The sequence below is a fragment of the Scyliorhinus torazame genome, chromosome 10 (assembly GCF_047496885.1).
Source record: "Scyliorhinus torazame isolate Kashiwa2021f chromosome 10, sScyTor2.1, whole genome shotgun sequence".
NCBI lineage: Eukaryota > Metazoa > Chordata > Chondrichthyes > Carcharhiniformes > Scyliorhinidae > Scyliorhinus > Scyliorhinus torazame.
Window position 1 is genome coordinate 113093706 of NC_092716.1, and position 139320 is coordinate 113233025.

The 139320-nt window shown below is 50.1% G+C and overlaps 1 protein-coding gene across 2 annotated transcripts; it reads left to right on the top strand.

Moving 5' to 3' along the window:
• Positions 1-258: 258 nt before the first annotated feature.
• Positions 259-58089, top strand: LOC140430865 (lysosomal protective protein-like). 2 transcript variants are annotated; one of them, XM_072518627.1, is made up of 11 exons: positions 261-510; positions 35172-35283; positions 37833-37970; positions 39085-39243; positions 40021-40112; positions 45609-45693; positions 47691-47840; positions 48201-48331; positions 48560-48722; positions 51744-51833; positions 55950-58089. In XM_072518627.1, the coding sequence occupies exons 1-11, from the start codon at positions 356-358 to the stop codon at positions 56031-56033; spliced, it is 1359 nt and encodes a 452-aa protein (XP_072374728.1). In that variant the 5' UTR covers positions 261-355; the 3' UTR covers positions 56034-58089. The 2 variants fall into 2 exon arrangements, with proteins under 2 accessions (XP_072374729.1, XP_072374728.1); XM_072518628.1 differs by lacking the exons at positions 40021-40112; positions 45609-45693 and having other exon boundaries at positions 259-510.
• Positions 58090-139320: the final 81231 nt, after the last annotated feature.

The following is a 139320-nucleotide window of genomic DNA, read 5'->3' on the forward strand; positions in this document are numbered from 1 at the left end:
ACATCTGTCTCTCTCTGTGTCCTGTGTATGTGTCTCTCCCTATCTGTTTCTCCAGCCCAGGGGATGTCTCTCTCTACATCTGTCTCTCTCTGTGTCCTGTGTATGTGTCTCTCCCTATGTGTTTCTCCAGTCCAGGGGATGTCTCCCTCTCTCTCTTTTTTGGCAGTGTTACAGGAGCTGTTATGTATTCTGCACCGCCCATGTTTCCGAGAATGTATCATTCGCTGTCGATCACGTGAGCAGCCTATTCCGAGCTGGTCATCTGAGAAGCCAATCCCGGCTGCCGCATTCTTGTCAATTCCTCCGGGTTGTGGCTGTATATCCTACGGTCTCTCTCCCCGCCTGCTTCGCAGCAATGTGGTGGAGTTTGCTGTTGCTCTGTGTGGCCGGCGCTCTGGGACATTACGCTCCAGATGAAGTCCTGTCCTTGCCGGGTCTGAGTACCCAACTCAACTTCAGGCAGTGGTCCGGCTACCTGCAGGCATCTACAGGCAAACATCTACATTACTGGTAAGTGAACGGTACAGGAGGCGAGCTGCTGGATGCCCTACCCTGGCATTGAGGATTTTCATTTTCAGGTTAGGGCTGGTCGCCCTACTGAACTCTCAGTGTGTGAAGATCCTATTTTGGATCATGAGCAGACAGGGAAGGTGGGCGAGATAGGCCAATGCAATTGCTTGTGAAATCTGAACCTCGCCCGAATCTGAGGAGGAAATGAATCTCTATAATAGCTGAAATCCTTCAACTGTATCTCTGCACCAATGCCTTTTATCACCTCTTATGTTATCTTGACCCTCATGCATTCTACCTGTGTGCGACATGATGTACATTGGGTTATGTCTTGTGTGATGAGAGGTCAGGGAATCCTGGAGTTATCCTAAACGAGGAGGGGATGGATGTTTGATAAGGTTTTAGCCTGAGGTGCTGCTTTAATGTGACAGGGTTTATATTGTTCAGTTATTGCAGCGTGATTAAAATTGAATAGTTGATTGAAGGACATTATACCAAGTTTTGACATTGTCAGTGGACTCCTGGCCTCAGTTTATCTTGTTTTTTGGGAGAGAGTTCCAGATTTCCATTATCCTGTGTGTGGAGTGCTTCCTGACATTATCCCTGAATGTCTCCACTCTAATTTAAGTATAGGCACTTCATTCTGGACTCAGCCACTAGAGGAAATAGCTTCTCTCTGTCTGTCTACATTGAAATTCTTTAATCATCCCAAACATGTCAATTATCACTGTTTAATCTTCCACACTCGAGGGTCGAATTGGCCTTGGAGTGTTATGTTTTTGTCAGTGTTTTTTTTTAATGTGTCTTATGAAATGAGACCGCTGTTGGTGAGGATGTTATCTAATCATGATTTTTCAGGCATCACGGTTATGGGGCAAGCGTGGTGGATCAAGATAATATTTCTCTGCTTGTCGTTCTTCTGTTCCTGTTTCAGTGAAGGAAGCCTCTCTCGTGAGGAGAAACTCCGACTGTTGTAATTAAACATAACTGAAGTGAGGATTTGATATTCTCTAAATATCACCCGGTGACATTCCTCAGAATGTCACTGACTGTTGGGGGGGGGGGGAGGCGGGGGGAAGTGGCAGAAGTGATGGGACGGTTAATGGATTGAGACCAGACGCAGGGGCTTTGCTTAATTTTTCTCCTTCTGAATGCAAGAGAGTTGAGGCTATTGAAAGTATCCCCGATGTAGTCAGTTAACTGGGTACAGACTGGAAAACAAAGATGAGGTATTTTATCCTGTGGCTCAGTTACACCCAACCGTTGGCAGCTGAGACACTAGCAGAGCTAATAGCTGTCTGACTCTGGACTCCCCATCCCCACATCCAACCACCTCTCGCTAGGATTGACCTGTATTTTGATTTAGATTTATTGTCATGTATACCATGAAAACGTATTGTTCTGCATACAATCCAGGCAGATTGTTCCATGCATGAAAAACATAGGACCGACGATAAATACATTGACATCGGGTGAAGCATGCAGAATATAGAGTTACAATAGAGAAGCATAGAGAGATCAGTTCAGTCCATAAGAGGTCATTTAGAAGTCTGGTAACAGACATCTGACTATTTCAGACTGTACCGTGGGACAAGGCAGGGGTGTCCCCTCTCCCCACTACTGTTTGCGTAGCAATAGAGCCGTTGGCAATTGCCCTGAGAGCTTCTAGGGGTTGGAAGGGGCTGGTACGGCGGGGGTGGGGGTGGGGGTGGGGTGGTGGGGTGGGGTGGGGTGGTGGGGTGGTGGGGGTGGAACACAGTGTTTCATTGTATGCCGACGACCTGCTCTTATACATCACGGATCCAGTGGCTGGGATGGATGAAATCATGGGGATCCTGAAGGAATTCGGCCGGTTCTCGGGGTACAAACTGAACTTGGCAAAGAGTGAGTTGTTTGTAGTCCAGGCGAGGGGCCAGGAGGGCAAGCTCAGGGGGCTGCCATTCAGACTAATAGGAAACAGCTTTAGATACTTAGGGATACAGGTGGCGAGGGACTGGGGCTGTCTGCACAAGTTGAACTTCTCGGTTGGTGGAGCAAATGAAGGCTGAGTTCCGGAGGTGGAATGCGCTCCCACTGACACTAGCGGGGAGAGTGCCGACAGTTAAAATGACGATCCTCCCGAGATTCCTGTTCGTTTTCCAGTGTCTCCCCATTTTCATTCTGCGGTCTTTTTTCAAGAAGGTCAATAAAACGATTATGGGATTTGTGCAGGCGGGGAAGTCCCCGCGGGTGCCAAACTTTAGTAACTACTACTGGGCAGCCGACCAACATAGCTATGATAAGGAAGTGGATGGTGGGGGCAGGGTCAGTTTGGGGGAGAATGGAGGTCGCTTCATGCAGGGGCACCAGCTTGGCAGCCCTGGTTACGGCGCCCCTGCCGCTCCCGCCGGCAGGGTACTCCACCAGCCCTATAGTGATGGCGACTTTGCGGATCTGGGGCCAATGGAGAAGGCACGTGGGGGGAGTGGGAGCATCGGTTTGGTCCCCAATTTGCGACAATCACCGGTTTGCCCCGGGGAATATGGACGGTGGGTTCCGAGCATGGCGGAGGGCTGGGATTGAGAGGATGGGGGATTTGTTCTTGGAAGAGAGCTTCCCCAGCATGAGGGCGTTAGAGGAGAAATTTGGGCTGGCGAGAGGGAATGAGTTCAGGTACTTGCAGGTGCGGGACTTTCTACGCAGTCAGATTCCATCCTTCCCACGCCTGCCACTTAGGGGGATCCAGGACAGGGTAGTGTCCAGTGGATGGGTGGGGGAGGGGAGGGTCTCGGATATATATAAGGAACTTATGGGAGCAGAGGAGACACAAACCGAGGAGCTGAAGCTTAAGTGGGAAGAGGAGCTTGGGGGTGAGATGGAAGAGGGCTTATGAGCGGAGGCGTTGAGTAGGGTAAACGCGACCGCAACATGCGCTAGGCTCAGCCTGATTCAATTCAAGGTCGTCCACCGGGCCCGCATGACAGTGGCCCGGATGAGCAAATTTTTTGGAGTGGAGGACAGGTGCGCCAAATGTTCAGGAGGGCCGGTGAACCATATCCACATGTTTTGGGCATGCCCAAAACTCAGGGGGTACTGGCAGAGGTTCATGGATATTATGTCCCGGGTACTGAAAACAGGGGTTGTGATGAGTCCAGAGGTGGCTATTTATGGGGTTTGGGGTTTCGGAGGACCCGGGAGTCCAGGAGGAGAGAGAGGGTGATGTTTTGGCCTTTGCTTCCCTGGTAGCCCGGCGACGAATTCTGTTGGCATGGAGGGACTCAAAACCTCCGAAGTCGGAGGCCTGGCTATTGGACATGCAAGCTTTCTAGGTCTGGTGAAAATTAAGTTCGCTTTGAGAGTGTCACTGTCAGGGTCCTCCCGGAGGTGGCAACCATTTATCGACTTCTTCACGGAAAAGTAATCATCAGTGGGGGGGGGGGGGGTAGGTTAATGTAGATTAGGGGGGTAGTTAGACTGGTCCTTGTAGGAGGGGAGCTGGTTGTCTTTCACTATAATGATTGTTTTTTGCACACTGTTTTATATTGTTGTTTATTGTGCCAAAATGTCTTAATAAAATTGTTTATCAAAAAAAAAAACTGTTATCACTATTGCTCCATTGGTGCCGGGAAAAAAAAAGAAGTCTGGTAACAGTGGGGAAGAAGCTGTCTTTAAATCTGTTAGTGCGCTTTCTCAGACTTTTGTATCTTTTACCCGATCGAAGAGGTTGAAAGAGAGAATAACTTGGGTGGGAGGGGGTCTTTGATCATGCTGCCCACTTTCCCAAGGCAGCGTGAGGTGTCGACAGAGTCAATGGATGGGAGGTGGGTTCATGACTGTATTTTCTTACGGTCTGGGCCGAGCAGTTACCATACTGTGATGCAACCAGATAGGATGCTCTCTACAGTGCATCTGTTCAAATTGGTAAGAGTCAATGTGGACATGCCGAATTTCCCTTGTTTGCTGAGGAAGTATAGGCGCTGTTGTGCTTTCTTGGTTGTAGCGTCGACGTGGGTGGACCAGGACAGATTGTTGATGATGTGTACACCTAGAAATTTGAAGCTGTCAACCATCTCCACCTTGGCACCATTGATGCAGACAGGGGTGTGTACGACACGCCGCTTCCTGAAGTCAATGACCAGCTTCTTAGTTTTGCTGACATTGAGGAAGAGATTGCTTTCTAAAATGTTTTCCAATTAAGTGGCAATTTAGCGTGTCCAATCCACCTACCCTGCACATCTTTGGTTCGCGGGGGTGAGACACGGGGAGAATGTGCAAACTACACACAGCCAGTGACCCGGGGCCGGGATTGAACCCGGGTCGTCAGTGCCGTGAAGCAGCAGTGCTAACTACTGCGCCACCATGCTGTCCCTGAGGGAGAGATTGTTGTCATTACACCATGCCACTAGGTTCTCTATCTCCCTCCTATACTCTGACTCATCATTGTTTGAGATCTGACCCACTGCGGTCGTGTCATCAGCAAACTTGTCGATGGAGTTGGAGCCAGATTTTGCCCCACAGTTGTGTGTGTGTATTAGGAATATAGTGGTGGGCTAAGTACGCAGCCTTGTGGGGCCCCGGTATTGAGGACTAGCGTGTAAGAGGTGTTGTTTTATATCCTTACTGATGGTGGTCTGTGGGCCAGTTGGTCGAGGATCCAGTTGTAGTGGGAGGATCCAAATGTGTGTATATTTACAGTATTGATTTTTAAAAATATAAATTTAATAATATCTTTATTAATGTCACAAGTAGGTGAAAATCTGCTAGTTGTCACACTCCGACGCCTGTTTGAGTACACTGAGGGAGAACTCAGAATGTCCAATTCACCTAACAAGCACTTCTTTTGGAACTTGTGGGAGGAAACCGGAGCACCCGGAGGAAACCCATGCAGACATGGGGGGAACGTGCAGACTCCGCACAGGCAGTGACCCAAGCCGGGAATCGAATCCGGTTCCCTGGCACTGCAAAGCAACTGTGCTAACCACTGTGCTACCATGCTGCCCCAATTTAGAGTACCCAATTCTTTTTTTTTCCAATTAAGGGGCAATTTAGCATGGCCAATCCACCTATGCTGCACATCTTTTTGAGTTGTGGGGGTGAGACCCATGCAGACATAGAGAAAATGTGCAAACTCCACACGGACAGTCCACCTGAGGCCGGGATCGAACCGGGCAGCAGCGCTAACCACTGTGCTACAGTGCTGCTCTCGTATTTACAGTATTGATGAAGTACATTTACAGACTTGCATGTGATCTGTCATATTTACAAAGCCTCTTATAGACATAGGAAAGGGATAGGCCATTTAGCCCCTCGAACCTGTTCCACCATTCAATAAGATGGTCTGTGACGTTCAGACCTGAAAGGTTTGACTGTTTGACTCTAACTTTTAGACAACATTCTCTGGTCTTAGACTCCCCAACCACCCCAGTGGAAATAGTTTCTCCCCTATCTGCTTCTTTTAACATCTTGAAAAGATTGATCAACCCAGCTGTTAAATTCCAGTTTGTCTAATCTCTGCTTATGTGTCATGTGCATTTGACTCTCAAATGCCTCCGCAATGTACAAATAAATAATTGGAAACCATTTAGCACTTGCACAGCCTGAGGATGTCCAACTCACCTTGCACACGTACTAAATGAACATGGAAATTTCTGGAATTACTCAGCAGATCAGGGCAGGACTGTTCATCAGATCTGGTGAAAGGCCGTCAACCTGAAATGTTACCTCTGTTTCCCTTTCCACAGTAGTTACCTGTCCGACAGTTTTTCCAGTGTTTTGATACTAATTTGGATTTCCAGCATCCGCAGTATTTTGCTAAGTGAGGTTTGTCACTATTGTGATGTCGGAAAAGTGGTGGCCAGTTTTCACACAGCAAGATGATAATGAGCAAGTAATCTGATGTTGATTGAGGGATGTATAAATATTGGCCAGGACACAGGGGATAACATCCTGCTCTTCAGAATGTACCAAGGGACTGTTTACGTTTATCCGAGGGAACACAGAGTCTCAGTTTAACGTCACATTGACAAAGGGCACCTTTGATAACTACCGCACTCCCTCATTACTGCATTGGAGTGTCAGTCTAGATTTTGGACTCCAGACCCTGGAGCAGGATTTGAAGCTATAACCGTAGAACCCCCACAGATTTAGAATTATTGTCACAGTGCAGAAGGAGCCCATTCTGCCCATTGGGACTCCACCGAGGGAGGGGTTTTGTTTTGTTACATGTTACCGCGGTTGGCTTTTGTATTTTTGTGAATATGCAGATATGAAAAATGCCTTCAATAAAATGTTTTTTTTAAAAAAAAGTGACTGCACCGACCGTCCGAAAGAGTACCCCACTTAGGCCCACTCCAATGCCCAATCCCCGTAACCCCACCTAACCTGAATATATTTGGCTTGTGGGAGGAAACCCACCTTCTGACTCGGACAACTGTGGTACCATTGAGACGGTCAATGAGAATAGCTCCGGGCTGGAACTACAGCCAGAATCTGAATCCGGGGTGATTGAGAGAAAGGGCAATGAGTGGGATAATCGGTTGCACGTTCACACATGTCATTACTACCAATTCAAAGCTTATCTTGTGTAAACCAGCAACCCTGAACAATTTACAAAGTAAATAGCTGACTCTAGCAGATTAGGCAAGCTGATTACTGACTTGGCAGGTGGGACATTGGTGCAACAAATTGGCCCTTGTTGACGGACAGTAGCCAGAGTCACTGCTCCTCATCACTGTTGGAATTACCCTTCAGCCTCCGGGATCTGCTCTACCATTTAATTAGATCAGGGCTGATCTGCACCATGACTCTACTTATCCAGCACTGTTCCATTTCCTTTCGCAGGTGTGTGTAGATGGTGAAGAAAAAGAATGAACTAAAATCTGCACCGTGTGAGGGAAGTGGGGGTAAAGTGGGGTTTTATTTTAAGCAACAGAAATAAATTACAATATGGAAATAGTCCCAAGGTTTGTCCCACCAAGTGCATGTTGTTTATCCTTCCTGTGAGCATATCTTATTCCCACATGCATGCCCAACCCCACATCCCTTTGTTGTTCTTTCCTTCGCCCAGGTCTCTGGCCTATTTTTAGTTGACGATCTTTGGCGCTGCTGGACCAGAACAAAAGTGGGTGAGCTGTGTCTCCTCAGTAACCCAACCTGAGGAATGCTGCAGCTCCGGCCAAGTCACAATCGCTTTCCATTCCCCAACATTCAAGAGGGGAACTAGAAAATGGGGTCTGATTTTTTTTTTTTAAGAATGCAGTTCTGTGCAGCGGAAATGAGAGAATGAGGTGAGATTCTGGCTTGTAACCTGAGAGCTTGAGTAGCAGAGCTGATGGGTTCCTGTACAACAGTTAGGAGGCCAAGCAGGCGAGTTTCCTGTGTGCTCCCCAAGCTCGGGTTGCAGGCCTGTATGATCAATTTTCAGCATTGGCACCACTCCAGCTTCAGGTTCTCTTAACCACAACCCAGTGAGAGGCTCTGTCAGCGTTGAATCACAACTCACAACTCAGCCAGATTCACTTTCAAAAAGGACCTGACATATTTAAGGCTACTTCCTCATTTTTAAAACCTTCTATGATCCATTAGCCCCCAGATTTTGATTCAGTGATAATGAAGGAATTGTGGTATATTTCCAAGTCAAGATGGTGAGTGACTGAGACGGTGGCGCAGTGGTTAGCACTGCTGCCTCATGGCACCGAGGACCCGGGTTCGATCCCGGCCACAGATCACTGTCCGTGTGGAGTTTGCACATTCTCCCCGTGTTAGCGTGGGTTTTGCCCCCACAACCCACAAAGATAGGCAGGGTAGATGAATTGGCCACACTAAATTGCCCTTTATTTCGGGGCTGGTTTAGCACAGTGGGCTAAACAGCTAGCTTGTAATGCAGCAGTGCGGGTTCAATTCCCATACCGGCCTCCCCGAACAGGTGCCGGAATGTGGCGACTAGGGGCTTTTCACAGTAACTTCATTAAAGCCTACTTGTGACAATAAGTGATTATTATTATTTATTGGGAAAAAACTGAATTGGGTACTCTAAATTTAGTTTTAAAGAAGGATGCTGAGTGACTTGAAAGGGAATCTCCAGGTACTATTGTTCCCATACATTTGCTGCCATTGTTCTTCAAGGCTGGGATTCTCCGCCGGGGTGATTCTCCGTTATTCCCAGGGGTTTCCCGATGGTGTGGGGCTGTCCCACAATGGGAAACCCCATTGACCGGCTGGCGTAACGGAGAATCCCGCCGGCCGGTCGGCGCAGAAATGTGGCGTGGCGGGGCGCAGAATCCCGCCCCGTGCCTTTGGAAGTTTCTGTCACAGAAGCCTTCGGAGTTCCTGCAGTGCACCTTGTAGATGGTGTGCACTGCTGTCAATGTGCGCCAGTGATGGAGGGAGTGAATGTTTAAAGTGCTGCTGGGGTGCCAATCAAACGGGCTGCTTTGTCCTGGGTGGTGCTGAGATTTTTGAGTGTTGTTGGAGCTGCACTCATCCAGGCAAATGGATCACACTCCTGACTTGTGTCTTGTAGATTGTGGACAGGCTTTGGAGAGTCAGCAGGCGAGTTACTTGCCGCAGAATTCCTAGCCTCTGACCTGCTCTTGTAGTCACAGTATTTATGTTGTTAGTCTGTTTCAGTTTTTGATCAATGGTAACACCCAGATGTTAATGGTGGGGAGATTCAGTGATGGTAATGCCATTGAATGTCAAGGGAGGTGATGAGATATTCACTTGTTGGAGATGTTCATTACCTGATACATGTGTGGTGTGACCATGACTTGCCACTTAACAGTTCAAGTCTGAATGTCGTTCAGGTCTTGTTATATGCAGGCACAGACTGCTTCAATATCTGAGGAGTTGTGAAAGATCATGGGCGGGATTCTCCGACCCCGGGCGGGATTTTCCGACCCCCCCCCCCCCCCCCCCGCCGGGTTGGAGAATCGCCGGCGGACGGCATGAATCCTACCCCCCTGGCTGCGGAATTCTCCAGCGCCGGGGTTTTGGCGGGGGCAGGAATCGCGCCGGTCGGTGGCCACTGGCAGCGGCCCCCCTGGCGATTCTCCGGCCCGCGATGGGCCAAGTGGCCGCCCGTTTTTGACAAGTCCCGCTGGTGTTAATTACAACAGGTATTTGCCGGCGGGACCTGGCTGCGCGGGCGGCCTCCGGGGTCCTCGGGGAGGGGGGGGGCGGGGGAATCTGGCCCCGGGAGGTGCCCCCACGGTGGTCTGGCCCGCGATCGGGGCCCACCGATCCGCGGGAGGGCCTGTGCCATGGGGGCACTCTTCTTCCGCGTCGGCCGCTGTAACAGTCCGCGATGGCCGACGCGGAGATGACCCCCGCGCGCATGCGCTGGGCTGATGCCAGCACGCGCTGGCACTCCCGCACATGTGCCAAATCGCGCCGGCCGGCAGAGACCTTTCGGCGCTGGTTGGCGTGGCGCCAAGCCCCTTCCGCGCCTGCTGGCGCAGCCTGCTGGCGTGGCGCAAACAACTCCAGCGCCGGCCTGGCCCTCCTCACCTTTGGAGCGGCCCCACGTCGGAGTGGTTCACGCCACTCCTTCGCGTCGGAGCTGCCCGCCCTGCCGGTTTTTGCAGAATCCCGCCCCTGAACTGTGCAATCATTCGGGGAGACAGTGACAAAGCGGTATTGTCACTAGACTAGTAACCAAGAGCCCTGGGTTCGAATCCCACCATGGCTCATGGTGAAATTTGAATTCAATTGAAATCTGGAATTAAAAGTATATGAAATCATTGTCATTTGTCGTAAAAATCCAACTGGTTCACTGATGTCATTCAGGGAAGGAAATCTGCTGTCCTTACCCAGTCTGGCCGAAATGTGACTCCAGACCCACACAGTGATGTGGTTGACTCTTAATGCATGCACGGCCCCGAACCCGGCAATTCCGCGGCCGTATCAGCAGCTGGAGCCGGGTGTTCTAGGCTGTCGGCATGCTAGCCCCCAGCAAAACAGGGAATCGGTGGATGTTTTACGCCTTTTGTTCTGGCGTTCCGATGCCGGCGTGGGGGACAGAGCCCCAGAATAGGAGAATGACCAGGGCATCCGCAATTTACGCTCTCTCTTTCAACCGTATCCTTCAATGCGTCTCATCCAGTCCCAGTGCTTTATCAACTTTAAATGCGGACTATCCAATACCATCTTCTTATCAATTTTAAACCCACTCTCACCATGGCCTGTGCAGCATCTTCTTTGGTGCAGGCATGCAAAGTGTTAATTTAATCCTTCAGCTAACCCTCTGCCTCCATGAGTAAATCCACTTTTTGTTCCCAAATCGGCCCTACTCCTTTTACCCCCACCTTTTACTATTTATAAGCCTGTTTGAACTCTTGTTTCTCAGACTTGTTTCTTTGTTCGTCCAGTCCAGTAACATAATTGTATTTCAATTCTAATAAATATTCTAACCAGTACAAAGGCTATGGGGCTAAACTGGACCACCCCCGGAAACAAGTTTTGGGAATCACAATGCACAGTTACCCTGCACCCATTCACTGTGATACAGGCAGTACACCAGCTTCATGTTACTGGTTCATTGTCATTTTGGCTTACGGACTGCATTGAACACTCTGCTAACTGGCTGCATGCACCAGCTGGAGGGCCCAACTGGGCAGCATTAGCCTGCACAATTCAGTTCCAGCCTGTACTTATCTAAATCCTTTGTGGGCTGAATTTGGACCATGAAAGAGAGAGAGGAATGGCTGAACATGGGAATGAGCGGATGCTCAGATCCTCCAACGATGCACCGGATGCCCCAATGGAGGAGGTGGAAACGAGGGGAACCGCCCTGCATCTGCATGGAGTGAGGTGCCCCTCCGCACACATGAGGCTGGATTTTACTCTTTCCCTCAGCGACCAGGTTTGAAGGCTTGGGGACTTGTTAAATCTAGCAGGTGGCCTGCCATTACCTGGCCGCCCCCCCCAACGCAATTATAACAGCAGCAGCGATGGCATTGGACAGCACGCCTGGCACTGGGCCAACTGAGGTCCCCAAGTGGACAGTTGCTTCACCCCCAAAACCTCACTCCACTGCCAGCAATTAACCAGTGATGGGAATGGCCCAAGCCACGTGGCCAGCCCTGCAGCTTTCCCTGTGTGAGCTGGTAGTGGGCAGGTATGTCCCTCAATGGGACCCTTGGCCCATCGGAGGGCCTACCCAAAGTTTTTTTTTTTTTTTTTTTTTTTTTTTTGGTACCATCCCCACCCCCCAAAACGATGCCATGCCCTCATGACCTGCCAGCCTGACACCTAGCGCGACACCCAAACCCTGATGCAATGCCACATACCCCGAGTAATGGAGGGCTAGGGGTCTCTGCTTGCTTGACTCTGAGGTGCGACTACAGTTGCAGGATGGTGGTAGTCCTACTGTCAGCCTATTGACTGTTAAATGACTGCGGAGAAGTGGATATTAGGAGCAAGCATTTCTCGCAGCAGGCTCCTGACTGACATTTTGGCCGGGTGGGCCGTCGCCTGCTCATGCGTTTCTCCTTTTAGACACCCAAGAAGTGTAACCCAATCAGGTAGCAGAGGAAGACCATGAAGAGAAAGATGATGAAAACGCAGTGCCGTCACTTGATTTGTTGCTAACAGTCACCAGCTCAGATATTGACACTAACCGTGAGGCAGGAGCTGCACCTGGCAAGTCTGTTAAACATGACTGCACAACGCCATATGAGCCAAATATAGTTAAATCTAACAGTGCGTGAATATTTATGAAACAGGGATCATTATGATCAAGTTCAATGTAGTATTTCCCCTTGAGTTTGCTCCGCCATTCTGTACGATCATGGCTGATCTCATCTCTACCTCAACTCCACTGTCCTGCCTATTCTCCATAACCCTTCAACCCATTACTCATTAAAAATCTGATTCTCTCCTCACATTTACTTAATGTCCCGTCATCTAATACACTCTGGGGTAGTGAATTCAACAGATTCATGACCCTTTGAGAGAAGTCATTTCTCCTCATCTCTGTTTTAAATCTGCTATCCCTTACCCTAAAACTGTGATGTCTCGTTCTAGATTGCCCCACAAGAGGAAGCATCTGTTCTATGTCTACTTTGTCAATACTTTTTATCATATATACCTCTAAACTTGAGAGAGTGTAGGCCTAAATCTCTCAATCTCTCTTCATAATACAAACCCCTCATCTCTGGAATCAATCAGGTGAACCTTCTCTGAACTGCCTCTAATGCAACTATGTCCCTTCTCAAGTAAGGGGACCAAAACTGTACACAGTACTCCAGGTGCTCTCTCACCAATGCCTTGTACAGTTGCAGCAACACTCCCCTACTTTTATACTCTATTTCTTTAGCGCTGACTCTGATGGATTGCTTTTTGACTTTCCAAATGTCTTGTTATTACTTCCTTAGTGATGGATTCTAACAATTTCCCAGCAACAGATGTTAAAGTAACTGGTCTATAGTTTTCTACTTTCTGCCTCCCTCCCTTTTGGAATACGCATTTTTTCAATTCACTCGACGCTTTCCTGTATCTAGAGAATTTTGGAATATTATAACTAATGAATCCACTATCTCCACTGTCACTTCCTTTAAGACCTTGGATATAGGCCATCAGGCTCTGGGGACTTGTCTGCCTTCAATCCCAATAGTTTGTTTCGTATTTTTTCCCAATTGATGATTGATTGTTCTACGTTCCTCCATTCTAATACCCCTGCATTACCTGTTACTATTGGGATGATACTAGTGTCCTCCACCATAAAAATTGAGGCAAAATAGTGTCTCTGCCATTTCTGTGTTCCCCACCATTAACTCCCTGGTCCCAATCTCTAAGGGACCAACATTCACTTTAGCTACTCTCTTCCCTTTTGTATACTTATAGAAGGTTTTTCTATCCTTTTATATCTTTTGTGCTTTCATAATTTTCCTTTGCCCTTCTTATTATGTTTTTGGGAACCCTTTGATGATCTTTAAAGTTTCCCAATCTTCAATCCTGTTGCAGGCCTTTGCAATTATGGTATGCCTTAGTTTTTATCCCTGTTATCTTTAATTTTGTTGCTTAACCATTGGATGTTTTTTCTCTCTCTAGAATACACTTAGTTGGAAGGAATTGAATATCTCCTTAAACAACTGGCACTTTTCATCAGCTGTCCTACCTTTTAGTCTTCCTGCCCAGTCCACCAGTGCCAAATCTGTCCTCAAGCCTATGTAATTACCTTTGCTTAACTCGAGAACGTTAGTGTGGGACACCCAGTTTCTCACCCTCAAACTCAAAATCAATTATGCTATGATCGCTCTTCTCTAAAGGATCCTTAACTATGACGTTATTAATTAATCCCTCCTCATCACACAATACCAAATCCAGAATAGCCTGCTCCCTGGTTGGCTCCACAACATATTGCTCCAAGAAACAATCCCTGATACAATAAAATAGAGCCTGCCCACTGTAAACTGGGCACATTTGTTAATGGGTAAAATGGCAGGAGATCAGTGGGAGGCGTTCAAGAATTTAATCTGATACAGAACCTGAAGGGACAAGATCTCTACTAACCAAAAAGGACAGCCGAAGGACAAACTAAAAGAAAATGCATGCACAAAATGGTGCAGGCTCATGCGAATGAGAAAATACAAAAATCAGCAAAAGGTTGCAAAGAAAATCAACACTTTTTTAAAGAAAGTCACATCAGGAAGAAGAGTAATAAAAAACAGAAAATGCTGGCTAAATTCAGCAGGTATGGCAGCATTGGGGAGAGAAACAGAGTTAACATTTTGAATCTAAATGATTCTTTTAGAGAACTGGATGAAGCGGGTTCACTCAACTTGTCCAAAGCACACTGAAGGATCTCTGCATTCTCCTCCCTGCTCACCTTCCCTCCCAACTTGGTGTCACCTGCAAATTTGACAATAAGATATTTTGTTCCCTCAGCTAAATCATTAATATATATTGTGAATAGCTGGGATCCTAGCACCGATCCCTGCGGTGGCCCACTAGTCACTGCCTGCCAATTTGAAAAAGATCCATTACACACTAATCTTTTATGTGAGACTTTATCAAAAGCCTTCTGAAAGTCCACCTACACCACATTCACTGGCTCCCCTTCATCAATTTTACTATTTACATCTTCGAAGAAATCATGCTTGACAGATTTCTGGACTTTTTTGAGGATGCGACCAGTAGAGTGGACAAGGGTGAACCAGCGGATGTTGTGTATCTGGACTTTCAAGAGGCTTTTGACAAGGTCCCACATGAGATTAGTGAGCAAAATTAAAGTTTATGGGGTGGGATTCTCTCAGCCCACGCCAGGCCGGAGAATCGCCGGGCCGGGCGCAAATCGCGCAACGCCGCCCTGACGCCGGTCCGCCGATTCTCCGGTGAGCGGAGAATCGGCACCATTGGCGCCGGTCGGGGGCCGCTCTACGAGGCCCACTCCCCGCGATTCTCCACTCTGGACAGGCTGAGCGGCCGCATAAAAAATCTGAGTCCCGCTGGTGCCGTCCATGTGTGGACTTACCCGGCGGGACCACGGCGTGCATCCATCTGGGGGCGGCCTGTTGGAGGGGCCGACTCCAGGGGGGGGCCTCCGCTGTGGCCTGACCCACGATCGAGGCCTTCCGATCGGTGGGCCGACCACTCGGGCTGGGGGCCTCTTTTGCTCTGCGCCGGCCCCTGTAGCCCTACTCCATGTTGTATCGGGCCGACGCGGAGAAGGGAGCCACCGTGCATGCACTCAATCGCGCCGGTCGCACTGCGCATGCGCAGACCTGTGGCGCCTATCTGATGCCTGTATTGGCAGCTGGAGCAGTGTGGGTCGCTCCAGTGCCGTACGGCTCCCTGGAGGGGTCAGAATCGCTGCTCCTGGGGCCAAGTTGACGCCGGTGTGAAACGCGACAGCGTTTACGACGGCGTCAAAACTTAGCCTCAGGATCATAGAATCCCGCCCATGGTATTGGGGATTATGTATTGATGCGGATAGGGAACTGGTTGGCAGACAGGAAGCTGAGAGTGGGAATAAATGGGTCTTTTTCAGAGGGCAGGCAGTGACTAGTGGGGTACCGCAGGGTTCAGTGCTGGGACCATTTGGACGATGGAATTGCATGCAATATCTCCAAATTTGCAGATGATACTCAGCTGGGTGACAGTGTGTGCTGTGAGGAGGATGCAAAGAGGCTGCAGGCTGACTTCGACAGGCTGACTGAGTGGGCATACACTTGGCAAATGCAATATAACGTCGGCAAATGTGAGGTCATCGACTTTGGTCGCATAAACAGAAAGGCAGATTATTATCTGAATGGTGGCAGTTTAGGAAAAGGGGAAGTGCAACGAGACCTGGGTGTCATGGTGGAACAGTCGCTGAAGGTTGGCATGCAGGTACAGCAGGCGGTGAGGAAAGCTAATGGCATTCTGGCCTTCATAGCGAGAGGATTTGAGTATAGGAGTAGGGATGTCATGCTGCAGTGATACAGGGCCTTGGTGAGGCCGCACCTTGAGTATTGTATGCAGTTTTGGTCTCCTGGTTTGAGGAAGTACATTCTTGCTATTGAGGGTGTTCAGCGAAAGTTCACCAGACTAATTCCCAGGATGGCAGGACTGACATACAAAGAAAGACTGGATCGACTGGGCTTGTAATCACTGGAGTTTAGAAGAATGAGAGGGGATGTCATAGAAACGTAAAATCCTGATGGTACTGGGCAGGCTAGATGAGGGAAGAATGTTTCGAGGCTGGGGATGTCCAGAACTAGGGGGGTCACAGCCTAAGAATAAGGGATAAGCTATTCAGGACTAAGATGAGTCAGAGAGTTGTGAAGTTGTGGAATTCTCTACCACAAAACCTTTTGGGGCCAGTTTGTTGGATATATTCAGGAGGGAGCTAGACGTGGCTTTTGCAGCTAAAGGGATCAAGGCGTATGGAGAGAAAGCGGGAGTGGGATACTGAATTTGCATGATCAGCGATGATCATATTGAATGGTGGTGCAGGCTTGAAGGGCCGAATGGCCTACTCCGACACCTATTTATTATGTCTAAAAGTCTCCACCCCCCCCCACACCCCCACCCTGTATTCATGTATGCAGAAGCATTTGTACTATAATGTGCCAGTTTTGAGGGTTTGTTGTGTTATTTGTAAAAATGGGAACACTCTTAAAAATAGATATAAAACAAAAACTGATGATTGTGATGCTGTCAATGAAAGTGAGAAAATGGTGGACATGCTGAGTGATTACTTTGAGTCCATGTTTACAATAGAGTAAGAAGTCATCCCAAGGAAGCTATTATCGAGTCAGGTTTATTCCAGAATTCAAATTTATATTTAACCATCTCACCATAGTGAGACTTGAACCTGGAACCCCAGAATATTGGCATTGGTTTACCAGGTCAGTGACCTCGGCCACTAGGCCACAGGAGGAAGCCAATATTGAATCAGGAATTCAATCCAATTAACCGAAACAAAATAATTGTAATGAAGAGAACTAACTTATGACAATTTCTCAGGAACAGATGATTTCCATCTCAGGATTTTAATGGACGTAGATGAGAACATTGCAGATGCCGGAACTAATTTTGCAAAGGATTCTCGACTTGAGAACTGTTCCTGCAGATTGGAAAATTACCCATGTCACTCCACTATTCAAGAAAGATGAGAGAGGGAAGTCAGGGAATTACAGACTAGTTAGTTTAAATTCTGCTGTTAGGAAATTGCTAGAGTTTGTATTTAAGGATAGGGTGATTGAACACCTTGAACATTTTCAGTTGATCCGAAGCGTTTGTATCGAGTTTTGTTTCTTTTCTTATAAATTTAGGGTACCCAATCTTTTTTTGTCCAATTAAGGTCAATGTTAATGTAAGCCTACTTGTGACAATAAAGATTATTATCATTATTATTATTTAGCATGGCCAATTCACCTTCTCCACACATCTTTTCGGGTTGTAGGGGTGAGACCTAGGCAGACATGGGGAGAATGTGCAAACACCACATGAGCAGTGACCCAGGGCCGAGATCAAACCCGGGTCCTCAGCACTGTGAGGCAGCAGTGCTAACCACTGCACCACTGTTCTGCCTCCCCTTGTATAGAGTTGTGAAGGGTAGGTCATACCTAACAAATCAGATTTAATTTTTTGAAGAGATGATGGGGTAGAGGTATCGTCACTAGACTAGTAATGCCTGTAATAGGCCCAGAGTAACGCTCTGGGAAGCTGGCAGATTTCACTGGCAGATGGTGAAATTTGAATGAAAATGATGATGTCGATCGTTGCAAAATCCCAACTGGTTCACTCATGTCCTCTAGGGAAGGAAATCTGCCATCTTTACCTGGTCTGGCCTACATGTGACTCCAGATCCACAGTAATGTTTCCTTCCACAATCCAAAGATATGCAGGTTAGGTGGATTGGCCGTGCTAAAATTTCCCCTTCGTGTTCAAAGGTTGGGGATGGAGCAGGAGAGTGGGCCTGGGTTAGGGTGCTCTTTTGGCGGGTCAATGGGCCGAATGGCCTTCTTCTGCACTGTAAGGAGTCTATGATTCTACGAATGTGGTTGACTCTTAAAATGCACTCAGTTCAAGGGCAATTAGGTATGGGCAATAAATGCTGGCCCAGCCAGCAGTAGTGAAAAAGACAATGTGTCTGGATGTTATTTCTATGGACCTCCAGAAGGCACTTGACAAAGTTCCGCATGAAAGACTGTTTATTAAAGTTGGAATTGGAGACGACTTATTAGTCTGGTTAGGGACTTGTCTTAGTGGGTGTAGACGAGTATGGATCGTGGGCAGATATGCCAATTGACAGAGTGTGACTAGTGGTGTCTCACAATATCGGGGTTTGTGTGGGCGGGGAAAGCCCCACAGGTGAAGATGGTGCTACTGGTTGTTGTAACAGGCGCTGGCAGCATGTGTAAGGACGAACCGTGTGAGTTTGGGGTATTTTAGGCTGCACTGTGGGACGAGGGAGGGATGCCCACTCTCCCCATTGCTCTTTGCCTTGGCGATAGAGTCACTGGCAATGGTGCTTAGAGCGTCAAGGGGTTGGAAAGTGATTGTGCGGGGGTGGGGTTGGAACATAGGATCTCGCTATCTGCCGGCGGCCTGTTGCTCTACATATCGGACCCAGTGAAAAGTATTGGAGGGATCATAGACATTTTCGGAATTCGGCCAGTTTTCTGGGTATAAGTTAAACATGGGGAAGGGAGAGGTCTTTCCGATCCAGATAAAGGGGCAGGAGAGGAGGTTGGGCGACCTGCCATTTAAGGTAGTGGGGGTGAGTTTCAGGTATCTGGGCATGAAATGAAAAATGAAAATCGCTTATTGTCACAAGTAGGTTTCAATGAAGTTACTGTGAAAAGCCCCTAGTCACCACATTCCGGCACCTGTTCGGGGAGGCTGGTACGGGAATCAAAACGTGTTGCTGGCCTGCCTTGGTCTGCTTTAAAAGCCAGCGATTTAGCAGAGTGTGCTAAACCAGCCCCTGGCATCCAGGTGGTGTGGGGATGGGGGCAATTACATAAATTGAATTTGGCCCAGTTTGGTGGAACAAATTGAAGGGGGGGTTCAGCGATGATACCTCTTAAAACTGAATAGCTAGCATGCCACTAGAGTAGTTTAACATAAGTTTTTTTATTAAGGATTGAGATGAATCATTATTTCATTATTAACCATTAAAGATGTATTTTTAGGACAGAGCAGGAATAAGTAATCAAATGGGATTTAGGGTAGCTAACTTGACCAAAAGGACATTACTTCTGACATCTTGGGCGGGATTCTCCCGAATCCCCCGAATCCCCCGATGGCCCGACGCCGGCGTAATAAAATGGCGCGAACCACTCCGGCGTCGGGCCAACCGGAAGTTGCGGAATCCTCCACAGTTCCGGGGGCTAGGCCAGCGCGAGTTAGCGCGTGCGCAGAACCGCTGCCGTGGTTCCGCGCATGCACAGACCGGCCGCCGTATTCTTGCGCATGCGCAGGGGGTGTCTTCTCCGCGCCAGCCATAGCGGAGCCCTACAGGGGCCGGTGTGGAAGGAAGGAGTGCCCCCATGGCACATGCCCGCCCGCAGATCGGTGGGCCCCGATCACGGGCCAAGCCACCGTGGGGGCCCGCGCCCCCCCCCGAGGACCGCACCAGCCGGCCAGGTCCCACCGTGTGGGACCATGTCCATTTCACGCCGACGGGACTGGCCAGAAACCGAAGGCCGCTCGGCCCATCGGACCCGGCCCGGAGAATTGCAGGGGGGGGGGGGGGGGGCGCTGCCTGGGGGGGGGGGGGGGGGGGGGGGTCAGAGAATCCAGCCCCTTGTCTTTGTGAAACAATTCAGGGTGCTGGTTCTGTTGTTCTGTTTCTCACAAACAGTCAGCACAGGCGGCTGGGATTGTACACAGCTGTCAGGATGAGGATCAATCATGCGCTGCTTGCAATTCTATTGGATAAGTTTAAAAGTAGCAGCTTCAGGGTTGGATCGCGTCCAACTGGGGTGGGCTATTGATTTTTGAACGTTGTATAAGTACAGTGTTCTGGTCTTTGTTCGGCAGAACAGGTCTTGGCAGATATCCAATCTGTTCTCCATGTACACATAACAAGCTTGATTAAATAAGCCATCTTGTCCAGGTTGTCGTGTTTGTTCCTCTCTGTACTGAGTTGAGCCACAGGGAATAACCCCATGTGGAAGCTGACTCAATACACGGGTCTTGAAACCGCTCATACATCACAAATGAAAGGGCACTTAAAGAGGTGGGACGTGCTCCCGCTGTCATTGGCGGGGTGAGGTCCGTGAAGATGACGGTACACCCGAGGTTTCTTTTCGTGTTCCAGAATCTACCAATTTTTATCTCAGAAGGCCTTCTTTAGGAAGATCAATACATTGATCTCAGGGTTTGTGTGGGGCGATGCGGGGTGGCCTTGCCAAACTTAATGAATTATTTCTGGGCAGCAAATATAGCTATGATAAGGAAGCGGGTAGTGAGGGAGGGGTTGGTATGGGAGCAGATGGAGGCATCCCCGTGTAAGGGCACTAGCTTGGGAGCACTCTTTTTATTTTTAGATTAGAGGACCCAATTAATTTTTTTCCAATTAAGGGGCAATTTAGTGTGGCCAATCCACCTACCATGCACATCTTTGGGTTGTGGGGGCGAAACCCACTCAAACACTAGGAGAATGTGCAAACTCCACATGGATAGGGACCCAGAGGTGGGATCGAACCTGGACCTCGGCACCGTCAGGCAGCAGGGCTAACTCACTGCGCCACCGTGCTGCCCTGCTTGGGAGCACTCTTGATGGCTCCTCTGCCGTTCCCGTCGGCCAGGTGCTCCACAAGGCCAGTAGTGGTGGCGGCCCTGCGGGTGTGGGGACACTGGCGGCAGCACCTGAGGCTGTGGGGGGGCCTTGGTTTGGGCTCCGATTTGTGGGAATCACAGGTTTGCTCCGGGGTGGGGGGCTGATGTGGGTTTCCAGGCATGGTGGCAGGCGGGGATTGAACGGTTTGGAGACCTATTCGTGGAGGGCAGCTTTCCAAGCTTAGAGGGACTGGTTGGGGAATATGAACTGCCCAGTGGGAATGGGTTCTGGTACTTACCAGTCCGAATCTATGTGAGGAAATCGGTGACATACTTTCTTGACCTGCCACTCCTGGGATTGCAGGACAAGGTGGTGTCAAAAACAGGGGTTGGTGAGGGCAGGGTGTTGGAGACTTATAAAGATTTTTAAAAAAAATTTAGAGTACCCAATTATTTGTTTTCCAATTAAGGGGCAATTTAGCGTGGCCAATCCACCTAACCAGCACAGCTTTGGGTTGTGGGGATGAAACCCACGCAGACACGGGGAGAATGTGCAAACGCCACACGGACAGTGACCCAGTTCCGGGATTCGAACCCGGGTCCGCAGCGCCGCAGTCCCAGTGCTATCCACTGCGCCACATGCCGCCCGACTTATAAAGAATTAATGGACTGCGAGGGCGCCTCGATAGAAGTTAAGCGCAAGTGGGAGGAAGAGTTGGGGAAGGAAATGGAGGCTGGGTTACGGGAGGAGGCTCTGAGAAGGGAAGTGGCCACAATGAGCAGGTTTTTTGAGGGGGTGGATGATAGATGTGGGCGTTGCGCGGGGGTGCCCGCAAACCATGTCCACATGTTTGGGGCCTGTCCGAAGCTTGAGGGATTTTGGCGGGGGTTCGCTGACGTGATGTCTTGAGATGCTGAGGGGTGAGGCAGTCCCGAGGCCAGAATTGGCAATGTTTGGAGTTTCGGAAGATCCGGGAGTCCAGGGGATGAGAGAGGCTGACGTTTTGTCCTTTGCCTCTCTGGTAGCCCGGAGCCGGATCCTGTTGGGATGGAGGGACTTGGGGCCTCCAAAACTGGGGGCGTGGGTGAGCGACCTCGCGGAATTCCTTCTGCTGTAAAAAAATCAAGTTCGCCCTGAGAAGGTTGGTGGAGGGATTTGCCCGGAGATGGAAACAGTTTATCGACTTATTCCAGGATAGTTAAATCAGGAGGCACTTTATCTTAATACACTGTGCATCTCTAAAAAGATATACAAATTAATGGCATAAATAGAGAGAAATAGGTTTGATCTAATAGCCATTACAGAAGCATGGGTGTATGGTCACCAAAGTGGGGAACTAAATTTCCAGGTTACACTATTTTGAAAAGACAGATAAAATCAATATGGAATAGAGAAGACAGAAGGTAGACCTGATAAAGGATGACAAGCAGTCGTGAGGAAAAATCTTTTGCTCAGAAGAGCAGGAAGTGAAATCTGTGTGGGTGGAGGAGATAAGAAGTAACAACGGTCAGAAAATGTTAGTGGTAGTTGTTTGTAACGGTAATAATTACTTATCTTATAAGCGGACTAATCTTTTTAAATTTAATTCTAAGACTAACATTATTACTAATTGTTCTCTCTTATCTTCCGGTGTCTATGTAGTTACATTGTGTACCTTGTGTTGCCCTATTATGTATTTTCTTTTTCTTTTCATGTACTTAATGATCTGTTGAGCTGCTCGCAGAAAAATACTTTTTACTGTACCTCGGTACACGTGACAATAAACAAATCTAATCCAAAATAGTTTCCTATAATAAAGCATTATGGAACCAACCAGTGAAACGGTTATTTTTCAATCTTTGTATAATAAGACTGGATGGTTTAGTAATCTCATTGGAATGGATCTTGAGACTTGGGAAAATGTGGCAATGAGCTGGAGCAGGTAATTTTTACTGGAGCTCCGAGATGATGGGGTGTGGGTCTGTGACGCAATACAACCACTTCTCAATAATCAGGGTATTTCAAGCCTGTGGCTAGATGTGGGAACATTTCTCTTTTTTTATCGTCCAAATGGCCGTTATTCATGTCTGAGCTTGGGTAGCAGAGTTGATCTGCCCTTCAACCATGAAGGTATCACAGCTGAACCACACATGCAGAGTATTAACATAGCAATTGGGATTTTTTTTCCCCTTGCATTCTCTCAATGATGAGGTCAGATTTAGTACCTAGCTGAGATCCGTTAATTCACATTTACCAGAAATTGAATCTGGGGACTTTACAATCCAATCGTATGGTTTATTGCCACACCATGAGAAGCCTTTACTGACTGGGCCAGTCTAAGTTTCAAGCTTTTGCTGGCTTGTGTTGTTCTGGTTGAGGATTTATTTCCGGCATAGATTCGAACAACACGCTCACTGCTGAGTTAAAGCTGTAACCTGAAGTAGCTTTCCCTACAAGGAACGTTTCTCTTTTGCTTCTTCTCTTACCTTTGTACACATTCCCTCACTCATTCTGGCTCTCTCTCCCTTACTCCTGTCATTCATTCACATTCTTCTTTATGCTCTTCCTCAATGTTTCTCACTCTCTGACTTTCTGTGTTTCATTTTCTCTCTGTTTCACTCTACATTGGGTGGAAGAGGGAAGAACTAGGAGCAAGTGGCGGACGCAGAGAAAGTAATTCATCCCTGATCATCACGAGGGCAGAGAACAAAACAGGCGTATCCATTGTGTGTCAGAGCAGGGACCATCAATGCCTTCTGTCCTTTTTGTTTTAGATTGGGAACTTGGCTGCACAGCAAATGGACCCATAGAACCTCGAAAACTGGTTGTCAGATGTCACATCTCCCCACGGTTTCTCCAGGAGCCTCCCATGCAGCACAGTGACTATATTTCCAGATGGGTAACTGTGATAACCCTCATGAGGACCACGGGTCAGTGGGAATAATGTGAGGTGCCGGATTAAGGATATGTTAATTGATGCCAATACAATAAAGAAGGCTAGTGTCAGCATTGCTGTGGTTTCATGTTTTGACCTCATTCTTTCGGTCAAAACCCGATTTTCCACAGGAAAGAAAAGCATCCAGATTTTCAAATTGTGGATTTGTTCTCCGGACATGTGTGTTGTTGCCAAGACCAACATTCATTGCTCATCCCTAGTCTCCCTGAAACAATAGCGGGTGGTTGCCACCGTCTTGATCCACTGGAGTCCATTAGATGTTGAGGCAGATAATCTCCAGGGTCTTGACCTAAGGACAATGAAGAGGTCGCATTCATAGAGGTCCATGTCAGGATGTGGAGGGGGACTTGGAGGTGATAGTATGAGTCTGCTATTGTTCCTCTCAGTAGTAGATGTCTCAGGGGAGGGATGTGCTGTTGAAGTAACCTTGATGAGTTGCAGTATTCACATGATGCATAATTGCAGCCAAAATGGGCTAGTGATAACAGTGTTGGGTAATGAGCCCTGCGTGAAACATGAAAATATTGTACTTGCACCAAGGCTTTATGCATTGAGCTGGATGTAGATTGGACTGTCAGAATCAACGTTTGTATCAGGCTTGGATTACTATGGGGTTAATGGTGCTGACAGTGTGCAGCCTAAATACACTGTGGTGGGTCATGAGAACAATTTGACCTGCTTTTAAAGTCACTGTGACTATGGTCAGAAGATAGCAAATGTTGTTATGTAAACTATTGTTGGCAACTGTCTGCCAATGGTGTGACCAGTCAGCAGTTTGCCTCAGTTGCAACATTAGGAATAGAAATAGGAGCAGGAGTGGACCATAAGGCTTCAACTCCACCTTGCCTCCCACTCCCCATATCCCATGATTCCCCGAGAGACCAAAGATCTGTCCATCCCAGCCTGCCACATATTCAATGATGGCTCATTCACAACCCTTTTGAGTGAAGAAATTTCTCATCTCAGTCCAAAATGGTTTAGCACAGTGGGCTAAACAGCTGGCTTGTACTGCAGAACAAGGCCAGCAGCACGGGTTCAATTCCCATACCAGCCTCCCCGAACAGGCGCCGGAATGTAGTGACTAGGGGCTTTTCACAGTAACTTTGTTGAAGCCTACTTGTGACAATAAATTATTATTATTATTATTATTATTATTATTATTAATAATCAGTCCCTTATCCTGAGATTGTGCCTCCGTGTTATAAGAACATAAGAACTAGGAACAGGAATAGGCCATCCGGCCCCTCGATCCTGCGCCATCATTCATTAAGATAATGACTGATCTTTTTGTGGACTCAGCTCCACTTACCCGCCTGCACACCACAACCCTTAATTCCTTTTCTGTTCAAAAATCTGTCCATCTTTGCCTTAAAAACATTCAACAAGGTAGCCTCAACTGCTTCACTGGGCAGGGAATTCCACAGATTCACAACCCTTTGGGTGTCGAAGTTCCTCCTCAACTCAGTTCTAAATCTGCTCCCCTTATTTTGAGGCTAAGCCCCCTAGTTCTAGTTTCTCCTGCTAGTGGAAGCAATCTCCCTGCTTCTATCTTATCTATTCCCTTTATAATTTTCTATGTTTCGATAAGGTCCCCCCTCATTCTTCTAAATTACAATGAGTATAGTCCCAGTCTACTTAGTTTCTCCTCATAAGCCAATTCTCTCAACTCCGGAATCAACCTAATGAATCTCCTCTGCACCCCCTCCAGTGCCAGTACATCCTTTCTCAAGTAAGGAGACCAAATCTGAACACAGTACTCCAGGTGTGGCCTCACCAGCACCCCAGACAGCTGCAACACAACCTCCCTGTTTTAAACTCCATCCCTCTAGCAATGAAGGACAACATTCCATTTGCCTTCTTAATTACCTGCTGCACCTGCAAACCAACATTTTGCAATTCATGCACAAGGACACCCAGGTCCCTCTGCACAACAGCATGCTGCAATTTTTTACCATTTAATAGCCTATTTTGCTGATATTCCTACCAAAATGGATGACCTCACATTTAGCAACATTGTACTCAATCTTCCAGACTCTTGCCCACTCACTTAAACTATCTATATCCCTCTGCAGACATTGTGTCCTGTGCACACTTTGCTCTACCACTCATCTTAGTATAATCTGCGAACTTTGACACATTACACTTGATCCCCAACTCCAAATCATCTATGTAAATTGTAAACAATTGTGGTCCCAACATTGATCCCCGAGGCACACCACTAGCCACTGATCACCAACCAGAAAAACACCCATTTATCCCCATTATTTGCTTTCTGTTAGTTAATCAATCCTCTATACATGCTAATACATTACCCGTTATGCGCCTTTATCTTATGCAGCAGCACTGTCCGTGTGGAATTTGCACATGAATGAAAATGAAAATAGTTTATTGTCACAAGTAGGCTTCAATGAAGTTACTGTAAAAAGCCCCTAGTCGCCACATTCCGGTGCCTGTTCGGGGAGGCTGGTACTGCACATTCACCCAAAGAGGTGCAGGGTAGGTTGATTGGCCACGCTAAATTGCCCCTCAATTGGAAAAATAAACATTTTTTTTAAAAAAAGTGGGTGGAGGGGTCCCCGAACAGGTGCCGGAATGTGGCGACTAGGGGCTTTTCACAGTAACCTCATTTGAAGCCTACTTGTGACAATAAGCGATTTTCATTTCATTCCATCATGTCATTTCATTCATTTACTAGATAAGTAGCCCCTCCAGAAAGCCAGACACAATGGGTTGAATGGCCTCCTTCTGGCCTATAACCTGTCATTCTGTGATCATGCCATTTGCTTTCCTAATTGTTTGCTGTACCTGACTGCAAATGTGTTGTATTCCTTGTGTGGGTACACTTAAGTCTCTCTGAATATCAACATTTAAAACGCTATTCTGGCATTTCAGTTCTAATGACCAAAGTGAAAAACTTCCCACTTCCCCACATTATACTCCACCTGCCACTTTGTTGCCCCCTCACTGAAACTGTCAACATAACATCCCTTTGTGTTGGGGACTTCCGTGGGGGCATGTAGGAGAAGGTCGCGCATAAGGTAGCTCCCGCCAGAGTCCTTGTTTTTTGGTACTTTTAGCTCGGTTCCCGGGGCAGTTGGTTGACACTCCCAGCCCATCTAACTGTATTTTGTGAGAAGATGTCGAAAGCTGTGCAAAAGAATGTTGGAAGGAAGGGTGAGAGTGGTAACCCTTCGGCGGAGGAGGTGCGAAGCTTGTAGGAAGTAAAGATGGCAGAAGCGACTTTGTCGGGTGGGGCTGTGCCTATCAGTGTAGAAATGGTGATGGAGGTAATGGCACTCGAGTTCGAGAGACAATTTGGCAAACACTTTTAGAAGCAAGGAAGAGAGATGGAGACCTATAAGAGATTGGGAAGGACCATGGAGGCAGTGAAGGAGCATAGAAGATGCTAAAGGGGGTAGTGGAGACCTTGTCACGACAAAGCGACCAAATAGTCTCGCAGGAAGCTGAGCTGCTAGTGGTGCAGGAGAGGAATTTTTTTTTTCTCAATAAAGGGGCAATTTAGAGTGGCCAAGCCACCTACCTTGCACATCTTTGGGTTGTGAAGGTGAGACCGACGCAGACACTGGGAGAACGTGCCAACTCCCAGGACCCGGGATCGAACCCGGGTCCCTGGCGCCGTGAGGCAGCAGTGCTAGCCACTGCCGTCGTGCCACCCGATGGAGGAGAGGAATCAGGGCCTGAGGGGAAAGGTTGACTACTTGGAGAACAGGTCGAGGAGGCAGGAACTTGGGTTTGTGGGTTTGCCAGAGGGGTTGGAGGGGCCGAGGCCGACCGAGTACAAAGATGATGATGGGGGGTGGGGGCAGGGGTGGATGAACAGATGTTCCCCCCCTGATCTGGATGGGGTCCACTGAACACTCCGGCCGAGGCCATGGGCAAATAAGCAGCCATGGGCAGTGATAGTTTGTTTCCACAGTAACCGGACGAAGGAGCAGGTCCTGAAATGGGCCAAAGAAAACTGGAATGTGAGGTGGTAAGGGAGCAGCATTCGAATTTATCAGGATGTCGCGGCAGAGCTTGCGAAGAGGTATGTGGCCTTTAATAAGGCTAAGTCGACATTGTACAAGAGCAGAGTGCGTTTTGGTGTGGTGCACCTGGCAAGATTGAGAGCCACGCACAACTCAAAGGATCGTTTCTTCGAGACGGTGGAGGAGGCAGATGCTTTCGTCAAAATACAAGAAACTGAGTGGGGGAGAGGGGAGAAGTTTCTTTCCCTTTTCTTTGTTCTTGGGTGTGGAACCTGGCGGGAGGGGACTACCTCTCTAGCATTTGGATCTTAGCTAGTAAACGGGAGTGTGGTAGGGGCAGGGGCTGCAGCCTGTTGGACCTGTTTGGACAAGTTCCGATGAGCCTAGAGGGTTTGTTTGGTGGAGAGGGGGGAATGGCAAGGAGAGAGCATTGTTTGTTGGGAGGTAGCTGGCAGGTTTCTGGGTTAGGGGAAGTGTGGGAGGTGGCGGCCAGTCGGGTAGCTTGCTGACGGTGACCAAAGGGTTTTCTTTGTCTCACCTTATAGGTGGGCCTCGGTTCTAGGAACTTGGAAGAAGGACAATCCCTCGCGCTGGAAATGGCTGACTTGAGAGGGAGCTGGTGCCTTTATTAGTGGAGTTGTTCGAGGACTCGGTAACACAGGGTTCCCTGCCTGAGATGTTGATGCAAGCATCAATTTCACTTCTATTAATGAAGGATAAAGATCCTGTGCAATGTGCGTCGTACCATCCTATTTCTCAACTTAATGTGGACACCAAGATATTGGCCAAGATATTAGCACTGAGACTGGAGTCATGTCTTCCTCAAGTTTCAGGGAAGATCAGATGGGTTTGTCAAAGGCCAGCAATTGCCGTCTAACATGCGGTGATTGCTAAATATGGTACTTTCCCCGACTGCAGAGCCTGTTCCAGAGGTAATCGACACAACAGATGCTGAGAAGGCATTCAATGGGGTAGAATGAGGGTATCGTTTTGCGGCTTGGAGAAGTTTGGACTGGGTCCTAAGTTTGTGTCTTGGATACGGCTTGTACAAAGCCTCAACAGCTAGCGTCCGGACCATGAACTCGGGGTATTTCCAATTGAATAGGCGAACGAGTCAGGATGCCCTATGTCCCCCCCCCCCCCCCTCTTGTCATCGCCTTGAGGACTTCAGATAAGTGGAGGGGGACAGTGAGGTGAGGGGTGAAGCATAGGGTGTCCCTGTATGCTGATGATCTCTTACTTTGTGTGACGGACCCGGTCCCCACCATGGGCGCCATAATGGAACAGCTGAAGTGCTTTTGCTCTTTTTCAGGGTCCAAGCTAAACTTGGGAAAAATTGAATGCTTTACAGTAAATCCTCTGGGGAGGGTAGTTCATTGAGGGGTGCAACCTTCTCATATGGCTGGTTTGCATTGGTTTAGGTTGCAAAGCTTTGTGTATCTGCAGGTCCAAATAGCCCGTCTCCGTAAATTGAACGATGCGAGCTTGGTAGGTCGGGTCAAGGCCGATCTTCAAAGGTGGGATAATCTTACCCAGTCTTTGGTGGGTAGGGTCAGTCAATCAAGATGGACATCTTGCCAAGATTTTTGTTTTTGTTCCAGTGTTTGCTGGTCTTTCACCCTAAATCTTTTTTGGGAGTTGAAAAGTTGATTACATCCTTTATATGGGTGTTCAAATTGGGAGGATTCGTAGGGCAGTACATCAAAGGGATAGACAGTCAGGGTCCTGAACCTGATATTTTCCAATTGGGCTGCTAATGCGGAGAAGATGTTGGGTTGGTGAGGTGACCCGGCAGCCCCGTGGGTGCGGATGGAATCAAAGTCGTGTTGAAGGTCTGGTTTGAGGGCATTAATGACGGCCTCACTCCCGTTCTCACCAGCAAAGTATTTGTCCAAACCAATGGTTGAAGCTATGGAGACAATTTTGACAGCATTTTAAATTAGGGTCAGTGTCAAAGCTGGCTACCATTTGTGCAAACCATTGAGGCTGCAAGACTGGGTACCACTTTCAGGGGGGTAAGAAGGGAAGGGGCTGGATAGAGTGGGTGATTCGTACCTGGTGGGGCCGTTTGCCAGTCTAGGGGAACTGTCACAAACGTTTGGGCTCTCACCTGATTAAAAAAAAAAAAATAATTTAGAGTGCCCAATTACATTTTTTTCCACTTAAGGGCAATTTAGCGTGGCCAATCCACCTTCCCTGCACATCTTTGGGTTGTGGTGGTGAAACCCACGCAAACAAGGGGAGAATGTGCAAACTCCCCACGGACAGTGACCCTGAGCTGGGATCGAACCTGGGACCTCGGTGGTGTGAGGCAGCGGTGCTAACCACTGTGCCACCGTGCGGCCTCGCTCTCACCTGATTTATTGAGATCTTACAGGTTTGCAACTTTGCAAAGCGGATTTTCCCGACATTCCCCATGGCACAGCCAACCTCTCTTATGGAGAGGGTTATTTTGCTCGCAGAGTCGGAGGAAGGGAGCATTTTCGGTATTTATGAACGGATTTTGGCGGAGGATTCAGTGTTGGTGAAGTGGGTTAAGGCCAGATGGGAGGAGGAGTTTGGGCCCATATTAGATGACGAGGTGTGGAGTGATGCCCTGCTTAGGGGGAACTCTGCGCCTCGTGTGCGAGGTTTGGTTTAGTCCAAGGTAGTTTCTAGGGCATACCTGACTAAGTCCAGACAAGTGCAAGTGCTGCTCAAGCTGTCAAGACACTCGGGCCATACTGCTTGGAGTCGCCAGTTGGTGCTGCGTGTGTCTGACGGGGGATACGCGGTTCCCACCCCACCGACAGGGAATGAGGTACCAGTTCCAACTCTTTCAGTGCAACAAACACGTGCCATCAAGCGGAATGGGTGCAACACATGCATGGAAACCATGTGAACATGTTCTGGGCTTGACACAAGCTTGTGCATTTCTGGGTCTCCTTCTTTAGCACTATGTCGGCAATTCTGAAAATTGACCTGGAGCTTTGACCCTTCGTGGGCATATTTGGGGTGTCAGACTCAGCGGAACTGCAGAGCAGTCTTCACCTCGCTGAATGCCCGGAAGCAGATACTGCAGTGTGGAATTCTGCTTCTCTGCCCAATGCCTCAGTGTGGCTGGGAGATCTTTTTTTTTTTATTGGCTTTTTGCATATTTATAAACAGTTGTTGCTTATATACATTACATTTTTTTTGCCGGCGCTAATTTGCTTTATTTTACAGAGGGGTTTGTTTTGTCCTTCATTTGACTAGGTGTACGTACATTTTGCTTTCCTCTGGATCGGTCTATGATGTCCCCCCTTCCTCCCTCCCAACCCCCATTGGTTTCTGCACCCTTCGTTGCTGGCCTGGAAGAGATTTTGGAACAGGCTGACGAACAGCCCCAAGTATCCAGGAAACCTTCCTCTGACCCTCGGATGGCGTACTTAATCTTCTCCAGGTGAAGAAATTCTGAAAAGTCAGTGAGCCAGTCTGCAGCTTTGGGTGGTGCCGATCGCCAGCCGAGCAGGATTCTCCGGCCTGCGATTAGAGAAGCGAAAGCAAGGGCGTTAGCCCTCTTCCCCATGTGTAGCTCTGGCTGCTCCAATACCCCGAAGATTGCCACTATTGGGCATGGCTTCACCCTAACTCCCACAACTTTGGACATTGCCTCGGAGAATGCTGTCCAGAACCCAGCAAGCTTGGGGCAAGCCCAAAACATGTGGGTGTGGTTGGCCGGGCCCCTCTGGCACCGCTCACATTTGTCCTCCGCCTCCGGGAAGAACCTGCTCATTCGGGTTCTGGTCAGGTGCGCTCTGTGCATCACTTTGAGCTGCATTAGGCTTAGCCTTGCGCAGGAGGAGGTGGAATTCACCCTGCTCAGTGCTTCGCTCCAGAGTCCCCATCGTACCTCTGTCCCCAGTTTGTCCTCCCATTTTTGTCTGGTCCCGTTCGGTGGTGTTCGGGCTCTGTCCATTAGCTGTCCGTATATTGTCCCACATAGACCCCCCTTCTCGCTGCTTGTGCCTATCAGGTCCTCTAGTAGTGTGCTTTCTCGGTCCCCGGGGCACCCTACTGTCTCTTTGCGGAGGAAGTGCTTTGTTTGGAGGTGTCTCAATTACTGTCCTTTTGCTAGTTTCCACTTCCTCGTCAGTTCGTCCAGTGTCGCCAGTCTGTGCCCTACATCGAAGTCCCCGACCGCCAGTGTGCCCCCGTCTCGCCTCCATCTTTTGAAGGTGGTGTCTAGCATGGCTGGGGGGAATCTGTGATAGCCGCAGATGGGGGCCGTAGGGGACATTTTGATTATCCCAAAGTGCTGTCCCAACTGGGTCCACGTTCTCAGCGTGGCCGCTACCACTGGGCTCGTTGTGTACCTTGTTGAGGAGGATGGGAGTGCTGCTGTGGCCAGGGCCCGGAGGGTTGTTCCTTTACAGGATGCCTCCTCCATTTGTACCCAATCTGTGTCGTGTTCTTGTACCCATCCTCTCACTTTGTGGCTGGGAGATCTGATGGAGTTCCTACACCTTGAGAAGATCAGGGGGCGGCAATGCAGTGGTTAGCAGTGCTTCCTCACGGCGTTAAGGACCCAGGTTCGATTCGGCCTCAGGTCACTATCCGTTGGAGTTTGCACATTCTCCCCGTGTTTGGTGAGTCTCACCCCTACAACCCAAAGATGTGCAGAGTAGGTGGATTGGCCATGCTAAATTGCCCCTTAATTGGAACATTTGTTTTTAAACCTTGAGAAAATCAAGTACACTGCAGGGGGAACAACTGAGGGGTTTTACCAAAGATGGCACCCATTCATTGTTTACTTCAAGGAGCTGGTCTCCATTAGATGTTAAGGGGGGGAAGATGGGAAGGGGTTAGGTTGTGGGAGGGGTTAGGCTGTGTTTTGGGGGTTTTATGTTTGTACTGGTGTTTTATTCTGTTTTGTTCTGTATTACATATTTTGTATTATATAAATGAAAAATCTGAATAAAAAGTATATTTTTAAACATCTCTGTGTCCTCCTCACAGCTTGCATTCTCACTTAGGATTGCTGACGATACAAAACTAATTGCTATAAACGCAAAATATAGTGGCCGTTGGATATCTGAAATAAAAACCAAGTGCTAGAAATACTCAGTAAATCTGACAGTATCTATGGAGAGAGAGAAACAAGAGTTTCTGTTTCGAGTCGAAAATGATTTCTTCGGAAAGAGTCCTATTCAATTTGAAAAGTCAATCTCTATTTCTCTCCCCACAGATGCTGTTAGATACGTTACTCACTGACTGTGTGTAAGCAATTAATATAAACGGGAAGAGACGACACAGGACATGCCGGGGCTAAACAGAATATGAGATAAAAGAGAGAACTTCCATTCATATAGTGCCTTTCAGACCCTCAAGGTGTCCCAAATTGCTTCACCGGCAATTAAGTACTTTTGCTGTGTAGTCATTGTTGTAATGTGGGACACCTCGTAGCTAATTTGGGGACAGTAAGTTCCCACAAACAACAATGAGATAATAACCAGATAATCTGTTCTTAATTATGTTGGTTGAGGGATAAATATTGACCAGGACACCAGGAGAGCGCCCTGCTCTTCATGCTATTGTTTGTAAAATTCAGACATTTAGACCAGTTTATTATTCAAACGTACTACCCAGGTGCCCTTATTCACGAGGTGAACAAAGGACAGACACAAGTTAACAATTCAACCCAAAGGGCAGCACAGTGGCGCAGTGGTAGCACAGTTGCCTCACGGCGCTGAGGTCCCAGATTCGATCCCGGCTCTGGGTCACTGTCCCTGTGGAGTTTGCACATTCTCCCCGTGTTTGAGTGGGTTTCACCCCCACAACCCAAAGATGCATAGGGTAGGTGGATTGGCCACGCTAAATTGCCCATTAATTGGAAAAAATTAATTGGATACATTAAATTTTTTAAAAAACAATTCAACCCAAGTTTATTTTCAAACACAATGAAACAGTTATCCACCCAAATTATCCCACCTGGAATAGGCCTAAGCTTCTTCATCCTACCCGTGGCGACAAACTGGATCGAGCGGCGGGTCCAATCCTCTGAGTCATGGTCGTCTCAGGGCCTTCGACCGCGAAGGTGGGTCACGCACGTTACTTCCTTCTGTCCCCTGTCCTGCCGTTGAGTCTTCTCCACTGCCTCTGCATAGAGTCTTCGCTCGGGGGGGTCCTGGCGGTCGATTTTTATTAGCCTCTCCGTGCCGTTTCAGAAAGTTCTCTGACCCTCAGTCAGTGTGGTCTCGGGGCAGGGTCACAACACTCAGTGGAGTTGCTGATTGCAATTCTGCAGGACACTAGGAACCCACCTCCAGAGGATCCATCTCCAGGTGTATTGTCTGCACATAACCTTACTCCACATATGGTAATTACGGGAAATCTGGGTGCGAGAAAGTCTAGCTTCATCTGGGCAATCCACAAAAATCGATTCATTTGAATGGGACTGATTATCTCCTGATGCCTTGTTTACAGGGCAAGCCCAGACTTGCCCCGACTGTCTATCTCTGCTCAATGTATTCGAACTTGCATGTTCGAATTCCCATCAGGCCTGCCTGTGGGGCTGACTATGGCTTTGATTTTAAAATGTCCAATTCTTAATTTAAAGTGTCCAATTGTACTTGCAAAATTCAACTCGTAAACCCTTCCAACATGTGCCAATGTCAGTAAGAATGGGAGAGATTCCTGGTCAATCAGGCCATGTGACGGAAAGAACTTTGGAGCCTCTGCCATCACAACCCATAGCTCCAGACTGCAACATGCAGGTAAAAGTGTGTTGCCACGGCAACTCAGACTCGCGATGTGGATCAGATTGGTGCCAACAGCTCGAGGTTTGATCCCCATTCTGGTTGGGGTGGATTGGGGACCTGCCTCCTTGCCCTATCCATGGTGGAGATCACTGAGCTGTGGGTTGGACCTGGGCAGAGAACTCAGAAGAATAAACATTTCTGCAATGGTAGATTCAGAACGGCCTGGATGCAAGCTTCTCCCAGTGGTGATTTGAAGTGCTAATTGTTTACTCTAAAGGAGAATTGTTATCGTACAATCTTTCAACATTTTAGGCAATTTTAATACCAAATTATCCAGGTTGTCACGTCATTAAATTGACTCAGCAGGGGGCTTAACTGCACAAATTCAGAGGTCTCCTAGCTCCAAGGGCAGCTGTTTTTCAGAGTGGTAACTATCACGATCCGAGTCCTGAAAACTACAAATTGCCACCCAGCATCCATAGCCTTTTGTGGGAAGAGTGGGAAGATTTCCAGAAGCCTTTGAGGAAATATTGATAAATTCCACTCCTAAAATTTCAAGCTCTAATTTTGGGATGAAACCCCTTTGTCCTGGGTTTTCCTCTCCATCAAATGCAACTAATGTATTGACCGCCTAGATCTGATCACCCTTGCTAGAAAGTATGTGCGTGTGTTGACTGGGATATCACAGATACTATACCTTGAGAAGAGGTAGGAGAGACATGGTCCTGGTGGGTGACTCTCCTAAAATCATTCCTCATCTCTCCATGCTCTTGCAGGGTCTTTCATCACAGACAGTAATTCCAACTTTGGTTTGCCTCCTGCAGGTTTGTGACATCTCAGCTAAACCCACTCAAAGATCCTGTGATCCTGTGGCTGAATGGTGGACCTGGGTGCAGTTCCTTAGATGGATTCCTCTCTGAAAATGGACCTCTGCATGTAAGTGCTTGTCTTACTGAAGGGTGATGATTGAGTTTTCTGTTGGCTAATTGTTAAGACAACAGTGTTGACTTTAACTCACCCCTGGGCTGGTGGGAAGGGAACAGCCAGGACACATGGTTCTGTTCTGATCCATTGTTCACCTACCAGCCCGAGATGTGCTTGAAGACCGGCAAACCCAAACCCTTGTTTCCCCTTTCCACTCCCAGAACATGCATTAGGGATAGAATAGTGATGTTCTGATCAGCCTGGCTCACTGCTCATAGAGTCATAAGAGTTTTACAGCACAGCAAGAAGCCTTGGGCCCATCATGAGTGCCCCCCACGTCCTCCCAACCTTCTCTGCTCTAAGGAGAACAACCACAGCCTAACTAGCCTCTCTTCAAAGCTGAAACACTCCAGCCCAGGCAACATCCTGGTGAATCTCCTCTGCACCCTTTCCAGTGCAATCACATGCTGTTACAGGGTTGCAAAATTATACTCTGAGCCATTGGGGGATCTGGGAGAAGATTATTGATATGAAATGGAGGAATGTGCACTGAGTGAACAGGAGATAAATAGCCAAGGAGCTCCTCAAAATTCCTTCAAGTTCTTCCCTGGATAAGGAATAGAGCTAAAGCATTGGCTCAGTGCAGAGCCCCTGAACAGCAGATGTGCCTGCTCAGTCGGGCACCAAGAAATTAATCTTTCATTGGGCAATTAACCAGTTCAACTACTTATTCAATGGGATGGAGTGTGAGGGTGCCCCAGAGGTAGTATAAGGGCCTGGGTGGGGGGATGCTGGCGAGTGTAGAGTTTAGGGGCCAGGGTGGTAATTGTCCTCATTAAATATATTCAGGTGGCAGGCATTGATGGGATAGTTATCTGAACATCTATAAAGAGATCCCTTTCACTTGTTAAGCAAAAGCTGGGGACAAAGCATTCACTGTCCGGAGGTCTTGCGGCGCAGTGGGTAACATCCCCATTTCCAAAATGGTTTAGCAGAGTGGGTTAAACAGCTGGCTTGTGCTGCAGAACAAGGCCAGCAGCGCGGCTTCAATTCCCATACCAGCCTCCCCGAACAGGTGCCGGAATGTAGCGACTAGGGGCTTTTCACAGTAACTTTGTTGAAGCCTACTTGTGACAATAAGCGATTATTATAGGGCAGCACGGTAGCATTGTGGATAGCACAATTGCTTCACAGCTCCAGGGTCCCAGGTTCGATTCCAGCTTGGGTCACTGTCTGTGAGGAGTCTGCACATCCTCCCCGTGTGTGCGTGGGTTTCCTCCGGGTGCTCCGGTTTCCTCCCACAGTCCAAAGATGTGCAGGTTAGGTGGATTGGCCAACGTAAATTGTCCTTAGTGTCCAAAATTGCCCTTAGTGTTGGGTGGGGTTGCTGGCTTATGGGGATAGGGTGGAGGTGTTGACCTTGGGTAGGTGCTCTTTCCAAGAGCTGGTGCGGACTCGATGGGCCGAATGGCCTCCTTCTGCACTGTAAATTCTATGATGATCCTGCCTCTGAGCCAGAAGCTCCAGGTTCGAGTCACACCTTAGGACTTGATGGCTAAGGAAGGGGTGTCCATAATATGGTCCAGGTGAGTGTCAACCTGCAAAATCCTTCCAAACACGGCAATAGCTGGCAATAAGAGCGGGAGAGACTCCTGGTCACCAATGCTTGGTGTGGAGTGATGCCCTCAAGCTATAAGCCCTTGGTGACAGACCAGCGACCTGTTCCTGGAAGAGCTAAATTTGGAAACAAATAAACGAGTGCCTTGTGCACCACTAGACGTGGGAAGAGAAACAATAATCCATCATACATGGTACAAGATGTATAAAGAGTCACTTGTCCCATGCAATGAAAGGTTAAGATGATTTATAGACTCCGGGTCGCTTGTCTTTTCTGCCGCCTTGAGGAGTCCATGTGCTACATATGTATAGATTTTGTGCGAGGTACGGCCCTTTTCAATAATTTGAAGGGGGTGCACCTTAGGTTTTTCTTGAACTTCAGCCCCATGCTCCTGATCTTTGATGTCGAGTGGAGTGGGCAAGGTGCAGGACTTCTTGTAAGCCTGCTCCTGGGCCTGACCAGGGTGGCCATTAACAGGTTCAGGCAATGGGCAGTTGAGGTGTTTGTTCAGCCTGACTGTCTGCCCCTCTTCTGCGGTTACAGTTGTGCCCAGTGCCTCTGGAGAGGGAGCATTGTTCACTGCTAGTGGCCTTTCACAACCAGTGTACGCCGCAGGCTGGAGTGCTCTATCAGCCCCCAAAACCATATTTTCATTTACGTTTTGTTTTTAGTGAGCGTCTCGTTAAGAGACTTTTAAATTAGTTTCTATTTGTTCATTTGATTTACAGAAGAGCATATGAAGAGACACTTCCAAACACACGAGTTAAGTGGAGTCGGGAGATATATGCCTGTAATGTTTCACTCTGAAGAAATCTATTTCATGTAGAGACTGGCTCTGGTTTACCAATTGGCAATCAGTAGTATAACATGAGCGGGGAAGTTGGTTAATGCAAATTCAGGTCGATTGGTCACATCCTGTTTACTCCAGTATATTTACTTCCAGGTGAATGACGATGGCAGTACACTCTACATCAATGAGTACAGCTGGAATAAGGTGGCCAATGTTCTGTACCTGGAATCCCCGGCTGGGGTTGGCTTCTCCTATTCTGATGATAAAGTCTACACCACCAATGATGATGAGGTATTGTGCTCAACCTCTCCCCCCCTTCGGACATCCCAGGTAGTGAGAGCAGTTTGCTGGGGGGTTGGTGATCCCTGTGGCACTGAATCACGATTCCTTTTCCACTCTGACCCAGTTGCATTCAGAAAAGCACTTTTTTTTTTTTTTTGCCTACTCTAGTTTCATCAATTTTCAATCCTCCTCCGATGTCTGTCCCGTACTCTAGGCCGATGCCCAGGATTTCACGTGTTGTGTTCTGTAGCCAAGAGCAGCTTGATTATCGGGTCAAAAAATAACAAAACAACTTGTATTTCTATAGTGCCTTTTGCAACCTCGGGATGTCCCAAAGCACCAATCAAGTATTTCTGAAGGGCGATCATTGTTGTAGAAAATATGCCACCAATTTGGATCCAGCAAGATCCCACAAAGAGCAATGTAATAATGACCCGATAATTTATGTTTTGTAATGTTGATTGAGGAATAAATGTTGACCAGGACACTGGGCATAGTTCATCTGGTCTTTGATCTTTTACATTCACATGAAAGGAAATCTCTTTGATCTTTTACATTCACATGGGGCCTTGATTTAGCATTCTGACAGTTCCCTCCCTACTGATGTCAGCCTGGATTGTGCCCTGAAGTCTCCTGAGTGGGATTTGAACCCACAACCTTTTGACTCTTGTGGTAGCCACCACTAACTGTATATTAGATGTAGTATGGTAAGGCTCATGTACTAGAGGTACATGGGTAAATCCCTGCCTGCTGGCTCCGCCCAGTAGGTGGCGTATAAATGTGGGTGCTCACCGGAGCTGCTCCCATTCTGGTAGCAGCAACAGGAGGCCACACATCTTTGCTCAATAAAGCCTTGATTATTCACTACTCTCGTCTTTGTAGTAATTGATAGTGCATCAACTCTTTTAAAGGTGAGGGAGCTCCCCAGCGAGCCACAGCTGACACCGAAATGATATGGGACATGAACAAATTCCATCTCAAAGTTTTCAGGGCAGCCAGCAATCCTGAACCCAGTAATGTCAATGACTTTAGCTGGCAGGTTCTCTATGAGTCTTTCACCCTGCAGGAAGCACAGCTCTAACTCCTGATCTTGTATTCGCCTCCCTACTCCTCACTTCAACAGGTTGCCGAGAACAACTACCTGGCCCTGCAGGATTTCTTCAGCAAGTTTCCCAACTTCACAGGAAACGATTTCTATGTAATTGGTGAAAGTTATGGCGGAATCTACACACCGACTCTGAGTCTGAAAATCGCCAACGGTCCTGCCAAGATTAACTTCAAGGTATTTGCATTTCCTTCTGCGCTGGAAACTGGATCAGCCTCTTCTCGGCCCCGTGTTCATCCCTCCACCTGTTATTGTTTGGATGGATTGTCCTGGCTGTAATCTGGGACACTGGCCCCAGACCCACACATGGTATTGAAGCAATTAATAAAGGGTGAGAGAGAGTAAAGAGCCTGCATTTAATACAACATTTTATCACAATGTCAGAAAGAGCCTCGCAGGTAATGAAGTACTTTTGAAGTGTCATCGTTATTACAATGTAGGAAACATGGCTGCCAATTTGGACACAAACAGCAATAATTTGCTTTCCTGATGTTGGTGGGATAAACCTATGCCAGAACATTAGGGAAGACTACCCAGCTGTTCTGTGGATATAGTGCTTTTATTTCTATCTGAAGTAACAAGGTGAAGATTTGGTTCAATGTCTCATCAAACAAAAAGCACTCTCTCAGTACTACACTGACGTGTCAGGCTGAATTGATGTCCTCCAGTCTCTGGAGTGGGAGTCAAACCTCCTGGCTTGGAGGTGAGGTGATATCTATTGAGCCAGTGGTTGCAGCTCCAGTTATTCAGTGTCTTCGGCCACTGTCAAATCTCCCTGCCAATCTCTGGCATCAGCTGTGGGTGGGGGAGCAATTGGCCCCAGTATCCTGCAAGTGAAGATTGGCCTTATTGGACAGAGTGGTACTCGTATATCCTGGAGTCACTGTCTTCAGGATGTGGATGGGGGCGGCAGGGGCCCAGCTTGTTGTGGTGATGCTACATTCTCTGTTCTAGGGATTTGCAGTCGGGAACGGATTAAGCAGCACGTATTTCAATGACCAGTCGCTCGTCTATTTTGGATATTACCACGGACTCTTCGGGGACACGTGGGTATTGTGTTCGTACCTCTAAACCAGGTGTATTAAATCACAGCGTGAGGTTGGGCTAAAGGGGCATCGTCCTCTCTCACCCCAAAATTTTGCACGGACCAGAAACTGAGGGAGGCAAGAGAGAAAATTGCTGGGGCCTTGTCAGAAAACTTTGTATCCTCATTGGCAACAGGTGAGGTCCCAGAGGACTGGGAAATAGCTAATATTGTAACTTTGTTTAAGATGGGTAGCTGGGCTAAAACAGGAAATTATAGGACAGTGATCCTTACACCAGTGTTAGAGAAATTATTGGAAAAGATTCTTAGGGACAGGATTTACTCCCATTTGGAAACAAATAGCCTCATTAGTGATAGGCAGCATGGTTCTGTGAAGGGCAGGTCATGTCTCACCAACTTGATCGAGTTTTTTAAGGAAGTGACAAAGATGACTGATGAAGGAAGGGCAGTGCATGTTGTCTACATGGACTTCAGTAAAGTCTTTGTCAAGGTCCCTCATGGCAGACTGGTACAAGAGGTGAGCTGGCAAGATGGATACAGGACTGGCTCGGTCATAGAAGACAGAGGGTAGCAGTGGAAATGGGCTTCTCTAAATGGAAGGCTGTGATTAGTGGTGTTCCACAGAAATCTGGGCTGGGACCTTTGCTGTTCGCAGCATATATAAATGATTTGGAGGAAAATATAACTGGTCTGATTAGTAAGTTTGCGGACGACATGAAGATTGGTGGAGTTGCAGATAGCGAAGAGAATTGTCAGAGGATACAGCAGGATATAGATCGGTTGGAGACTTGGAAGGAGAAATGGCAAAGGGAGTTTAATCCAGACAAATATGAGGTAATGCATTTTGGAAGGTCGAATACAAGTAAGAATTATACAGTAAATGGCAGAACCCTTAGGAGTATTGACAGGCAGAGAGATCCGGGCGGACAGGTCCACAGATTACTGAAAGTGGTCATTCAGGTGGATAAGGTAGTCAAAAAGACATACAACATGCTTGCCTTCATCAGTCGGGGCACTGAGTATAAAAATTGAGTAGGGGCACTGAGAATAAAAATTGACACGTCATGCTGCAGCCGTACAGTACCTTAGGCCACATTTGGAATATTGCGTACTACCAGAAGAATGTGGTGACTTTGGAGAGGGTACAGAAGAGGCTTCCCAGGAGGTTGGCTGGTCTGGAGGGTATTAGCTATGAGGAGATGTTGGATAAACTAGGATTGTTTTCACTGGAACAACGGAGGTTGAGGGAAACCTTGATAGAGGTTTACAAAATTATGAATGGCATGGACAAGGTGGATAGTCAAACACTTTTTCCCAGGGTGGAAACGTTAATTACTCGGGGACATAGGTTTAAGGTGGAGGGGAAAAGTTTAGAAGGGACTTGCGAGGCAAGTGTTTTACACAGAGTGGTGAGTGCCTGGAATGCGCTGCTGGAGGAGAAGATGGAAGCAGGTATGATAGCCGCATTTTAAGAGGCACCTTGATGGATCATGAATAGGATGGGAATAGAGAGATGCAGACCATGGAAGTGCAGAAGGTTTTAGATTAGACAGGCATCATGATCAGTGCAGGCTGGGACGGACGATGGGCCTGTTCTTGTGCTGTACTGTTCTTCGACCAGATCAGCAACCCTGTTCAATGTGAGAGAACCTGGTCCCATTGAGGCAGCCAGGCTACCATTGTGTGCGGTGCCACATCCTGGAGTCTGCAAAGTGTTCAATGGATTGGTCATTATCATCTCGTGTCACATCTGTTCACTGTTCAGAATTGTTCAGTGGGAAATCTCGTCTGAAAAACAACTGTTTACCATTACTCTATTTCCCATCATTCAGCCATGCTGCTGCTATCCTTTTTTATTCCATGGCTTTGGTAGAAATGTAGAAGAACAAATTTATAAGGAAATTACAGAGAAATGCAAGAATAAGACGTATTCTTTAGATTTATTGTCACATGTATTGTTCGGCAAACAGTCCAGATGGATCGCTCCATACATGAAAACATTGAACATACGATAAATATATGAAGATACATAATGAAAATACATAAACAGACACTGTGTAAAGTATACGGTATATAGTGCTACAACTGTAGAGAAGATGAGTAGATTATTTCAGTCCATCAGACGTAACAGTGGGGAAGTAGCTGTTTTTGAAGAGTTGTTATAATATATCTGAATATAGACAGGGATAGTAGTAGTGTCAAGGACAGAGGAGACAAGAGGTCATCATATATTCAGGAGAATATTCTATAGCATCACGTTGCCAGTCCAACAGGAAAGGAATGTTTTCCAGACTTGAGGAAGGTTCATAGTCGAATTCCCTCGAGGTCGGTGTTAAGATCTCGCCTCTTCCACCTAGACCTTGGTGGACAGGTCACAAACTTTCAAAATTTGTGAATAATAAGATATATAAAGGTATTGTGAACGGCTTAGCACGGTGGCGCAGTGGCTAGCACAATTGCCTCACGGCACCGAGGATCTGGGTTTGATCCCGGCCCCGGGTCACTGTCAGTGTGGAGTTTGTACATTCTCCCCATGTCTGCGTGGGTCTCACCCCCACAACCCAAAGTTGTGCACGGTGGGTGACTTGGCCACGTTAAATTGCCCCTTAATTGGAAACAAAAATAAATGGGTACTCTAAATTTAAATAAATGTATTTAAAAAAAGGTATTGTGAACTGTGGATAGCATCTGTGGACCCTCAAAACGACATAGACAGGTTGGTGGAGTGGGAGGGCAAGTGGCAGATGTAATTTAATGCAGACAAGTATGAAGTGATTCGGAGGAGGCAAGGTGGCGCAGTGGATAGTGCTGCTGTCTCATGGTGCTGAGGACCCGGGTTTGATCCTGGCCCTGGGTCCATGTGGAGTTTGCACATTCTCACCGTGTCTGCATGGGTTTCATCCCCATAAGCCTAAGATGTGCAGGGTAGGTGGATTGGCTATGCTAAATTGCCCCTTAATTGGAAAAAAAAAAATTGGGTACTCTAAATTTATTTTTAAAAAGTATGATGTGATTCATTTTGGTAGAAAAATGCTGAGATGCAACATAAAATAAAGGGCACAATTCTAAAGGGGTGTAGAAGTAAAGGGACCTATAGGATGTGCGTAAATCATGAAAGGTGGCAGGACGGGTTGAGAGAGCGGTTAATACGGCAGCATGGTGGCGCAGTGGGTTAGCCCTGATGCCTCATGGCGCCGAGGTCCCAGGTTCGATCCCGGCTCTGGGTCACTGTCCGTGTGGAGTTTGCACATTCTCCCCGTGTTTGCATGGGTTTCGCCCCCAAAACCCAAAGACGTGCAGGCTAGGTGGATTGGCCTCGCTAAATTGCCCCTTAATTGGAAAAAATGAATTGGATACTCTAAATTTATATTTTTAATAAAGAGAGCGCGGTTAATAAAACATTTGTCATCCTGGGCTTTCTCAGAAGGGGCACGGAGTACAAGAGCAAGGAAGTCATGTTAAACTTGTATAAAATATATTTTTTATAATCTTTATTAGTGTCTTACATTATAGGCTTACATTAACACTGCAATGAAGTTGCTGTGAAAATCCCCTAGTCGCCACACTCCAGCCCATGTTTGGGTACACTGAAGGAGAATTCAGAATGTCCAATTCACCTAACAGCACATCTTTCAGGACTTGTGTGGGAGGAAACCAGAGCATCTAGAGGAACCCACGCAGTCATGGGGAGAACGTGCAGACTCCGCAAGGACAGTGACCAAGCCGGGAATCAAACCCGGGTCCCTGGCGCTGTGAAGAATCAGAGCTAACCACTGTGCTACCGTGCTGCCCCTGGTTCAGTCTCAGCTGAAGTGTTGTGTCTAGTTCTGGGCACCACACTGTGGGAAGGATGTAAATGCTTCAGAGAGAAAGTGTAGGAAAGATTCATGAGAATGATTCCCGGGATGAGTGACAGGGATAGTAGTAGTGTCCAGGGCAGAGGAGGCAAGTGACGTGGATAGTTTGGAGAAGTTGGGACTGTTCTCCTTCAAGAAGTGATGGGTGAGAGGTGGTTTGATAGAAGTATTCAAAATCATGAGTGGTCTGGACTGAGTTGATCGAGAGAATCTGTTCCCACTGGTGGAAGAATGGAGAATCCAAAGGCATACATTTAAGGTAATTGGCAAAAGAAGCAATGGCGACATGAGGAAAATCTTTTTCATGCAGCGAGTGGTTGGGATTTGGAATGCACTGCCTGAGAGAGTGGTGGAGGTACGTTCAATTGAGGATTTCATGAGGGAATTAGAATTTATTATCTGAAAAGGAAGAATGTGCAGGGCAACGGAGAGCAGGTGGGAATGGCACTAAGTGAATTGCTCTGGGCCAGCACAAACAAACTGGGGTGAATGGCCTCCTGTGTTGTAACCAGTCTATGGTTCAACTTTGCTGGCATATTTGATATGAAGCACAAAATCAACACCTTTTGAAAATCTACATGCCGCTTCAACCACATTACCCTCATCAACCCTCCGTTACTTCATTAAAATGTCAATCAAGTTTGTTAAACATGATTTGCCCTGAACAAACCCCCGCTGGCTTTCCTTGATCTACATTCATCCAAGTGTTAATTTTGTCCAGAACTATCGCTTCTGAAAGCTTTCCCACCAGCCGAGTTAAATTGACTGGCTTGCGATTGCTGGTCTTATTCTCTCACACTTGTTCAAAATAAAGAGTGTAACATTTGCAGTTCTCCGGTTCTCTAATAACGTCCCTGCATCAATGGAGAATTGGAAAATTATAGCCCAGTGCCTTCCCAATTTCCACCTTTACTTCCATCAGTAACCGAGGATGCATCCCATCCGGACAAGCTGACTTATCAACCAAGTGCAACCAACTTTTCTAATGCGTCCTCCTTATCAATTTTTAGCTCATTCACTGTGACTGACAGTATCTTCTTCCTTATTCAAAACAGATGCAAAGTACTCATTTAGTACCTCAGCCTTATGCTCTACCTCGATGCATGGGTCTTTCTTTTATGTTTCTGATCAGCCCCACCCCTTACTACTTGCCTACTATTTGTATACTTATAGAAGGCTTTTAGATTCCCTCGTGTTAGCTACCAGGCTCTTTTCGGACTCTCTTTGCCTCTATTTCTTTTTCACTTCCTGTCTGAACTTTCAATATTCAGTCTGGTTCTCACTTGTGATATCTGTCATATGCTAACTTTTTCTCTTTCATCTTATTCTCATCATTGAGGTAGCTGTGGTTTTGTTTTAACCTACATTCCACATTCCCGCCCCCCTTCTCTTTTCTTTCCTACCCCATATTTTCTGAACACCTTGGTACCAGGAATATACAGTGCCCAGTTCTGCCCTTTTTAGAGCTAGATCAGTTTCACTGTGACACCATATGATAGCTGCAGACTGGGCTTGATGCAAGGGGAATGAGTGAGGGCTGCGATGGGAAGGAGAGGAAATATCTTGAGGGCATCTGACCCTGAGCGCACAAAAGGTACAGTCCGACATCATCTATCTTTCTTTCTTCCTAATTCCTTAAGATTGTGGAGCAAACTGAACAGATACTGCTGCAAAGACGGATCGTGCAACTTCTTCAACAACAGCGACTATAACTGCCAGGAATCAGTAGGTTCTCCTTCTTCACTTCTCCTCTCCAGCTTGCTTGTTTGCTCTAATTCTGCACGCTGTGGATATATGAAAGAAAGAGCACCTTTCACAAAGTCAGATGTCCCAAGTCCTTTGCAGCCGATGAAGTACTTTTACAACAGTTACGAGATTTCAAAATGAGGCAGCCAATTTAAGGACAGCAAAATTCTATGAACAGCAATGTGATAATGACCAAATCATCTGTTCTAGTGATGCTGATTGAAGGTAAAGTGTTTGCTTAGGACAATAGGATTACTCCCCCTGCTCTTTGAATTGTGCCACGGGATCTATTGAATCCAGCTGAGAAGGCAGGCCACCGGAAAGACAGTCCCTCCAACATTGCAGCACTCCTTCAGTACTGCGCTGGAGTGACAGCTGAGATTGTGCGCTCCTTCTGACTCAGGAGGTCAGAGTGAACATCGAATATTGATCACTTCTCCATTTTCTAGAGCAGGACAATTGTAGCTCAACTTACCGAGCCAAAACTGACCTCTATCAGATCAGCCAGCCAACTAGGAGCTCATCAATATCTGAAACATGCCTGACCATTGAGGAGTTGGCTGATCTCCAGTCTGATGGAGTTTCATTCTTCCCTCCGGGTGCCTGATAGGGACAAAATCAAGTTTGGGTACAATTTCTCACTCCTTTTGGCATTTCTTCTTCAGAGTGTCCCAGTCGGGGTGAGATACTGGGTGGTTAAGAAAGACATTTGATAGTGGAAACTGCCCGAGGAGGCATTGAGATGTAGTTACTCGTGCATTCCAAACTGCGGGATATTTAGTTTCCTTTGTATAAAATCATAGAGCAGGAAAGGAGGCCATTCTTCCCATTGTCGCTGTGCTGGGTCTTTGAATGAGCTTTCTAATTGGTTCCACGCCCTTCCATTTCTCCACCGCCTTGCAGACTTTTCCCCTTCAAGCATTGATCCAATTTCCTTTTGAAAGTTACTATTGAATCTGTTGGTGCGTTTAAGATTATCTTAAACTTTTGTAACATAAGAAAAAGAAAAGATTCTCATCTACCCCCAGTGCTTTCATTCATTACCACAAATCTATGTACACTAGTTCCAACTATCCTACCAATGGAATTGTTTCTCTCTCTACTCCGATAAAACCTATCGGAATTTTGAACACCAGTAAATCTCCTCCGACCAAACAGAGCAACACCAGCTTCTCCAATCTCTCCACATGACTGGAGTCCCTCCTCCCTTTGCCAATCAGGCAAATATGGTGGCCATAGTTGGACACCATATCCCAGTTGAAGCCTAACCAGTGAATTATGAATGTATGAATTAAGAAACACTTGCATTTATATAGCATCTTTCAAGACAACAATACCTCACAAAAAATGCTAGCAGCCCGCCAAGAACCCGGATTTGATCCCGGCCTCGGGTCACTGGCCGTGTGGAGTTTGCACATTCTTCCAGTATCTGCATGGGTCTCACCCCCACAACCAAAAGATGTGCAGGGTAGGTGGATTGGCCATTCTAAATTGCCCCTAAATTTTAAAGAAAATGCTAATTTTGAAGTGAAGTGACAGTTATAACGTAGGGGACGTGGCAGTTGGATTCTACACACGATCCCACAGACAGCAATGTGACAGTGACCAGACAACCTGTCCTTAGTGATGCTGATTGTCAGATAAATATTTTTATATTTATATTTGATTCAAACAGTACTCTAGGATATGTTCCATCCACCTTGAGATGATTGACTGATCTTCATTTATGTCTTGCCGTTGCACTTTCTGACTTTTGTGTATAAAGTTCCGGATCCTATAATTTGTTTTAACAGCTTTATAAACTTGTTGTGCTATCTTTATAGATTTAATAATGCCGCTGTCCGTTTCATGGAGGTGCATAATCCTTAACCCAGATGTATGTTCCCAGTTAGAGAGACAGATGTGTGACAAAGGTGGCAAAGTGATGGGTACCCAGGTAGCTTCAGAAAACAGTAAACAAATTATTTTCTTCACAGTTGAAGGAAGTCTTCATGATCATCTACAACAGTGGACTCAATGTGTACTCGCTGTACATGGACTGTGCTGGGGGAATACAAAGAAATAACATGCGCTTCCACAGAGACGTCAAGAACCTCTTTCAATTTTATCAATTTGAAATAATGGAGGTACAAACCACCTGTTTCCTCTCCATATAGAATCCCAATGGACCACTGGCATCCCATTGACTCCCACTGTACAGAATCCCAGTGGATCAAACTCCCTCTGTTCATTCTTGCTGTACAAAATACCAATGAGCTCAACCCTTTCTCATTAACTCCAATTCTACAGAATCCCAGAAGTCCATTCTGTTTCTATATATACTTTTCCTGTTCTCCATATAGAATATTTTTTAATTATCTGGAATTTCATAAATGATCTTGCCTATCTTTGTGTTAATCCAGGTTTAGTTGTTTTTGGCCTGTGTGGATAGTTTTTTGAGGTATGTCTGTGCTGCTGTAAGTCTCTATCTCTCTCTCTCTCACCAGAACGCCGATGATTCCGGGAATCTGGTTCCTCCATGTATTAATGGTACAGCTCAGAGGACATGGATAAATCATGCAAATGTGAGAAAGGCCCTACACATTCCAGAAAATGTCCAGTCCTGGGAACTCTGCAGGTATGAGACTATGCAGACAATTGCGGGTTAAAAACACCCCTTTGATCGCATGCCTTAGTTTAATCTCATTGCTTAACAAAAATCTACCCTGTCAATTTTTTGGGGAACTTGTAAATACCTTGATAGATCATCACTTGCCCTTCTAAACACATGAGCTGAATCTTGGATGATTTTGATTTATTTCTTATATTTATTCTAACCTGAGCTAAACATTCTCCTCTCCTGCAGTTCAGTGGTTGGTGACAGCTACCAACGTATCTATAACAACATGCAAGACTTCTACCTGAAGCTGCTCAGCAAGGGACTCCGTGTACTGGTCTACAATGGCGACACTGACATGGCCTGTAACTTCCTGGGGGATAACTGGTTTGTGCAGTCGCTGAAGCAGAAGGTATGTATTTGATACTCCGACTCGAGCTTAGATGTACCGAATTGATTTAGAAAGCTCCCTGACTGTAAACTTTTCATGTTTTCATAGAATCATAGAATTTACAGTGCACCCTATCCCCGTAACCCCACTTAACCTTTTTTTGGACACTAAGGGCAATTTAGCATAATCAATCCACCTAACCTGCACATTTTTGGACCGTGGGAGTAAACCAGAGCACCCGGAGGAAACGCACACAGACACGGGGAGAATGTGCAGATTCCACACAGACAGTGACCCAAGCCGGGAATCGAACCTCGGACCCTGGAGCTGTGAAGCAACTGTGCTAACCACTGTGCTACCATGTGCTAACCACAGTGCTACCATGCTGGGGCAGTGGAGATGTTTGTAGTTATGGAAGGGAGTTAATAAGTGGGAGTTTCCCTGTGACTGTTCACTGACCCCTAGAATCATAGAATCATAGAATTTACAGTGCAGAAGGAGGCCATTCAGCCCATCGAGTCTGCACCGGCCCTCGGAAAGAGCACCCCACTCAAACCCACACCTCCACCCTATCCCTGTAACCCTACTTAACCTTTTTGGACACTAAGGGCAATTTAGCATGGCCAATCCACCTACCCCGCACATCTTTGAACTGTGGGAGGAAACCGGAGCATCCGGAGGAAACCCACGCAGACAAGGGGAGAACATGCAGACTCCTCACAGACAGTGACCCAAGCCGGGAATCGAACCTGGGACCTTGGAGCTGTGAAGCAACTGTGCTAACCACTGTGCTACCATGCTGCCCTGTGGAAAGAATGTAGATGGGTGTAGGGTGAGGCCTGGATTGACGATGAAGAGGTGCTACCATGCTGCCCTGTGGAAAGAATGTAGATGGGTGTAGGGTGAGGCCTGGATTGACGATGAAGAGCCTGCTGAGGCTTCAGTTTTTATTCATTTACAGGATGTGGGTGTCATTGGCTAGGCCAGCATTTATTGCCCATTCCTAATTGCCCTTGTGAGGGTGGCGGTGAGCTGCCTTCTTGAACTGCTGCAGTCCATTTGGCATAAGTACATCCACAGTGCTGTTGGGGGAGGGGTTCCAGGCTTTTGACCCAGGGACAGTGAAGGACCGGCGATATATTTCCAAGTCAGGACGGTGAGAGAGGGACTCTGAGGAGAACTTGCAGGTGGTGGTGTTCCCATGTATCTGCTGCCGTTGCCTTTCTAGATCAGTGTTTTTAAACTTTTTCCCAGGGACTCATTTTTACCAACCCGGCCGACCTTCGCGGCCCACGCCGGCCGACCTTCGCGGCCCACGCCGGCCGACCTTCGCGGCCCACGCCGGCCGACCTTCGCGGCCCACGCCGGCCGACCTTCGCGGCCCACGCCGGCCGACCTTCGCGGCCCACGCCGGCCGACCTTCGCGGCCCACGCCGGCCGACCTTCGCGGCCCACGCCGGCCGACCTTCGCGGCCCACGCCGGCCGACCTTCGCGGCCCACGCCGGCCGACCTTCGCGGCCGACCTTCGCGGCCGACCTTCGCGGCCGACCTTCGCGGCCCACGCCGGCCGACCTTCGCGGCCCACGCCGGCCGACCTTCACGGCCCACGCCGGCCGACCTTCGCGGCCCACGCCGGCCGACCTTCGCGGCCGACCTTCGCGGCCGACCTTCGCGGCCCACGCCGGCCGACCTTCGCGGCCCACGCCGGCCGACCTTCGCGGCCCACGCCGGCCGACCTTCGCGGCCCACGCCGACTGACCTGCCGACCCACCATTTTCTCTTACCTTGTTTGTTGCTGACAAAAATGGAGGAAATGGTTTTGGGTCCCTGTGGCCCCAATGGTCCCTGTGGCCCCCCGAACCTGTAAAAAAAAAGGCTGCGACCGTATAAAAAAAAATGCGGCCGCACTGCACATGCGTGCCCGATCATAGTTTTGCGCATGCGCACCGATGATCGGGCACACATGCGCAGTGCAGCCGAATTTTTCTAATATGCTCGTGGCCATTTTGAAGGCCGCTTGCAGCTGGCATAGCTAAAAGCCGGCTTCTGCGGCTGTTATGTGCGGATTTGCGCGATCAGGAGCGCCACGATGGACGGCTCTGCGACCCTCCGACACCCGCACCCCCGAGTTTGACAATGCCTGTTCTATATGGTAGTGGTCACGGATTTGGAAGATGCTGTTTAAGGTGCCTTGGTGAGTTGCTGCAGTGCATCTTGTAATTGGTACACACTGCTGCGACTGTGTGCCTATGGTAGAGTGACTGAAGTTTAAAGTGGTGGATGGGTTTTATTGTCCAGGGCAGTGTCGATGTGGTCACCAAATGAAGGCTGGTGGCCTTGGGAATGGTGTTAGACCTGTGCAACTGAATCTAAACCAGGATCAGCAACCTCAGGTGGAATGGTGCAGAGAGTGGGGTAATTACATCGAGTTGTTATTCTTATTAAATATTATTCTCGTGAATTAAAGGTTAATCTGTTTGCATCTGCAGATGGGACTGTGCTGTGATCCCAGATGCTGAATACTTCACCTTGACACAAGCCCAGCATTCCCAATGTCCCATCTACATCAAAGGCCATCTCTGACAACAGCATTTCTTTAACCGAATCTCTGAACTGTCCCTCTCACACTGCTGGACAGCTTCTGGGGCACTTGAGATAAGTGTGTGAACAAGGTCTTTACAGGTCATTAATGTGGGAAATATAGGGCGTTATTCTCTGCCGGCGGGAGTCTCCGTTTTGCCGGCGCCCGGGGGTTTCCCGACGGCGTGGGGCTGCCCCACAATGGGAAACCCCATTGACCAGCCGGTGTTACGGAGACTCCCGCCGGCCGGTCGGAGCAGAAATGTGGCGGGGCGGGTAGGAGAATTTCGCCCAGCCGGTGTTACGGAGACTCCCGCCGGCCGGTCGGAGCAGAAATGTGGCGGGGCGGGTAGGAGAATTTCGCCCATAATCTCCAACCTGTGTGGAGGCCGTTGAGCTACAGGTGTGTCATTCCCAATGAATAATTAACTCACTGGCTAACCCACCTGTTTTACTACCAGAAAACCTTGGACTACCAACCATGGACTTACAATAAACAGATCGCAGGGTTCTATGAACAGTATGGGAACCTCACCTTCCTGACTATCAAGGTAACTCCCACTTCTTTACATTGCTTTTCCTTTAGATCGAATCTAGAATCATGTGCGTAATAGTGGAATTTGCACCTAGAAATAAAGTGTAACACAAGACCAGGCACATTCTGATTCCACATCACTGAATGAAGCAGAGTGATTGCTACAGTTAATTTGAGAAAGAAACACTTGCATTTATTTGAGAAGCACCTTTCTTGGCCTCAGTATAGTTACGAATTGATCCGGCAACCGTCGCCATTTGTGGGAGAGAGTTACAAACCACTTTGTGACTCCCCGACAAGAAATGTTTCTTTTGATTTACGTAGAATATCCTGAAGACTTTATGAAGTCATCCCTCAACCTTTTAGATTCCAGGGAATGCACCCCTGTGCTCAAGCTGGCAATTTAATGCAAGTGAGAATTCAGTGCAGATGGAGAAGGGGTGCTGCATTTTATTCTTTTTGTTTTACCTCCAGTAGTTGGTGGTGGGTGTTCCCCGCATATCTCCAAACTAGAAGACTGTAATTTGATATTTAACTCCTAGTAACAAACTATTAATCCAATAAATAAGGTTAGACAGACATGACAGGGCAGGTGGAGTGCCATAACTGCAACATGTGAGATTTTGTGGGTAGTGTTGCAATTCTTGGCAACCATATCTGTAGTTGGTGTCTGAAACCGGAAGCAACTTCAGCTCGGAGTTGATGAATTGGAGCCTGACCAGAAAGGTGGTGACCCTGCAGGGTGTGGTTTCCCACTGTCACACGAGGGAGATATCAGAAAATTGAGTCCAGAAATAAGACCCCAATGTAACAGGCAATTTTGGGGTTAAACAGACTTGAGGGGAAAAAAACCTGCTGGCACAGAGTCAGAGGGATACGCCCCCACCTGGCTGAGTTACAGTGTCTCAGTCAGACTTGAGCCCATTAGTGGGAATACACAGGATGCCTCAGATTCATTGTTCTTCGGGACACATCCTGTTTGACAAGCTATTAGCCTATTACAGAGTCTGATGGTCTATTTGTCTGTCAGTGGGAGGTCAGTTGCATATTAATAGCATGGCTCTGTATATTTGTATAAACGGGAGTGGGCAATCAAACAACCAAGATATCGCTGATGGGTTCAAGCCTGGAAACCCCAACAGAGAACCTTTGTTTGAGGGACTGGGCGGAGCTTAGAGAGACCAGGAACGCTGTTTTGAACAGGTATAGGAGAAGGCTTTGGAAATGGACCAAGAAGGTCATGAAAGTTGACACCAAGACAGGCTTTGGAAAAGGGTTCGGAATGAATCTCCCTGCCAGAAGAAAAATTGCTTTGTAAATGCAAGTATTGCCTTTGTCTGCCTGTGAAAGTGACATGAGAGCTGAATGGTCTGTTCGTGTTGTTTAATGGGAGCTATTGTGTTAAGGTTAAGAAACTGCATATAATCTGTTATTGTTAGAGATTACGTTTAAATATTGTTTTCTTTTGTTTTAGTAAAGTTTTTGTTTATGAAATAACCAAGCCCTATTTCTTATATTATCACTCCTGCAACAAATCGATCTTTTCGCACCTTCTTAAAACTTAAAAAATTATGGTTCTTGTCCAGAATCTTAACCACTGCTGAGAGCTGACCAGGTGTCCATATCACCAGCCAACAGAAGGTGGCACAGACTATTTTTAGGGCACCTTATCCTGGCCCCCTCCCCATTTGGGGTGAGAAGAGGGTATCCTGAAGAGATGTCACAGATGCTGCCCAAAGACATCTCTGTCTCAACACAGGTGACCAATTACACTTCATGCATCTGTCGACTATGAACAGATTCTTGATGAGGAACTCCCAGGTTCACAGCCCTGTCCCCAACACCAATTCTCAATCGCCACAGGACTAAATGGGACTCTGGTAGCAGTGTGTATATAACTTTGTTCAACGTAGGTACTTGGGGCACCTTTATTGTCCACACGATTGTGATGGATTGGTGGTCAGATTTCAATGACCGGTAAAGCCATGGTGACTGGGACCACCTTCTGCCTTTGCCCCCAGTCCCACACTGACTCTTGTGATACTCCTCGCCTCTTCTCCATTCCCTCCCCCTGCCTCACACTGGCCCTCGTGAGACTCCACGCCTCTTCTCCATTCCCTCCCCCTGCCTCTCACTGACTCTCGTGAGACTCCACGCCTCTTCTCCATTCCCTCCCCCTGCCTCACACTGGCCCTCGTGAGACTCCATGCCTCTTCACCATTCCTTCCCGCTGCCTCACACTGGCCCTTGGGAGACTCCTCGCCTCTTCTCGATTCCCTCCCCCTGCCTCTCACTGACTCTCGTGATACTCCTCGCCTCTTCTCCATTCCCTCCCCCTGCCTCACACTGGGCCTTGTGAGACTCCTCGCCTCTTCTCCATTCCCTCCCCCTGCCTCACACTGGCCCTCGTGAGACTCCATGCCTCTTCACCATTCCTTCCCGCTGCCTCACACTGGCCCTTGGGAGACTCCTCGCCTCTTCTCGATTCCCTCCCCCTGCCTCTCACTGACTCTCGTGATACTCCTCGCCTCTTCTCCATTCCCTCCCCCTGCCTCACACTGGCCCTCGTGAGACTCCTCGCCTCTTCTCCATTCCCTCCCCCTGCCTCTCACTGACTCTCGTGAGACTCCACGCCTCTTCTCCATTCCCTCCCCCTGCCTCACACTGGCCCTCGTGAGACTCCTCGCCTCTTCTCCATTCCCTCCCCCTGCCTCACACTGGCCCTCGTGAGACTCCATGCCTCTTCACCATTCCTTCCCGCTGCCTCACACTGGCCCTTGGGAGTCCTCGCCTCTTCTCGATTCCCTCCCCCTGCCTCTCACTGACTCTCGTGATACTCCACGCCTCTTCTCCATTCCCTCCCCCTACCTCACACTGGCCCTTGGGAGACTCCATGCCTCTTCTCCATTCCCTCCCCCTGCCTCACACTGGCCCTCCTGATACTCCTCGCCTCTTCTCGATTCCCTCCCCCTGCCTCTCACTGACTCTCGTGATACTCCACGCCTCTTCTCCATTCCCTCCCCCTGCCTCACACTGGCCCTTGGGAGACTCCTCGCCTCTTCTCCCTTCCCCCCCCCTGCCTCACACTGGCCCTCCTGATACTCCTCGCCTCTTCTCCCTTCCCCCCCCCCTGCCTCACACTGACCCTCCTGATAATCCTCGCCTCTTCTCCATTCCCTCCCCCTGCCTCACACTGGCCCTCCTGATACTCCTCGCCTCTTCTCCATTCCCTCCCCCTGCCTCTCACTGACCCTCCTGATACTCCTCGCCTCTTCTCCATTCCCTCCCCCTGCCTCTCACTGACCCTCGTGATACTCCACGCCTCTTCTCCATTCCCTCTCCCTGCCTCACACTGGCCCTCCTGATACACCTCGCCTCTTCTCCCTTCCCTCCCCCTGCCTCACACTGACCCTTGTGATACTCCTCGCCTCTTCTCCATTCCCTCCCCCTGTCTCTCACTGACCCTCGTGATACTCCACGCCTCTTCTCCTTTTCCTCCCCCTGCCTCACACTGACCCTTGTGATACTCCTCGCCTCTTCTCCATTCCCTCCCCCTGCCTCACACTGGGCCTTGTGAGACTCCACTCCTCTTCTCCATTCCCTCCCCCTGCCTCACACTGGCCCTCGTGAGACTCCACGCCTCTTCTCCATTCCCTCCCCCTGCCTCACACTGACCGTTGTGAGACTCCACGCACTCCACCCTCCAGTCTATTTAAAAAAAATTAAAATTCATTTTTTCCAGTTAAGGGGCAATTTAGCCTGTTCAATCCACCTACCCTGCACACCTTTGTGTTGTGGGTGCAAAACCCTCGCAAACACGATGAGAATGTGCAAACTCCACACGGACAGTGACCCACAACCGGGATTGAACCTGGGACCTCGGCGCCGTGAGGCAGCAGTGCTAACCATTGCACCACCCTGCTCTCCAGTTATTTTATTTCATTCTGGGCCCTCACTGGTAAGGCCACCATTTACTTTCGACCTTAGTTGGTGCCTAGCAACCAACCTCCCTGGACACCTATTATAGTCTGTTTCTAGTTCAGGAAGAGAAATGGAATTGGTGTTTGGAGTTAGACACCAGGGTGGTGATGATGTCCATTGATCCTAACTCTTCACTATCTCTCTTCCTCAGGGAGCTGGACACATGGTACCACAGTGGGCACCAGCACGAGCCTTGAAGATGTTTGAATCCTTCCTCTCCAACTCTGCGTACTGATAGGAACACCGTCTTGCCGTTGCAGCTCGTTGGTTTGCTAACTTGTTGCCTTATTCTCATCTAATTGTTAATTTTCTATCCATCTCACACACACAAAATTGGGATTTTTATTGTAACACTGGGACCAAAGCAAACCTCACCAAGCTGAGCAAAGTGAAACAAAACACCTTGCCTAGCAAGAGAGATTCGATCAGAATACCAACTCAAGTGAGAGAAGGGTTGCTGTCAATAATCAGAGAACTGCCTTCCATTATATTGAAAGGGGAGAAAAGAGCTCAAACTGACAGGAGTGCTCAATAAGGGCACCCGCGTTTTCCTAGTCCTGTTAAAGTAATCTCGGTCAGTATTCCTGGGGCCATCTTTATTGCTCCAAAAACCCATGTTTTAGGAGCTATTCTCCCTGCATTACTTTCTCCCTGAGGGCCATCTTTGGGTAACCAGGGTTCTGAAGGGGGGTTCCTGAGATGAGACCGCTCCTACATCGCCCACAGTCAGAAACAAAATGGTGGATCCACTGTAATGACTAAAAGGAAAAAATATACCTCCTCCAGAGGAAGATTTTGAACCTCCCACATTACCCTTTCATATTTAGATTCTAGTATTCCCCTGGATAATGGTTTTACCACTAGAGGCAATCCTATCCTTGAAATGGGTACTAATGTGTTCTGGGATCCGTTAGTGGAAACACCTGGACAGGGAGGCCCTGTTAGCACAGTCTTGACCCCTGCCCCCCCCCCCCCCCCCCCCCCACCCCGCCCCGCCACCTTGGGTCGATTTGAGACCCTGCTCTCACGGCGGAGTCCCCCACCTTGTCTCAGTTTGTTGCTGTTTCTGTTTTGAGGTAAAAATCCCCTTTTGGAATGTGCCTTTTTGTAATCTCGAGATTGCTAATCATTGGAATGTCCAAAACGATCAGTTCCCTGCGGGAGCTTTTTAATCTTTTTTAAAAAAAATTTAATGTGGTTTTTAACAAGGTCAGAAGGCACTGAATAAATTCAATAACTTCACCTCCTCCTGAAATGGATTGAATCCTTCAGTTGCCTTTGGATTGGCTTCTGTCAGAAATGTTACACTTGAGTCATGAGGTGTGGGAGGTTTGAGAGCGAAAGATAACTTTTGACCTCTGGATCTCCAAGCTGTCCGTCGCTGCACTTTATCTCACCTGGACGCTGGATCTATTTTAGATTCATTGATTGAGTCTGGTTATTATAATCATGGGACCAACTGGCTGCAATAAATAATAATTGGGTACTCTAAATATTTAAAAAAAAAACAACAATCTCTGTTTAATTTGTTCATCTCACTTTAACAAACAGGTCACTGTTTCAGGAGGAGGAAAAGTTGAAAAATTGGAAGTTGCGTATTGGTTACTTTTAGAGGTTTGCAGAAGCCCTCAGCTGCTTTTTGCTACTTTTAAACACATAAGTTCTTCCCTGCTGCTGAATAAAACAACTGTTTAACTTTCTGTGAAGGGCTGTGGGCTCCCTTGGGATCTCTCTCTGAGAGGGCCAGGGCCAACTTCCTTGGGACCTCATCAGGAGCGAGTGATGTAGCACTGGAACCAAAGCAAACTGCACCAAGCAGAGCCATGGGAAACAACACACCTTGCCTAGTAAGAGAGATTGGGCAACCAATGAAATGAGACTGGGGAGACAGTGGAGTGGAGGTGATTCCCTGGATCAAGTATTGGGCCCCCTCAAACTCAGATTGGTGATGGTCAAATACTGAGAGAAGGTTAGTGAGCTGTCCTTTCACTGGAGAGGAGATTTGAAGCTTGGCTGCAGCACTGTTGTTGAGAGCTGTGCTGTGAAACATGTCTGACATCAAAGCTACAGGAATACTGGCACTGCACCACATCCTCAGTCTGCATTGAGTGTGGACTTGGTATCAATGACCTTTGCTGCTTGGTATTGTATTTAATATTTCAAACTACTAGTTACATAGGATTGGTACATGCTGCAGCCCCTCGAAATCTGTACTCGGGGGTGAGGCAGAACAGGATATTCTGAAGCACAATTATACTTCAAATAAATAAATGATCTAACCTTTTGCACCATTCTGTCTCCTTGCGTCTGAATTGGGAAGCATTGCAAACATTCCAGGCAAGTCCTGGAGTTTTCAGGAATCAAAGATTAATCTCTAAGACAGTCAGGCCATTAAGCAAAACTGTTTCGCTGAGCACTTCTGTTTGATTTTAAAAAAATATTGGAGCAAGAGTAAAGATTGGTTGACCGTCAGACAAAGTCCTCCCAATTAGCACCAAAGGTTGATCTTGGATCCTGTGAGACGGGTCATCTCTGATGACCAATCTTGGGGGGTGTGCATGACAAAGAGGTGAGAGTTCCTGTGTTAAACCCTCCAGTAATGGGTTATATTGGAAATGGATCTGCTGGATTAGACGGGCTAGAAAAATAGGTCCTCCACCTCTACTCTCACTCATTCACTATCCCCAGTGCCTGTATTAACCCCATTTTCTGAAGTAACAGGTTCTGTATGTGACCTCAGTACAATTGAAAAATAGCAAGCTTCATTAGACTTTCTTTTTAAAAAAAAAAAAGGAATTTATATAAGAAAAAATGAATTGGGTACACTAAATTTAAAAAAAAAAAGACTAGAGGAAGATACAGAGAAAGAGAATGGCTATGGAGGAACTGAACACTCTGGTGCGTCCAAACCATGGCTGCGGTTGCTTAACTCAGTGCAGTCCAAAGATTGAGCCTGTTGTTGAGTGGCTGATTTACAACCCAAATCAGGCAAGTATCACTCACTGCAGAATAAGCAAATATTCCCTCTGGTCCCATAATTCTTTTAAATAAAGTGCGTCTAGTGAAAAATTGACACTTTGCTAAATTTTGAGAACGATTAGACAGTGGCAGTGGGGACTTCCGGTTGCGGCTATGCGGAGCTAAGTCGCACGTTCACCAGCTCCCAGTAGAAATGGACTTTTGGGCTCTTTTTAGGGCCCCCAACGGTACTTTTTCGACAATTCCCTGTGTGGGAAGGAGACAGCAATATTCCCCTGGCACTGTATGGATTGGACCAGGGGTGGAGCGGTGAAAAAAGTGGAATTGGAGCAGAGAAAGGTGTGAGGGAGGAAGACCAAGATGGCGGCGGGTGGAGAGCAGGCAGTGTGGTCACAGGAGCAGGAGGAGTTTCTCGAGCGCTGCTTCACGGAGATGAAGGCAGATCTGCTGGAGCCCATGAAGGCGTCAATTGACAAGCTGCTTGAGATTCAGACGGCCCAAGGGACGGCGATCCAGTAGGTCCGGCAAAAGGTCTCGGAGAATGAGGACGAGATCTTGGGACTGCCGGTGAAGGTGGAGGCGCACGAGGCACTCCATAAGAAATGGCAGGCGAAGTTCGAGGACATGGAGAGCCGGTCGAGAAGAAAGAATCTGCGGATTCTGGGTTTCCCGGAGGGGCTGGAAGGATCGGATGTTGGAACATACGTGTTCACCGTGTTGAACACGCTGATGGGCGCGGGGGCCTTCCAGGGGCCCCTGGAGCTGGAGGGGGTCCATCGAGTGCTGGCGAGGAGGCCCAAGCCCAGCGAGCTTGGTGCTGTTGCGGTTCCACCATTTCGTGGACAGAGAATGTGTCTTAAGGTGGGCGAAGAAAGAGCGGAGCAGCAGGTGAGAGAACGCAGAGGTCTGGATTTATCAGGACTGGAGCGCGGAGGCGGCTAAGAAGAGGGCCGGGTACAATCGGGCTAAGGCAGTGCTGCATCGGAGAGGGGTGAAGTTCGGCATGTTGCAGCCGGTGCAACTGTGGGTCACCTACAGGGACTGTCAACATTACTTTGAGACTCCGGAGGAGGCGTGGACCTTTATTCAGGCCGAAAAGCTGGACTCAGATTGAGGGCTGAGGACGAGGGGATGCTGAGGGGGGATGGTTGGGACTGTTGTGCCATGTTTTGGAGGGATTGTGCGGTTGGTTGGGCAATGTTTCTTCTCTGTCTGTCGGGTGGGTTCGTAGGGGGGGGCAGGTAAAAGCCTGTGGGCGTCGGTGGCTGGAAATGGAGATGGGGCCCCGTGGGGGGAGAGGGGAGGCCCGAGCTGGGGGAATTGGGACTGGGCCTGGAAAGGGAGCTGCGCCAGAGGAGGCGGGGTCAGGTGGGTGGAAAGCGCGGGCTTTTTCCCACGCTGAGAGTGAAAGGGGGTCGGGGGAGGGGAGAGCCCGTTGACGGACAGGAGGGGGAGGGGAGACTCCCACACTGGGGGGGGGGTCGATGGAGCGGCGGAAGTGGCCGGGGTCAGCAGGAGTCAGCTGACTCACGGGAGTGCAATGGGGGGAGCAATGCTGCTAGGGGGAGACCTAGCTGGGGGGGGGGAGGGTACCGGGTTGCTGCTGGAATGGCCAAGGGGGAGCGGGAGTTTGTAGAGGAGGTCGGGGTGAGGTCTGCCGCTGGGGGAACGGGAAGTGTGGGGGACGTGGGCACGTGGCTGGCCTTGAAAGAGTTATGGCTAATCGGTGGGACGGGGGGCTGGGGAGCAGCCCCCTGGTCCGGCTGGTTACCTGGAATGTAAGAGGCCTGAACTGGCCGGGTAAACGGGCCCATATGTTTGCGCACCTGTAGGGGCTGAAGGCAGATGTGGTCATGCTCCAGGAAACGCATCTGCGGGTGGCAGATCAGGTAAGGCTAAGAAAGGGGTGGGTAGGGCAGGTGTTCCATTCGGGGTTGGATGCAAAAAATCGGAGGGTGGCGATTTTGGTGGGGAAGCGGGTGTCGTTTGAGGCGTTGAGCATCGTGGCAGACAATGGAGGTAGGTATGTGATGGTGAGTGGTAAGCTGCAGGGGGTGCGGGTGGTCTTGGTAAATGTATACGCCCCGAATTGGGATGATGCGGGGTTCATGCGGCGCATGTTGGGCCGGATCCCGGATTTGGAGACAGGGGGCTTGATAATGGGGGGGGACTTCAACAAGGTGCTGGACCCGGCATTGGATCGCTCTAGGTCTAGGACGGGCAGGAGGCCGACGGCGGCCAAGGTGCTGAGGGGGTTTATGGACCAGATGAGAGGAGTGGATCCTTGGAGGTTTGCAAGGCCGGGGGCTAGGAATTTCTCATTCTTCACACATGTTCATAAGGCCAATTCTCGGATTGACTTTTTTGTAATGAGCAGGGCGCTGATTCCGAGGGTGGAGGACACGGAGTATTCGGCGATAGCCATCTCTGACCATGCCCCGCACTGGGTGGACCTCGAGTTGGGGGAGGAGAGGGACCAGCGGCCGCTGTGGCGCTTGGAGGTGGGGTATTTGGCGGACGAGGAGGTGAGCGGGCGGGTCCGGGGGTGTATGAAAAGGTACCTGGAGGCCAATGATAATGGGGAGGTGCAGGTAGGGGTGGTCTGGGAGGCACTGAAGGCGGTGATCAGGGGTGAGTTGATGTCCATTAGGGCCCACAGAGAGGAGAAAGAGAGGAGGGAGAGGGAGAGGCTAGTGGGGGAGATAATAAGGGTGGATAGGAGGTATTCAGAGGCCCCTGAGGAGGGACTACTCAAGGAGCGACGGAGCCTCCAGCCCGAGTTCGATCTGTTGACCACCAGGAAGGCAGAGGTGCAGTGGAGGAAGGCACAAGGGGCGGTGTACGAGTACGGAGAGAAGGCTAGCCGGATGCTGGCACACCAGCTTCAGAAGCGGGAGGCAGCGAGGGAGATCGGGGGAGTTAGGGATGGAGGGGGGAGCACGGTGTGAAGTGCGGTGGGTATTAATGGGGTCTTCAGGGACTTTTACGAGGGACTGAATCGGTCTGACCCCCATCGGAGGAGGGGAGATGAGTCGCTTTCTGGACCGGCTGAGGTTCCCGAGGGTAGAGGAGGGGCAGGTGGCGGGGCTGGGGGTGCTGGTTGGGTTGGAGGAACTGGTCAAGGGACTGAGGAATATGCAGGCGGGGAAGGCACCGGGGCCAGATGAGTTCCCGGTGGAATTCTATAGGAAGTGCATGGACCTGTTGGGCCCGCTGCTGGTAAGGACTTTCAACGAGGCAAGGGAGGGGGGGGGGGGGTCCTGCCCCCGACGATGTCTAGGGCACTGATTTCTCTAATTCTGAAGCGGGACAAGGACCCTGTACAGTGCGGATCGTATAGGCCGATTTCACTCCTTAATGTGGATGCGAAACTGCTAGCAAAGGTATTGGCCATGACGATTGAGGACTGTGTTCCGGGGGTCATACACGAGGATCAGACGGGTTTTGTGAAAGGGAGGCAGTTGAATACCAACGTACGTAGGCTCCTGAATGTAATTATGATACCGGCGGTGGAGGGGGAGGCTGAGATAGTGGCGGCTGTGGACGCGGAGAAGGCCTTTGATAGGGTGGAGTGGGGGTACCTGTGGGAGGTGTTGAGGAGGTTTGGGTTCGGGGAGGGGTTCGTCAGCTGGGTGAGGTTGCTGTACGAGGCCCCGGTGGCGAGTGTGGCCACGAACAGGAGGAGGTCGGAATATTTCCAGCTATACCGAGGGATGAGGCAGGGGTGTCCTCTATCCCCCCCTGCTCTATTCGCTGGTGATTGAGGCCCTGGCCATGGCTTTGAGGGAGTCTAGGAACTGGAGGGGGTTGGTGCGGTGGGGGGGAGGAACACCGGGTATCGTTGTATGCGGACGATCTGCTATTGTATGTGGTGGACCCGGTGGGGGGAATGCCGGAGGTGATGCGGATCCTTTGGGAGTTTGGGGATTTCTCCGGGTATAAGCTCAACATGGGGAAGAGCGAGCTGTTCGTGGTGCACCCGGGGGACCAGGAAAGGGATTGGTGAGCTCCCACTAAAAAGGGCAGAAAGAAGTTTTAGATACCTGGGGGTTCAGGTGGCTAGGAATTGGGGGGCCCTGCATAAGCTCAACTTAACGAGGCTGGTGGAGCAAATGGAGGAGTTCAAAAGGTGGGATATGCTGCTGCTCTCCCTGGCAGGTAGGGTGCAGTCGGTTAAAATGACGGTGCTCCCGAGGTTTTTTTTTTTGTTTCAGTGCCTCCCAATCCTGATCCCTAAGGCCTTCTTTAAGCGGGTTAACAGGAGTATTATGGGGTTTGTATGGGCGAAGAAGACTCCGAGGGTGAGAAGGGTGTTCTTGGAGCGGAGCAGGGACAGGGGGGGTTAGCGTTGCCAAACTTATGTGGGTACTATTGGGCTGCCAACGGAGCGATGATACGTAAGTGGGTAATGGAGGGGGAGGGGGCGTGGAAGAGGCTGGAGATGGGGACCTGTGTGGGCACGAGCCCGGGGGGCGCTGGTGACGGCACCGCTGCTATTTCCTCCGACGAGGTACACCACGAGCCCGGTGGTAGCGGTGACCCTCAAAATCTGGGGGCAATGGAGACGCCACAGGGAGGAGGTGGGGGCTTCAGTGTGGTCCCCGATACGGGAGAACCATTGGTTTGTCCCGGGGAAAATGGATGGGGGGTTCTTGAGTTGGCACAGGGCAGGTAATAGGAGGATGGGGGACCTGTTCATAGACGGGAAGTTTGCGAGCCTTGGAGAGCTGGAGGAGAAATTTGGGCTTCCCCCTGGAAAAGCTTTCAGATATATGCAGGCAAGGGCATTTGTTAGGCGACAGGTCGTGGAGTTTCCGCTGCTACCGGCGCGCAGGGTCCAGGACGGGGTGCTTTCGGGGTTGTGGGTTGGAGAGGGTAGGATCCCGGCAACTTATCAGGTGATGCAGGAGGAGGAGGAGGCCTCGGCGGAGGAGTTAAAAGGTGTGGTGATGTGCATCAATGTAAATACATGTAGGCTAGCTAGACTCGAGAGGGAGCACCGGAGACATCACACACACTCAACCAATAGATCAAGTAGATAGGACACGACCAATAGACATTCACGATACTCATGGAGGTAACACGACCATGGGGGGCATTACACCAACCCATATATAAAGGACACCACACACATGATCAGCCTCTTTCCAGTGGAGACAGACAGTCAGTGAGTAGAGACACCGGGTTGATTCAACATTACACCCACCACGTGGATTGTAGCAACTGGTTAGTCAGTCTGGGTAGCTATAGTAGGATTAGCAGTAGTGTCGAACCCGAGGAATAGAAGTGTAAATAGTTTAATAAACGTGTCGAAGTTATCTCCACGTCTGAACCTTCCTTTGTCAAGTGCACCACAAGGAAGCCGCTTATGTTGCACCTACAACATAACAAATCATGGTACCAGCAGTGAACTGTTTCAATCCATATAGCCATACCTCAGCGTACAGTGACAACCAGCAACAATACCCAGGCAAGATGTTCGAGATCCGGGTTCTGCAGCAGCTCCAGTGCCACGGCGATCTCCGCGAAAACTGGCGGGCATTCCGGCAAAAGTTTGAAATCTTCCTGGTTGCAGCCGAACTACAAGACGTGGCCGAAGATGAAAAGATAGAGCTTCTCCTCACCATCGCCGGTGCCAGAGCAGAAGAAATCTTTAAAAAATCCAAGTTCTCCAAGGGGCAAAACAGAAGCGACTTCCAGGCAGTCCTGGACAAATTCGGCAAATACTGTGAGGAAATCACACTCCAACCAGCAAGAAAAGGTAAGAGAAGCGCCAGTACTCCCCATGAGGCCGAGATCCTGGAGCAGAGAACGATTTTGGTCGGTGGCCATCTTTCTAAAAGATCTACACTTGCACAGTTGCGTGAGAAGCGCGCAGAACAGGAAAGTCCGTTCGCGTATGCGCAAGACGCTGCGCATCACATGCGTCAGAGGCCCCGGACCACACCCATTTAAAGGCGAAACGTCCCAAATCAAAGAAAAAATCTTTTAAAGCCGTAAAACAACCTTCCTTCACCTGGAATGACAGCACAATGACTCAAATTGAACCAGGGAATGAAATTAACCTCCGAAGAACCCTGCAACAAGCAGTTACCTACCCCCAAACCGATGATTCCGACCTTCAATACTTCAATACCGACCTTTACATTTTCTCTGGACCTCGCGAGCCCAATGCCAGCTCTGATGCAAACAGTGATGATATGGTCCTAGAAGACTACGCCTCGGACGAACCTTTCACCTTGGGAGGCTACCCCAGTACCAAATCCGAACCGCAACTGGACATGTTGCACATTGGCGACCCCCGTATTGAATCCGATGCAGACGCGGATTCGTTCTTCGGATTTGAGGATCTTCAGCCCAGCAGATATGACATCCCAACTCGTGAGTGCAGGATGATGCTGCAGCCTGAAACCAAGAGACAGAGAGCGGTACAAGCCCACAGAGAGCGGCCTGCTGCCACACAGAGCGTGGTCCACGCACTGCTCAGGGTTCCCGACTCTACGAAAGAAGACACGCAAGACTCCACACCGCAGTCCTTGCATGAACAAGAAGTGACTCTAGTGTCACAAGCCTCCACAGCGAGCTCATGGACAGACTCCACAATTGCAGAAATGCAAGACTCCAGAGCGCAGTCCTTGCACGAACAAGACGTGACTCCAGTGTCACAAGCCTCCACAGCAAGCTCGTGGACAGCCTCCACGATAGAACCAACGCAAGACTCCGACGCGCAATCCTTGCAGGAACAAGACCATGAGGGTCTAGCAACCTCCTCTGGCCAACTAGCGGCAGACAATGCAAGTCTGCCATGCTCAAGTAAACAGCAAGAAGACTATGACAGTCTACCACGCTCCAGTGCACAGCAGGACGACCATGACGGTCTATCATGCTACAGTAAAGAACAAAGCGACGATGACAGTCCAAGCCCAAATGAAGGACAACAGCAAGACAATGACAGTCCACCCACATTGTTTGCACCATCAGATGAAGACTCTGACAATTTACCCAACCCAAGTGAACAACAAGCAGCTACTGAGGATGTACCCACAGCATGTGAGACGAGTGACGACAGCATCCCACTTCCCATGCAAGATGTGCAAAGTGACAGACCTCAGCTAGCGTGTACAGAGGCACTTGACGATCACTGTAAGACCACTGGTGACTCCGGTGACACCATGATACTTCCACCCTCATTCGCTCGAACCTCTCCACAAGTCAATGCTTTCCTGCATGTTCCGACTCCAGACGTGCAGCTTCAAGAAATCTCAGCTGACTCCAGTGAACCTGCTAAGATTCCGGACGGGGAGCATCAACAAACCAACATTGACTCAGTTAAAACAGACCAGACTCCAGATGGGGAGCAACCAAATGCCGACTCTGATTCACGTAAGCCGGACTTTATTCCAGACAGGGAGTGCCACAACCTCAGTGATGGCACGCTCAGGGTGACAGCAGATGCCACAACGAAAGGAGATGGATCACTTAACAATTACACTGGGTCAGTAATAACAAGCAGCGGCTACAGTCCAAGAGGAATACACCAATATTCACCACCGCTATATCCACACATTTTTTCCACACCAGCAGTGCAGCCAATGACAGCTCATGCTGGACAAACCCAGTATTCAGGCATGCAGCAGCCAGCAGTCTATGCGGCATATTCTCAAACAGGCCAGCACTACGGATTGCCCACTAATGGAATCAAGACCGAAGGACTATCGCAAGCGCAATCTGCACTACAGACTGGATGCCTTAGCTACAGCCCAGGATTTGCTGCACCCCAGCCTGGCCAGACGGCATATTCCTATCAGATGCAAGGTTCTAGTTTCACACCATCACCAGGTATTTATGCGAGCAGTAATTCTGTTTCCAATTCGACAAGCTTCAACAGTTCTCAACAGGATCACCCTTCCAGCACAGCATGTGGCCAGAACCAGTATGTACAGTCTTATCCAACTTCAACATATGGCACATCCATGACCTCGAATGATACTGTTGACGGTACTTCTTCAACGTCAACACCTTATCAGCTACAAGATGCCATCCGACAGCACCATCACAAACATCGAAAAAAGAAAGGGACTTCAAATCAGATAGCGAAGTGATTTGACCACTTCTTGGTTCCTGTGGCACAGGGACGTTGATGGCGTTCATAACCAAGAGAGACATTTGACCATGATCATTGATGGTTTTTGGACTCACATGAATGATTTGGACTTATTGTTTAATCACTGTTCCCATGATTTGTATATACCTTAACCTATCTACCTGTTTTTTGTACAATTTTCTCAAAGTGTGAAGAAAATATGTAACATATAAAAAGGGGGGGATGTGGCGATGTGCATCAATGTAAATGCATGTAGGCTAGCTAGACACTAGAGGGAGCACTGGAGCCATCACACACACACACACACACACACACTCAACCAATAGATCAAGTAGATAGGACACGACCAATAGACATTCACGATATACATGGAGGTGACACGACCATGGAGGGCATTACACCAACCCATATATAAAGGATACCACACACATGATCAGCCTCTTTCCAGTGGAGACAGTCGGTGAGTAGAGACACAGGGTTGACTCAATATTACACCCACCACGTGGATTGCAGCAACTGGTTAGTCAGTCTGGGTAGCTATAGTAGGATTAGCAGTAGTGTCGAACCCGAGTAATAGAAGAGTAAATAATTTAATAAACGTGTTGAAGTTATCTCCATGTCTGAACCTTCCTTTGTCAAGTGCACCACAAGGAAGCTGCTTATGTTACACCTACAACATAACAAATCAAAAGGTAAGTGCGAGGAGGAGCTAGAGGAGGACATCGATGAGGGTATGTGGGTGGATGCCCCGGGAAGGGTACATTTTTCCTCCTGTTGCGCGAGGCTCAGCCTGATACAGTTTAAGGTGCTGCACAGGCCCGCACATGACCGGGGCAAGGCTAAGCCGGTTTTCTGGGAGTTAGGACAGATGTGCGATGTGTTCAGGGAGCCCAGCAAACCACACCCACATGTTCTGGGCATGTCCAGCGTTGGAGGAGTTCTGGAGGGACATAGCGAGGACAGTGTCAAGGGTAGTGAATTCCAGGGTTAGGCCTAGCTGGGGGCTCCAATATTTGGGGTGTCGAACGAGCCGGGAGTGCACGAGGCGAAAGAGGCCGGTAATCTCGCCTTTGCGTCCCTGGTAGCCCTGCGGAGGATTCTGCTTCAGTGGAAGGATGCGAGGCCCCCAAGCGTGGAATCCTGGATCAACGATATGGCGGGGTTTATTAAATTGGAGAAGGTGAAATTTGCCTTAAGGGGATCTGTGCAAGGGTTCTTCAGGCGGTGGCAGCCGTTCCTAGACTTCCTGGCGGAGCGTTAGGATGTCAGCAGCAGCAGCAACCCGGGGGGGGGGGAGGGAATGGATGATGGGGGGAGGGAATGGATGATGGGGGGGGGGAATGGATGATGGGGGGGGGGGGTTGATGGGGGGGGAGGGTTGGATGATTGGGGGGGGGGGTTGGATGATGGGGGGGGGGATGATGAGGGGGATGATTTTTGGGGGGGTGGGTGATGTGGGGGGATGGGGGGTGGGTGATGGGGATGATGAGGGGGATGGGAGATGGGGGGGTAAGTTCGTGTCTGGTAAGGGATGCACTATTGTTTACTGTTTAACGTTTATTTGTTTATTTCTGCACTTTTGTTCTTGTTGTTTTATTATTTGTGTAAAGGGGGGGTTCTATTTTTCTGTTGTGATAATCAGAAAAATTTTGAGTAAACATTTTTTTTTTTAATAGACAGTGGCATTGATTTGCATTAAAAAAAATTTAGAGTACCCAATTTTCTTCGGTGGCATTTTACGATAGAAAAAGTGGCGTAAAACGTCCACCGATCCTCCATTTTGCTGGTGTAGAGCGCCCGGCTCTAGCTGCTAATTTGGTCCGGAGAATTGCCAGGTCCGTGGCCGTGCATGCGCACGGCGGCGGCCTGCAGCCGCCATACTGTGGTACATAGTGGAAGCCGCCTGCGGACCCGGCCCGCAAAATAGTGCCCCAACTTCTGGCCGGCACGCGGGCCCCAGACCCCCCCCCCTCCCCAACAGTGGAATGTTACCTTCAAATCTTCAATACACCAAGTACCATGTTCAGTTCTGTGATCTTGGGCGAACCCACTACCGTGAGCTGCAAAGCAATTCGCCTTTTGTCAGACTGTGCCTGCAGGCCAAGGGCTGAGACACAGAGTTCAAACTGCTGTTTGAAAATGCGCCAGTTTTTGTCAACGTACCCGAGACTTCAAACTGGTGGGGTGCCTTTAAAACTTCCATCTCGAACTTCAGTGTTGTTTGTTGCGTTAAGTTGCCAATGGTCGAAATTCACCAGGTCTGTGGAAGAAATGTCTCTTTTTCTTGTTCTTCGCCCGATTTAACTTTGCCTTTGCGACTGTTACCTTCAAATCTTCCACACTCCTGGTACCATGTTGTGTTCTGTGACCTTGGGAGGAATTATCTGTTCCTGAGGCTAAGTGCCGGCGTGAACAGAGAATCCGCGCGAGTTTCACAACAGGACAATTGGCGTGAAGCCCTCACCGATTCCGGTACCGGTGAGGGGCTAGCACCGGAGCTGCATGAAACACCCGCAGATCACGCGGAAAACAGCTGGCCCGCGCATGTGCAGGGTTGTCGGCTGTGCTGGAACCCCAACCCGCCAATTCCGACCCCTCAGCCCACCCCCTATCCACTCCTCACCACTCCCCCCAGCCCTAGCAGAAACCCCCCAGCCAGCGGCAAGGATCCTGGACGAGTGTGGCGGCACTGGACACTGCCCATAGCCGGCATGTCGGGTTCCCGACTGCAAGGTCGACATATGGCCTGCGCCATCGGAAACTCGGCCCATTAGGGGCGGAACATCGTGGGTGAGCCGGCCGATGACGCACTAACGGCTTTGCAACCGCACGCGGCGTGCGTCCCAATGGCCCCAGTTTGCAGGGGGCGTAGCATTGCGGACCAGCATCAAACCTGTGCCTGCCCCAATTCTGGCATCGGAAGCCATTTTCCACCCGATCGCCGATGCTGATTTTGGCGTCGGGCATAGGAAAATCCAGCCCCTTGCCTTTGCAATGATTCATACAGAACTGCTGGTGACATATCCAGAACGATGATTTATTGATGTATACGTGATAAGGTAACAATCAGAATGCTATACAGACTGAAGTTAGTGATTGAGTTACATTAGACTCTTCTGGAACTACCCTTATGTGCGACTATCCTGGTGTACACCTTACAACCTTCTGGCAATAGCCGGACATCACAGGACTTCTGATGCCACCTGCTGGGGGGAGGTCGCATTGTGGAGTATATACAATATTATTCACAGGCATATCACGACAAACCCCACTCAACCTGCACATCTTTGGCGAAACTTGTATAAAGTAAAAAGAGACACCAGGTCTGTAGCAATATAGCAGGATGCCTCTGGAAGCTGCTAGGATTTTTCTTCAAATGGATGATTTATCTTTGGTTTATGTAAAAGGGATTTAAAATTATACGCTAATCGAATTGGCAGGTGAATTTGAGGTGGCACAGTGGTTAGCACTGCTGCCTCACAGCGCCAGGGACCCGGGTTCGATTCCCACCTCATGTGACCATTCTGTGTGGAGTTTGCACATTCTCCCCGTGTCTGCGTGGGTTTCCTCCGGGTGCTCCGGTTTCCAAAGATATGCGGGTTAGGTGGATTGACCATGGTAAATTGTCCCTTCGGGAGCCCCCACCAGGATAGTCACCTGGAACGTAAGGGGACTCAACGGCCCAGTGAAAAGATCCAGAGTCCTCACCCACCTAAGAAATATGAAGGCCGACATAGTCTTCCTCCAAGAGACACACCTGAGAGAGTGGGACTGACTGTGGGTAAGAAAGGGCTGGATGGGACAGACCTACTATTCCTGTTACGGGACGAGGGCCAAGGGGGTGGCAATACTGATCAGCAAAAGGACGATGTTTAGGGCGACAAAGACTGTTACGGACCGAGGGAGAGTACGTCATGGTCAGCGGGGCCCTGGATGGGGCACCGGTAGTACTAGTTAATGTGTACGCGCCCAACTGGGACGACACGAGCTTCATCAAGAAGATCATGGCAGAAATCCCTGACATAGCGATGCACCGACTAATCATGGGGGTGACTTCAACTGTGTACAGGATCCAACGATTGACAGATCAAACCCCAAAATGGGGAAAACCTCAAGCATGGCAAGGGAACTCGGTCATTTTATGGAACAGATGGGAGATGATATGATTATCCCACCCAGGGGAGAAGGAGTTCTCCTTCTTCTCCCCAGTACACAACGTATACACCAGAATTGACTTCTTTGTGGTGGGGAAAACGGTGCTTCCGGGGATAGGCAAAGTGGAATACTCCGCAATTGTGATATCAGACCACGCTCCACAATACATGGACGTGAGTCTGGAGACGGGCAGGGCCCAACGCCCCACATGGAGGTTGGACATTGCCCTACTAGCTGACAAGGCCTTCAACGAAAATATATCGCGGGCCATAGCAGAGTACACGGAGAACAACCAGAACGGGGAGGTCTCACCCTCCACGTTCTGGGAAGCGCTAAAGGCCGTACTAAGAGGAGAAATCATCGCTTTCAAAGCGCGAAGAGATAGGGAGGAAAGGGCAGCTAGGCAGCAGCTGATCGACTCCATACTGGAGGTAGACGTAAATACTCCGAGGCCCCGACCGTAAATCTCCTGGTGGAGAGGAAAGAGTTACAAAGGAACTTTGATCTGCTCTCCACCAGGAAAGCAGTGCACCAACTCCGCCAGGCACGTGGGAACCTATACGAACACAGAGACAAAGCCAGCCGCCTGCTGGCACACCAGCTGAGAAAGAAGGCCGCCAGCAAAGAAATTGCACAAATCAGGGATACCAGAGGCACATTACTGTGTACAGGATCCAACGACTGACAGATCAAACCCCAAAATGGGGAAAACCTCAAGCATAGCAAGGGAACTCGGTCATTTTATGGAACAGATGGGAGATGATATGATTATCCCACCCAGGGGAGAAGGAGTTCTCCTTCTTCTCCTCAGTACACAATGTATACAGAGAAACAGAACCAGAAAAGATCAACAAAACCTTCAAGGCCTTTTACTCAGAGCCCCCAACAAGGGAGTCTGGGATGAAACGGTTCCTTGATGGATCGGACATACCAGTCATGGGGGAGGGCAGAAAACGGGGCTTGGAAGCACCACTAGCACTGGGGGAGATCATGGACAGTGTGGTGAATGTATAATTACTGATAATTCACCAGTGCACTGTATTATGTTATGTTATTAACCCTGTGGGCTCCACCTATGGGCCATTGTGTGGCTTCACCCACAGGGGAATATGTTGGGGCATGTATGGGCTCTGCCCATGGCTCCTCCCCTTTAGAGGAAGTATAAGAGCAGCTGACCTGCGGGGCCGCCTTCAGTATTCTGCCGGCCACAGGCAGGCACAGTTCTAAGCTGATTAAAACCATGGTTTACTTCTCCACGTGTCTTCGAGTGAATTGATGGTCGCATCAATTTAATCAGCTGACAATACTACTATGGAATCAGCCCTCAAACCTGACAGACTGGAACTCGATCCACAGGCCACGGGGGCGAAAGAAATTTTTTCGCATTGGCTTCGATGCTTCAAGGTCGATCTCGCCGCATCGTCTACGCCATCCGTCATTTATGAACAGAAGCTGAGCCTCCTCCATGGGTGAGCCATCGCATTTCTGTCCAGCTTGATGAAGCCGCTTCCTATACAGAGGCCCTCGCACTACTCGAACGCCTCTATGTGCGGCCTGTGAACGAGGTATACGCGCGACACGTCTTCACCACTCGCCGCCAGCGTCCCGGGGAGTCGCTAGATGATTACCTACGCGACCTCAAAGCCCACGTCGCGCAACTATAGCTACCAGGCCGTTACGGCCACTCAGCACATGGAGCTCGCCGTCCGAGACGTTTACGTGGCGGGGGTCCGATCGAATTATGTGAGACAACGCCTGCTCGAAAAAGGGGCCCAGGACCTGGACGACAAGGTAAAACTGGCTACCTCTCTGGAGGTTGCTTTTCAGAGTTTCCCGGCCGACCACGCGACCCCCTCGTGGGCCCCCGACCAGTGACTACCCCAGGCCTGTGCCGCACGGCCGCCCGCCCATCATGGGGGGCTACCCTGCTATTTTTGCGAACAGTCTCACCATCCTCGACAGCACTGCCCGGCCTGCAATGCGAACTGCAGCAGCTGCGGGCGAAAAGAACACTTAGCCAAGGTCTGCCTGGCCAGGTCTAAAAACTCGAACCCACAGACCCGATCCACAGACTCACAGGCCCGCAGACCCTGCAAAGTGGCAGCGTGTCTGCCGACTCCGCCTCCGCACAACACGTGCGGCTCACAGTGGCCGCCATCTTGGCCATCCTCCCCCACGCGGGCGGCCACGTGCGATCAACGGGGCCGCCATCTTGGCCACCATCTGCTACGCCGCTCGATGCATACGACCTGCATGGACAGCCATCGCGGGACCGCCCCAGCACCTCCGATCACGCCGCCGACTACCCCCAACTCAGCGCAGTCACCTTGGACCAGTCGCGACCCAAGCACCTCCGGAGCTCCATGTTGGCCGCCTGGGTTAACGTGTATGAGACACCTTGCCTTTTCAACTCCGGGAGCACAGAGAGCTTTATTCACCCGGATCTGGTAAGACGCTGCTCACTCCCAATATTCCCGAGGCAACAAACTATCTCCCTCGCCTCTGGGTCGCACTCAGTACAAATCCAAGGGTGCACTACTGCAACCTTAGCGATACAGGGCGCTGAGTATACTAATTTTCAACTATATGTGCTCCCAGACCTCTGCACCCCTCTCCTTTTGCGACTCGACTTCCAGTGCAACCTCAGGAGCCTAACTCTTAGGTTCGGGGGACCCCTGCCCCCGCTCACCATATGCAGTCTCGCGACCCTAAAAATTGACCCTTCCCCCCTCTCTTCGCAAATCTCACCGCCGATTGCAAGCCAGTAGCCACCAGAAGCAGGCGGTATAGTATCCAGGACAGGATGTTCATTAGGTCCGAGGTCCAGCATCTCTTGCAGGAGGGAGTCATAGAGGCCAGCAATAGCCCCTGGAGAGCTCAGGTGGTGGTCGTCAAGACCGGGGAAAAGTTTCGGATGGAGGTTGATTACAGCCAGACCATTAACCAACTCGATGCGTACCCCCTTCCCCGGATTGCAGACATGGTAAATCAGATCGCGTACTACCACGTGTTCTCCATGGTGGATCTGAAGTCTGCATACCACCAGCTCCCAATCTGTCCGGAGGACTGCCACTACACGACGTTTGAGGCAGATGTCCGCCTTTTCCATTTCCTCCGTGTCCCCTTTGGCGTCACGAACGGGGTTTCGGTGTTCCAACGAGTGATGGACCGAATGGTGGACCAGTACGGGCTGTGGGCCACGTTTCCGTACTTGGACAATGTAACCATCTGCGGCCATGATCAGCAGGACCACGACGCCAACCTCCACCGATTTCTCCAAACCGCCCAAAAACTCAACCTCACCTACAACAAGGAGAAATGCGTTTTACGCACAACTAGGCTGGCCATCCTTGGCTACGTCGTGGAAAACGGGGCCCTAGGGCCCGACCTTTACTGTATGCGCCCCCTCCTACAACTCCCTCTCCCTCACTGTCCCAAGGCCCTGAAGAGGTGCCTTGGATTTTTCTCCTATTACGCCCAGTGGGTCCCCCAGTATGCGGACAAAGCCCGCCCACTATTTAAGGCCACCCTCTTTCCACTGGCAGCCGAGGCCCGCCAGGCCATCAACTGCGTCAAGGCGGACATCGCCAAAGCTGCGATGTGCGCGGTGGACAAGTCCGTCCCCTTCCAGGTGGAGAGCGACGCCTCAGAGGTCGCTCTCACCGCCACCCTCGACCAAGCAGGCAGACCGGTAGCGTTCTTTTCACGCACCCTCACCACCTCTGAAATTCGACACTCCTCGGTCGAAAAAGAAGTTCAAGCCATCGTGGAAGCCGTGCGGTACTGGAGGTACTACCTCGCTGGTGGGAGGTTTACCCTCGTCACCGACCAACGATCGGTTGCCTTCATGTTTGACAATGCGCAGCGGGGCAAGATCAAGAATGATAAGATCTTGAGGTGGAGGATCGAACTCTCCACCTATAATTACGATATAGTATATCGTCCTGGGAAGCTCAACGAGCCCCCAGATGCCCTGACCCGCGGCACATGCGCCAGCGTGCAAGATGACCGACTACGGGCTATCCACGATGACGTCTGCCACCCGGGAGTCACCTGGCTCGCCCATTACATCAAGGCCCGCAACCTGCCCTACTCCACCGAAGAGGTCAGAGCTATAACCAGAGACTACCAAATCTGTGCGGAGTGTAAACCGCACTTCTATCGACCAGGTATGGCCCACCTGGTGAAGGCATCCCGGCCCTTTGAATGCCTCAGTATCGATTAAAAAGGGTCCCTCCCCTCCAATAACCGCAACACGTACTTCCTTAACATCATAGATGAGTTCTCCCGCTTCCCGTTTGCCATCCCCTGCCCCGATATGACCACCCCCACTGTCATTAAAGCCCTGCATAATGTCTTCACCCTGTTTGGTTTCCCCATCCTATCAGGCTGCATCACAGCCTGGTATGGCAACTGCTCGGTCCAGGACCGCAAGAAACTTCAGAGAGTCGTGAACACCGCCCAGTCCATCACACGAACCTGCCTCCCATCCATTGACTCCATCAAACCTCCCGCTGCCTGGGGAAAGCGGCCAGTATAATCAAAGATCCCTCCCACCCAGCTTACTCACTCTTCCAACTTCTTCCATCGGGCAGGAGATACAGAAGTCTGAGAACACGCACGAACAGACTCAAAAACAGCTTCTTCCCCACTGTCACCAGACTCCTAAATGACCCTCTTATGGACTGATTTCATTAACACTACACCCTGTATGCTTCATCCAATGCCAGTGCTTATGTAGTTACATTGTATATGTTGTGTTGCCCTATTATGTATTTTCTTTTATTCCCTTTTCTTCTCATGCACTTAATGATCTGTTGAGCTGCTCGCAGAAAAATACTTTTCACTGTACCTCGGTACACGTGACAATAAACAAATCCAATCCAATCCAATCCAGTTATGTCCACAGCGACAGGGGCTCATCGTTCATGAGCGACGAACTGCGTCAGTACCTGCTCAGTAAGGGCATCGCCTCGAGCAGGACTACCAGTTATAACCCCAGGGGAAACGGGCAGGTGGAGAGGCAGAACGCGACGGTCTGGAAGACCGTCCTACTGACCCTACGGTCCAGGAATCTCCCACTTTCTCACTGGCAGGAGGCCCTCCCCGATGCGCTCCACGCTATTAGGTCCCTCCTTTGCACGGCCATAAACCAGACTCCTCATGATCGCTTGTTTGTTTTCCCTAGGGGAGCTACCTCAGGGGCCTCGCTTCCGTCCTTGCTGATGACACCGGGTCCAGTCCTCCTCCGAAAACACCTTCGGAGCCATATGACCAACCACCTGGTAGAGAGGGTCCAGCTCCTGCACTCCAACCCACACTATGCGTACGTCGAACACCCCGATGGCCGGCAAGATACCGTCTCCCTCCGGGACCTGGCGCCCGCAGGCTCCACCACCACCCCCACTACTGCATCCCCCACACTATGTCCCGTCCAACCTCCCATGTTCAGCGCCCCCACCCCTATATGGTTCCCACGCTCCCTCCCACCTGCCGCACCGGTCCACAGGAATGAAGCTCCGAAAGAGCCGCTCCCGGAGTCCACGCCTGTGCCTGCTCCGGACCCACTTCCACAGCCACCTGAAGCGGCTGCAACACCAGTGCTTCGGCGGTCGCAACGTACGATCCGTGCACCAGACCGACTGAATCTATGAGCCCGTCACCCCCGCAAGACTTCATTTTTTTAAACAGGGGGTGAATGTGGTGAATGTATAATTACTGATAATTGTATTATGTTATGTTATGTTATTAACCCTGTGGGCTCCACCTATGGGCCATTGTGTGGCTTCACCCACAGGGGATATGTTGGGGCATGTACGGGCTCTGCCCATGGCTCCTCCCCTTTAGAGGAAGTATAAGAGCAGCTGACCTGCAGGGCCGCCTTCAGTATCCTGCCGGTCGCAGGCAGGCACAGTTCTAAGCTGATTAAAACCACGGTTTACTTCTCCACGTGTCTTCGAGTGCATTGATGGTCGCATCAGACAGCATTAGTTCCATGCAGGCGGGGAAGGCGTTGAGACCAGACCGGTTCCCGGCGGACTTCTCCAAAATATTTGCGACAGCACTGGCCCCGCACCTGCGGGAGATGTTCACAGACTCGCTGGCTAAGGGCACACTGCCACCCACACTAGCACAGGCCTCAATCTCATTGATACCTAAGAAAGATAAAGACCCAACGGAATGTGGGTCATACAGACCCATCTCACTGCTGAATGCAGATGCCAAAATACTGGCCAAAACGTACCAGTGGTGGTCGCAGAGGACCAGACAGGCTTTGTCAAAGGTAGACAGCTTACTCGAACATCAGTCACCTGCTGAACATGATAGTGACCCCATCCGGGGAGAGAACACCAGAGATGATTGTCTCCCTAGACGCAGAAAAGGCCTTCGACAGAATCGAATGGAAATACCTCATAGAGGTACTGGAGCGGTTCGGGCTTGGAACAGGACTCACCTCCTGGGTAAAACTCCTAAAAAAACGCTCCCATGGCGAGCGTATGGACCAACAACACCCAACTCCCGATACTTCCAGCTGCACAGGGGCACCAGACAAGGATGCCCACTGTCCCCGCTGCTGTTCGCTCTAGCAATCGAGCCACTAGCAATTGCGCTCAGAGCTGCAAAAAGCTGGAAGGGGATCCAAAGGGGCGGCAGAGAGCACAGAGTCTCACTCTATGCAGATGACCTGCTCCTCTACATTTCGGCGCAACACCCTTAGGTTCACACCAGCGCTGACTGATGCCACCTTCAAAAGGTGGGGATAGGACGGAGGGACACTGACAGTCAGTGACCTATACAAGGATGGCAGGATCGCGACACTGGACGAACTGACAGAGAAATCCCAGCTAGCCAGGGGGAGCGAGCTAAGGTACCTGCAACTCAAAAACTTCCTACGAAAGAAGACAAGGACATACCCACAACCGCCACGACAGACATTACTGGAAGAGTTACTGGACGCAAGCATAGATAAAGGATAAAGGAAACTGATAAAGGAAACTGTAGCGACATGTATGACCGACTGGTAGAAGGGGCCGACACCGTACTGGACGCAACAAGAAAGAAATAGGAGGAGGACCTGGGGATTGAAATAGGGTGGGGACTCTGGAGCGAAGCAATGCAGAGGGTCAACTCCACCTCCACTTGTGCAAGGCTCAGCCTGACGCAACTAAAAGTGGTACATAGAGCCCACTTAACAAGAACCCGTATGAATAGATTCTTCCCGGAGGTGGAGGATGTTTGTGAACGGTGCCAAGGAGGCCCAGCCAACCACGCCCACATGTTCTGGTCTTGCCCCAGACCTGCGGGGTACTGGACAGCCTTCTTCGAGGCAATGTCCAAAGTGGTGAGGATGAGGATGGAGCCATGCCCGAAATTGGCAGTCTTCGGGGTATCAGATCAACCAGATCTATACCTGGGGAGGAGGGCGGACGCCCTTGCCTTTGCCCTCGCTGATCGCCTGCCGTAGAATCCTGTTCGGCTGGCGGTCAGCAGCACCACCCAAAGCTGCAGACTGGCTGTCCGACCTCTCGGAATCTCTCCAAATGGAGAAAATTAAGTTTGCCATCTGAGGGTCGGACGACGGCTTCCACAGAACGTGGGAGCCATTCACCCAATTGTTCCGGGGCCTGTTTGTGGCCAACGAACAAGGAGAAGAATAGCCAAGAATCAGGGGAAAGTAGCCAAAGCATGAGAGGGAGAGATAGACCGGGAGAGGGAGGGGGGGGGGGGGGGGGTGGCTAAACCCAAGAGGAAGGAAAGGCGAACCACAGGAGGGGGGGGGGAGGGGGCAGAAGCTGGGAGGAGGGGGGGCGAAGAGTGAAGAGACAGGGAACAATAGAGGAGAACCAGGGAGGTGGGGGGGGGGGGGGAAGGAGGCAGGGAAACGATAACAAACTTGGCATCCACAGGAACAGAGAACAAGGAGAATACAGGCGAAAGACAGGGGGGAACGGCTGAAGCGGAGGTGATCGCGAGACGACAACGGCAGCGAAATCTGTCCGGGAGCAGCAAGTGACAACACCAACACCAGACCCATTCGAGTATTGCCCACTGTAATTGTTTGTCCGGCACCCAAATGTATATCTACCCCGCCCCCAGTCTCTACACCCCCCCCCCCCCCCCACACACACACACACACAAACAGTTACCTCCTTATGTGTTATAAATAATTTTGCCAAGTGTACAGAGTTGCTGCTGTTGAGCTGGTGCATAATACTTTACCAATTACTTTATTTGATTCTGTGTACATAACAGCAAATATACTTGGTTCAAAAACCCAATAAAAACATTTATAAAAATAAAAATTGTCCCTTAGGGTGGGGTTGCTGGAATACGTCAGGAGATTTGGTCTAGGTAGAGTCTTTCGAAGGGTCGGTGCAGACTGGCTGGGCTGAATGGCCTCCTTCTGCACTGTAGGGATACTATTAAAAAATTCTATAATTAAAAATAGAGGTGGCAGCTAAAGCTAGGAAGGCAGAGATATATGATATATTGGTTATATATTTGGGTCTGTTAGAAACACAGGCGAGCCCTTGAAGTACTATAGCATCAAAGACATTTTCTGGTGGGGAAATTGAGAGAATTCAGTTGCAGTTTGAGCATGAGAGGGAATTAGAAACAATGGAGAAAGAAATGGAGATGCAACAAGAAGAAAAAGCTTTTCAATGGAAATTGAAATGAGGAGGTTGGAATTAGAGAGGAATAAGCAAAAGGGAGAGTGTTCCAGTTGAAGGCAATTAAAAAGGGAGATACCAGGAGCTAAAGGAGAGCTTAACCCTAGAATGGAACACAGTGGTGATATGTTTAAATTTATTGAAGCCATCCCAAAGTTTGAAGGGAAAGTGGTAGATCTTTTAAAAAAAAAAAATTTAGAGTACCCAATTTTGTTTTCCAATTAAGGGGCAATTTAGCGTGGCCAATCCACCTACCCTGCACATCTTTTGGGTTGTGGGGGTGAAACCCACGCAAACATGGGAGGAATGTGCAAACTGCACACAGTCAGTGACCCAGTGCCGGGATCGAACCTGGGACCTCGGTGTCGTGAGGCAGCAGTGCTAGCCACTGTGCCTCTGTGCCTCCCTCAGAGGCTCTGACTTATACACATTTTTTATAGAACTCCTCAAATGCCTTGTTCACCTGCTCCAGTGCCACCACCAACTCCCCTGTCCCATTCCAGACTCAATCTCTCTCGCAGCCACCTGCAGGCGGAGCTGGCCCACCATCAAGCAGCTAGCCTTCTCCCCATACTCGTACACGGCCCCCCTCACCCATCTCAACTGTCGAACTGCCTTTCCCATGGACAGAAGGTCAAACCTCGTCTATAATTCCTTCCTCTTCACCTGAAGATCTGGCGTTGGATCCTCCAAATATCTTCCATCCACCTCCAAAATTTCCTCTACCGGCCACTGCCACTCTTGTCTTGCCCCCCTGTCACTTAAGCCTTAAACGAGATGACCTCGCCCCTCACTACCACCTTCAAAGCTTCCCACACCACTGACGGTGAAACCTCCCTGCTCCTATTAAACCCTACATAATCCTCAGTCACCATTCCCATTTTGGTACAAAAATTGGGATCCACCAACAACCCCACGTCGAACCTCCACTCAGGCCTCTGTGCCAGCCCCTTTTCCAAGACCACATCCACCCAATGTGGAGCATGGTCCGAGATAACAATCGCCGAATATTCCTCTTTCCTCACCCTAGCCAACAGCGCCATCCCCATAATAAAAAAGTCAATCCTAGAATACACATTATGTACTGGCGAAAAGAACAAACACTCCCTATCCTGCGAGTGGAAAAACCTCCACAGGTCCACCACTCCCATCTCTTTCATAAATGCGGCCAACAGCCCCCCCCCCCCCCCCCCCCCCCCCCCCAAGTATTAACTGGTGTGTATCCAAATTTGTTATGGCAGCCAACATCTTCTTCATAAATCCTATATCATTCCAATTTGGGGTATACATAATAACCAACACCACCAGACTCCCCTCCAAAGCACCTATTACTATTACATACCTACCAGCATGGCCAGCCATCACCTTCTCCATCTGGAACCTCACTCTCTTGCCCACCAATATCGCTACCCCAGGGCCGTTTTATCAAAGCCCGAGTAGAACACCTGACTCACCCAGCCCTTCCAAAGCCTCACCTGTTCCTTCACCCTCAGGTGGGTCTCATGCAGCAGCACCACGTCGGCTTTCAAGCTCTTGGAATGCAAGAAGACTCTCGCTCACTTCGTTGGTCCCCCCCAACTCTTGCACGTTCCACGTTACCAAATGGACTGGCTGTGTCTCACCCCCCCCACCCTTCCCCCCCCCCCCCCCCACCCCCCCCCCCCCCCCAACCTCACACCTCCTATCAGTTATAACCGCATAACCGCTCCTGGCTTTGCCCAACAGGCGGGATCCAGCCCTACCCCTAGTCACTGTCAGCCACCTACCCCACAAAACCCCCAGCCACTTCCTCTCGGAACCATCTCTCCCAGTATCTGCCCCCCCCCCCCCCCCCACACACACACAATTCACACCTCCCAGGTCCATCAAAACCTGTCCATACAGTTTCCAATGACCACAGCGCACCCCCCCCCCACCCCCATCGCACTCCTATTCTCTAGCCAACGTATGCTTGCTAGTAAGGTGGCCCCTGCCAGAGCCCCTATCCCGGAGAGAGAAAACCAACACAAAGTTCCCCCACAATCGTGGACTTCTACAACAGCAAGACTGGCGCTGCACCTGGACCGATTCAGCGACTGTTGAGGGCTAGCACTGGTGGACGTGGAACACAATCGATTCAAGTGAGAAACGGTGCGGGATTCGCCATATTCACGATTGACTCTGTTGCTGCTAACTTTAGCCTTCGTTTAATTGCTCTGTTCTATCACCTTTGCTCTTGAGTCGCCAGGTTTCTGATACCGCCACGTGGTTCAAGTCCGAGTAATGCTCAATAATGCAACACAACATCTAGCTGGGGGGGGGGGTGTAACTGGGTTGCTGCTGTTAAGGGGAAGGGGGAGCTGCTACGGGATGGGATGGTCGGGACGGGAGGACACCGTTGGGGGGACAAGTGGGTGACGTGGGAACCGGGTGAGGAGCTGGTCTAAAAAAGGGGATGGCTAGTCGACGAGGGGGGGGCGGGTAAAGAGCCCCCCCAACCCGGTTGATCACGTGGAACGTGAGAGGGCTGAATGGGCCGATTAAGAGGGCAAGGGTTCTTGCGCACCTAAAGAAATTAAAGGCAGATGTGGTCATTGCTGCAGGAGACGCATCTGAAACTGGCGGATCAGGTCAGATTAAGAAAAGGATGGTGTGGGACAGGTATTTCACTCGGGCTTGGATGCGAAAAATAGAGGGGGTGGCAATATTAGTGGGGAAACGGGTATTGTTTTGAGGCGTGGACCATAGTGGCGGACAGTGGGGGTAGATACGTGATGGTTGAGTGGCAGATTGCAAGGTGAGGCGGTGGTTCTGGTGAACGTATATGCCCCGAACTGGGATGATGCCAACTTCATGAAGCGTATGCTGGGGCGTATCCCGGACCTGGAGGCGGGAAAGTTGGTAATGGGGGGGAGACTTCAACACGGTGCTGGATCCAGGGCTGGACCCGGTCCAGGTCTAGGACCGGGGAGGAGGCCGGCCAGCGGCCAAGGTGCTTAAGGACTACATGGAGCAGATGGGAGGAGTGGATCCCTGGAGATTTACTAGGTCTAGGAGTAAAGAGTTCTCCTTTATCTCCCATGTCCACAAGGTGTATTCTCGAATAGACTTCTTTGTCCTGGGAAGAGCGCTGATCCCGAAGGTGGCCGGGACGGAGTACTCGGCTATAGCCATTTCGGACCATGCCCCACATTGGGTAGATCTGGAAGTAGGAGAGGAAAAGGAACAGCACCCACTGTGGAGATTAGATATGAGATTGTTGGCGGACGAGGGTGTGTGTGTAAGGGTAAGGAGATGTATCGAAAGGTATCTGGAGATTAATGACGATGGAGAGGTTCAGGTGGGAGTGGTCTGGGAAGCACTGAAGGCGGTGGTCAGAGGGGAACTGATTTCCATAAGGGCCCATAAGGGGAAATAAGAGAGCAAAGAGAGGGAGAGATTGTTGAGAGAAATCTTGAGGGTGGATAGGCAGTATGCGGTGGCCCCGGATCAAGGACTATACAGGGAAAGACGAAGGCTGCACACGGAATTTGATTTTTTTTATTTTTTTTTTATAAATATTTTATTGAAAATTTTTGGTCAACCAACACAGTACATTGTGCATCCTTTACACAATATTATAACAGCACAAATAACAATGACCTATTTTATATAAACAAAAAAATGAATGAATATTAAATAACAAAAATGAAAACTAGCCCTAATTGGCAACTGCCTTGTCACAAGTAACCCCACCCCCCCTACCCCTTCCCCCCCCCCCCCCCCCCCCCCCCCCCCCCCCCCCCCCCCCCCCCCCCGATCCTGGGCTGCTGCTGCTGCCTTCTTTTTCCCATTCCATCTATCTATCCGCGAGGTATTCGACGAACGGTTGCCACCGCCTGGTGAACCCTTGAGCCGACCCCCTTAGGACGAACTTAATCCGCTCTAGCTTTATAAACCCCGCCATGTCATTTATCCAGGTCTCCACCCCCGGGGGCTTGGCTTCTTTCCACATGAGCAATATCCTGCGCCGGGCTACTAGGGACGCAAAGGCCAAAACATCGGCCTCTCTCGCCTCCTGCACTCCCGGCTCTTGTGCAACCCCAAATATAGCCAACCCCCAGCTTGGCTCGACCCGGACCCCCACTACTTTTGAAAGCACCTTTGTCACCCCCATCCAAAACCCTCGTAGTGCCGGGCATGACCAAAACATATGGGTATGATTCGCTGGGCTTCTCGAGCACCTCGCACACCTAGCCTGGCACACGAGGACGAAGAGTTTACCCTGCTTAGGGCATCTGCCCACAGCCCCTCCTCGATCTCCTCCCCCAGCTCTTCTTCACATTTCCCTTTTAGTTCATCTACCATAGTCTCCCCTTCGCCCCTCATTTCCCTATATATATCTGACACCTTACCATCCCCCACCCATGTCTTTGAGATCACTCTGTCCTGCACCTCTTGTGTCGGGAGCTGCGGGAATTCCCTCACCTGTTGCCTCGCAAAAGCCCTCAGTTGCATATACCTGAATGCATTCCCTTGGGGCAACCCATATTTCTCGGTCAGCGCTCCCAGACTCGCGAACTTCCCATCCACAAACAGATCTTTCAGTTGCGTTATTCCCGCTCTTTGCCACATTCCATATCCCCCATCCATTCCCCCCGGGGCAAACCTATGGTTGTTTCTTATCGGGGACCCCCCCAAGGCTCCAGTCTTTCCCCTATGCCGTCTCCACTGTCCCCAAATCTTCAGTGTAGCCACCACCACCGGGCTTGTGGTGTAGTTCCTCGGTGAGAACGGCAATGGGGCTGTCACCATAGCCTGTAGGCTAGTCCCCCTACAGGACGCCCTCTCTAATCTCTTCCTTCTTTAAGAGAAGCGATATCGTTGCTTCAGACATAGTCGGGGGCAGTTGTCCCCTTTCCTTTGCCTCATTAAAGGTCCTCGTCAGTACCGGGGCGAGCAAGTCCAAATATTTTCTATAAAATTCGACTGGGAATCCATCCGGTCCCGGAGCCTTTCCCGTCTGCATGCTCCTAATTCCTTTCACCACTTCTTCTACCTCGATCTGTGCTCCCAGTCCCACCCTTTCCTGCTCTTTCACCTTGGGAAATTCCAGCCGATCCAAGAAGCCCATCATTCTCTCCCTCCCCTCCAGGGGTTGAGCATCATATAATTTTTTATAAAATGCCTTGAACACTCCATTCACTCTCTCCGCTCCCCGCTCCATCTCTCCTTCCTCGTCCCTCACTCCCCCTATTTCCCTCGCTGCTCCCCTTTTCCTCAATTGGTGTGCCAGCAACCTGCTCGCCTTCTCCCCATATTCGTACTGTACACCCTGTGCCTTCCTCCATTGTGCCTCTGCAGTGCCTGTGGTCAGCAAGTCAAATTCCACATGCAGCCTTTGCCTTTCCCTGTACAATCCCTCCTCCGGTGCTTCCGCATATTGTCTGTCCACCCTCAAAAGTTCTTGCAGCAACCGCTCCCGTTCCTTACTCTCCTGCTTCCCTTTATGTGCCCTTATTGATATCAGCTCCCCCCTAACCACCGCCTTCAACGCCTCCCAGAGCACTCCCACCTGGACCTCCCCATTATCATTGAGTTCCAAGTACTTTTCAATGCACCCCCTCACCCTTACACACACCCCCTCATCTGCCATTAGTCCCATGTCCATTCTCCAGGGTGGGCGCCCTCCTGTTTCCTCCCCTATCTCCAAGTCCACCCAGTGTGGAGCGTGATCCGAAATGGCTATAGCCGTATACTCCGTTCCCCTCACCTTCGGGATCAATGCCCTACCCAGCACAAAAAAGTCTATGCGCGAGTAGACTTTATGGACATAGGAGAAAAACGAGAACTCCTTACTCCTAGGTCTACTAAATCTCCACGGGTCTACACCTCCCATCTGCTCCATAAAATCTTTAAGCACCTTGGCTGCTGCCGGCCTCCTTCCAGTCCTGGACTTCGACCTATCCAGCCCTGGTTCCAACACCGTGTTAAAGTCTCCCCCCATTATCAGCTTTCCCGTCTCTAGGTCCGGAATGCGTCCTAGCATCCGCCTCATAAAATTGGCATCATCCCAGTTCGGGGCATATACGTTTACCAAAACCACCGTCTCTCCCTGTAGTTTGCCACTCACCATCACGTATCTGCCCCCGTTATCCGCCACTATAGTCTTTGCCTCGAACATTACCCGCTTCCCCACTAATATAGCCACCCCCCTGTTTTTCGCATCTAGCCCCGAATGGAACACCTGCCCCACCCATCCTTTGCGCAGCCTAACCTGGTCTATCAGTTTCAGGTGCGTTTCCTGTAACATAACCACATCTGCCTTAAGTTTCTTAAGGTGTGCGAGTACCCGTGCCCTCTTTATCGGCCCGTTCAGCCCTCTCACGTTCCACGTGATCAGCCGAGTTGGGGGGCTTCCTACCCCCCCCCCTTGTCGATTAGCCATCACCTTTTTCCAGCTCCTCACCCAGTTCCCACGCAGCTGTATCTCCCCCAGGCGGTGCCCCCCCACCCATCCTCTCTCGTACCCGCTCCCCCCTCTCCCCAGCAGCAGCAACCCAGTAATTCCCCCCTCCCACCCCCCCCGCTAGACCCCCGCTAGCGTAATTACTCCCCCCATGTTGCTCCCAGAAGTCAGCAAGCTCTGGCTGACCTCGGCTTCCCCCCGTGACCACGGCTCGCACCGTGCGACGCCCCCTCCTTCCTGCTTCTCTATTCCCGCCATAATTATCATAGCGCGGGAACCAAGCCCGCGCTTCTCCCTTGGCCCCGCCCCCATGGCCAACGCCCCATCTCCTCTCCCTCCCCACCTTCCCCCATCACCACCTGTGGGAGAGAGAAAAGTTACCACACCGCAGGATTAGAACATAAAACCCCTCTTTGCCCCCCACATTCGCCCCGCCACTTTGTTCAAACGTTCTTTTTAATAACCCACTCATTCCAGTTTTTCTTCCACAATAAAAGTCCACGCTTCATCCGCCGTCTCAAAGTAGTGGTGCCTCCCTCGATATGTGACCCACAGTCTTGCCGGTTGCAGCATTCCGAATTTTATCTTCTTTTTATGAAGCACCGCCTTGGCCCGATTAAAGCTCGCCCTCCTTCTCGCCACCTCCGCACTCCAGTCTTGATAAACGCGGATCACCGCGTTCTCCCATTTACTGCTCCGAGTTTTCTTCGCCCATCTAAGGACCATTTCTCTATCCTTAAAACGGAGGAATCTCACCACTATGGCTCTGGGAATTTCTCCTGCTCTTGGTCCTCGCGCCATAACTCGGTATGCTCCCTCCACCTCCAACGGACCCGCCGGGGCCTCCGCTCCCATTAACGAGTGCAGCATCGTGCTCACATATGCCCCGACGTCCGCTCCCTCCACACCTTCAGGAAGACCAAGAATCCTCAGGTTGTTCCTCCTTGCGTTGTTTTCCAGTGCCTCCAACCTTTCCACACATCGTTTCTGATGTGCCTCCTGCATCTCCGTCTTCACCACCAGGCCCTGTATATCGTCCTCATTCTCGGCTGCCTTCGCCTTCACGACCCGAAGCTCCCGCTCCTGGGTCTTTTGTTCCTCCTTTAGCCCTTCGATCGCCTGTAGTATCGGGGCCAACAGCTCTTTCTTCATTTCCTTTTTTATCTCTTCCACGCAGCATTTCAAGAACTCTTGTTGTTCAGGGCCCCATGTGAAACTGCCACCTTCCGACGCCATCTTGGTTTTTGCTTGCCTTCCTTGCCGCTGTTCCAAAGGATCCGCTGCAATCCGGCCACTTTCCTCTCCTTTTTCCATCCGTGTCCAGGGGGAATTCCCTTCTGGTTTACCGCACAGTGTTTTTAGCCGTTAAAATTGCCGTTGGGGCTCCTATCAAGAGCCCAAAAGTCCGTTCCACCGGGAGCTGCCGAAACGTGCGACTTAGCTGGTCATCGCCGCACCCGGAAGTCGGAATTTGATTTGTTGACCACGGGCAAGGCGGAGGCACAAAGGAGGAAGGCACAGGGAGTACAGTATGAGTACGGAGAGAAGGCGAGCCGGTTACTGGCCCAACAACTGAGGAAGAGGGGGGCGGCGAGTGAGATTGGAGGGGTTAGGGACGAGGAGGGTGAGATGGAACGGGGAGCAGAGAGGGTGAACGGGGTGTTTAAGGCATTTTATGAGAGGCTGTATAAGGCTCAGCCCCCGGAAGGGAAGGAGGGAATGATGCACGTCCTAGACCAGTTGGAATTCCCGAAGGTTGAGGAGCAAGAGAGGACAGGACTGGGAGCACAGATTGAGGTGGAGGAGGTGGTAAAAGGGATAGGGAGCATGCAGGCAGGGAAGGCCCCGGGACCAGATGGGTTCCCGGTGGAATTTTATAGGCAATACGTGGACCTGCTGGCCCCGCTTCTGACGGGAACCTTTAATGAGGCCAAGGAAAGGGGGACGTTGCCCCCGACGATGTCAGAGGCGACGATATCGCTGCTCTTGAAAAGGGACAAAGACCCGCTGCAGTGCGGGTCTTACAGGCCTATCTCCCTCCTGAACGTAGATGCCAAGCTTCTGGCCAAGGTGATGGCGACGAGGATGGAGGATCGTGTCCCGGGGGTGGTTCACGAGGATCAAACGGGGTTTGTTAAGGGGAGACAATTGAACACTAACATGCGGAGGCTGTTGGGTGTGATGATGATGCCCCCGCCGGAGGGGGAGGCGGAGATAGTGGTGGCGATGGATGCAGAGAAAGCCTTTGATAGAGTGGAGTGGGATTACCTGTGGGAAGTGTTGAGGAGATTTGGATTTGGAGAGGGGTTTATTGGATGGGTTCAGCTTCTATACAGGGCCCCGGTGGCAAGTGTGATTACAAATAGGCAGAGATCTGACCACTTCGTCTATACAGAGGGACAAGACAGGGATGTCCTCTGTCCCCGTTACTGTTTGCGTTGGCAATTGAGCCACTGGCCATAGCGCTGAGGGGCTCTAGGAAGTGGAGGGGAGTACTTAGGGGAGGAGAAGAGCACCGGGTGTCACTATACGCGGATGATTTGTTGGTGTATGTCGCGGACCCAGTGGAGGGGATGCCCGAGATAATGCAGACACTCAGGGAGTTTGGGGAATTTTCGGGATATAAACTGAATATGGGGAAGAGTGAGCTGTTTGTGATGCACCCTGGGGAACAGAGCAGGGGAATAGATGATTTGTCGTTGAGGAGAGTAACAAGGGATTTTCGGTACCTAGGGATCCAGATGGCCAGGAATTGGGGAACCTTGCATAAGCTTAATTTAGTAAGATTGGTGGAGCAGATGGAAGAGGACTTTAGGAGATGGGACATGGTGCCCCTGTCACTGGCGGGTAGGGTGCAGGCGGTTAAAATGGTGGTCCTTCCGCGGTTTCTTTTTGTGTTCCAGTGCCTCCCTGTGATGATTACAAAGGCCTTTATCAAGAACGTGGATAAGAGCGTTATGCTTTTTGTGTGGGCTGGGAAAACCCGAAGAATGAAGAGGGGGTTCCTGCAGCGTAGTAGGGATAGGGGGGGACTGGCACTGCCGAGTTTAAGTGACTATTATTGGGCGCCAACATATCAATGGTATGCAAGTGGATGGGGGAAGGGGAGGGAGCGGTGTGGAAAAGACTAGAGATGGCGTCCTGTAGGGGAACCTGCCTGCAAGCATTAGCGACGGCGCCTTTACCGTTCTCCCCGAAAAAGTACACCACAAGTCCAGTGGTTATGGCAACGCTGAAAATTTGGGGGCAGTGGAGACGGCATAAGGGAGTGACGGGTGCCTCGGTGAGGTCCCCGATAAGGAACAACCACAGGTTTGTCCCGGGGAAGATAGATGGGGGATTTGAAGCTTGGCAGAGAGTAGGGATTGTGAAATTGAAGGATTTGTTCCTAGACGGGACGTTTGCGAGTCTGGGAGCACTGACAGAAAAATATGGGTTGCCACCGGGGAATGCATTTCGGTATATGCAACTGAGGGCTTTTGCGAGGCAACAGGTGAGGGTATTTCCGCGGCTCCCGGCGCAAGAGATTCAGAACAGAGTGATTTCGGGGGCATGGGTGGGGGATGGTAGGGTGTCAGATATATACAGAGAAATGAGAGACGAGGGGGAGACGATGGTGGAGGAGCTGAAGGGAAAATGGGAAGAGGAGCTGGGGGAAGAGATTGAGGAGGGGCTGTGGGCAGATGCCTTAAGTAGGGTAAACTCTTCGTCCTCATGCGCCAGGCTCAGCCTGATACAATTCAAGGTTCTATATAGGGCGCACATGACTGGAGCACGGTTAAGTAGATTTTTTGGAGTGGAGGATAGGTGCGGGAGATGCGCGGGAAGCCCAGCGAACCGCACCCACATGTTTTGGTCATGCCCGGTACTGCATGGGTTCTGGGTGGGGGTGGCGAATGTGCTTTCAAGGGTGGTGGGGGTCCGGGTCGAGCCAGGCTGGGGGTTGGCGATATTTGGGGTTGCGGACGAGCCGGGAGTGTAGGAGGCGAGAGAGGCTGATGTTTTAGCTTTTGCATCCCTAGTAGCCCGGCGAAGGATATTACTTATGTGGAAAGAAGCTAAACCCCCAGGCGTGGAGGCCTGAATAAATGACATGGCGGGGTTTATAAAACCTGAGCGGATAAAATATGCACTAAGAGGTTCGGCTCAAGCGTTCACCAGGCGGTGGCAACCGTTCCTCGACTATCTCGCAGAACGATAAGGGAAATGGGAAAGGTAGCAGCAGCAACCCAGGGGGGAGGGAGGGAGGGGGGGGGGGTGAGGGGAGGGCCCATCCGGGCCCTCAGGGGTTTTGTACAGGTGTTTGTATATGAGTTATTGGCTAGTTTTCATTTTTTTTGCGGGCAGTTGCCGTCTAGTTAATATATTATTTATTCTTAAAAAAAAAAACGGTCATCATCATTATTTATATTGTTTTAAAGTTGCAAAAGGGGAAAATTTTGTACTGGCTTTGTTTCACCGAAAAATTTGAATAAAATATATTCAAAAAAATAAAAATTAAAAATAATCCCACACACCGCTTAGTGAGAGTTAAATCAACGCACATTTATTATATACAGTAATCAATACTCATGCATAAATTCTACTTCTAAGCTACTTCCTACAACTAACAGGCCAATACTTAACTTGGAAATGGCCCACCAGGTCAGGGAAGCGAATGGCCTTTCGTTTGGGTTCTGAGCCTGCGGGATTCGAAGCTGGTACAGATCGATAGCTAGGAGCGCCTATCTCGTAGCGTGCGTTGAAGTAAGACTTACGATTTGAACGGCTGTTGCAGAAGGTCAGCAGAAGGGTCGCAGGAGGGTGGCAGAGAGGAGAAGGGCCGATTTGAACTTGGACTCTATTCTTATAGTCCCCAGGGGCTTCCCGCCTTTCGGGGCGGACCCTGTACCTGGTTCCAAGTGATTGGACTTTGTCCCAATCACTTGATTCGATATTCTCCAATGCTGGAGCGATTCATTGATCAATGTGCGGTCTTGGGGTGATCGTTCACCTCCCTTTGTGTAGGCTCCTGTTGGCGCCGAAAAGTCTGGGTTGTCTTTGTGTGTCTAAATTGTTGCACATTGTTCCCGGGGATTGCTCATTAATATTCAGATGGCTGGTGTTTTGTTGTGCTGATGGCTGCAGGTATCGATCTTGTCTGGCCTTCCCAGAGGCGAATACACAGTTTTACCTGCAGCTGCTTGTTTTAGTCCTGTTGGCTGATTTTCCCATCAGCCTTTTCCGTTCGCCATTTTAAATCGGGGTTGGCCATTCTAAATCGGGAGTTAGCCATTTTAACTGGCTACAACACTCAGGAGGCTGACAAGCTGCAGTCGCATATACACACTTGATAGATTATTGATTTATTGATTAATTCATTGTTTTAGGTGCTAATTGAATGCATAGCTAAAGAGTGAATTTATAAAAAGTGTCTTGACTATGGGAATCCAGTCATTACTTCAGATAATGAATTAACTATTGAACTCTAGTGTCTTGACTGGAAATTTAGACATTGTTTCAGTGAATGTTTTATATAATGAATTGATTATTGTACTTCAGTGTATTCAGCAATAAGAATGTATCAACTAATTAGTCACAGCAAGGTCTACAGCCAGCAGTGGCGTGAGACTGTGCACATAGATGTCAAAGTCAATATTTTCCCGCTTCTGTAGTAGTAAAATTCAACACACTCGTTAAGACAGAATAACAAGCTTTATTTTTGAAAACAACTGCCTGCAGTAATGGCTGAACCTTGAAGTCAGAGAGCAGTCAACAAAACTGCTCAGTCTTTCACAAGTTCCGCGCTTTTCGCGGAGAATTAGCTCAATATTTATACATTATCTTTATCAAGATTATGTGACAACAGTATGGTCAGGAGTTTGATCGGAAATACAAACAGAAGCAAAGACCAGACCATGTTTGGTCATATCACTCATACCATTATTTAGTCCTCGGAGGGAACATTGAAAGGTCAGAATAGACTTGTTTCTTCCTGAACTTATCTTTGTTTTAAGTTCCTATGGCCCTGGGTTATGCCGAGTTAGTTTTATCAGGAGTTGCCGAGGTCCAGTGTTTTGGAATGGCTCGACCTTCGCTGATCTTTTCAGACTTCAAGTTATGTAGAGTTGGCCTACGGCCATACTAGTCTGAAAATGGTTAGGGCAGGAGAGCTGGAATGAGTAGTTTCAGTCTTTCTTGTATTGTATCAAACCTTTTGACCAGTCTTCCCTTTGACCAGTTTTCCCATCATGCCATTACTTAATTCCTACCATATCACATTCCCTCCTTTTGTCATATCATGACAACTAGTTAAATAGATATATCCATGACTCGTTTGAAAATGCATTTACACAAGCAACCAAGCAATCCTATCCCTAGTAGAATTAGAGTAGTAGAATGAAGGCCTTAAAGATCCAATCAACCGCCCACCAAAAAGAGGAATATTTCGAAGCTGGGCCTGCGGGATAGCTGATAGAGTAATGCCGTTATCAAGGCAAACAATTTCCACCTGCAAGGGACACAGCAAGTCACGTCCGGCCAGGTTGACACCGAGGACGCGGGTAACTGTGAAAGGGATGCAACATTCCTGGCCCTCAAATTGAACAGAGAGCGGCTGCGTAAGCGGATAAACAGCACCTTCCCCCATGAAACCAGCAAGTTCCACATGCTTATCAGAAATGGGAAAGCAATGTTTCTGAATTCATGTGCAGTCTAGCGTAGAATGAGTCACGCCGGTGCCAATCAGGAAGGGGATAGGCACGCCCTCTATGTAAATCGTAGCGGTGGGCTCGTCAGAGTGGTCTGTTGAGAGGACCGGAAAGTTCGATCTGGCAGAGGAGCGCTGTCGAAATCCTCCATGTGTGGAGTGAAGGGCTAAGGAGCCTGTGAGCTGTAAACAAATTCAGGAGGGTCCGTGCAATCTGGGCGATAGTAAGGTGAATCTGTCTGAGAGTTCTGACCTTTAGGAGCTCTTCTTTGAGAGGGACGTTGGATGAATTCAGATTTAATTTTGGGCGAAGTGTCTTTGTAACAGGTCTCACGGTTGTGGCCATTGCTCCAATAATAAGACACAGCACGTTTCATTTGAGGTTTAGGATTGTCAGACCAGTCCATGTTATTAGTTTTAATACTGGATGCTACGCGGTCAGGCAAAACCTGCATTAATAGTGCATTAAATTGGGGAGACTGTGTGCCTCCATTGAAAGCAATGTCCCCGGAGTAAAGAGTGTACACGCCACAAAAGCGGTCAGAAAATTCTGGACCATCTTCCTTAGAAGTGGGGGTACATTCAAGGAGTTTGGCGATGTCAACGGGCTTACGGAGAGCCCATTTTAGTGCAGGGAACACCCTGACCCTACAATTCCACCGTCCCAAGTCCAGACTCCCCCTTATGGTCCCACTGGGGCTGTTTAGCACAGGGCTAAATCGCTGGCTTTGAAAGCAGACCAAGGCAGGCCAGCAGCACGGTTCAATTCCCGTAACAGCCTCCCCGAACAGGCGCCGGAATGTGGCGACTAGGGGCTTTTCACAGTAACTTCATTGAAGCCTACTTGTGACAACAAGCGATTTTCATTTCATTTAATTTCACTGCCAATGAAACTCCTGCTAACGCATCCCCTGTAGCAACACGCACTCGGTCACATACCGTTAATATGGAACAACCCTTCACCTCTGTTAATCAGGCTTTTCTTGATTTATCACTCCAACCTAAGGAGAAGGAAACTTTTCCGCCACCACCTCCCCCTGCAAATTATCCCATTAGGAGTGTTATTAACCCCCCACGCTGGTGATAATGACGACCCATTCATTGAGGTGTGGCAGGCTTTTAAACCCCATGAGCTATGTTTGATCATGGCCCAATGTCCCTCTTGAAAAGAGGACCCAGAGGGGTTCACTGAGTTTTTGAGGCGAACTGTGACCATGTACGGTGCTACCGCACGTGATCAATATTCACTGATTTATTCATCATTTCCCCCAGAATTAGGGGAAAGATGGAAAAATGAATTGGGACTTCATGGGGACACGTAGACGGCCTTCAGCGCTGCACACCAAACGGAGGACGATCAGCGTGCTTTAATGTTTCCTGCACTAAAACGGGCTCTCCGTAAACCCGTTGACATCGCCAAACTCCTTGAATGTACCCCCACTTCTAAGGAAGGATTTCGACAGCGCTCCTCCGCGTCGTCCTCCTGCCAAATATAATGTCACTTGCTTCAACAGTCAACGTACAGGCTACTACGCTAGGGAATGTCCAGCACCCCGACGACAAGGTAGATTTCAACCCCGTCGGCAGACACCCTTTACAACCTCTAACCCTTACTGACTAGCCAGATCGAACTTTCCGGTCCTCTCAACAGACCACTCTGACGAGCCCACCGCTACGATTTACATAGAGGGCGTGCCTAGCCCCTTCCTGATTGACACCGGCGCGACTCATTCTACGCTAGACTGGACATTAATTCAGAAACATTGCTTTCCCCTTTCTGATAAGCATGTGGAACTTGCTGGTTTCATGGGGGAAGGTGCTGTTTATCCGCTTACGCAGCCGCTCTCTGTTCAATTTGAGGGCCGGGAATGTTGCATCCCTTTCACAGTTACCCGCATCCTCGGTGTCAACCTGGCCGGACGTGACTTGCTGTGTCCCTTGCGGGTGGAAATTGTTTGCCTTGATAACGGCATCACTCTATCAGCTATCCCGCAGGCCCAGCTTCGAAATATTTCCCTTTTCACTACTCCACAGTGGTGGTCGGTTGATTTTGATCCCTCACACTTTTCACCTCCCTTAGATATTCCCGATCCACATGTCACTCTTTGCTACGATCATACAGGATGCTCGCCTGACTTGGAGAGCATTTACCAAGACGCCCTCGGTTCTCTACAATCCGTTTCCTAAAAGAACGGTCTGCCTTTCTTGTCAATTTACCCCATGGCCTCTGGCGTCAGTCAGGACTTGCGTCACCCCACGTGGCCCTTTCTGTGAACGAAGGCTACAGTGCCAAGTCCTTGGGATTTCTGGCAGCTGCACTGCGAGAACAAGCTGATCCTTTCTTTCATGGAAGTCAAATCAAACCCGCAGGCACTTTATAATATTTTCAACGCCCATTTGTCCTCATTGGCACACTGCACCACCATCGTTCAGTCCAATCAACGACTTCTGAACCACCCGCAGATTTATGGGCGGCCTCCAAACACGAAGTTGGTCTCACTAATGTCCCTCCCGTTGTTATTAAAGTTAAACCTAACATGCCCTTGCCCTCGATTTCACAGTACCCTTTGCGCCCCGAGGCTGAAGAAGGAGTCTCGGTCATGATTCAATCGTTCCTTCAACAGGGAATTGTGGTACCATGCCAATCGCCCTGTAACACGCCGATTCTTCCAGTTCCTAAGATAGGAAGACCATCCGAATGGCGTTTGGTCCAAGACCTCCGACGTATTAATCAGATAGTGGAACCCTTACATCCTATTGATCCAAACCCGGCGACAATCCTTAGTAATGTCCCACCGGAAGTGACTGTTTTCACCCTTGTTGATTTACAACATGCCTTTTTTGCGATACCCCTCGCCCCTGAATCACAGTATTTGTTTGCCTTTACATTTAAGAGCAACCAATACACTTGGACTAGGCTCCCACAGGGCTTCATTCATTCTCCAACCCTTTTCTCACAAGCATTGCACTCCCAGTTGGCGACATTATCAACTCCTGGTGGCTCCACCATCATCCAATATGTTGATGACTTACTCCTTGCCAGCCCTGACTTCAACGCTAACCAGCGTGACACCATTTACCTGCTCATCCGTCTCCATTCATGGGGATATGAGATCCGGCCCACTAAAGTTCATAAAGGCCAACGGCAGGTCACAGTTCTGGGTGTCCTAATAAGTGCTGCGGATCGCTCCCTTACTCAGGAATGCATTACTCCTATACTGCAGACCCCATTTCCTACATCGCCCAAGCAGGTGCGAGCCTTTTTAGGATTGGTGAACTTTTGCAGATAATGGATTCCGAATGTTACTGTCCATACTAACGATTTAACTCCGTACTCCTCTCAAAATGCTCCTCTTAAGTTTGAACTTCCTGATTCAGCAAAACAATCTTTTGTTACTCTCAAAAACGCCCTGGCTACCGCCCCAGTGCTAGGACGACCTATGTATGACAGACCCTTTCAGTTGTACGTTAATGTTCTTGATGAATGTGCCACTGGTGTCCTAACACAAGAACACGGTGACCAGCGTCGCCGGGTCGCTTACTATTCTATGAAATTGGATCCTCCAGCTTGCGGTCTACCTCCCTGCACCCAAATTCTTACGGCTGTCCATTTGTTAGCACAGGCAGCCTCTAATCTGACCCTTCACCAGCCAGTACAAGTGCATACCTCGCACTCTATTGTGGCTCTACTAACGTCTCAGCAAACCCAGCATCTGACTCAAGCCCGCTTGAGCCGCTATGAGGTTTCACTATTGCAAAACCACTACCTCTCTTTTCATTACTGTTCTACCTTAAATCCTGCTGTGTTCTCGAACAGCCCCCCGATAACCTTGCGGACCCGCCACACGATTGTTTGCTTCGGAGTCACTTCCTCACTGCACCTCGTCCGGATTTAACGGACTGGCCTATTGATAATCCAGATCTAATTTTTTATGTTGATGGCAGTTCCTCCATTTCTCTCACCGGCATCCCACAGTCGGGATATGCCGTGGTAACCGACACTGACGTGCAGGAAGCAGCAGCCTTCGAGACTCCTGTCTCCGCACAAAAAGCCAAGCTATTTGCCCTTACTCGAGCATGTATTTTGGCCACAGATAAAAGTACTAATGTTTACACTGATTCGAGGTGTGCCTTTGGCGTGACCCACGATTTTGGTCGCCTCTGGCAACAGCGAGGCTTTCTCACCTCTGCGGGAGCTCCCATTCAAAATGCTCTTTGGGTTAAAAATCTCCTCTATGCTATTCAGCTTCCCCATCAATTGGCAATTATTAAATGTGCGCCGCACACAAAGGAGGACACTCCTGTTCAATTAGGAAATGCCCGTGCTGATTCGGCTGCTAAGGCTGCGGCTATATCAGCCACTCTGACAGTTCCCAGTGGGGCTAATCAGGCTCTGAACCAGGTACCTGCATTAGGAACGAAGGGCATGCCAGACATAACTGAAGTTCAAAATTTACAGAGGGACGCCTCTGATTCCGAGCGCACACTATGGAAGTCAATGGGGTGTTCACACTCCTTGACACGAGACCTCTGGCTTACTCCCGTTGGTCAAGTTTGAATTCCGAATTCTTTATTGCCGGTACTTATTGATTATTTACATTCTTGTACCCATCTTGGCAGGGAGGGAATGGTACAGCTACTCCTGAAAACTTGGTGGCACCCAGATTTTAATACAGCAGCGCAAACGCGGCTGGATCGATGCGTTATTTGCATGAAACATAACAAGGGTAAAGGCATTAAATGTCCTCCAGGAACCACTCCCTTGCCAGATGGCCCTTCTGCCTGTATACAGCTTGATTTTATCGAATTGCCAAAAGCACAGTGCTATAAATATTGTTTAGTAATCATCGATGTGTTTATTAAATAGATTGAAGCCTTCCCCACCACTAATTGTACGGCACACACAGTGGTGAAGTTGTTGTTAACGGAAGTCATTTCTCGTTTTGGGGTACCCAAAATGGTGAGCTCAGACAACGGACCACATTTTGTAGCTCGGATCAATACTGAATTGTGCAAAGCACTCGTAATTAAACAGCAACTGCACTGCACGTATCACCCGCAGGCTGCAGGAATTGTGGAAAGAGCCAACGGGACTTTAAAAGAAAAATTATCTAAATTAACTGAAGAAACTGGGTTAAATTGGCTAAAAGTATTACCCTTGGCACGGATTCACATGCGAGTGACTCCCCATTCACGGACCGGACTGTCAGCTGCAGAGATAGTCTATGGTCGGCCAATGAGGACTCCCTGGGATGCCCATGAAAAACCCCAAGAGGGAGTAGACCTCCATGTGATGGGGGAACAAATGCAGAGTTGGCCTACGGCCATACTAGTCTGAAAATGGTTAGGGCAGCATTCTTTACCTGGGCCTGGGGAGCTGGAATGAGTAGTTTCAGTCTTTCTTGTATTGTATAAAACCTTTTGACTAGTCTTCCCATTGGCCAGTTTTCCCATCATGCCATTACTTAATTCGTACCATATCACATAGACGCTGTGCTACCTTTGATGGACACCAGTCAATCTTAAGTAATGGCCAATATTTGATCAATAAATCATCCTCTAAGTAACAGACATCCATTGAACAAACCAGGAGGTCTCAGCTGAGAATTAGAAACCAATGAGGGTAAATGATGGATTAAACCATAGATAAAGGGCGGGATTCTCCGACCCCCCGCTGGGTCGGAGAATCGCCGGGGGGCTGTGTGAATCCCGCCCGCCGCTCCGACGCCCGCTGTTCAATTCTCTGGCGCCGGTTTTCGGGCGGAGGCGGGGATCACGCTGCGCCGGTCGGGGGCCGTTGGGAGCGGCCCCTCTGGCAATTCTCCGGGTCCCGATGGGCCGAGCGGCCGCCCATTTTCGGCCAGTCCCGCTGGCGTGAAATGGACATGGTCCATCACAGCGGGACCTGGCTCGTCGGCCGTCTACCGGAGTCCTCGGAGGGACGCGGGGGATCCGGCCCCGGGGGGCCCCCACGGTGGTCTGGCCCGCGACCGGGGCCCACCATTCTGCGGGCGGGCCTGTGCCGTGGGAGCACTCTTTCCCTCCATACTGGCTCTGTAGGGCTCCGCCACGGACGTCTCGTAGAAGAAACCCCCTGCGCATGTGCAGGAAACACGCCGGCGGTTCTGTGCATGCACCAGGACACGCCGGCAGTTCTGCGCATGCGGCAACTCACGCCGGCCCACGGCGGCCCTTCGCCGCTGGTTGGCACGGTGCCAACCACTCCGCCGCCGGCCTAGCCCCCGGAAGTGCGGAGGATTCCGCAATTTGCGGGTGGCCTGACGCCGGAGTGGTTGGCACCGCTCTTGGCGCCAGCGTCGGGCCATCCGGCCAGGTGCGGGAGAATCCCGCCCAAAGATTCCCTTAAAAGTCGGATCTAGTGGTCGAGGTCTCGTTCCTGAATTTCTGCCTTCCTGAACACATGAATCATCTATCCGTTTGTTTGTTTTAAAGGGATTTCTTCATGTATTTATGTGTAATGCTTTTTTGCTATGTTTCTGACCCGTTAATGTGTTGTTTGATATTTCATTTCTACGTTTTGATTCAGTTCTTGGGCGTCATTCTCCGACCCCCCCCGCCGGGTTGGAGAATTGCCGGGGGCTGCCGTGAATCCCGCCCCCGCCGGTTGCCGAAGTCTCCGGTACCGGATATTCGGCGGGGGCGGGAATTGGGCCGCGCCGGTTGGCGGGCCCCCCCGCTGGATTCTCCGGCCTGGATGGGCCGAAGTCCCGCCGATAAATTGCCTGTCCCGCCGGCGTGGATTAAACCACCTTTTGAACGGCGGGACAAGGCGGCGTGGGCGGGCTCCGGGGCCCTGGGGGGGCGCCCACGGTCTCCACCATGGCGGAGGCGGAAGAGACTCCCTCCACTGCGCATGCGCGGGAAACTGTCAGCGGCCGCTGACGCTCCCGCGCATGCGCCACCCCGAGATGTCATTTCCGCGCCAGCTTGCGGGGCAACAAAGGCCATTTCCACCAGCTGGTGGGGCGGAAATCCCTCCGGCGTCGGCCTAGCCCCTCAATGTTGGGGCTCGGCCCCCAAAGATGCGGAGCATTCCGCACCTTTGGGGCAGCGCGATGCCCGTCTGATTGGCGCCGTTTTGGGCGCCAGTCGGCGGACATCGTGCCGTTTGGGGAGAATTTTGCCCCTTATGTGAGCGTATTAAAGGGAATAATTAACAATAAAGTTGTATTTTCAACACCTCCAATCAACTGGATAATTGGCGCTTATTAGAAGAAGGTAAAACAAGAGTCCCAACAACACTTCACCCCCCACACACACACTCCCAGCCAACAAGATGGCAGCAAGGAGAGTGGCCCCGAGATTCACATACGCTGAGCTTGAACTGGATGCCGTGGAGGAGAGGTGGGCCACCTTGTACCCCAGCCCAGTAAGGAGGCTGCCAGCCCCCACCAGTCGCCGCGACTGGGCACAGGTGACAGAGGCAATAAGTGCCACAACCAATACAATCTGGACCGGCCAGCAGTGCCGAAAGAAACTGCATGACCTCCTCAAGGCGGCCAGGTTGAGTAGGTAGCGCTGTGCCCCTGACACCAACCCCTGCCCTACACACATGTAACCCTACCCGGAGGTGCCCTGGCCACTGAAGCCACCAGCGACCCACGCCTGGGCTGCATGCGTAGGACTGTCTAACATTGTGCATTTTCTGATCCCCCCCCCCCCCCCCCCCACACACACACCAAAGGAGAAGGCCACCCATAACCACCAGGAGCAGGAGAAGACTGGAGGGTGAAATGAATGAATGAAATGAAAATGAATTCCAGCGCTTGTTCTGGGAGGCTGGTACTGGTGAGCAGCGGACCTGCGGACTCTCATCGTGGAAGAGCAGTGGGCCCTGGACGTGGTTGGTGGGTCTGAGGAAAGGGCAGGCGCTGACTTCCGGTGACGGCCATGGAGGAGCAGGTCGCACCATCTGATAGCACCCGCCTGTGACGGACCTTTGGACCCTTTTCCCCCATTTGTTTCCGGATTTTATGGGATAAATCGGTGAAAGTGAGAGTAAGGAGAAATCCCCCTCCGGTGTATGGTGAATTGGACCAGAAGTGGCCGTGTGAGACGACAAAGTCCTATAAGGGAGACGCAAACAGAGCTGGCAACACAGGACAGCATGGCGGGGCAGCAGGGCCACGGGGAGACGGCACAGTGGTCGACGGAGCAGCTGGTGAAGTTTTTCAAGGATTGCTTCGCCAAGCCAAAGAAGGACACGCTGGATCCGATTAAAGCTTTGATTGATCAAGTGGTTCAGAATCGGGAAACCCACGGGAAAGCGCTCCAGGAGGTGGAACAAAAGTTGTCAGAGCACGAGGAGTATATAACAGTGTTTTACCTTCTTCTAATAAGAGCCAGGTGGGGATGATGAACGACCGCCAGAAAAGAATGCAGGAGAAGCTAGAGGACCTGGAGAAGGTCCAGGAGGCAGAATCTCAGAATTGTTGGCCTCCTTGAAGGCAGTGAGGGATCGGATGCGAGGGCCTATGTGACGGACATGCTGGAGAAGTTGATGGGGGCTGGGGCGTTCCCTCGGCCCCTGGAATTGGACAGAGCGCACAGAGCCCTCGCGAGGAAGCCCCGAGCGAACGAGCCGCCGAGGGCCATGGTGGTACGTTTTCACCAATTCATGGACAAGGAACATATTTTGAGGTGGGCCAACAAAGAATAGAGCAGCAAATGGGAGAACTGTGAGTTGCGCATCTATCAGGACCTGGGAGCGGATTTGGCCAAGAGGCGAGCTGGGTTCAATCGGGCAAAAACTACCCTCTTTAAGAAGGGAGTGAAGTTCGGGATGCTGTTCCCAGCCCGTCTGTGAGTCACACATGAGGAACGGGACTTCTACTTTGAAACGCCGGACGAAGTATGGACCTTTAAAGAAATGAAGATGGAGGCGAATTAAAAGACACTTAAGCCTTGGAGAAGTACTGTGGCGGCGATTTGTGGTGCTGGATTGTATAAATTTAAGTAGCTCTATGTGAAATAATGGGCTGTGTGGATGGTTAAAGGTTGATCTGTCTTGCAGGGACCTTGTTAGAGGAGAGGATGGCTTTGAATTTGGTTCTGCTTTTTGGGTGACTATTTTTCGAAAGTGACTGTTTCTTCACTGTTTTTTCTGATGTTTGTTTACTGGGGAATGTGATGCTTTTAAAATGTTTATTCATGTGGGGGGGGAGAGAGGAGAAAACTATAGGGAGACAGATCGCTTGGTGCCAGGGCAGGAGCTACCGAGTCGGCATGGGTCAGCTGACTCTTGGAAGCGCAGTGGGGGTGAGCAGGTGCTAAGCTGGAGCTTGACTTGGGGGATTGGGTTTCTAGTGTTGTTGTTCGGGTGGGAGGGAGAGGGAGGGGGGAGCCCGAGTGGGACTCGAGGAAGCGGAGGGCGCGAGCTCAAGGCTGGCTTAAAAAGGGTTATGGCCAGTCGGTGGGGGGGGGGGGGAATGGAAGCCCCCCGTCCAGGCTGATCACATGGAACGTTAGAGGACTGAATGGGCCGGTCAAGAGAGCTCGCGTGTTTGCGCATTTGAGGGAACTGAAGGCGGACGTGGCAATGCTACAAGAGACACACCTAAAGGTTACAGACCAGACAAAATTGAGGAAGGAGTGGGTTAACCAAGTGTTCCACTCAGGACTGGACTCAAAGACCAGGGGGGTAGTGATCTTGATCAGCAAACGAGTGGCATTCGAGGCAGGGAGAATCGTGTCAGACAAGGGGGTAGGTACATTATGGTGAGTGGGAAGCTGGAGGGGGTGCGAGTGGTACTTGTGAACATATATGCTCCGAATTGGGATGACGTGGAATTTATGAGGCGGGTCTTAGGTAAGATCCCAGACTTAGAGTCACATAACCTGATCATGGGAGGGGACTTCAATACAGTCATTGATCTGGAATTGGACCGGTCAAAATCCAGGACAGGGAGGAGGCCGGCTGCGGCAAAGGAATTGAAGGGTTTTATGGAACAGATGGGGGGAGTAGACCCATGGAGGTTTGCACAGCCGAGGACAAAGGAGTTTTCCTTTTTTTCACATGTCCACAAGGTCTCCTCTCGCATTAACGCATTAACTCGATGGAGTAGCAGGTTGCGGGTCTTGATAAAGTGGAAAAAGCGAGTGACCCCCGGGTGGCAGAGGTCCTCGTGAAGGGCTGGGAGGCGGTCCACTTGTGCGTTGGCACATGTACCGCAGGACAGGGCGTCAGGAGGCTCGTTTAGCTTCCTGGGACAATACAAGATCTCGTAGTTCTAGGTGGAGAGTTCAATCCTCCACCGCAAGATCTTATCGTTTTTTATCTTGCCCCGCTGTGCATTATTGAACATGAGAGCAACCAACCGTTAGTCAGGGAGGAGAGTGAATCTCCTGCCGGCCAGGTAATGCCTCCAATGTTGCACAGCTTCTACCATGGCCTGGGCCTCCTTTTCGACTGAGGCGTGGCGGATTTCGGAAGTATGGAGGGTACGAAAGAAGAAGGCCACGTGTCTGCCCGCTTGGTTGAGGGTGGCCACCAGAGCTACGTCAGACGCGCCGCTCTCGACCTGGAAGGGGAGGGACTCGTCGATGGCGTGCATCGTGGCCTTTGCAATGTCTGCTTTGATGCGACTGAAGGCCTGGCGGGCCTCTATCGACAGGGGAAAAACTGTGGATTGGATCAGGGGACGGGCCTTGTCCGCATAGTTGGGGACCCACTGGGCATAGTAAGAGAAAAACCCTAGGCAGCGCTTCAGGGCCTTGGGGCAGTGAAGGAGGGGGATCTCCATAAGGAGGTGCATGCATTCAGGGTCGGAGCCTATAACTCCACTTCGCACTACATAGCCGAGGATGGCTAGGCGGTCGGTGCTAAACACGCATTTATCCTTGTTATACGTAAGGTGAAGGATCTTTGCGGTCTGGAGGAATTTTCGGAGGTTGGTGTCGTGGTCCTGCTGGTCGTGGCCGCAGATGGTGACATTATCGAGATACGGGAATGTTGCCCATAAACCGTACCGGTCAACCATTCGGTCCATCTCGCGCTGGAAGACCGAGACCCCATTAGTGACACCGAAGGGAACCATTAAGAAGTGGTAGAGCTGCCCATCTGCCTCGAAGGCAGTGTATTTGTGGTCACTAGTGCGGATGGGGACGGACTTAAGATCCACCGTGGAGAAGACCTTGTAATGCGCGATCCTGTTTACCCAGGTCGGATATGCGGGGGAAAGGGTACGCGTCCAGCTGCGCATACCTGTTGATGATCTGACTGTAGTCGATGACCATCCTATGCTTCTCCCCGGTCTTTACCACCACTACTTGAGCTCTCCAGGGACTGTTGCTAGCTTCAATAACTCCTTCCCTCAGTAGCCTTTGGACCTCTGACCTAGTAAAGATCCGATCCTGGGCACTGTCTGCTCCTGGTGGCGAAGGGTTTGCAATCTGGGGTGAGGTTCGCAAACAGGGAAGGCGGATCGACCTTGAGGGTCGCGAGGCCGCAGACAGTGAGGGGGGTATAGGGCCGCCGAATTTGAAAGTTAGACTTTGGAGATTACACTGGAAGTCTAACCCTAGGAGTGTGGCCGCGCAGAGGTGGGGAAGGACGTAGAGCCGGTAATTTTTAAACTCCCTTCCCTGGACCGTGTGGCTTGCTACACAAAACCCCTTTATCTCTACTGAGTGGGAACCGGAGGCCAGGGAGATTTTTTGATTAACGGGGTGGACGAGGAAAGAACAGCGCCTTACCGTGTCGGGGTGTATGAAGCTCTCCGTGCTCCCAGAGTCGATTAAGCAGGACGTCTCGTGCCCGTTGATTAATACTGTTGTTGTAGCAGTTGAGAGTGTTCGAGGCCGGGACTGGTCCAGGGTCACCGAGGCTAATCGCAGCAGTTGAGTGTTCTCTTCGGGCAGTGTGCGGTCAGCCGAGCTGGGGTCCTGGGAGTCCATCCAAGATGGAGGCCCCCATTGGTCGCACATGGCTGGGGGTGCACAAAATGGCGCCACCCATCCATCGCACGTGGCCCTGGAGGAGGAAGATGGCGGCACCCGCTGGCCGCACGGGGACCATGGAGAGGTTTGTGGTGGCGGTCCGCATTCGCCACCGGAGACCGCGGCGACCGCACGGGCCTGGCATACCACCACAAAGTGGTCCTTTTTACCGCATCCCTTGCAGGTGGATACGAGGGCCGGGCAGCGCTGCCGGGGGTGCTTGGCCTGCCCGCAAAAGTAGCAGCGGGGCCCCCCGGGGTTGCCAGGCTGCCTTGCAGCACAAGCTTGTGGGGGGATGGGAGATGTCTTGGTGCCGGCTGTGGAGGGGTTCCACGTTGCCGAGGGGGCTGCTGCGCGGTCAGGAACGTAAGCGCGGGCATTTCAGGAGGCCACATCCAGGGAGCCTGCAAGGACCCGTGCATCCTTGAGGCCTAGGCTGTCTTTTTCCAGCAATCGCTGGCGGATTTGGGAGTACAGCATACCTGCCACGAAAGCGTCCCAGGTCAAGAGTTCTGTGCGGTCGCTCGCCGAAACTTGCGGGCAGCTGCAGTTTCTCCCCAACACCAGGAGTGCACGGTAGAATTCTTCCAGCGATTTCCCAGGGATTTGTTGCCTCGTTGCTAGCAGATGTCTGGCGTAGACCTGATTTACCGGGTGAATGTAATGTCCTTTTAGAAGCTCCATTGCTGCGCGAAGTCGTACGTGTCCTTGATGACGGTGTAAATTTCCGGGCTCACCCTCGAGTGCAGGACTTGCAATTTCTGTTCTCCCGTGGGTGTGTTTTCGGCCGTTCTGAGATATCCTGTGCGGAGTCTGCACATCCTCCCCGTGTGTGCGTGGGTTTCCTCCGGGTGCTCCGGTTTCCTCCCACAGTCCAAAGATGTGCAGGTTAGGTGGATTGGCCATGATAAATTGCCCTTAGTGCCCAAAATTACCCTTAGTGTTGGGTGGGGTTACTGGGTTATGGGGATATGGTGGAGGTGTTGACTTTGGGTAGGGTGCTCTTTCCAAGAGTTGGTGCAGACTTGATGGGCCGAATGGCCTCCTTCTGCACTGTAAATTCTATGATAATCTATGATAGTTAGACGAGGTCGAAATCATATCGGCGGAGTCGAATGAATGCGCAGAAGAATGGGCTGTAGCCGGGGCGTCATGTCATTTAAATCCTTCTGGATTATGTGGACTAAGGGTCTGTGGTCTGTTTCCACCGTGAACTTTGGCAGACCGTATACGTAATCGTGGAATTTAACGATTCCTGTTATGAGACCCAGGCATTCCTTTTCAATCTGTGCGTACCTTTGCTCGGTCGGAGTCATGGCCTGGATGCGTATGCCACTGGCGCCCAGGACGAGGAGTCATCTTTCTGGAGGAGCACCTCACCACTGGCTTGCGTCTGTGGATATTTTTGTTTCGTTAGTCGGGTCAAAGAACTCCAGGACTGGGGCCGTGGTGAGCTTTGCCTTGAGCTCCATCCACTCCGGTTGATGTGTTGGTGTCCACTGGAATACTGTGGTCTTTTTTACTAGATGCCGGAGGGCTGTGGTGTGGGATGCCATGTTCGAAATGAATTTTCCCAAACAATTCACCATCCCCAGGAAGCCTAGTACCGCCTTTTTGTCCTCTGGGGTCTTCATGGCATTGATTGCCGTTACTTTGTCGGATTCAGGTTGCTCACCCTGCTGGGATATTTGGTCACCCAGAAACTTGATTGATGACAGACCAAATGAGCATTTGGCCCTGTTTAGCTTGAGGCCATTCTCGTGGCATTGATTGCCGTTATTCATTGGAATCAGGTTGCTCACCCTGCTGGGATATTTGGTCACCCAGAAATGTGACTGCTGACAGACCAAATGAACATTTGGCCCTGTTTAGCTTGATGCCATTCTCGTGGACCCTTTTAAAGGCCTATTTGAGCCGATCTATGTGCTCTCTGGGGGGTCGTGGTCCAGATTATCATGTCATCCACATAGACTCGCACCCCCTCGATGCCCTCTATCATTTGCTCCATTATGCGGCGAAAGGCTTTGGAGGCTGAAATGATCCCGAAAGGCATGTGGTTGTAACAGTACCTGCCGAATGGAGTGTTAAACGCGCAGAGCTCCCTGCTGGAGTCGTCCAGTTGTATCTGCCAGAAACCACGTGAGGCGTCCAGCTTGGTAAAGAATTTGGCGTGTGCCATCTCAGAGGTTAATTCTTCCTGCTTCGGGACCGGGTAGTGCTCCCTCATGATGTTGCGATTGAGGTCTTTGGGATCGATACAGATTCGAATTTCACCTGAGGGCTTCTTCTCGCAGACCATGGAGCTGACCCAGTCTGTTGGTTCCGTGAAATGCCCTGACTTTGGAGCTCTTGCAGCTGCGCTTTTAAACGATCCTTTAGAGGAGCCAGCACCCGGCTTGGTGCATGAATGACTGGGGTGGCATCCGGCTTGAGTAGTATTTTGTAGCAAAGAACAAAGAGAACAAAGAAAAATTACAGCACAGGAACAGGCCCTTCGGCCCTCCAAGCCTGCGCCTCTATCTAAAACTGTCGCCTATTTTCTAAGGATCTGTATCCCTCTGCTCCCTGCCCCTTCATGTATCTGTCTAGATACATCTTAAATGACGCTATCGTGCCCACCTCTACCACCTTTGCGGAAAATGCATTCCAGGCACCCACCACCCTCTGCGTAAAGAGCTTTCCACGTATATCTCCCTGAAACTTTTCCCCTCTCACCTTGAACTCGTGACCCCTAGTAATTGAGTCCCCCTCTGGGAAAAAGCTTCTTGCTATCCACCCTGTCTATACCTCTCATGATTTTGTAAACCTCAATGAGGTCCCCCCTCAACCTTCGTCTTTCTAATGAAAATAATTCTAATCCACTCAACCTCTCTTCATAGCTAGCGCCCTCCATACCAGGCAACATTAAAGTGAACCTCCTCTGCACCCGCTCCAAAGCATCCACATCCTTTTGGTAATATGGCGACCAGAATTGTATGCAGTATTCCAAATGTGGCCGAACCAAAGTCTTATATAACTGTAACATGACCTACCAACATAGAACATAGAACATAGAACAATACAGCGCAGTACAGGCCCTTCGGCCCACGATGTTGCACCGAAACAAAAGCCATCTAACCTACACTATGCCATTATCATCCATATGTTTATCCAATAAACTTTTAAATGCCCTCAATGTTGGCGAGTTCACTACTGTAGCAGGTAGGGCATTCCACGGCCTCACTACTCTTTGCGTAAAGAGCCTACCTCTGACCTCTGTCCTATATCTATTACCCCTCAGTTTAAAGTTATGTCCCCTCGTGCCAGCCATATCCATCCGCGGGAGAAGGCTCTCACTGTCCACCCTATCCAACCCCCTGATCATTTTGTATGCCTCTATTAAGTCTCCCCTTAACCTTCTTCTCTCCAACGAAAACAACCTCAAGTCCATCAGCCTTTCCTCATAAGATTTTCCCTCCATACCAGGCAACATCCTGGTAAATCTCCTCTGCACCCGCTCCAAAGCCTCCACGTCCTTCCTATAATGCGGTGACCAGAACTGTACGCAATACTCCAAATGCGGCCGTACCAGAGTTCTGTACAGCTGCAACATGACCTCCCGACACCGGAACTCAATCCCTCTACCAATAAAGGCCAACACTCCATAGGCCTTCTTCACAACCCTATCAACCTGGGTGGCAACTTTCAGGGATCTATGTACATGGACACCTAGATCCCTCTGCTCATCCACACTTTCAAGAACTTTACCATTAGCCAAATATTCCGCATTCCTGTTATTCCTTCCAAAGTGAATCACCTCACACTTCTCTACATTAAACTCCATTTGCCACCTCTCAGCCCAGCTCTGCAGCTTATCTATATCCCTCTGTAACCTGCTACATCCTTCCACACTATCGACAACACCACCGACTTTAGTATCGTCTGCAAATTTACTCACCCACCCTTCTGCGCCTTCCTCTAGGTCATTGATAAAAATGACAAACAGCAACGGCCCCAGAACAGATCCTTGTGGTACTCCACTTGTGACTGTACTCCATTCTGAACATTTCCCATCAACCACCACCCTCTGACTTCTTTCAGCTAGCCAATTTCTGATCCACATCTCTAAATCACCCTCAATCCCCAGCCTCCGTATTTTTTGCAATAGCCTACCGTGGGGAACCTTATCAAAAGCTTTGCTGAAATCCATATACACCACATCAACTGCTCTACCCTCGTCTACCTGTTCAGTCACCTTCTCAAAGAACTCAATAAGGTTTGTGAGGCATGACCTACCCTTCACAAAGCCATGCTGACTATACCTTATCATATTATTCCTATCTAGATGATTATAAATCTTGTCTCTTATAATCCCCTCCAAGACTTTACCCACTACAGACGTGAGGCTCACCGGTCTATAGTTGCCGGGGTTGTCTCTGCTCCCCTTTTTGAACAAAGGGACCACATTTGCTGTCCTCCAGTCCTCTGGCACTATTCCTGTAGCCAATGATGACATAAAAATTAAAGCCAAAGGTCCAGCAATCTCTTCCCTGGCCTCCCAAAGAATCCTAGGATAAATCCCATCAGGTCCCGGGGACTTATCTATTTTCAGCCTGTCCAGAATTGCCAACACCTCTTCCCTACGTACCTCAATGCCATCTATTCTATTAGCCTGGGGCTCAGCATTCTCCTCCACAACATTATCTTTTTCCTGAGTGAATACTGACGAAAAATATTCATTTAGTATCTCGCCTATCTCTTCAGACTCCACACACAATTTCCCATCCCTGTCCTTGACTGGTCCTACTCTTTCCCTAGTCATTCGCTTATTCCTGACATACCTATAGAAAGCTTTTGGGTTTTCCTTGATCCTTCCTGCCAAATACTTCTCATGTCCCCTCCTTGCTCGTCTTAGCTCTCTCTTTAGATCCTTCCTCGCTACCTTGTAACTATCCATCGCCCCAACCGAAACTTCACACTTCATCTTCACATAGGCCTCCTTCTTCCTCTTAACAAGAGATTCCACTTCCTTGGTAAACCACGGTTCCCTCGCTCGACGCCTTCCTCCCTGTCTGACCGGTACATACTTATCAAGAACACGCAGTAGCTGATCCTTGAACAAGCCCCACTTATCCAGTGTGCCCAACACTTGCAGCCTACTTCTCCACCTTATCCCCCCCAAGTCACGTCTAATGGCATCATAATTGCCCTTCCCCCAGCTATAACTCTTGCCCTGCGGTGTATACTTATCCCTTTCCATCATTAACGTAAACGTCACCGAATTGTGGTCACTGTCCCCAAAGTGCTCTCCTACCTCCAAATCCAACACCTGGCCTGGTTCATTACCCAAAACCAAATCCAACGTGGCCTCGCCTCTTGTTGGCCTGTCAACATATTGTTTCAGGAAACCCTCCTGCACACACTGTACAAAAAACGACCCATCTATTGTACTCGAACTACATCTTTTCCAGTCAATATTTGGAAAGTTAAAGTCTCCCATAATAACTACCCTGTTACTTTCGCTCATATCCAGAATCATCTTCGCCATCCTTTCCTCTACATCCCTAGAACTATTAGGAGGCCTATAAAAAACTCCCAACAGGGTGACCTCTCCTTTCCTGTTTCTAACTTCAGCCCATACTACCTCGGAAGAAGAGTCCCCATCTAGCATCCTCTCCGCCACCGTAATACTGCTCTTGACTAGCAGCGCCACACCTCCCCCTCTTTTACCTCCTTCTCTGAGCTTACTAAAACACCTAAACCCCGGAACCTGCAACATCCATTCCTGTCCCTGCTCTATCCATGTCTCCGAAATGGCCACAACATCGAAGTCCCAGGTACCAACCCATGCTGCCAGTTCCCCTACCTTGTTTCGTATACTCCTGGCATTGAAGTAGACACACTTCAAACCACCTACCTGAACACTGGCCCCCTCCTGCGACATCAAATCTGTGCTCCTGACCTCTATACTCTCATTCTCCCTTACCCTAAAACTACAATCCAGGTTCCCATGCCCCTGCTGCATTAGTTTAAACCCCCCCAAAGAGCACTAACAAATCTCCCCCCCAGGATATTTGTGCCCCTCAGGTTCAGATGTAGACCATCCTGTCTGTAGAGGTCCCACCTTCCCCAGAAAGAGCCCCAGTTATCCAAAAATCTGAATCCCTCCCGCCTGCACCATCCCTGTAGCCACGTGTTTAAATGCTCTCTCTCCCTATTCCTCATCTCACTATCACGTGGTATGAATCTAGCTAGTACACTATCACTATCATGCCCAACCTTCCGATGAAGGACAGCATGCCGTATGCCTTCTTGACCACTCTATCGACCTGCGCAGTCACCTTCAGGGTACAATGGACCTGAACACCCAGATCTCTCTGTACATCAATTTTCCCCAGGGCTTTCTCATTTGAAGTTTGCTCTTGAATTGGATCTTCCAAAATGCAACACCTCGCATTTGGCCGATTGAACTCCATCTGCCATTTCTCCGCCCAACTCTCCAATCTATCTATATTCTGCTGTATTCTCTGACAGTCCCCTTCACTATCTGCTACTCCACCAATCTTAGTGTCATCTGCAAACTTGCTAATCAGACCACCTATACCTTCCTCCAGATCATTTATGTATATCACAAACAACAGTGGTCCCAGCACGGATCCCTGTGGAACACCACTGGTCTCCATTTTGAGAAACTCCCTTCCACTACTACTCTCTGTCTCCTTTTGTCCAGCCAGTTCTTTATCCATCTAGCTAGTACACCCTGGACCCCATGAGAATTCACTTTCTCCATCAGCCTACCATGGGGAACCTTATCAAATGCCTTACTGAAGTCCATATGACATCTACAGCCCTTCCCTCATCAATCAACTTTGTCACTTCCTCAAAGAATTCTATTAAGTTGGTAAGACATGACCTTTCCTGCACAAAACCATGTTGCCTATCACTGATGAGCCCATTTTATTCCAAATGGGAATAGATCCTATCCCTCAGTATCTTCTCCAGCAGCTTCCCTACCACTGACGTTAGGCTTACCGGTCTATAATTACCTGGATTATCCCTGCTACCGTTCTTAAACAAGGGGACAACATTAGCAATTCTCCAGTCCTACGGTACCTCACCCGTGTTCAAGGATGCTGCAAAGATATCTGTTAAGGCCCCAGCTATTTCCTCTCTCACTTCCCTCAGTAACCTGGGATATATCCCATCCGGACCTGGGGACTTGTCCACCTTAATGCCTTTTAGAATACCCAACACATCCTCCCTCCTTATGCCGACTTGACCTCGAGTAATCAAACATCTATCCCTAACCTCAACATCCGTCATGTCTCTCTCCTCGGTGAATACCGATGCAAAGTAGTCATTAAGAATCTCACCCATTTTCTCTGACTCCAGCATAACTTTCCTCCTTTGACCTTGAGTGGGCCAACCCTTTCTCTCGTTACCCTCTTGCTCCTTATATATGAATAAAAGGCTTTGGGATTTTCCTTAACCCTGTTTGCTAAAGATATTTCATGACTCCTTTTAGCCCTCTTGGTTCCTCGTTTCAGATTGGTCCCACATTCCCGATATTCTTCCAAAGTTTCGTCTGTCTTCAGTCGCCTAGACCTTATGTATGCTTCCTTTTTCCTCTTAGCTAGTCTCACAATTTCACCTGTCATCCATGGTCCCCTAATCTTGCCATTTCTATCCCTCATTTTCACAGGGACATGTCTGTCCTGCACTCTAATCAACCTCTCTTTAAAAGCCTCCCACATATCAAATGTGGATTTACTTTCAAACAGCTGCTCCCAATCCACATTCCCCAGCTCCTGCTGAATTTTGTTATACTTGGCCTTCCCCCAATTTAGCACTCTTCCTTTAGGACCACTCTCATCTTTGTCCATGAGTATTCTCAAACCTACGGAACTGTGATCACTATTCCCAAAGTAATCCCCGACTGAAACATCAACCACTTGGCCGGGCTCATTCCCCGACACCAGGTCCAGTATGGCCCCTCCCCGAGTTGGACTATTTACATACTGCTCTAGAAAACCCTCCTGGATGCTCCTTACAATTTCTGCTCCATCTAGACCTCTAACACTAAGTGTATCCCAGTCAATGTTCGGAAAATTAAAATCTCCTATCACCACCACCCTGTTGCTCCTACATCTTTCCATAATCTGTTTATGTATTTGTACCTCTATCTCACGCTCTCTGTTGGGAGGTATGTAGTACAGCCCCAACATTGTTACCGCACCTTTCCTATTTCTGAGCTCTGCCCATATCGCCTCACTGCTCGAGCCCTCCATAGTGTCCTCCTTCAGCACAGCTGTGATATCCTCTCTGACCAGTAATGCAACTACTCCACCCCTTTTACCTCCCTCTCTATCCCGCCTGAAGCATCAATATCCTGGGATATTTAGTTGCCAATCATGCCCTTCCCCAACAGCGTTAGCAAAAGCACCCCCAAGGACATTGATTCCAGTCCGGCCCAGGGGTAGACCATCCAATTTGTAGTAGCCCACCTCCCCCAGAACCGGTCCCAATGTCCCAAAAATCTGAACCACTCTCTCCTGCACCATCTGTCAAGCCACGCATTCATCCTGCCTATTCTTTCATTTCTACTCTGACTGTCACGTGGCACTGGTAGTAATCCTGAGATTACTACCTCTGAGGTCCGACTTTTTAAACTTAGCTCCTAACTCCCTAAATTCTGCTTGTAGGACCTCATTCCGTTTTGTACCTATATCATTGGTGCCTATATGCACCACGACAACTGGCTGTTCACCCTCCCCCTTCAGAATGTTCTGCAGCCTATCTGAGACATCCCTGACTCGTGCACCTGGGAGGCAACATACCATTCGGGAGTTTCGTTTCCAAACACAGAACCGCCTGTCTACTCCCCTTACAATTGAATGCCCTGTGACTATAGCCCTTCCACTCTTTTTCCCGGCCTTCTGTACAGCAGAGCCAGCCACGGTGCCATGAACCTGGCTACTGCTGCCTTCTCCTGGTGAGCCATCTCCCCCAACAGTATCCAAAACGGTATACCTGTTTTGGAGGGAGATGACCACAGGTGACACCTGCATTGCCTTCCTGCTTTTTCTCTGCCTTTTGGTCACCCATTCCCTTTCTCCCTCAGCAATCCTAATCTGCGGTGTGACCAATTCGCTAAAGGTGCTATCCACGACCTCCTCAGCATCGCGGATGCTCCAAAGTGAGTCCATCCACAGCTCCAGAGCCGTCATGCCGTCTAACAAGAGCTGCAGCTGAATACACGTCCCGCACGTGAAGGAGTCAGGGGCATCGGCCGTGTCTCTGAACTATGAACTCCCACATTAAGCACGAGGAGCATAACACGGGTCTGAGACCTCCTGCCATTTTTAATCTTAAGCTTAACTTAGTCCAACTATAATATCAAATAATAGATAAACGAAAAAGGAAAAAAAAAGAAAAATCGTTACCAATCACACGATAAAAAGAAAAAGAAATAGAAATAGAAAAACCTTACCTTATCAACACACCACAGTATTTTTTTTGGTTAGAGGAGGAGGGCGGGTGGGAGACACTACACGTGTAGTGTCTCGGGTTTAGCTGCTGCCCAAATATATCAGTTCACTCACCTTCCCAGAGCGCAATTTGAACGCTCCCACTCAGCTCCTCCCTCTCACCGCTCCTGTTTTTAAAACGTTTTTAAAACGGGAAACTTACCTTCCCGACAGCCCCCTGGTTACTGCTCTCGCTGTTACTGCTGAAAAACTCTCCATGCTGTTTAATGAGGTCTCGCCCCTGTCTCTCCGCGCTCTTTAATGGAGTCTCGCCCCTGTCTCTCCGCTCTTTAATGAAGTCTCGCCCCTGTCTCTCCGCTCTTTAATGAAGTCTTGCCCCTGTCTCTCCGCTCTTTAATGAAGTCTCGCCCCTGTCTCGCCGCGCTCTTTAATGAAGTCTCGCCCCTGTCTCTCCGCTCTTTAATTTTTTTTTAAAATAATATTTTATTGAAAATTTTTGGTCAACCAACACAGTACATTGTGCATCCTTTACACAACATTGTAACAATACAGATAATAATGACCTTTTTAAATTTAAACAAAAACAACAACAAATAAATAAATATTAAATAACAAAAAATAAAAACTAGCCCTAATTGGCAACTGCCTTGTCTCAGGCCCCCCCCCCCATCCCCCCCCATCCCTCCCCCCCCCCCCCCCCCCCCCAAGTCCTGGGCCGCAGCTGCTGCCTTCTTTGTTCTCCCCTATCTATCTTTCCGCAAGATATTCGACGAACGGTTGCCACCGCCTAGTAAACCCTTGAGCCGACCCCCTTAGGACGAACTTAATCCGCTCTAACTTTATGAACCCCGCCATATCATTTATCCAGGTCTCCACCCCCGGGGGCTTGGCTTCTTTCCACATTAGCAATATTCTGCGCCGGGCTACTAGGGACGCAAAGGCCAAAACATCGGCCTCTTTCGCCTCCTGCACTCCCGGCTCTTGTGCAACCCCAAATATAGCCAACCCCCAGCTTGGTTCGACCCGGACTCCTACTACTTTCGAAAGCACCTTTGTCACCCCCATCCAAAACCCCTGTAGTGCCGGGCATGACCAAAACATATGGGTATGATTCGCTGGGCTTCTCAAGCACCTCGCACACCTATCCTCCACCCCAAAAAATTTACTGAGCCGTGTTCCAGTCATATGTGCCCTGTGTAATACCTTAAACTGAATCAGGCTTAGCCTGGCGCACGAGGACGACGAGTTTACCCTGTTTAGGGCATCTGCCCACATCCCCTCCTCAATCTCCTCCCCTAGCTCTTCTTCCCATTTCCCTTTTAGTTCGTCCATCATAGTCTCCCCTTCGTCTCTCATTTCCCTATATATATCCGACACCTTACCGTCCCCCACCCATTTCTTTGAGATGACTCTGTCCTGCACCTCTTGTGTCGGGAGCTGCGGGAATTCCCTCACCTGTTGCCTCGCAAAAGCCCTCAATTGCATGTACCTGAATGCATTCCCTTGGGGCAACCCATATTTCTCGGTCAGCGCTCCCAGACTCGCAAACTTCCCATCCACAAATAGATCTTTCAATTGCGTTATACCTGCTCTTTGCCACATTCCATATCCCCCATCCATTCCCCCCGGGGCAAACCTATGGTTGTTTCTTATCGGGGACCCCCCCAGTGCTCCGGTCTTTCCCCTATGTCGTCTCCACTGTCCCCAAATCTTCAGTGTAGCTACCACCACCGGACTCGTGGTATAGTTCCTTGGTGAGAACGGCAATGGGGCTGTCACCATAGCCTGCAGGCTGGTCCCCCTACAGGACGCCCTCTCTAATCTCTTCCACGCCGCTCCTTCCTCCTCTCCCATCCACTTACTCACCATTGAAATATTAGCGGCCCAATAATACTCACTTAGGCTCGGTAGTGCCAGCCCCCCCCTATCCCTACTACGCTGTAAGAATCCCTTCCTCACTCTCGGAGTCTTCCCGGCCCAAACAAAACCCATGATACTCTTTTCTATCCTTTTGAAAAAAGCCTTCGTGATCACCACCGGGAGACACTGAAACACAAAGAGGAATCTCGGGAGGACCACCATCTTAACCGCCTGCACCCTCCCTGCCATTGACAATGCTACCATATCCCATCTCTTGAAATCTTCCTCCATCTGTTCCACCAGCCGCGTCAAATTTAGCCTGTGCAATGTGCCCCAATTCTTAGCTATCTGGATCCCCAGGTAACGAAAGTCTCTTGTTACCTTCCTCAACGGTAGGTCTTCTATTTCTCTACTCTGCTCCCCTGGATGCACCACAAACAGCTCACTCTTCCCCATGTTCAATTTATACCCTGAAAAATCCCCAAACTCCCCAAGTATCCGCATTATTTCTGGCATCCCCTCCGCTGGATCCGCCACATATAGTAGCAGATCATCCGCATATAAAGATACCCGGTGTTCTTCTCCTCCCCTAAGTATTCCCCTCCATCCCTTGGAACCTCTCAGCGCTATCGCCAGGGGCTCAATCGCCAGTGCAAACAGTAATGGGGACAGAGGACATCCCTGCCTTGTCCCTCTATGGAGCCGAAAATATGCCGATCCCCGTCCATTCGTGACCACACTCGCCACTGGGGCCCTATACAACAGCTGCACCCATCTAACATACCCCTCTCCGAACCCAAATCTCCTCAATACCTCCCACAGATAATCCCACTCCACTCTATCAAATGCTTTCTCGGCATCCATCGCCACTACTATCTCCGTTTCACCCTCTGGTGGGGCCATCATCATTACCCCTAACAACCTCCGTATGTTCGTGTTCAGCTGTCTCCCCTTCACAAACCCAGTTTGGTCCTCATGAACCACCCCCGGGACACATTCCTCTATTCTCATTGCCATTACCTTGGCCAAGACCTTGGCATCTACATTGAGGAGGGAGATTGGTCTGTAGGACCCGCATTGTAGCGGATCCTTTTCCTTCTTTAAAAGAAGCGATATCGTTGCTTCTGACATAGTCGGGGGCAGTTGTCCCCTTTCCTTTGCCTCGTTAAAGGTCCTCGTCAGTAGCGGGGCGAGCAAGTCCAAATATTTTCTGTAAAATTCAACTGGGAATCCGTCCGGTCCCGGGGCCTTTCCCGTCTGCATGTTCCTAATTCCTTTCACCACTTCTTCTACCGTGATCTGTGCTCCCAATCCCATCCTTTCCTGCTCTTCCACCTTGGGAATTTCCAGCCGATCCAAAAACTCCATCATTCTCTCCCTCCCATCCGGGGGTTGAGCTTCATACAATTTTTTATAAAATGTCTTAAACACTTCATTCACTCTCTCCGCTCCCCGCTCCGTCTCTCCATCTTCGTCTCTCACCCCCCCTATTTCCCTCGCTGCTCCCCTTTTCCTCAATTGGTGTGCCAGCAATCTGCTCGCCTTCTCTCCATATTCATACTGTACACCCTGCGCCTTCCTCCATTGTGCCTCTGCAGTGCCTGTGGTCAGCAAGTCAAATTCCACATGCAGCCTTTGCCTTTCCCTATACAGTCCCTCCTCCGGTGCTTCCGCATACTGTCTGTCCACCCTCAAAAGTTCTTGCAACAACCGCTCCCGTTCCTTACTCTCCTGCTTCCCTTTATGTGTCCTTATTGATATCAGCTCCCCCCTAACCACCGCCTTCAACGCCTCCCAGACCACTCCCACCTGAACCTCCCCATTGTCATTGAGTTCCAAGTACTTTTCAATGCATCCCCTCACCCTTAAGCACACCCCCTCATCCGCCATTAGTCCCATGTCCATTCTCCAGGGTGGACGCCCTCTTGTTTCCTCCCCTATCTCCAAGTCTACCCAGTGTGGGGCATGATCCGAAATGGCTATAGCCGTATATTCCGTTCCCCTCACCCTCGGGATCAATGCCCTACCCAACACAAAAAAGTCTATGCGTGAATAGACTTTATGGACATAGGAGAAAAACGAGAACTCCTTACTCCTAGGTCTACTGAATCTCCACGGGTCCACCCCTCCCATCTGCTCCATAAAATCCTTAAGCACCTTGGCTGCTGCCGGCCTCCTACCAGTCCTGGACTTCGACCTATCCAGCCTTGGTTCCAACACCGTGTTAAAGTCTCCCCCCATTATCAGCTTTCCGGTCTCTAGGTCTGGGATGCGTCCTAGCATTCGCCTCATAAAATTGGCATCGTCCCAATTCGGGGCATACACGTTTACCAACACCACCATCTCTCCCTGTAATTTGCCACTCACCATCACGTATCTGCCCCCGTTATCCGCCACTATAGTCTTTGCCTCGAACATTACCCGCTTCCCCACTAATATAGCCACCCCCCTGTTTTTCGCATCCAGGCCCGAATGGAACACCTGCCCTACCCATCCTTTGCGCAACCTAACCTGATCTATCAGTTTCAGGTGCGTTTCCTGTAACATGACCACATCTGCTTTAAGTTTCTTAAGGTGTGCGAGTACTCGTGCCCTCTTTATCGGCCCGTTAAGCCCCCTCACGTTCCACGTGATCAGCCGAGTTGGGGGGCTTCCCACCCCCCCCCCTTGCCGGTTAGCCATCATCTTTTTCCAGCTTCTCGCCCAGTTCCCACGCAGCTGTATTTCTCCCAGACGGTGCCCCCCCGCCCATCCTTTCCCGTACCCACTCCCCCCTTTCCCCAGCAGCAGCAACCCAGTAATTCCCCCCTTCCCCCCCCCCCCCCGCTAGACCCCCCGCTAGCGTAATTACTCCCCCCATGTTGCTCCCAGAAGTCAGCAAACTCTGGCTGACCTCGGCTTCCCCCCGTGATCACGGCTCGCCCCGTGCGGCGCCCCCTCCTTCCTGCTTCTCTATTCCCGCCATAATTATCATAGCGCGGGAACCAAGCCCGCGCCTCTCCCTCGGCCCCGCCTCCCATGGCCAACGCCCCATCTCCTCTCCCTCCCCACCTCCCCCCATCACCACCTGTGGGAGAAAGAAAAGTTACCATACCGCAGGATTAATCATACAATCCCTCTTCGCCCCCCCCCCACTCGTCCCACCACTTTGTCCAAACGTTCATTTTCGTAGTCCAATCATTCCAATTTTTCTTCTACAATAAAAGTCCACGCTTCATCCGCCGTCTCAAAGTAGTGGTGCCTCCCTTGATATGTGACCCACAGTCTTGCCGGTTGCAGCATTCCAAACTTTATCTTTTTTTTGTGAAGTACCGCTTTGGCTCGATTAAAGCTCGCCCTCCTTCTCGCCACCTCCGCACTCCAATCTTGATAGACGCGGATCACCGCGTTCTCCCATTTACTACACCGAGTTTTCTTCGCCCATCTAAGGACCATTTCTCTATCCTTAAAACGGAGAAATCTCACCACTATGGCTCTGGGAGCTTCTCCTGCTCTCGATCCTCGCACCATAACTCGGTATGCTCCCTCCACCTCCAACGGACCCGTCGGGGCCTCCACTCCCATTAACGAGTGCAGCATCGTGCTCACATATGCCCCGACGTCCGCCCCCTCCACACCTTCAGGAAGGCCAAGAATCCTCAAGTTGTTCCTCCTTGCGTTATTTTTCAGTGCCTCCAACCTCTCCACAGATCGTTTCTGGTGTGCCTCCTGTATCTCCGACTTCACCACCAGGCCCTGTATATCGTTTTCATTCTCTGCTGCTTTCGCCTTCACGACCCGAAGCTCCTGCTCCTGGGTCTTTTGTTCCTCTTTCAGCCCTTCAATCGCCTGTAATATCGGGGCCAACAACTCTTTCTTCATTTCCTTTTTTATCTCCTCCACGCAGCGTTTCAAAAACTCTTGTTGTTCAGGGCCCCATATGAAACTGCCACCTTCCGACGCCATCTTGGTTTCTGCTTGCCTTCCTTGCCGCTGCTCCAAAGGATCCGCTGCAATCCGGCCACTTTCCTCTCCTTTTTCCATCCGTGTCCAGGGGGAACACCCTTCTGGTTTACCGCACGGTGTTTTCAGCCGTTAAAATTGCCGTTGGGGCTCCTATCAAGAGCCCAAAAGTCCGTTTCACAGGGAGCTGCCGAAACGTGCGACTCAGCTGGTCATCGCCGCACCCGGAAGTCTCTCCGCTCTTTAATGAAGTCTCGCCCCTGTCTCTCCGCTCTTTAATGAAGTCTCGCCCCTGTCTCTCCTAGCTCTTTAATGAAGTCTCGCCCCTGTCTCTCCGCTCTTTAATGAAGTCTCGCCCCTGTCTCTCCGCCCTTTAATGAAGTCTCGCCCCTGTCTCTCCGCTCTCTTTAATGAAGTCTCGCGCCTGTCTCTACGCTCTTTAATGATACGGGAGCGTGCCCACCCCATCGAACACATCGGGATATTACGTGAAGATGTTGTCTATATCGGCCTGTAGATTCACATGAGATGAGGCAGTCGGAGGTGCAGAGGACATAGCATGCTGGTCATTTGCTAACGTTGCTGGTCATCTGCATGTCTTACCAAACGTTGCTGCTGCTGGTCATCTGTCTTCCCTCTAATGTTCCCCTAGGTAGTCGAGAAATGGCTGCCACCGCCTGGTGAACCCTTGAGCCGACCCTCTCAGGGCAAACTTTATCTGCTCCAATTTAATGAACCCCGCCATATCATTTACCCAAGCCTCCAGTCCGGGGGGTTTCACCTCCTTCCACATGAGTAGGATCCTGCGCCGGGCTACTGGGGACGCAAAGGCCACAACGTCGGCCTCTTTCGCCTACTGCACTCCCGGCTCATCCGCAACTCCAAATATAGCTAACCCCCAGCCTGGTTTGACCCGGGCCTTCACCACCTGCGAAATCACTCCCGTCACTCCCTTCCAATACCCTTCCAGTGCCGGGCACGCCCAAAACATATGTGCGTGGTTTGCCGGGCTCCCGCCACACCTCCCACATCTGTCCTCCACTCCAAAGAACCTGCTCAATCTTGCTCCCGTTCTGTGTGCTCTATGTCGCACCTTAAATTGAATCAGGCTAAGCCTGGCGCATGAGGAAGAGGAATTTACCCTGCTTAGGGCATCAGCCCACATACCCTCCTCTATCTCCTCCCCTAATTCTTCTTCCCACTTTCCTTTTAGTTCGCCCACTGACTCCTCCCCCTCTTCCCTCATCTCTCGGTATATCCCTGACACCTTGCCCTCTCCGACCCACACCCCTGAAAGCACTCTGTCCTGAATCCCCTGTGTCGGGAACAACGGAAATTCCCTCACCTGTTGTCTAGTAAACGCCCTCACCTGCATATATCTCAAGAAATTTCCCCGGGGCAACCCATACTTTTCCTCCAATGCTCCCAAGCTCGCAAAAGTCCCATCTATAAACAAATCTCCCACCCTACTAATTCCCAACTGGTGCCAGCTCTGAAATCCTCCATCCATTCTTCCTGGGACGAACCTATGGTTGTTCCTGATTGGGGACCCCACCAGGGCTCCCCGCACCCCTCTCTGTTGCCTCCACTGTCCCCAGATATTCAATGTTGCCGCCACCACCGGATTTGTGGTCAACTTTTTAGGTGAGAACGGTAGCGGCGCCGTCACCAGCGCCTCTAAACTCGTCCCTTTACAGGTCTCTCTCTCCAGTCTTTTCCACGCCGCTCCCTCACCCTCCATCATCCATTTACGTATCATTGCCACATTGGCGGCCCAATAGTAATCGCCCAAGTTCGGTAGTGCCAATCCTCCTCTGTCCCTACTACGCTGAAGGAACCCCCTCCTTACTCTCGGAACTTTCCCTGCCCACACGAAGCTCGTTATGCTCCTGTCTATTTTATTAAAAAAGGTCTTAGTGATTAGTATAGGGAGACATTGAAATACAAATAAGAACCTCGGGAGGACCATCATCTTGATTGCTTGCACCCTGCCCGCCAGCGACAGAGGCTGCATGTCCCACCTCTTGAAGTCCTCCTCCATTTGTTCTACCAGCCGTGTCAGATTAAGTCTGTGCAAGGTTCCCCAGCTCCTAGCGATCTGAATCCCCAGGTATCGGAATTTTCTTTCCACTTTCCTTAGAGGCAAGCCCTCTATCTCTCTACTCTGGTCCCCTGGATGTATCACAAATAATTCACTCTTCCCCATGTTTAGCCTATACCCCGAGAAATCCCTGAACCCCCTCGAAATTCGCATAACCTCTATCATCCCCCCCGCTGGGTCCGACACGTATAACAATAGGTCATCTGCGTATAACGAGACTCGATGTTCTTCTCCCCCTCTAATCACCCCTCTCCATTTCCTGGAGTCTCTCAACGCCATGGCCAGAGGTTCAATTGCCAACACGAACAACAATGGAGACAGCGGGCATCCCTGTCTTGTTCCCCTATATAGTCGGAAATACTCCGATCTTTGTCGACCTGTAACTACACTTGCCGTTGGAGCCCCATAAAGAAGTCTAACCCAGCTAATAAACCCGTTCCCGAACCCAAACCTCCTTAACACTTCCCATAAATACTCCCACTCCACCCTATCAAATGCCTTCTCTGCATCCATTGCCGCCACTATCTCTGCCTCCCCCTCCACTGGGGGCATCATTATTACCCCTAATAGTCGTCGCACATTAACATTCAGTTGTCTCCCTTTTACGAACCCTGTCTGGTCTTCGTGCACCACCCCCGGGACACAGTCCTCCATCCTCGATGCCAGTACCTTTGCCAACAATTTGGCGTCCACGTTCAATAATGAAATAGGTCTATAGGACCCGCACTGCAACGGATCTTTATCCCTCTTCAAAATTAGCGATATCGTCGCCTCCGACATCGTCGGGGGTAGAGTCCCCCCTTCCCTGGCCTCATTGAATGTCCTCACCATCAACGGGGCCAACAAGTCCACAAATTTTCTGTAATATTCCACCGGGAACCCGTCTGGTCCCGGGGCCTTCCCTGCTTGCATGCTTCCCAGTCCCTTAATAACCTTGTCCACCCCAATCGGTGCCCCCAGGCCTACCACCTCCTGCTCCTCCACTTTCGTGAACCTCAATTGGTCCAGGAACTGCCGCATCCCCTCCTCTCCCTCTGGGGGTTGAGGCCTATACAGTCCCTCATAGAAGGTCTTGAACACCTCATTTATCTTTCCTGCCCTTCGCACCGTGTCTCCCCTTTCGTCTCTAATTCCTCCTATCTCCCTCGCTGCTGTCCTCTTTCGCAATTGATGAGCCAACAGGCGACTAGCCTTTTCCCCATATTCATACCTCCTCCCCTGTGCCTTCCTCCACAGTACCTCCGCCTTTCTGGTGGTCAGAAGGTCAAACTCCGTCTGCAGTCGTTTCCTCTCCCTGTACAGTTCCTCCTCCGGGGTCTCTGCAAATTCCCTATCCACCCTTAAAATCTCCCCCAGTAATCTTTCCCTTTCCTTGGCCTCTGTTTTCCTTTTGTGGGCCCCAATGGAGATCAGCTCTCCTCTGACCACCGCTTTTAGTGCTTCCCATACCACTCCCACAGGGACCTCGCCGTTGTCATTGACCTCCAGGTATCTCTCAATACACCCCCGCACTCTTGCACACACTCCCTCATCCGCCATCAGTCCCACATCTAATCGCCAGAGTGTTCTCTGCTCCCTTTCCTCTCCTAATTCCAGGTCCACCCAATGTGGGGCATGGTCCGAAACCGCTATGGCTGAGTACTCAGCTTCTTCCACCCTAGAGATCAACGACCTTCCCAAAACAAAAAAATCTATCCGGGAATACACTTTATGGACATGGGAGAAGAAGGAGAACTCCCTAGCCCTAGGTCTAAGAAATCGCCATGGATCCACTCCCCCCATTTGGTCCATAAACCCCTTAAGTACCTTGGCCGCTGCCGGCCTTCTTCCGGTCCTTGAGCTGGATCTATCTAGCCCCGGGTCCAGCACCGTATTAAAGTCCCCTCCTAAAATCAAGTTTCCTACCTCCAGGTCCGGTATACGCCCCAGCATCCGTCTCATAAATCCCGCATCGTCCCAGTTTGGGGCATACACATTAACCAACACGACCTCCATTCCCTCCAGCCTGCCACTCACCATTACATATCTACCTCCGCTATCTGCTACGATGTTCTTTGCTTCAAATGCCACCCGTTTCCCCACCAAAATGGCCACCCCTCTGTTCTTTGCGTCTAGTCCTGAGTGGAACACCTGTCCCACCCATCCTTTCCTTAACCTAACTTGGTCCGCCACCTTTAGGTGCATCTCTTGGAGCATAACCACGTCTGCCCTTAGTCCTTTCAAATGCGCGAGCGCTCGGGCCCTTTTTATCGATCCATTCAGGCCTCTCACGTTCCACGTGATCAGCCTCACTGGGGGGCTACCTGCCCCCCTCCCGTGTCGACTAGCCATTACCTTCTCTAGGCCAGTCCCATATCCCGCCTCCGCGCTCCCGCTCACTCCCCCAGCGTCGCACACCATCCCCATCCACCCACTCTTTAGCCATTTCCTTTTGGATTTCCGCAGCAGCAACCCAGTTCCCCCCCCCCCCGCCAGATCTCTTTCTAGCGTGATTGCTCCCCCCATATTACTTCCGTAAGTCAGCTGACTTCAACTGACCCCGGCTACTCCTGCTCACTCCTCGACCCCCCCGTGTGGGGAACTCCCATCCGCCTTGCGCCTGTCTTCCCGCCTTATTCTTTCTGGCGCGGGAACATCCCTTTACCTGACCCGCCTCTTATGGCGCAGCTCCCTTTCCCCTCCCCCTCCCCTTCCCCATTCTCCAACTATGTCCTGTCTTTCCCCCCTCACCGGCGCCCACATTTCCCAATGTCTCCCCCCTTCCCAATTTACTTCTCAATTAACTTCCACCGTAACATTAACAATAACATTTCCTGCAGCATCAGTCCTTCAGTTCTGATCCAATTTCTCCTCTTTGATAAAGGTCCATGCTTCCTCCGCCGTCTCGAAATAATGGTGTCTCTCCTGATACGTGAGCATCCCGAACTTCACCTTCCTTTTATGCAACACCTCTTTGGCTCGGTTAAAGCTCGCCCTCCTTCTCGCCACCTCCGCACTCCAATCCTGGTACACCCGTACCACTGCATTCTCCCATCTGCTACTCCGCACCTTTTTAGCCCATCTCAGGACCTCTTCTCTATCCTTAAGGCGGTGAAATCGCACGATTATCGCCCTGGGTGGTTCTCCCACTTTTGGTCTTCTCGCCGGGATCTGATGTGCCCACTCCACCTCCAAGGGGCCCGTAGGGGCCTCAGCACCCATCAGTGAGCTCAGCATCGTACTTGCATAAGCTCCACAGTCCACTCCTTCCACACCCTCAGGGAGACCCAGTATCCGAAGGTTCTTCCTTCGCGCTCCGTTTTCTAGGGCCTCGATCCTTTCGGTACACTTTTTATGAAGTGCCTCGTGCGTCTGTGTCTTAACCGCCAGGCCCAGGATCTCGTCCTCAATATTGGTCACCTTCTGCTCCACCACGCGGAGCTCTGTCTCCTGGGTCTTTAGTGTCGCCTTGAGCCCCTCAATTGCCTGTAGCATCGGGGTCAGCACCTCCCTCTTCAGCAGCTCCGCGCACCGTCTCAAAATTTCATCCTGCTCAGGCCCCCATGTCGCCTGCGCTTTCTCCGCCACCATCTTGTGCTTCTCTCTTTCTGACCCTTTGGTCGACGATTCCTCACGCTGCAGCCGCCGCCGCCGGTTTTCTCCTCCTTCGTTGAGGGGGGTCCCTTCTCACACACCCCACACCAGGTTGCGTCGTCAAAAAATTCCCCGTTGGGGCTCTTAAAAGAGCCCGAAGGTCCGTCGGAGCTGGAGCCGCCGAAACGTGCGGCTAGCAAGGCATCACTGCAACCGGAACGGTCTGCTCTGATTCACTTTACCGACAGCGCACCATTCGTCACCAGAATCCACACTTAGGATTGAGAGGCGCTTTGCATGAGTGGAGGAGACATTCTCACATGTGGTGATAATGCCCACCTGATATGGAGACTCGAGGCAGTCATCATTTGGGTCCGTTGGGCTTTCGGGATCAGAATCCTGAATGCTTTGCTGTATGCAGTGGACAGGTCTGCGTTGCAGCTGGGATCGCTAGCTTTTGACCGGTGGAGCGGACCTCCATAAGGCCGCATAATGCCCAGGCTTTCCACATTGTAGACATCGCCTTTCTTTGGCTGGGCATTGCCGCTTTAAATGGGCGGAGCCACAATTTCGACACGTCATGACGCTGACGTCAGTGCGTTCTGCGCGCCTCCGTGCCTGCGCAAGTGCGGTTGGCCGACGTTCGCACTTGCGCAGTAGTGTTTTCGGCTGCATTGTCCTCAAGTCGCGGTGCGCCTGCGCGGGGCCCCGTGGAAAGCCTGTGAAATGGCCAATGAAATGCGCGAAACAGCCACTCTCCTCAATGCCAGGCCCTGCAGCCTAGTGATGGCCTGTACACTTTCTGCCTCGTGGGAGGCTAGTTTTGTCGTTTCTGCCGCCTTGATGTGGGATTTCTGACATGTTCATGGACAACGCACGTTTCGATGGCGATCAGGAGGGTCATATGTTTGATTTTAAGGAGCTGCTCCCGCAGGGAATCGGAATGGACCCCGAAAATTATCTGATCCCAGATCATGGAGTCAGCCGTCGAGTCATAGTTACATGACCGCGCTAAGATGCGGAGATGGGTCAAAAAGGAGTGAAAAGGTTCGTTCTTACCCTAAAGCCTCTGTTGGAAGATGTACCGTTCAAAGCTCTCATTTAGCTCGACTTCACAGTGGCTGTCGAACTTTGCAGAATGGCCTGGAACTTTGCTTTATCTTCTCCTTGGGCAAACGTGAGCGAGTTAAAGATGTGGATGGCGTGATCCCCCGCCGTCGACAGGAGCAGCGTGATTTTCCTGGCATCTGATGCTTCCTCAAGGTCGGATGCCGCGAGGTGTAGGAGGAACTGAAGACCCTCCAGTTGGCGCCGAGGTTGCCGGAGATCCGGAGCTGCGGAGGGGCCTGGATCTATTCCATACTGCTGGTTGTTTGCTACTTGCTTTCCGGTCATTTCAGATTTACTCGAGGTAGGTCCATTAGAATTAATAGTTTCCTGGTACCATGATGTGGTATACATATGTTGGATTAACACGGACTGCAACTCGATGCAGTATCACTTGAAAACAGGCTTCCAACGCTGTAGATGGTTCAACACTGCTTCATTGAACTTGCCGAGTAATGTACACAGTTCGCTGTGGGTCAACACTCTATCAATCTAAGCTTGCTAACCTTGGTCGGGCTTGCCCAGACTTGCTCTGTGCCTTGTGTAGTCGGTGCTGACTGCACATTGCACCCTGACTGTTGCTACAGCTATCACCAGTACGAAGCAGCCGAGCCTTCCTGCCTCGTGTGTTTTATACTGGTAATGTACCTTGTAGTGTCCTGCCTGGTGATTGGTTGTTCTGTATTCTGTGTGGTGATTGGTTCCTGTGTGTGTCCATCACTGCCTGTCTGTATCTCATTATGAACTTGAGTGCATATTATGACAGGATCCAGAGCAATGCGGGTCATACAGGCTGATTTCTCTACTGAATGTGGATGCCAAGCTGCTGGCTAAGATACTGGCCACAAGGATAGAGGACTGTGTCCCGGGGGTGATAGGGGAAGACCAGATGGGATTTGTTAAGGGCAAACAACTCTAGGCCAATGTTCAAAGGCTTCTAAATGTTATTATGATGCCCTCAGAAGGAGGGGAGATGGAGGTGGTGGTAGCAATGGATGCGGAGAAGGCTTTTGATCGGGTGGAGTGGGATTACCTGTGGGAGGCGCTGGGAAGGTTTGGGTTTGGTGAGGGCTTCATTGACTGGGTGCGGTTGCTCTATCAGGCACCAGTAGCGAGTGTGCATATGAACCAGCTGAGGTAGGGGTATTTTAAACTACACTGAGGGATGAGGCAAGGGTGCCCCCTCTCCCCGTTATTGTTTGCTCTGTCCATAGAGCCATTGGCCATGGCAATGTTCGGGGGGGGGGGGGGAGTGGAGCACCGGGTCTCGCTCTAAGCAGATGACCTGCTCTTGTACATTTCGGACCCGTTGGAGGAGATGGGGGAAGTTATGCGGATCCTCGGGGAATTTGGCAATTTTTCGGGGTATATATTGACCATGGGGAAAAGCGAGATGTTTGCAATCCAGGCAAGAGACTGGGAGAGCTACCACTTAGAATGGTAGGGAAGAGCTTTCGATATCTGGGAATCCAGGTGGCCTGGGAATGGGAGGCACTGCACAAATTAAACCTATCCCGTTTGGTAGAACAAATGGAAGGGGACTTCAAGAGATGGGACATGCTCCCGCTATCACTGGCGGGGAGGGTACAGACTGTGAAAATGACGGTCCTCCCCAGATTTCTGTTTGCCTTTCAGTGCCTCCCCATCTTCATCCCTAAGGCCTTTTTCAAGCGGGTGAATAAGATTATTTTGGGCCTTGTGTGGGCGGGTCAAACCCCGCGAGTGAAGAAAGTGTTGCTGGAGCGTACTCGGGGGGAGGGTCGAATGGCGCTGCCGAACTTCTGCAATTACTACTGGGCAGGTAATATAGCCATGACTAGGAAGTGGGTAGTGGGGGAGGGGTCAGCATGGGAGCGGATGGAGGCGGCGGCATGTAAAGACACCAGTTTGGGAGCACTGGTAAAGGCACATCTGCCGTTCGCGCCGGCCCGATACTCCACAAGTCCAGTGGTAGTGGTGGCTCTGAGGATCTGGGGGCAATGGAGGAGATGTAAGAGAGAGGAGGGAGCATCGATTTGGACCCCGATTTATAATAACCGCAGGTTTGTACCGGGTAGGCTGGATGGTGGGTTCCGGAGTTGGCAGAGGGCAGGAATTAGAAGGATGGGGGATCTATTTATAGACGGGAGCTTCCCCAGCTTGAAAGCTTTGGAGGATAAATTTAAATTCCAGCAGGGAATGGGGTTAGGTATTTGCAGGTGTGCAACTTCCTGAGAAAACAGGTGCCGGCCTTTCCGCTGCCGCCACAGGGGATATAGGATAGAGTAGTCTCCAGTACCTGGGTGGGAGAGGGGAAGGTATCGGATATTTACCAGGAGCTTTCGGAGGCAGAGTAAACTCCGATGGAGGAGCTTAAGGGTAAGTGGGAGGACGAGCTAGGAGGAGAGATAGAGGCAGGGTTATGGGCGGATGCCCTAAGCAGGGTTAATACCTCCTCATCATGCGCCAGGCTTAGCCTGATACAATTTAAGGTAGTCCATCGGGCACACATGACAGCGGCTAGGATGGGTAAGTTCTTCAGGGTAGAGGATAGGTGTACAAGGTGCGTGGGAAGCCCAGCAAATCATGTCCATATGTTTTGGGCATGCCCGAAGCTTAGAGGGTTTTGGTAGGGTTTCGCTAAGGCAATGTCCACGGTACTAAAAACACGGGTGGTGCCGAGTCCGGAGGTAGCGATCATTGGAGTGTCGGAAGATCCGGGAGTTCGGGGGCGAAAGAGGCTGACCTCTTGGCCTTTGCCTCCCTGGTAGCCCGGAGACGGATCTTGTTATTGTGGAGGGACTCGAAACCCCCGAGTGTGGAGACCTGTGTTAGTGACATGGCTGGGTTTCTCAGTCTCGAGAAGATAAAGTTCACCTTAAGAGGGTCAATGATTGGGTTCACCCGGAGGTGGCAGCCATTCGGCGACTTTCTCGGGGAAAATTAAAATGTCAGCAGATGCAATATTCCAAGGGGGGGGGGAATTGTTGTTCTTTGGTTGAGGTGTGTGAAGATTGGGCTGGGGAGGAAAATGTTTATTCTACCATGTTGATGTCATTATTTATGTTATTGTTATAAACATTTTCAAATACCTCAATAAAATATTATTAAAAAAAAGAAAGGGCAGGAGCTGGGGTGGAGATTGGCCTCAGGCAAGGAAGTGAGACCCCACTGAGTTGTGGTCCTCCATGACACGTGTGTCACCAACCCCCCAAAACCACCCACACCCCCGTCAACCCCACACCACCCTCAAACCACCCCCATATCCACACTCCCCCCTCACCCCAGCTCCACACACCCCCACTACCCCCAGTCCTCCCATCTAATCATGCGTCCTGTCTTGTGTCTTGCAGTACCAGCTGATGATGGGGCAAGTCCTTCTGGTGTCTCCTGCCCCCAGCCAGAGCACCAACGAGGATGATACCGAGACGAAGGGGAGCCATCAACCCGAGTCCGGTGATGACACAGATTTCCTGTCACAGCTGTCTCCAACACCCTCCACCATCCCAAAGACACTCACCTCGGTTGGGCACTTTAATGAAGAGGCTCCTGGGACATATCTGGTGCTCACCATACAAATGTTCCAGGACATCAGGTGGAGGTAGGAACTGCCAAGGGGGCAGACGGTCAGAGGGCGGCCCGACCCCAGGGACTAGCTGTCATCCAGATGGGTTTTGGGCTTCTGGAGCAACCAGTCCCATCGATTGTGGAGATGCAGTCACAGAGCCAGGGACTACATGAGGGGTTGTCGGCGAGCATCCAGCACCTGCAGCTACAGGTGGAGGAGTCCAACCGCGTGAAGGAGCAGGAGGTGGTGCCAGCCATGCGTGCCACCCAGGCTAACACTGTATCAGTGGCGTCCATGGTGGAAGCCTTGGGGCTGAGGGTTTTGGCTATGGATCAGCATGTCCAAGGCCTGGGGTATTCTCTGCAGGTAGTGGCCAAGGCTCAGAATAGGGCCGCCCTCTTACAGGCAGCCATGTGCCAAAGCCCAGCGGCGCTGCTGAGCGTGGCCCAGTCACAGCGGACCATGGCTGAGTGCATCGGTGGCAATGCCCAGACGCTGACCGATGTGGCACAGACGCAGAGGGAGGTGGCCCAGTCCAAGAGGGAGATGGCACAGTCACTGGCTGCCATGGCACAGACACAGAAGGTGATGGCATGCCACAGCGTGATGTGGCACAGTCCAAGATGGAGATGATCCACTCCCTGTTCTCCATGGCCGCATGCATGCAGACTCTGGTCGAGGCGGCAGCATGCCTCCAGGACTGGCAGCGCAGGTGGCAGGGAAGCCTCAGGGGTTAGCTCTGCTCACACGCCTGTCCCCTGGAGTGGCCCGGGGCCCACCGGGTACCCCGAGGGAGGAGGAGGAAGTGATGGTTCCCGTGCCGGTGACTCTCGCAGGGGAGCACATCGGAACCCCCCTCCTCCTGTCCCTGGCTCATCTGGTGGGCAACTGGCAGAACAGGGCGGCACCACGCCACCTGGGACACCTGAGCAGCAGCCAGGCCCATGCAGGCCCAGTTGCTTCAAAAGACGCCCGCCAAAGGGGACGTAGGTCACAGGGCAGGAATCACAGCAGGCCGCTCCACTCCTGATATACCATCTGGGGGTCCACCTATATTTAGTGTTAGGGCCCATAAGACCAGAAAGATAAGATGCCAGTTAAGTTGGCACAGGGGCTGGGACTCGCATATGTATAAATGTTTTCAGCGGCATGATGCCTCACTGTTGTCTCACAGCACCGAGGACCCGGGTGGGTGGGTGGTCAGTGGGGGGCACTGCATGATGGCCTTGCAGGCCACGGCAAAGGTGGTCCATGCCTGGGTACCACCCAGGTTACGTGGGGGGTCATCCCGGCTCCACAACCCATCCCCCGGTGACCTCCCCCGTGGCCTGACAGAACCCCCCCCCCCCCCCCCCCCCCGCCCCCCAGGCAGCCCGGCCAGTGTCAGGACTGGCAGCCCACGGCCAAGCCTCCTCTCTCTCCCTTATCAGCCATGCCGCCTGTTTTGAAAGCACAAGTAAACCTAGCCGTTGGGAATTTGCCCCGGTGGAGGCGGAGAATCGCAGGTCAGGCACGCTAATGATAAACAAACAATGTTTACTATATGTACGGAGTGGATGGCATTGACACCGCTGTAGGGGCACCGGGGAATTGCGATTTGGCCTGCCATGATTTCAGTGTCAGAAACGATTCTCCGCCCAACCGCGTTTCCTGATTCCAGCATCAGCTGACGGAGATTCCCGCCCAAAAGCTCTAGCAGGACCCACCCAACGTGAAACCTCCACCTACATGTTGCCACCGGAAGTCTCTGTCCCGCCTTTCAATTAGATCATGGCTGATCTGTGGCCTACCTCCTTATGCCTGCCTTTGACCCACATCCTTTAATATCTTGAATAAGAACACGGAGAATCCACACTGAGTAAAGTAAGCAGACAGTTTTATTTACACAAACGAGATATACACTACCCAGTAGATCCTTACTGGGTTCCTCTCTGATCGGTGCCTTATTGGCTGACCTTAAATACATTGGTTAATTGAGATCATCCACCCCTAGCAGGGGAGCTGGTACTTTGCAAGGAGCACGGGGGAAGACATGGTAGCATTGTGGATAGCACAATTGCTTCACAGCTCCAGGGTCCCCGGTTCGATTCCGGCTTGGGTCACTGTCTGTGCGGAGTCTGCACATCCTCCCCGTGTGTGCGTGGGTTTCCTCCGGGTGCTCCGGTTTCCTCCCACAGTCCAAAGATGTGCGGGTTAGGTGGATTGGCCATGATAAATTGCCCTTAGTATCCAAAATTGCCCTTAGTGTTGGGTGGGGTTACTGGGTTATGGGGATAGGGTGGAGGTGTTGACCTTGGGTAGGGCGCTCTTTCCAAGAGCCGGTGCAGACTCGATGGGCCGAATGGCCTCCTTCTGCACTGTACATTCTATGACATTCTATGACAAGCATTCCCACCAATTAAGTCCCGTGGGGGATGTTACAATATCTTTGCTTGACAAAAATCTGTCCATCTCAGATTTAAAATTAACAACTGATCTTGCTTCAACTGTTGTTTGTGGGAGTTCAAAACCTCTACCACCCTTTGAGTGAAGAAGTTCTTCCTAATATCTCTCCTGAATGGTCTAGCCCTAATTTTTAGACTGTACTTGCTAGTTTTAGAATCTCCAACCAGTGGAAATAGTTTATCTGTATTTAGCAAGGACATGGGGTGTCCGCTCAGAATAAAATAAGTTCCTCTCACTCTCTGGTTGGTGCCTTTCTGGCCGACCTTTTACACAGAGGTTAATAGAGGTCCCCTGCCCCTAACGGGGCTTGTACTACACAAGGATCACGGGGAGGACAATCAGTCCCACCCCGTAGTCCCGTGCAGGATATTAAACATTTTCTTCCCTGTCTTTCCCTTAAATACTTTGATCAGATCACCCCTTAAAAGTCTAAATTCTAGCAAAAACAGGCCTAATTTGTGCAACCTCTCCTTGTAACTTAACCCCTGTAGTCCAGGTATCATTTTTGTAAACCTATGTTGCACTCTCCCCAAAGCCAAAATATCCTTCCTAAGGTACGGTGCCTGGAACTGCTCACCGTACTCCAAGTGGGGTCTAACCAGGGTTTTGTACAGCTGCAGCATAACCCCTGTGTTTTTCTATTCCAAACCTCTAGATATAAAGGCTGACATTCCAATAGCTGTTTTGATTATTTTCTGTACTTGTTCCAGGCATTTTAAGGATCTATGCACCTGAACCCCCAAGTTTCTTTGGCCATCCACTGCACCTAATCTTTTTTCATTTAGAAAGTACTCTGCTCTATCCCTTTTTGGTCAAAAATGGATAACCCTCACTTGCTTACATTAAGTTCCATCTGCCACCATTTTGCCTATTCATCTAGTCTGCCAATACACCATACAATTTTATGCTATCATCTAGACAGTCTACAATGTCACCTAACTTTGGATCATCAGCAAACTTTCTATGCCATCAGCCATAAGCCCATAAGGCATAGGAGCAGAATTAGGCCATTCAGCCCACTGAGTCAGCCCAGCCATTCAATCATGGCTGATATGTTTCTCATCCCCATTCTCGTGCCTTCTCCTCATAACCCCTGATCCCCTAATTAATCAAGAACCTATCTATCTCTGTCTTAAAGACACTCAGTGATTTGACCTGAGATTGCGCCCTCAGGTTCTAGTTTCTCCTACTAGTGGAAACAACCTCTCCACGTCCACTCTATCGCGGCCTCAATAAGATCCCCCTCATCCTTCCAAACTCCAATGAGTACAGATCCAATTTCACGATTTCAATTGTGTTGCGACTATGGGTCAAGTGGGGCTGGAAATAACCGCGCACTAACCCAGGGGGTCAAAACACCTCATTGCCCTCCCCTGCAGTGGTGAGGCCTGGACAACTTATACTTTGCAGGAGAAAAGGCTGAACAGCTTCCACCTCTTTTTTAATATAAATTTAGAGTACCAATTCTTTTTTCCAATGAAGGGGCAATTTAGTGGGGCCAATCCACCTACCCATTACACCTTTTTGTGTTGTGGGGGTTGAGACCCACGCAGGCATGGGGAGAATGTGCACACTCCACACGGACAATGACCCGGGGCTGGAATCTAACCCGGGTCCTCAGCACCATGAGGCGGCAGTGCTAACCAATGCACCACCGTGCGTCCAGCTTTCACCTTCTCTGTCTCAGACGTATCCTCGGTGTCTCTTGGCAGGACAAGGTCACTCAGAGGTCCTGCAGGGCATTAATTCCATCAGCATACACTCATTGCTAGGCCAATGACATCTATGTTGGCTTGGCCACATTCATTGGCTGGATGATGACACCATACCCAAAGGCTTTCTGCTCGGCGAACTAGTCTCTGGGCTGTGACCTGCTGGGCACCTCATATGAAGATGATGCACTGGGAGACAGACACTGATTGTCATGACCTCTGGAGGCTAATGATCTGGAGGAGCATTGGAGGAGGAGAGGAGAAAAGGAAAGTCAGCTGGCCAGGAGGAGGGCCTTGAGAAAGCAGAGGCCAGTAAATTCTGCACCTACTCATCCCACTGTCTTCATCTGCAACAAATGTGGCTGAGACTGCCAGGGTGAGCTTCCTGAGACACACCGGGTGATGTTTAACACAGAGCTGACCACCTCAGCGAAAACCACTGTCTCACCATCTTGGAAGGGTGCCAAAGAGAGAAGGTTAAGAAGACCAAAGCTACACATTGTACTGCAGGTCTGGTCTCACCAAGGTCCTTTTGTAATCGTAGAAAGACTTCATTACTCACATGCCCCAATCCTTTTTTGTCCTGAAGACTAATACAACAGTTGCCTTCCTAATTGTTTGCTGCACCTGTATGTTAACATTCTGTGATTCATGTATGAGTACATCCGTTTCCCTCGGAATACCAGGATTTCTAAGCCTCTCGTCATTTTTTTAACAAATCAGCTTTTAATAAAATCATTCAACCCTGTCCTAGTTAATGGTTTGAATGCAATTGCTTCTAGCTGAACGTCGAAACCCATCGAGCCTTATGCAGGTTTGTGTAAATCATTGTTTAAATGACATGACCCCCACCTCTCTCTCAGATGACCTTCTCAAGTGACTTCAACGCGTGAGTTTTTTTTTTAAACTTCTGACCACAGGACATGGGTCTGATTTCCTTTGACTTCTATCTTGTTTGGTGATTTACCAGGTCTCCCTGTTGATAAAGACCAGCTGCACTCTCCGTGCAAACTCCAGGGAGTTTCCAACAGACAGCCCTTGCCAAATGAATAGGGCTGCGGTAACAGTGACAGGTGTGGGTATTTGTAAGAAGTCTGAAATAAGATGATTAATTAAATCATTTGCTTTATTTTTTGTAATTTAAAATACCCAATTCTTTTTTTCCCAATTAAGGGGCAATTTAGCGTGGCCAATTCATGTCTTTGGGTTGTGGGGGTGAGACCCACACAAACACAGGGAGAATGTGCAAATTCCACACAGACAGTGACCCAGGGCCAGGATCAAACCCGGGTCCTCAGCGCCATGAGGCAGCAGTGCTAACCACTGCACAACCGTGCCACCCAAATAATTTTTTTTAAACTAAGTTTGAATCCATTTTAATTTAAAATGTAACTCTTTTAGAAGTACTGTTTGTGGGGGTTAGGAAAGTCTATAACTTGACAGATCTAGTTCTGTATTGAAGGATCCTGCAATGGATACAGGACCTGCCAAATACCATATCATGCTTGGCAGCTAAATTTAAAAGGTTTGTTGCTCTGGATGATTCATTGGCAATGGCTCAGGATCCATTCCACTCTTCAGCATGAATGAATGATCTGTACTAGGGTACAGGGGACACCATAACAAACTTTGCAGATAATAGAATGAGAGTGAGGTCAGTTAACTGAAGAGAGATTGTCAACAACTTCAGGAGAACACACACAATTTAGTAGATTGGGAAAAACAGGGATCAGGTGAAATTGGAAGCCAATAAATGCGAGATGATATATTGAGCAAAGATAAATAAGAAAGTAAGGCCCGTAAAGCTTCACAAGGATATTAATCACCCATCATTACTTCTAATGCCTTCTCTGCTAGGTTTCTGCATCTCCTGTCTCCAAACCTGTGCACACTTTATTGATGCTCCAAGCTGATTTACATCAATGTTAACCCAACATGAGACCTCTGTGTTTAACCCTGGACTTCCTCCTATTGTTATGGATGCCTTGTCAGGTCCCAACAGTAGCTAAGATGCTGGACCAGGGTCACAACTTTTTCAAAGTTTTAACGCAGCACAGAAAGATCAATTCATTCCAGGAGAGATAATATGAGAAATAGGGTTTGGTTATTTTATAAACAAACTTTATTAAAAGAAAAGAAAAACAATATTGAAACTTTTAAACTTCAATCCCAACAATAACAGATTACATGCAGTTTCTTACCCTAACACACGGGTTCCCATTAAACAGCACTTAAAATTAACATGCAGCTCTCATTCCACTTACACAGGCAGGCAAAGATAATACTTGCATTTATAAAGCAATTTTTCTGTCTTAATGAAGTTCCCTCAGAACCTTTTCTGAACATCTGTCTCTGCAGCAGCTTTTTCATGACCTCCCTCCCTGTGACTTTTCAAATCCTCTCCTCCCCTGTTTAAAACAGGATTCTTTCTCTCTCTCTTTGAGCTTCACCCAGCTCCTCGAAGTAAGGTTCTCTCCTGAGGTGACCAGACTTGAACCCATTATCCCCACCTTAGCTGTTTGAATTTCCACTGTAGACAGAAGAACAAAGCCACACTATTTATATTCAACTAACTTCCCCTTTACAGACAAAAGAAGCCATGGGTCTCTGTAATAGGCTAATGGTTGGTCAAACCAGAGTGTCCGGAAGGACAATGGATCTCGAGTGACTCGAGTGAACAGGGGCATCCCGTATATTCCCATTAACGAGGTTAAGTCTGAATGAGACAATATCAATCAGGCCAGGTGTGGGCGTATCCCTCTGACTCCGTGCTAGCAGTTTCTTTCTCAGTTTGTTTAACCCCTAAATTGCCTGCTACATCTTCAGTCCCATTTCTGGACCCAATTTCCTAATATCTCCCTTGTGTAACACTTCTTTCTATTGCCCATTTAGTACCAGGTTATACGTAGATGGAAGCTTCTGAAGAGTAGACCACGGGATAAAATACTGAGGTGATCACTTGAGTAGGCATGCCGAGCATCCGTAAGCTATGTTTTTTTTTAATGATTCAAACAAATTTATTTATCAAACAGTAAAAACAGTTATCCTTCTTAAACTATCCCAAAATAATGATAAGAACAATCTTTATTAGTGTCACAGTAGGCTTACATTAACAGTGCAATGAAGTTACTACGAAGATCCCCTAGTCACCACACTCCGGCGCCTGTTCAGGTACACTGAGGGAGAATTTCTGCATCTCCTATATCCAAACCTGTGCACACTTTATTGATGCTCCAAGCTGATTTACATCAATTTTAACCCAATTGAAATTGGGTTCTTCGGGAATTGTGGGCAGAAACGTGAGCACCCGGAGGAAACCCATGCACACACGGGGAAAACATGCAGACTCTGCACAGACAGTGGGCAAGCCGTGAATCGAACCTGAGACCCTGGATCTGTGAAGTAACAGTGCTACCCACTGTGCTACCCTGCCAGTTGATAATGATCCCAAGGTGCATAATATTACCCGAGCCAATCGAGCTGCAGGCCTGATTTTCTGAGTCTCGATTCTTCAGGGCACTTCGTCCACAAAGGTGGGTCTCATATGCTGCTTCTTTCCGTCTCTGGTCGGCCGTCCCATCTTCTCTGCTTCCTCTACAGGAGCAACACGGTAGCATAGTGGTTAGCATAATTGCTTCACAGCTCCAGGGTACCAGGTTCGATTCCTGGCTTGGGTCACTGTTTGTGCGGAGTTTGCACGTTCTCCCCATGCCTTTGTGGGTTTCCGCCAGGTGCTCCAATTTCCTCAAACAGTCCAAAGACGTGCAGGTTAGGTCAATTGGCCATGCTAAATTGCCAATAGTGTCCAAAAAGGTTAGGTGGGGTTATGGGGATATGGTGGAGGTGTACAGATAGGGTGGAGGTGTGGGTATAGGTAGGGTGCTCTTTCTAAGGGCCAGTGCAGACTCGATGGGCCAAATGGCCTTCTTCTGCACTGTAAATTCGATGATCTATGGTCGATGATCTGCCCATCCGTAAACTATGTTGAGACAGTCACAACCTACTTGGCTGCTCAAGTAACAAGAATGGCTGACACTTACTTACCAGAGCGAATCTTCAGGGGTGGCACGGCGATGCAGTGGTTAGCACTGCTGCCTCATGGCGGCGAGGACCCGGGTTCGATCCTGGCCATAGGACTCTGTCCGTGTGGAGTTTGCACATTCTCCCCATGTCTGCGTGGGTTTCACCCCCACAACCCAAAGATGTGCAGGGTAGGTGGATTGGCCATGCTAAATTGCCCCTTAATTGGAAAATAAAATTGGGCATTTTAAACTTTTAAAAATCTTCCAAGGAGAGCTTGAGTCTCGGGTAGATTCTCATAGTGGTCCAAGGAAGTGCCACGAGGTTTCTCTGAAAGTTTCACTTACAAGTTTTGATATGGGCCCTGATTCCTGGGAGTAGTTTGGCCAGGATTGCTGCACATGGCAGTGACCAAATACAAAACGGTGATGCTTCCTTTGGAAGCAAGCGCATATCAGAGGCAGAGAGGAAATGCAAAGGGTGGAAATCTGGGAGTCTGCAACTATTCCCAAAATTCCGTTTTCTGTGATATCCTGTCCTACCTGCAGCCGAATCTTCCGGGTGTAGATCAGCCTCAGCAGTCACCTAGGTGCCCCCCGGAACCTTACAAGCATCTAGGTGATGAACGTGGTCATCTTCACCTCGAAGGGAGAACACGATGCCTATTCCTAAGCTTATTATGTAATCAGGCTTATCCAACTTGAGTTCCAGTGTGCTCATCGCCTGCGAACATTTGCTGACTAGGTGATCTTTAATGGATGAAAA

What these genes read in the sequence shown, in the direction of transcription:
- LOC140430865 (XM_072518627.1), top strand. Translation starts at nt 356, where the DNA reads ATGTGGTGGAGTTTGCTGTTGCTCTGTGTGGCCGGCGCTCTGGGACAT. An exon ending in CACGGACTCTTCGGGGACAC is followed by an intron (nt 40,113 to 45,608) that starts GTGGGTATTGTG and finishes TAATTCCTTAAG; the next exon opens with ATTGTGGAGCAAACTGAACA. An exon ending in ATCAATTTGAAATAATGGAG is followed by an intron (nt 47,841 to 48,200) that starts GTACAAACCACC and finishes CTCTCTCACCAG; the next exon opens with AACGCCGATGATTCCGGGAA.